The 122,405-nt window shown below is 38.8% G+C and overlaps 5 protein-coding genes and 1 long non-coding RNA gene across 16 annotated transcripts; 4 read left to right on the top strand and 2 right to left on the bottom strand.

Annotated features, from left to right (window-relative positions):
• Positions 1-4,880: 4,880 nt before the first annotated feature.
• Positions 4,881-18,944, top strand: LCA5L (lebercilin LCA5 like). Its single transcript, XM_013370006.3, is given in 8 exon segments — positions 4,881-5,240; positions 8,316-8,830; positions 10,333-10,470; positions 12,358-12,451; positions 16,002-16,111; positions 16,415-16,547; positions 18,269-18,801; positions 18,804-18,944. Coding segments are annotated over 8 exon segments (1,938 nt in total). The 5' UTR covers positions 4,881-4,966.
• On the bottom strand, positions 16,553-29,755 carry GET1 (guided entry of tail-anchored proteins factor 1). Of its 6 annotated transcripts, none has more exons than XM_065068269.1 (6): positions 29,485-29,675; positions 28,651-28,841; positions 25,735-25,900; positions 24,435-24,502; positions 23,461-23,575; positions 16,553-20,054 (listed from the first exon to the last, which is right to left on the bottom strand). In XM_065068269.1, the coding sequence occupies exons 2-6, from the start codon at positions 28,741-28,743 to the stop codon at positions 19,939-19,941; spliced, it is 558 nt and encodes a 185-aa protein (XP_064924341.1). In that variant the 5' UTR covers positions 28,744-28,841; positions 29,485-29,675; the 3' UTR covers positions 16,553-19,938. The 6 variants fall into 6 exon arrangements, with proteins under 6 accessions (XP_064924341.1, XP_064924358.1, XP_021155207.2 ...); XM_021299532.2 differs by lacking the exon at positions 29,485-29,675 and adding an exon at positions 29,174-29,191 and having other exon boundaries at positions 19,775-20,054; XM_065068297.1 differs by lacking the exon at positions 16,553-20,054 and adding an exon at positions 20,512-22,167.
• A 154-nt stretch (positions 29,756-29,909) lies between these two features.
• On the top strand, positions 29,910-37,352 carry HMGN1 (high mobility group nucleosome binding domain 1). 2 transcript variants are annotated; one of them, XM_065068342.1, is made up of 6 exons: positions 29,910-30,146; positions 30,623-30,655; positions 30,771-30,800; positions 30,923-30,973; positions 33,837-33,968; positions 36,464-37,352. In XM_065068342.1, exons 1-6 carry the CDS (start codon positions 30,132-30,134, stop codon positions 36,509-36,511), a joined length of 309 nt encoding a protein of 102 aa, XP_064924414.1. In that variant the 5' UTR covers positions 29,910-30,131; the 3' UTR covers positions 36,512-37,352. The 2 variants fall into 2 exon arrangements, with proteins under 2 accessions (XP_064924414.1, XP_064924422.1); XM_065068350.1 differs by lacking the exon at positions 36,464-37,352 and adding an exon at positions 36,267-36,302.
• Positions 37,353-41,861: 4,509 nt separating this feature from the next.
• Positions 41,862-98,299, top strand: BRWD1 (bromodomain and WD repeat domain containing 1). Of its 3 annotated transcripts, XM_065068114.1 has the most exons (41): positions 41,862-42,459; positions 42,638-42,696; positions 42,888-42,917; positions 43,093-43,152; positions 46,380-46,530; positions 47,810-47,908; positions 48,413-48,573; positions 49,197-49,418; positions 51,358-51,458; positions 53,066-53,136; positions 54,302-54,402; positions 55,651-55,691; positions 56,922-57,020; positions 57,896-58,046; positions 58,644-58,778; positions 60,194-60,322; positions 61,610-61,835; positions 62,267-62,452; positions 63,157-63,340; positions 64,154-64,244; positions 65,149-65,289; positions 67,773-67,858; positions 68,759-68,954; positions 69,942-70,058; positions 70,181-70,288; positions 70,670-70,794; positions 70,887-70,969; positions 71,410-71,521; positions 74,418-74,479; positions 78,328-78,483; positions 78,753-78,873; positions 80,464-80,589; positions 81,240-81,315; positions 82,573-82,617; positions 83,236-83,382; positions 84,522-84,674; positions 84,953-85,122; positions 86,752-86,987; positions 88,128-88,313; positions 88,776-89,753; positions 96,201-98,299. In XM_065068114.1, exons 1-41 carry the CDS (start codon positions 42,396-42,398, stop codon positions 97,343-97,345), a joined length of 6,930 nt encoding a protein of 2,309 aa, XP_064924186.1. In that variant the 5' UTR covers positions 41,862-42,395; the 3' UTR covers positions 97,346-98,299. The 3 variants fall into 3 exon arrangements, 1 of the variants encoding a protein (XP_064924186.1); XR_010473583.1 differs by lacking the exons at positions 78,753-78,873; positions 80,464-80,589; positions 81,240-81,315; ... (6 more) ...; positions 88,776-89,753; positions 96,201-98,299 and adding an exon at positions 76,904-76,976 and having other exon boundaries at positions 42,232-42,459; positions 78,328-78,466; XR_010473582.1 differs by lacking the exons at positions 78,753-78,873; positions 80,464-80,589; positions 81,240-81,315; ... (6 more) ...; positions 88,776-89,753; positions 96,201-98,299 and adding an exon at positions 76,889-76,976 and having other exon boundaries at positions 42,232-42,459; positions 78,328-78,466.
• Positions 98,300-100,399: 2,100 nt separating this feature from the next.
• Positions 100,400-109,250, top strand: PSMG1 (proteasome assembly chaperone 1). Of its 3 annotated transcripts, XR_010473597.1 has the most exons (9): positions 100,400-100,666; positions 100,804-100,913; positions 102,459-102,610; positions 102,992-103,054; positions 105,502-105,700; positions 106,637-106,773; positions 107,864-107,969; positions 108,081-108,211; positions 108,756-109,250. XR_010473597.1 is itself a non-coding variant. In XM_021299537.2 (8 exons), the coding sequence occupies exons 1-7, from the start codon at positions 100,536-100,538 to the stop codon at positions 107,936-107,938; spliced, it is 867 nt and encodes a 288-aa protein (XP_021155212.1). In that variant the 5' UTR covers positions 100,400-100,535; the 3' UTR covers positions 107,939-107,969; positions 108,081-109,250. The 3 variants fall into 3 exon arrangements, 1 of the variants encoding a protein (XP_021155212.1); XM_021299537.2 differs by having other exon boundaries at positions 108,081-109,250; XR_002424700.2 differs by having other exon boundaries at positions 100,401-100,666; positions 107,864-108,211.
• LOC135579827 (uncharacterized) lies at positions 102,482-102,900 on the bottom strand. The gene is made up of 2 exons (XR_010473599.1): positions 102,762-102,900; positions 102,482-102,650 (listed from the first exon to the last, which is right to left on the bottom strand). It is a non-coding gene; the product is annotated as an uncharacterized LOC135579827 (long non-coding RNA).
• Positions 109,251-122,405: the final 13,155 nt, after the last annotated feature.

Below are 122,405 nucleotides of genomic sequence, written 5' to 3'. Positions count from 1 at the left end.
CAAGGGGAGTATAGATGCAGAAGTAATTATAGCAGAGACCATATCGAAATAAGTCTCGGTTGTGAACGCTCTCAGCTTTAAAGAATTCAGATCATCAACCACACAACAGGGCTCAGGGTCGTCTCTGAAATAAATATGTGTCAGTGCATATTGAGGAGGCTGATTCAGCTGATTCTATGTATCCAGAATTATTGTTGTATTTTCTCCTTCATTCTGCATCACCAGTGAAAACTGCCAGGGCACGTGGTTTAAGAGGATGTCCAAAATATTTGTAAAAAATACCCCATTTTACAGCATTGCTCAGGATGCTCTTTCTCCATCTGGTTGTCACCTTCTACCCCAGGCATAACTTGGTGGCTGCCTGCATGTATTTGCCTAAGGAGGTCTCTGAGACTGAAAGGTATTTTAAGAATGTTACATGATAACAGATTACTTTTAGATTTTAAGGGCCAAGTTTGTTTTCTGCTGTAAGTGAGCAACATGCCACTGAGCTCAGTAAAGCTGACCCTGTGTCAGAGGTGGAACTGGCCTAGGTTTTAGAAAGTGCTTACACACATTTAAAATGTTAAGACTGAATATAGCAGCATCTGATCCTGAAAATACTTAAAATGGAACATAATACTTTATTTCCAGGATTTATTAGGTAGGACTGAATGCACAATAGTAAAGACACTCTTGAAAGTAAGGGGTTTTTTGTCTTTGCAAACCATTATAGGCAGCTGGAAATGCAGTATTGCATGTATGGAACAGGGATCCTGAAAAACATAACTGAAAACTAAAAATAACAGTATGGATGGTTTGCACCATTTACTGTGGTTCACCATCTGTCGTTTCTTTTTTCTCTTAAGAGGCAATAGGAGATCTAGCAAAAAGAAAAGCCTGTTAGAATCAGGTATTTTCAGAGTATTTTCCTGTAAAACAAACAAAAATAAAACACTGCCTCTGTGCAAAAACATAAATTATTGCCAGAAATTATTCTACCTGCTTGTTTCTCAGGAGATTTTGTATGTAAGTATAGCCAGGTAGAATCAACAGAAATTATTGGCCATTTGATACATATGCTTTCCAAATTAATTTATTTGGTTACTTGCGCTCTGAATAAGTGCAAACAAAGAATGCAGTGGTCACTGGCTTCAAAGCGATATGAATAATACTCAAAGTGGTAAATATTTGCACCATCAAATGTCCAGAGTCAGGACTGGGACAAAATTGCCAGTTAACACTCTTTCCTGTTCTACTTCACACCTGAAATGCCCACTAAGCTACACAGGGAAAAAACACGATGCAGCCCAAGGCTTCTGCCCACCTGGGGCTTGCACGGTGAGGACTTTATCACAGAATCACAGAACAGGGATTGGAAGGGACCTCAAAAGATCATCTAGTCCAATCCCCCTGCCAGAGCAGGAACACCTAGATGAGGCTACACAGGAATGTGTCCAGGTGGGATTTGAATGTCTTCAGAGCAGGAGACTCCACAACCCCCCTGGGCAGCCTGTTCCAGTGCTCTGTCACCCTCACTGTGAAAAAGTTTCTTCTCAAATTTAAGTGGAACCTCTTGTGTTCCAATTTGAACCCATTACGCCTTGTCCTGCCATTGGTTGTCACCGAGAAGAGCCTGGCTCCATCCTCGTGACACTCACCCTTTATATATTTGTAAACATTAATGAGGTCACCCCTCAGTCTCCTCTTCTCCAAACTAAAGAGACCCAGCTCCCTCAGCCTTTCCTCATAAGGGAGATGCTCCACTCCCTTAATCATCTTTGTTGCCCTGTGCTGGACTCTCTCCAGCAGTTCCCTGTCCTTCTGGAACTGAGGGGCCCTTGTGGCCTTCTTGGCCACAAGGGCAAAGTCCAGCCTTGAGGTATTCCTCCAGCTGCTTGCATTCATAGGGGACTTTTTTTCCCTGTTTTCAGTATAAAAATGTCTTGTGTAACCCCACACCACGAGTTTGGAGCTGGTTGGGTTTGGCCCCTGTGCCGTCGGGACACCCACCACACCACACTACATGAGGCAACACAACCCCAGGCCCCGCCAGAGCCACCAGGAGGCTTCGAGGCCTGTGGCCCATTGCTCAAGGGGACCCGCAGCCTTCGTACCACGTCGCCGAATTCCCACCGAGACGCCAGTGGGGCACAGAAATAAGAGGGCTAACATTTACACGCAGACACCTCTGCAGGGTGCGGGGCCAAGGAAAGGGGTGAGGGGGGCGGCACAGGCCGGGCCGCGGGGCCGCCGCGCCGGCTGAGACTACAGCTCCCATGGTGCCCCGCGGCCGCCGCTTGTCCCCATGGCAACGGCGACGCGCCCGTGGGCCGGAGAGGCCGGTAACGGCGGCGGGAGCGGTGGGGGAGACTCTCGGGAGGCCGCAGGGGACGGGGCACGCCGGGGTGGGCAGTAGGGCCAGGGCAGGGTGGAGGTGGGCAGGGATGTGTAGGGGAAAGGGACGTGGGGGTCCTGGTGGAGAGCAGGATGACCATGGGCCAGCACTGTGCCCTTGTGGCCGCGAAGGCCAATGGCATCCTGGGGTGTATTACAAGGGGGGTGGTTAGTAGGTCACTTTTTGCACATATATTGAAATTAATTCTTCCGCATGATAGTTTAGCAGTTTCTGGGTGCTTGAAATGGTGCTGTCACCTCTGACAGGTAGATTTGGCCCTGATTATTTTTTTTCTGCTTTTCTTCCTTTAACGCACATTGTCACACATTGTGTTTGTGCATTTCATTCCACCTTCAGCTACTGCTTTTTTGTTGTTGTTTCTGTAGTAATATCTTTTGTTTAATTTCTCTGTTTTTTTGTCTTTCACCTTTTGTTTTTCTGTCCTTTCTTCTCCTTTTCCATTTTATTTACTTCTCAACATCTGCTTTTGAAGTTGGATGATGAGGTTCAGCCCACACTTCTCATCAAAACAAATTAAAGCAGTACTTTTAAGCTTAATTTAATTTGATTTAAACACAATTTGGCCAGAAAGTGCTGACAGTGCCAAACGAAATTTAAACAGAAGCACAAATACCAAGCTGGTCTTTGCCTAATCTTCATCTTAAAATGAGTTCCCATCTCGTAGGGGTTATTGCAGTAGCTGAAATTTAGTAGGACCCTTGGCACTCAGTCTTCCACAAAGAAGAGTTGTTCATGTAAGGGAATGAAGAGTAATGAAAGTGTATTGATCCAATCTGGAACATTTTGTGCAATCCTAAATTACACTTATAAATTTTCTTTGGGAGTTATGGGATTCCCCTCGCCCCTTTAAGAAATTTAACGTAATTTAAAATAAAATGCCACCAAAAAGCAAAAATGCCAACAAGGTAGTTAGAATATTCTAAAAATATCTTCCCATTTTTCTAGCTTAGGCTACTTGTTAAATCCTATTGGAACTAAAATATCATTGTAACCCCCCTCAAATTGCTATGCCCCTTTTTGACCTCTCCCCAAATATACAACTTATTCCAATAGTGGGTAGAGTTCTGCATGTATAAGACTATGGTCTGGGTAGTCTTCAAGTGTCATTAAGAAAATGAAACAGATTCAACCGTATCCCCAAAAATATTTTTACAAGAACTATAGTGTTTAAACAATTCTGCCAGGAGAATGAAATAATCTGTTCTTCTTTCCAGTAGCCTCAATAGGCAAAAACATTGAGGTGTGACAGATATCCACAAAGACATAGAAAAGTAGTCAGCATTTTATATTTTATACTAAACATATGCTTTTAAAAAAGCTAGACAATTAGGAGAGTTCATTTAGTTTGAAAATTGGACTATTGAGAAAAGACAATTGCAGAGGAAGCAACATTACTTAGAACCCAATCAAACAAAATGAGATCATCATCAGACAACCACAGCTCTGGCAACAAGAGTGCATTACAGGTGATATTTTCCATGCTATATGGATCCGTAGGCATGGAGATAAGTGTCATACAGCATTTTCAAAAGCAAACAAATGTGTCAAGTATAGTTAGGCTGTGAATACGTTGTTTTCATTAAAAAAACCTCTGACATTTTCCCTCATGTTTCTTCTAAAATTGTGCGGAGACACTTTCATTACACTGTGAGGTTTTCTTTAACAAGCTTTTTTTTATTATTATTATTTTTACAAATAATTCTGATATTAAAAAAAAAATAAAATAAACAACATCTCAAAAGTATAAGAAAGCCTTTATTTCAGTGTCTAAATCAGATACTCTTGTTGTGCAGCTTTAGCTGCTGCTATAGCCTCTGCCTATAATGGTTATAAGGCAGCTAAATTGGGGTTTTATATATATATATATATATATATATATATATATATATATATATATATATATATAAATGCATAAGTTAATCTTGTGATCTGATTTCTGATATAATTATTGAAAAATATTACTAAATTATATTTTTATGACATGAATGGAAAGGTAAAAATACTATAAAAGCAGAATTACAAATATCTAGCTTCTAGACACTTGAACAATAATTTTTTTATATTGCAAAGCACTTTGTAGGTATGGAGCATAAACACAATTACAGTTCTTTTAAATTACATTAATAATGGAGAAAATGTACACATTACAGAAAACAAACTGTGGTACCTGTTTACATTTAAATGGTAGTACCTTGTAAATCTTTAGAAAACACGCCAGTATAGAAAATTCTGAGATTAAAAAAACTAGAATGTTTCATATTGCAGTTCATTCTGGAAACCTCTGTACCCACTTACTACAGACCACACAATTATTTTAATGGATTAAAGAGTCAGGATTGTTGTTTTTGGTTTTGTTTTTTTTTTTTCCAGATGTAACCTAGTATTTCTGAAAATTATTTAGTATAGTTGAACACAATTTAGTATTGTTTATGTTAAATGTAAACAACTCAATAACATTCTGATTCCTGATGACAGGTCAGTTCCTGATGATGGAGGTCAACTTTTAAGTGGTGAACTCAGATGATTGTTTCCTCTGTATTTTAGTGACAGAAGATAATAAGTCAGAACATGGCACAAAAAGCAGGGGTACTAAAGATTCCCCAAAACACAGAAGTACCAGAAGCAGCAGCTGTAGCAGAGATGAGTGTAGACAGCACAACAGAGACAATTCTCATGCTGACTGTTCTGAGGGCTTTGTCAGTAACTTGCTGTGAAACAGCTAGAAACAGTAAACGTTTTGTAATGTCAGGAACTGAAGAGAAGAAAACACGAGAAAAGGAAAAAGAGAGAAAGGAAAAGAAGAAAAAAGGACAGCGTGTCTTTCCCCAAGGTGATAAAAAAGGTACTTTGTTGTCTGCACTAGTAAAATGAGACTCTGAGAAATACAGCTGTTCCCCTTCTTTGGCATTTTTTCAGTAATTAGGAAGACAGGGGAAACAGTTTTTCGTTGAAGAAAGACAGTAAATCATGTTTCAAACTCTAGGAAGGGAAGGGAAGAGAGACAGAGATTCCTTTTTTTGTTATCCCACAATACTTGGTGATCCAAGGGACAGAAAAATATCGTGGGATGTGGGAGCACCTTTGCAATCCTTATTCCTCAGTTTTAATCTGAGGACTTGAAAAATGGTTCTCCCACATATACTGTAATTTCTGGTTTTGACCATGCATCACCATATGAGTCTGAAAAAGCTTTTCCTGAGGAAAGTTATGGAAAAATTAAATGTCTGCACTAAAGTGTCAGTTTTGACAAAAAAAAAAAAAAGCACCATGTTTTGGCCAGCTAAGTCATGGCACATAATTTAAAATTAAGCTTATGCTTCAATGGAATAATCATATAGCACAAATATATTCCCTTTACATAAATGTTAACAGTGAAGAATCTTTTCATGTCTACATATTTTCATATCTAGACCTACGCTTTCTTAAATCCCACCACGCTGTCAAAAAATGAGTGTAAAACCAATGACTATTTTCTTGCTGAGATTCAAAACTTCATCTAGATCTACCCAATCTACAAGATGCAAATCAATGAAGAGTGAGGAACCACTGATTATCTCTTCTATTATATAAGTTATATGCTGCTGTCAAGAAGTTACACTGGCATGAATATAGCAAACCAGAAAGAATAACCATATTTTAAAAATCTGTTTAGCAAGATAATAATTATTGGCTACTAGCTGTTTTGGATTTTTAAGTGGTTATTTTTGCTTGTTCATGACTACTTGAAATGATCCACTTCCCAGTAACGTAATTATAACCTACATTTTCTCCCTGTATAGACATGTATAGATTTTACAGTATTTTTGTCAGCTTTTGCAGGAAGGTATTTTCCCATTTCTTTTACATTCTCTCATTCAATGCTGCCATAATAAAATAGTAATGTAATGTTTTTTCTCATTTTGCACATATTTGTGTGACAACTTTTGTGGTCACATTGTAGTCTTCCTGCAGTGGAATCACAGAGAATGTGCAGGCATGGTGCTTGCCTACCTGCCATTTGCTTTGGGTTTTACCTCTGGTGAGGTTTTTTTCACGGCACCTGTTAATTTTGCTCACTGCAGAAGGCATTGAACGTCTGACCTCAACTGGCTGCTGTAATTTCTTCTCTGTTTACTTGAACATCCATGATAGTCCTTCTTAATCCATTTAAAACATGTGTAAAATACACTCAAATCACAGTCTCTCCTCCTTTTGACTCCTAATCTCAGATTCTTTCTGTCCTTTCCTTTTGTTGTCATGTTGAATTTGAGTCTCTTCTCCCTGCGTGGCTCTGTGTGAGCGAGGTCCTACCAGCTTGCCCCTGCCTATCCTCCTCTGGGCTACCAGAACAAAGACCGTTTGGTTTGTTTCCTGAAATGGCAGAGTGCGTGGTTGTTCTCCTCCATGCCATTCCAACCTCATTATCATCATCTAAGTGACCCTCTTTATACTTCCCTCAAACTCGCTGCCTCACACAGTGGGCACGTGGGTGTCAGGCCCAAGGCCCCATGGTGGGATGGGGCAGAGCTGAGCTGAAGCTGTGGAGCACAGGGAGGCTGTTGAGGCTGCTGCCAGTAGGGAAAGGGAAAGAAAGGAACAGGTGCTGCTCCAGCGGGGAAGAGCACCTGCCCCATGTGTCTCTCTCTTCCTCGATAACCCTCTTTTCATAGCTTTACACTGCTCCAGCTTAGGTCATGGAAGCAGCAAGGCCATGATGTGATGCTGCCCAGGCACTGTCCTGCTTCGCTTTTCCTGCCACCGATTAGATGTTGCTTTCCATCTGCAATGGGGTGTTCCGTTTAGGGCCTGCTCCTGTAAAGAGTATGTGTGTAGAACACCCATTGGATTCAACAAAAGAGCTTGAAAATATCTGTCCTTTACTGTTTTTTTTTTTAGGTTAGGACCTTGCCGATCTTATCCATAAAATTATAATAATAAGCTTCTAGCAGAATACTGCCTGAGATGTGTTGACAGCTGTAGTGAAAATGAATATATGCTTAAAAAAGGGGAATACTCTCAGATTTACAGTCTTGACTATTTTCAAATTATGTTTCAGGAAGGGAAAATGAGAGTAGTTCACTTATAATGCTGGCCATAAAGAAAGGCAAATGACAGTAATACGCTTAGAAAGCTAGTCCGTAAAGATTTTTTTCAATTGCTGTATAGAAACAGTGTACACAACTGCATAACTCTTCTGTACTAGTAAGTATGTTAGGTTTAAAAATGTAGTTTGATTTGAAGCTGACTTGAAAATTCTAGAAAGATGGTTAGAAATCCTAGCTACAGAGAAATTTAACCAAGTGCTATAGTGATCAGTTTGTTTTTTGAGTTCTTGCAGACCTGTAGCTTACTATGTTGTTTTTTCTATCACGCTTCCATTCAAGACGTAGGTCCTCCCTCTTGGGAATCTTTCTAAATGGGGTGAATTTGTTCCATCAATCCCCAGATCATGCCTTACATTAATGAACTGCATGATTTACAGAGGCAAAATTTGTTTCTGTAGATATTGGAGTAATGTGTTAACATAAACATACTTTACTAAGTTTTTCCCAGAGTATTATTGCTCTTTGCCTCAGAAGATACCACCTGTGTAGTCACCCTTGTTAACAGAAAGTGAGCATGATGGCTCTTGCAAATGAAAAAGCCTTCAAAGAATGAAAGGAGGGAACCTTGATCTCCTACAGACCTAGTTAGCTATGGTCCAGTGCAGCCATGTAAGTGCACACACAGAGATATAAAATCTTTAATGGATTTATCTGTGAAATACTTGAACATTGGAGTCTTAGTATAGATCTTGGGCATTTTGTCAAATATACCACAGGTAAGCAGCTTGGATGAGCAGTGTATGAACTTATGAGAGCAGTAAAGACATACAATGACTTTGCTAGTTGAAATCATTGCTATATATCAATGTCAGTTTACTTTGGTCTGAATGCAGGAGGAAAAAAATTGCCAGCTGAGAAGATAGCATATCAGAATTCTTCATCTTTAAGCCTGCAGAGTACAATGATTTCCCAGAAAAAAAATGCAGTGGCTCAGCGAATATTATCAGCAAGACTTCACAAAATTAAACAGTTGAAGAATGAAATATTTTATTTACAACACAAAGTAGAAGCATCAAGCTTAGAAAACCACGTTTTGAAAGAGCTTCAGTGTCGACGCTTGAAAAAAATAGGTAGATACGAAAATTCAGAAAGTAACTTGCCGAATCTTTTAGCCAGTCATTATAACAAGGTGAGAGCACTAAGGAATCTCCTGAAGGTGTCTCAGGAGAATGAGAAAAACACATCCAAGAAGCTCAGAAAAGTTGAAACAGAACTGCTCAAAACTAAAGATGCTTTCCAAGCCTTGCATGTGCTTTCAGAAAACAAGGCTCTTGCAGAGAGAGAAGAACTTTATCACAGATTATCGATCGTTACAGAAAAAATTGAAGTGAATAATAACAGAATACAGGTAATACGTGCATGTCGTATTTGTGGAACAATAATAGGAGAGGTTTCTGTGCAAGTGTAGTGGAAAGTTTTTGGCTGCTTCTTGTCACGTTAATGATTCAGATGCAAACCTGTAACATCAAACATTCTTTTTAAACCAGTGCTGTCCAGAGTGTAAGGTACGGAAAATGGCAGTTGTACCCCCTTACAGTATTTTAAAATCTGTCAGAAATGTATGAGCGGATTTGGTTTGGCAAGAAAGGTCTTTTAGGAATTAAGTCGTATGCCTTCACCCTGTTAGGTCAGAAGCGTAGTGTATAGCTGGAGAGCAATCTTCAGCAGAGTGTCTGCTCTGCGCCCCACAGCTGCCTGGGGTACCGGGCTTGCTTGGGCGATCCAACCCCAAGAGCATGGACCCTAAATTACCCTGGCAAAGCACAGGATTAGTCACACATGGAGATCACCAGGCTCCTGCTGATCTGCTTCCCTGGACAACCAAAGCTGGCTTATCTGGAACTAGCACCATTTTTTTAATGTGGTGCTGGTGGGCTGTATGGACATACCTACATCTCCTGTTGACTGTCACTCACTGTAGTCTGCTGGGGGATGGCTGCTGAATTAAGAAGTAGAAAGGTGTCCTCAATTTTAGGGTTGGTTCTGCTGTTGCTTTATTAGGCGACTGTAGTAAAAGCCTGGTGGGGGTTTAAGAGGAGAAAATGCAGCTCCTTTTCATATCTCATGCTTCTTTACTCTTATTGAACCTTTCACAAAAAGACGGGAATACAGTTTTTAATACAAAACTGGAAGAGTGAAATTTCCATTGTCCTCCACGAAATAATTTCTATTTTCTATGCACTATATCATGCATAGAATTAAATAGAGAGACAGGTAATCTTAGAGGAATTTCACCATCTGAACAGCTAGGTCTGAAGTACATTTATTACATGAAAGAAAATGGAAATATAAAGCGCTGAATTCAGACTCTCTTTTGAAAACTTTCTATTTACAGAAGTCCTAGTGAGAAGGCATAAAAAGCATGCAGGGTTGGGTATCCACCTTACAGTTTTAGTAACTATAATTTCAGTGCATGGCACTGTGTTGTGATGATACAGTACTCAATAAAATACACAATAAATTACCTAGTTTTCATTTACATTAAACCTCCTTATGCTGCTGCAGATAATACATCTCAGTGTGAACAGAAATGTTGTCTTAACATTTCTCAAAGATAACTGTATTCATTAATCCATCAGAAAGGTAATGTACATCCTTATTTTTCATGTTTGAATGCCAAGTATACTTTTTGTTTTAGTAAAATTAGAATTTAAACCAGCTTTTGCTCATTTTTAAAGTATTTTTTCAGATACTTCAGCATAATTACATGCATTGTTTACAACAATGTAATTACTGGAAGTTTACTTTTCATTATACTAGCATGCTTATTTTTTAAATCTGGTAAGAACTGAAATTTTTCAACAGTCATGCTGAATATGTCCATACAGTAAAATATGTAATTTTTTTAAGAGCCTAGAAGAGCAGCTGAAGTTGAACAATAGCACCTTTAGTCGGCAGTTGGCGAACGAGAACAAAAAAGCTGTGGAAGCTGGGATAATTACAAAGAACTTGCAAATGGAAATTAACTCTCTTCACCAAAAAATGAAGGTATTCAAGATTTTAAACAGGTTTCTGTTCCCACAAAGGATTTAAGTATTTCATGTTATCTATCCTTTTTTCCTCTTTTATATTATTTAGGAGTGGAATTTTTGTTTCCTAGTTGAGTCTATGGTCTACCAAAATAAGGTCAAAATATCAAATGATGGGATTATTGTAAGGTCTATTTGTCAAAAGTTAAAAATAGTTCAATAACTAATCAAAACAGAGATTAATGCATCATAGTGTGAACAAGTAATCTCCACCAGCTTGTTACCATTTTGATAGATTTAGGTCAATATATTAATCTACTAACCCTAAATGACCTCCCTTGCAGAAACACTTTCAAATCAAAATGAACTAAATATTACAATCATCTGCAAAACCAGAGTTTAATGAAGAGAGTTAACATAAATTTTTCAGTAGTTTGTTTGAATTCCAACTTGTTTTTTAGACAAATCTCTTTGGGACAAATATGTCTGGTTAAACACAGTAATCCTTGCAAACCAAACATACAAGAGAACCTAAAAGTGATAGAACCTAGACGTAAATAGAAACAAAACTGCCATGATTGGTATGTGAACAAGAAAAACAGTACACATTCCAGAAAACATGAAAAGCCTTGTGGCTTTTTGATAATTTTTAACTGTGTTTCTAGCACAGTTAAAATACACTTTTTTAATATGTATATAAGGTCACTGATCCATCTGTTGATCCCACTACAGAGTTTTCTCTTTCTAAATGGAATCATGTGTCTGTGAATGTTACGGTGAATTTGCCCAGGCATTGTTTAGGGCAGAAAAGGCAGCTCTGCATTTCTGTCCAGGGACACTGTTTCTTCCTCTTACCAATGTACCAGGTGCAGAAATTTTCCTCCTGATATTTGGCAGCAGCTGGGCTCAGTGTTTTGGTGGGAAAGGAAAAAAGCACCATGGTCTTCCCAGGCCCCGTTTCAGTCACCTGAACATCACTTGCAGCGCTACTGCCCTGCCAGACCCTGAGCTCCTCCTGTGTGTGCAGATCTGGGAGATGGGAATAATTATAGTTCCAGGAACACTAATGTAGCACTGTTCCAAAATGAAAATTATTCTAAAGTACAGATCTCACCTTAACGCTTCTCTAAAATATTTATTTAATGTGTTTTCCACACAGTTTTCTATGTGTTTCCAGGTCTCTTAATGTTACATTTAGATTCACAAAACCTTCTATTGTTTTACCACAAAGAATACGAGACATACTTATTAACCTTATTTCTGTGCCAGGACAGCGTTTATTCTTACACAGTCATAGTTGAGCACCTGGCTTATTCAGACCATTCAAGGTACTCAGCCACTGTGTTCCCTTTCAGAACAACCTCTATCTCCAAATAAAGCGCAGCTCCTATTTTTCACACTAAGAACTGATATGGTGAGAGTGTTACTGATATCTCTCTTCTTTAAGATTTCAGTAAGGAAAGAGGACCCTTGCTAAAAACAATTTTGAAGTGTGCCTCTGAAGTTTATGTGATCTCCTGAGCAATAGGTTGTAAAACAGAACTGAGCGCATCATAACCGAGAATGCAGAGTAAACAAATTTAAAAAAGGAAGTAAATCCAAAACTTACTTAGTCTGAAAAAAAATGGAACAAATGAATCTTTGGAGAAGATTTCATCTTCTAAACAGTGTTTTATGAAAAAGATCACTTAGGTGTATAGATGTGTCCTTAGCCTTAAAAAGGGAGAAATTTTTTTTGATTCATGAAAGAAAATGACAGATTACTATTTAGGTAAATGACAAAGTTACCACATGGCCTGGCACAAAGCAAAATCACTGACAGTTTTTTCCCAACATGGGAGAATTAAGTTGGTAAAAAGTAATCTTAATGCACATTAGAATTTCAATAGTGTTTATTTCTTCTTAGGAAAAGGATCGACAACTTTATATACAAAATATCTATGCAAATCGGATGCCTAAAATCCCAAAAAACAAAAGGGATTCAGTACCTCATGAAAAAAGTATGTCTATATTCATTTTCCTTTGTTATTTAGTTAACTGAAATTTACATTGTTTTATAACTGGGACATATATTCTGAAATAAAAAAAAACGATGTCATACTTTTATATGGGTTAAAATTACTCTAGCACTTATAATTTAAAGAGAACTGCTTGGTTTTTTGCTCATTTATTTTATGAACACAAATACATGACCTGTTTTTAATATTCAACCCAATTATCATAATGAATAGCATTTAGCATGCATAGTTTTAGTATGCTAACAGTGACACCATAGGAGCACTGCTATTTTAAGTGTCTATTTGCATCAAGAGCAGCTTGCCTCTAGTTTTTTAGCAGGGTCCACAAATTTTTTGCGGGCTAATTTATGTTCAAGCTGTTCCCTTTGAACTGGCCAATAGAAATATCCATCCTAGACCTAGAATTTCCTAACATGGCTCATGAAATCAAAGCACCTCAAACAACCCTCCTCTGAAAGGTTCCTAATTTTAATACAGACTTTCAAGGTGCTTTCATATGAGGAAAAATAATGGATTTAATTGAGTCTTTAAGAACTGTTTTCTCATCTTTAAAATCCTTAGACCCTGTGACTTGTAAGTAGCAGAGATGCTTCAATGTCCACTATTGAAACTTCTGCAACTTGCATTCTGTTGGGGTGTAAGGAGAGGAGGAGTTTTCAGATGCAAGGTTTAGGAAGTTTAAAGGCCAGTCTGGTGATCGTACTGACAGCTTACCTGAGAGAAGACAAGGGTTATCCTTAGCAGTCCTTTGGTTTTTAGTGTAAGTAAATTTAAATGGGCAACCAGAGATCATAATAACCCAGTTATTGTATATCCTATCAATTAATTCTGTCCACAGAATTGATGTTATTTAGAACAATATAGTAGAATGATAGTAAAGAACAATAGAAAGTTAATTCTATCATGGAACAAATAGCTCTTCAGTGAAGATTATTTCTTCATGAGGACACTCAGACAGGTGTTGTAGAGAAATATCTATTATACGCAGCCTTGTCTGTCAATCATACCAAGGGCAGCTACCTTGTGTGGGATTCAGCTGCCTAATCATAGGCATCCAGTGCCCTTTGAGATGTCCTAGCACATTCTAGTTGTTGTTCCAGAAGGACATGGGTGTCCCATCAGTCCTGTGTAATATTGACCAGCATTATACAGATACCTTGAATAGTCGAAGGCATCTCAAATAGCATGAGGCGCCTGTGTTCAGACAAGTGGATCCCACCCCCTGACCTGAGGGATCGACAGCTAAAAACAATTATAAATCAGACAAGCCAAGAATGGTTATGTTGCCTGTGTGTTCACTATATTCATCAGGGACAAAAATGTCAAAATCGTTTTCTTGAAGCACGTATACATTTCTAGTTGTCTTATGCTTTAGATACAATATCTAGAATTTACTAATAAATGTGTTTCATATATAAACTAATAAATGGATTTTGAGTACTTTTCCCACATTGAAAGTAATATTCTGCCACCTACTCAGGATGATAAACATTCTTTTGATATTCTAAAAGAGAACTTGCTGCACAACAAGCTTACACCCTTTAATTTTGGATAATGCTCTGATTATTGACTGTCCTGAGTTGAGCACGTCTTTAAAATGCCGGTCAGATATTATTGCTCCTAAACCGAAGGAGGAATTGGAATGTTCAGGTTCAGAAGAGTGCTTAAAATTGTCTTGGTAGCAAATGTATTTTCTGGAAATATTTCATGTGCCCACAGAATTCTTCAAAATATGGTAATGGTACAATGCCTTTTTGCAGTCAGTTGCTTATTTCATTCCTCATTGTTACCTTTGCAAATCCATTGCTCTGCATTAACGACAAGTGAACTACAGGGGAAGTGGTGGTAATTCAGTTTGTAAAATTAAGAAACACAAATTCCTACTTCTCATTCTAAGTGAGACAACTTTTTCAGGAAGCTCTGAATTCCAATTTTAGTTGCAACACATGATCAGATATGGGTTTTTTAATTTTAGTTCCCTGTGGGCTTGTACAATATTGTTACTTAAAATACAGTATTTCAATCACTATTTATTATTTGAGGTCTTCTTTTCTCTAAGGAAGATAAGGGAGCTTTGCTGGAGAGAGACCTGGTGTTCTGTTTCAAAAAGGTTCCAAGCAAAGTTATCTGATCTTTTGGTATTTTTGGCCAATAAGGGTTTAATTCTCTGCCATTTAATAGAAAGAGATGATTTAGAAATCTAGAACTGGAATTACTGACAGTTGTCTTTTCCTTTTCACTATTGATTTGAATTTTCTTATGACAAAATTAGAAAGAGCTACTTCTTCAAGTAGTTATTTTCCATTCTGCATTTGTAAAAATTTTTACCCAGCAGGAAGGAGAAATGTGAAGATGCATTTTGTAACACTCCTGGTAAATAGGTAGGCTTGCTTATGTTATCAGAAAGCTCTGTGTACATAAATAAAATTGATTTATTGAATGAAGCCATTAATTTCATAAGCTCTCCATAACAGCAAAGTTTGCTCAGTTGTGGGAAGGCCACACCAGCTCATCTAGAGGTACAGCTCCCCCTAGTTCTGAGTCCGAGGAATGCTCCACTGATTTCTGTCAAAAAAACAGCTGCTAAGTTACCTACTCACTGGTTCCCTTTTGAAAGGGAAAATTAACTCCACATCATCAGGGCCATTCTTTCAAGAGTAATCCTCAAATCAGTCATCAAATCCTTTTTTACCACCAAGCTGCAAATATTTGAAAATCACCATTTTTATGGGTAGTGTTCCTCTGATTTCAGAGATCAAAACCGGGAATAAGTTTGAATGTTGATGCAGGTAAGATCACATTTTTGCTGCTGTACTCACAACTTTCTCAGCTACTGTACTCATGCCAAAATCATTCTAAAAATAGAATAAAAGAACAATATATTCACCTTCCCCATCTTTAAGGCCCCCTCCAACCCAAACAGTTCAATGATTCTATCGTTTCTTTAAATGTCTAATTCCATCACTCCCTTGTAATCTCTCTTCAAAGACCATTGATATTTCATCTGAAGAGTTTTGTTCCATAAAGCTTTCTGTAAGTGCTTAACTTTGAGAAAGACAAGTAACCAAGTCGGAAGGCATAAAAACAAGCATGTTTATTATACTTCGTAGGATGCCAATTTAGGAACCTAAAAACTGAGGCCTCATACTAGGCCTCTTGAATTTACATTGGAATGTTACCACACAAATTAAGCCCATGTGGACCCCAAGGTATAGACACATTTGTCTGACTTTGCATGTTCTATCTGAACAGGATTTTGTAGATATAAAACTCAAGTATATTTACAATGTACTGATGTGGAGATGAAAATGCTCCAAAGTCCGGGTATCTTTGTTTCTGTTCCAGTTTCACATTTATAGATCATGCAGAACAAATAATTTCTTTATTAAAGGGCATTAAGACATGCAGCAAAAAGATGTTTAAATCCTAGGCCACATACCAGTATGATCAGTCATCAAAGCTACCTTTTGTTTATACCAACAACATAATTCCAGAAACTACTGTATTACTAACAATTGTCCTTTTTCAATAGGTCTTAGTGTAAACAGAGCAGTACAAGTAGATAAACAGAGTTTTAGGTCACTGCTGCTGTCACAGTACCAAGCTCAGGAAACAGAAAAAAGTCCAATTCAGCTAACAAAGGTATGAAAGATCTGAATCCAATCCCTTGTTTAAACTCTCAACTAAGCTGTTATTTCATACATTTCAGGAATATGCCTGAATAGCCTCATTTGTCATCTTAACTTTCCAGGATGTGGACTTTGTGTCCGCTTTGTGTAATATAATTATATTACAGAAAGTATGTAGGACAAATGTTGTGATACAAAATAAGAATATAATAGTAATAGAAATTATTAATCCGTTTATAAGTATTACGCTGTGTACTTTTAAAAGTCACTAAACACGTATTTCTTCATTAATTTTACCTTTAATTGCCAATTGTAGGAGAAAAAGTCTTCTGAAGATAAGAATCAAAAAACTAAAGCAAACGAAGCATACACAGATCCCCACTGTAGAACAGAAAAGAAAGCAACCAAGAAAATACCAAAGCCAGAAATGTTTAATAGAACACATAGAGGTATATTTTATTTTTTTTGTTTCTCAGAAACTCATTTGATCTTTTGAAAAGAAGTACTGATGGTACTGGTTATTTTGCATGGGTCTGACAGCCTGGCAGTTCTTGAGGTCACTTGTTGGATCAGTAACAGCGCCAGTAGTCTGGAATGTGTTAACTCCTGTGGCACCTGACTAACAGCAACTAATTCAACAAAACAATATATTAAGCGTCAAAGAAATCCAACTGTTGGCAGCACGGCACTGACAGCAGAGCAGCTCCACAGTATGAGGCATCTTGGTGCTAGTCACATTAGTAAAAAGTCAGTGTTTTATCTGTAAAAGTATACTTCAGTTAACAGCTTGTTAATTCCACACTAATCAGCTACTGATCTCAAACTGTTGGTTGCAAACCTTCATCACAGCTCCCGTCAACAGGTATCTCTGGCTCAGGTTCTGTTGCTGGGAAAGGAAAAGGACTCACTCAAGGGCTGAGAGTATGTCCTCATTACAATGATCACTGTAATAGATTTTATGTAAATCTTAGCCATAGATTGTGTTCTCATGTAACGGTTACATGCAAGGGACTCATCTATAAACACCTTTATTTTGAAGAGATTCTATAGAACAGAAGAAACCAATGCATTCCTTTATCTGAGTTTTTAGTCATGAAAATATTCATTTTATTTGCATTATAGTGAGGCTTGAAGGAAGAACCAAGATCTGTATGCCATCATACTAAATATTTTACAAATGGGAGGAGAAATTATGTGACCTAAAGGTCACACTTTTACAGAGGTGCAACAGGTTCTTGAGGTCGCTTGCTGGATCAGTAACAGCGCCGGTAATCTGGAATGTGTTAACTCCTGTATTTTGTACTCCCCCTTCTCAGCCTGCAGCCTATCCAGGCCCCACCAGATAACTGAAATCACCATTTGTCATTGAAATCCCCCTTTAAAATTGACAGAAAACAGAATCCTCTGATTCTGCCTGTGAATCTCTCTCCTCACTGTTTGCCAGACTCTTCTGGTTTTCTCCTACGGCCAATATTAGACTTATTTATTGAAGTCTTATTTAGCTATTTCAATTATTGCAACTTCATACTTCTCCTTTAAACTTGGACTCTATCTGATTTTTGGAGGTACTCTGAACCTCTCCAAACCAGAGAACCTATTATTTGTCCCCTGCAGCAAAGAAATGTATTTACTGTAGGCATTCGGTATCCACATATCTTTTTCTACTAAAAAGTGAAGCCAACTCAATTATGGGTTGGAAAGTTGCAGTATGTTCTGCTCCACGCAACAAGCAACTGTGTTGTCAATCAAAGGAGAGAAAATCATGCGTACATTTAAATTCCATTTAAAAGCAGAAAATTACAATTAGAGTTCAGATCTCATGTGCTTTCTCTGCTGCATTGTACGGGATTTTTCTGGCCCTATATTTAGCCATTACTGATTATATTTGCATATTGATTCATTTACTAAAATTGAACATAATGAGAAAGGTAAAAAGAAATATATTTACCAGAATTCAATGGCACAATGCCATTTAAATCTTTAAATATTTCCCCATCCTGTTATATTTATTAGTAAATAGCATTGTCATAACCTTCAAGACTGAAATACCATTGATAACACCAACTTAAGGAATGAAATAAGTAAAACTTGCTCTCATTAATGCTTCATTAATCTTTACGTTACTAGGCAATTTAAGAACATTCTTAAAACCCACAATATTTCATTTTAGATTATTTAAGTGAGGGAAGACTACTGATGGAAGAATACACTTGTTTGGAATTTATGAAAGAAGAAAAGACAGATTTGCTTAAACAGGAGCTGAACAAACCGATGAAAACCGAACAAGCTCTAAGTGACAATGTAAATGTGAACAAACAGGAAGAAGATGCAGTGGAAGAATATGAAAAAGAAGAAAAAAAGCCAGATGAAGAGGTAAATAGCAGTGAGAAGGCAGGGAGTAAATGTGTGACTCCAGGCCCCAGAATGAAAACACCCATTGGGCTGAAAAAAAAATATATGTTCTCAGAAGCCACTGAGAATTTGCATCACGGGCTTCCTGCATCAGGCAGAAAATCCAGACAAGGCAGTTTTTGCAACCCCGGACATGCGGCTCAGGACTGCGGTGAAACGGCTGAATCAAAAGAGAAAAATTCCTTTGGGCTATATGAACCGTCTTTTGGCAAAGTTACCAAAACAGGGCAGAAGGACAGTTTCACCGAAGCGGAAGGCTGCGCTCATATGACATTCGCTGAAAGGAAAAACAATCTTATGAAAGAGCTCTTTGGACCAGGCTGTGTTTGAAGAGACAACCATGCAAGTTCTGTCATGAGAGGAATGAAGAAATGGAAGTGAAAGGATGCGGCGTTACACAAGCCAAGTGTCAAACCACCACTACTAGTTCATAACATAAAGCATGTAATGCGAATGAAATCCTTATTACTAACCTCATTAGCATACACAAACTAATTATTTTGCTATTTAGTTAAGTACGTCAATTTATCTTTAGATCTGTGAATAATTTAAAACATTTTTTTTAAAAAGCAGTGGTTTGACCTTCATTAAATATGTATTAAATCTTACAAGTTCTGAGAATTTCTTTCAATGATTTTTCCAAGATGACACTCAAATCAGTTGTCACACAAGAACATTCTTCCGTTCTCAGTCCATGTGCATGCATGTGCCTGCATATCCATCTTAGTAACGAGTGCCTTAACAATTACGACATTTTTACCTGTTAGCAGGTGTTCACGTTAGTCCTTGTTTTGTAACTTCCCTTTTTTTGCATTCTCTCTGCAGTTTTGAAGCTGGTTATTTGTTAGCTAGCTGAAGCGAGCAATCTGCTTTCATAAGGTTCAGTGTTTGGTTAGTACCAACAATGCAATAAAAAGAAAATAATTTTATTTTTTATTTTCTTCACTCCTGAAATAGCTTCCAGAATTCACATATAATAAAAATAATTTGCTATTACATTGTTTTCCTTAGTATTATAAAGCTCTAAAGCTTCATTCTTTTCCACCGTTAGAACTTATCAAAACAGTTTGCCTGGTAACTTCCACAGCTGACATCCAAAGATGAATGTGCAAGAGTAAACTATTGTTTTGGAGAAGTCAGGCATACCCAGTTCTCAAAAAGCTTTTAAAAAGCCTGTGTTTAAGGTTATGTAAGCAAGGGTAGGAGGATTATGTTTTGTTCCTCATGGTAATTAATGAAACCGTGCTAAAATGATGTGAAGTTCAGGAAAATTATGTGTATTCGATTAATTTTAAAATGCAGTAGCACTTTGGAAAAAAACTTCAAAAAATTATACTGCAAAAGCTTTTAAAGATGATTAAGACATTTAGATCTGAAACCTGCTTGCAGCACATTTCTTCTCAAAATGTTGAAGGTTTTTCTTGAGGCTTAAGCTGTACATTGGGCGGGCTTCAAATGACGTTGAGTAGTCAGAAGAGCTATTTCTCTATGAAGTATTAATACTTCTACAACGCCTTCACTGCTGTCCCAAAGCTCAGAGCAAACTAGAAGACATAACCCAACAATCCTGTTTGTACTGACTCGGTGATCAAAAGCCGTTTTGCCTTCACTCATCCCAACGTTTGACTACAGCAGCCAACAAACTGCGTATCTGATGACCCCACGCTAAATGCGGATAAACAGCAAATGCCACTGGGAACGTTTTAAATTTTGCTGCATTTCTTGACTTCATAACAATCTAAGTAGAAGTATCATTAGCCACGTCTTTAGATTCACAAATATCTTAATGTCATAGCTAAATAATCTGTCCCAAATACTTAAAAACAATTAATAAATTAGGCCTATTGATTCCAACAGTACCTCCTTAGGCAAGAACCTTAGGCAAGAACCTTAGGCAAGGTGAGGGGGTGGCGTGGGGAAGGAGTTGTTCTTTTTGGTTTGGTTTTGGGGTTTTTGTTTAGGAAAACATTACTAGTGAAAAATTGATTATAAAACTTGGGATGGGTTAAAAAGCTTTATTTCATTAATAAAAACACAATTATACATAACATTCAATCCCAACATTTTTTCTTTATATTTAATGCACCTATTTTCATGTCAGATAAATGTAATCCCTAATATACAACCATCTTTTTGAAAAAATAACATTAAAATCAAATAAATACATGCATATATACATACACACATATGATGCATCATGACATTTTGAACTAATTTCTAAGTGCAGTGCTAATTATGGAGGGGCCCTTGCCCTTTCCTGCAGGAAGGCAAAGGACCTGAAGTAACACAACAAACACATTGCACTGTACAGAGTGGGAAGCTGAACCAGAATGGCCAAGGCCCAGCAGAAAAACGGTGTCCCCTAGAGCTTTGCTAGAGCTTTGTTCAGGCTCAGGTAAAAAAAGCAAAAAAACATGGAACATGAATTTTATAAACCCACCCATTTGTCTCATGGGGCAGCAACCACAGGGTAGCACAGAAGATACCACAACTTAGTCATTGTTCTACAGGCACGGTACTATGAAGAATTCTGTCTGTCTTTAAATTCAAAATATCGTGGCTGTTTCCTGCACCTAAATACAGCAAGAAGGACGCACTCCAAAAGAGAAAATTGTTTTTACCTGCTCCTCCTGATTGCTACCATTCTGTTACTGCTTTAGACATTTAAATTTGCCTTTTTACATTTACATAGGTGTTCTGGGCTATCCTGGACTGTCACTAATATATGCTAAAGCCCTTAGAAATGTAGTTCTCTGGAGGAACAGCACCATCTTCTACTTTCTCTATCTTAACATGGAGCTTGAGAAGGTTGGCCAGACCCTTCTCCCCAAAACAGGGAAGGAAATTGTGTCAGTGATCCTCACTCAGTTATAGAAGTAGAAAAAATGTGAAGGAAGGAAAGGTCAGTTATCAATAAAAGTTGGAAAAAATACAAGTGTTCAGTGAATCTTAAAACTCAGGGAGGAAAAAGTATGCAGGCATCCTGTATTTGGCAACTAAGTCTCTTCAGGGTTGACTCTGCATATATATCATTAACAAATTCTCTAAGACAGTCCAAGAATACGCCAATTCTAGTGTAAAAAATAACATGAAGGAAACTAGTTCTGTTTTACACTAAACAAACCAAACCTCCTACCTCTATCCTCCAGTACCACTTGTCACCAAACATAATCCCACCTTTGTGTGAAACTGCCATATTATCCAGAAAAGAAACAGCAAAGGTCTCAAATTAATTCCTAATGCCAGTGCATTTCCAACTTAAAAATACAAACCAAACACTTAGATTTGGGGTGAATTTATACCATGACAAAGTCTTACGGTTCTGCCATGTTCATACTTGTCGAAACAGACACAAAATGAGGTTCTATAAACAGCAATGCTATCCTTTGAATTCTGACACCCAAACTGAAAAGCAAACTAAGGAAAGATAAAATAAAAGCAATACTGACTGATATCCAAATGAAGTAACAAATATTATCTCAGACCTAGTCTCATGAAAGACAATTGTTCCTTTTTTTTTTATTAATTTAAAACAGCAATAATGACAATGTAGTTGAGGACTCCACGGATTACTGAGATTCCTTCAGCTGAAAGGGTGTAGCATGATAGCTACAACTTTATTACAAACCACAAGCCAACATGTAATTCCAACACCACCTGAAATAGATATAAAACATTATTTAAGTCATTGCATCAATAACTCTGATGCACACATGACTCTGAAAAAAACTATGGAAGTGTAAAAAAAAATGAAACTTAAAGAGTTACAAGATAAACAGGAACAAAACATCTTTATATATACAAATGTCTCTCTTCAAGGGATGGCAGCCAACTTGGTGCTGGTCCTGAAAAAAACTGAAGATTGTCCAGGGAAAAAAGCACCAAATAACATGAATATGAGCCAAAGTCTGGTATATACAACCCATAGCTAAAAGCATTTTCTATGTACCTAACAGAAAATGTCTAAGCACTGAAGTTAAAGGCTTGGCAAACACAGAATACTTTGCTAGAACCTAAACTCAAGATCTGAGATAGGTAAAAAGTAAATTTCCTCTGAAACTTAAATCAGTCTTTTTAAAAGTATTATATCCATACTCCTCTCCTTTCCCCTTGCTCCCCATACAGCAATATAAAAAAACCTCTACCAAGACCTTTGCTACTGACCCAGATGCCTTGCACAACTGTTTTAAAGGGTCCCGTCTCTCCAACCAGCAGCACAGAGATTTGTATCGGTACGACAGAACAGAGGGTGTGCCCAGACTGCAACACACAGCACACCCATACTGCAGACTACATAGAATCACACTGCATAGAATCGCAGAACACATAGCTATTCATTGTACATGTGAAGAAATTATCTTTTTTTAGTGATTTTTAGACATTTTTGCATTTACCACCTAAAATTCAAAAGCAAGCTCTTTACTGTAATTATGAGCCAAGACAAAAAAGGAGATTGGAAGGCAGATATGGATAATAACCTTGTTAAATCCCTTCAAATGATATTTAAATAAAAGTATGCCAAGGACTATTCCCCCACCCTGCATAGAAGCAGACTCTTCTCATCCAGTAAGCATGCTGGATACAAATCATTCTCTAGACAGTATTAAAGATACAACAACATACAATTCCAACAACGTATTTTGGAATTCCTTCTGGAACAGCTAGGACTTACAAGCCTAATATGAAGTTTCACCAGCAGCATTTTAGCTTGATGCTAAATTTCCGTGCTACATTGTCCTGTCATTCTGCCTGCCTGCTTATCCCATTAGCATGGAGTCAGCACATATTTCATCCAGAAACAGGTGTCTACAACCTGTGAGATTGTTCTGATTATTAACTGATTAAACTGCCCAAAAGAAAAGGATTTAACCTGTGCATGCTCTTCATCACTACACAGTTAGCACCCACACAGACTTGGGAAATGTATTTTTTCCAGCACGCAGTCCTTACCTGCCACCCCCGTAGGAAAGGCTACCAAGCGCTCCAGCGGAGCAAGCCATTTGCTTGGAAGCACTGTAACAGGCTCGGAATAGTACTTCCAAATCAGAGAGATCATCAAGGCAGCCTAGAATTGAAAGTTTTATTAGCTTGGATAATACACACCAAAGTACATTTCCAACACTATTTTGAAACAGTAAATAACAAATTCTAATTAAAGGGAATAGTTTCTTTGTTATTTCAAATTGTTCCTAAGCAAGTTGAAAATATTTTTAAACTCAGTATGACCTTAATTTCATGCACAATATTAAGAGGCAGAAGTGAGACATTGGAAAATACTGCTTTCTTTTGAGACCCTGGTTCCTATCTAGCATAGACAAACATCAAAATAGTAATTGTTAAATTCTGATTACTGTTTTTATCCATAATCCTTGCCTGCTTGGAATCCAACTTGCTTTAACACTACCCTAAGGACATCCTCAGGCTGACCGCTGTCATCCTGATTGGCAGACAATTCTTTGGCATCAAGTCTGAACTACAGATAATCTGATGAGGCATCATGGGGAGATGTGTGGCAGCTGTAAGTGGAGATCTGTATCCTCAGCAAAAGCATATTTTGTTTTCAAAAACATAAGTAAAATATATTTGCATGTATCAGGACTTTCCTGCGTCCACTGCCACATGTAAATGAAAAAAATCCCATTGATTAAAAAGCTAAGACAAATTCCTATCTTGTGATGTCAAAACTAGAAACACCAAGCTAAAATGAAACTCAAAATTCCTTACATCCACAACCACCAGACCTTATCAGCAACATCTCTCCCTTCTATTTCAATAAACCGTCTATGTTTGGCATACACTGTCACTGAAATGTCAAACACCTTTGTGACTAATCACCAGCCAATAAATGCAGGAGAGAATTGTAACACTACTGAGGATTTAGTTTAGTACTTTGTATTCATAAAAAAAAAAAAATATTTACTTACTTGTAAGATGTAGAACACAATATTTATAACCCACTTTATTTTGGCTAATTGGGCAGTCCGTGCTTTCACTGTTAAAAAAAAAATATTCTGCATTATTCATAATAGTGAATTATATTTACATAAAACTATTAACGTATTAATATTTCGCTCTTCAAATCACTGTTTAAGTATCTCTTTTCAAAGGACTCGTAGCTATGTTGAAAGTACCCTTCTGCAAGAAAGTGCAAGGTCTGTATCACATCGTAGTTTCTTATTAACACTACTATGAAAAGTTGCAAAACACTGATATCCAAGACACAGAAATGTCACGTGTAATCAAGAACACTATTCCCAAATGAGAGCAGTCACTGTGTTTACTAATTCAAGAGCCTGCTTTAGGTGAAGAATAAATTAAATTTTCCCCTTTCCTAAAAAGGGGAGAATGCTGGCTTTAGCAGGTGCACTTTTTGCCTTATTTCACTCAGGAACACAGTTGAGACAATTCCTTCACTGAATGAATCCTGGCCAGGTTCAGTATTAAAAGTTCTCATGCCTATTTTCTTCTGTTACAGTACTTCAGACCAACACAAAGAAGCCCAGTGAGGACAGCACATCGTCAAACAAAACGGTGGCCTCAGGTTTTCTAAAAATGTTGTTGGTTGCTAAGTAAACTACTCAACTCTAGTCTAATTGAAATTATTAGGGTAAGTTTGGGCAAAGACAAGAGCAAAAGCTCTGGTGCCAAAGTTTTACGTGTACTTTCTACGACAAGATGATGGACCATACTACCATAAAATCCTCATCGAGGCAAAGCACTACAACTTTATTGCTAATGCTGCTGCATAAGATCAAGCAGGATTGTGGCACAACAGGAAAGATCTCATCTGTTTACCTTACGGATTAAGGCTTTCTCTCTAGAATTTTGTAGTACACCAAACAAATATCCCCAGCCAAACAATGCATCCTTTTGCATTGAAGATAGGCAGCAGACAACTTCCTCGACATAGTGAAAACATGATTCAGTGATGACCATCACTGAGAAAAAGTAACTACACAGTGAAGACTAGGAAATACCTTGTAAAAAGAAATGTATCTAAATCAGTGCCTTACCAGTGTACGCAGAACTATGCACAACTGAAAGACAAAAACAAGCTCTCCAAAGACTTTAAATACGTTTAAAAAAAGGGGGGGAGGGGGGAACACTTGAAATGGCTAAGCGGGGAAGAAGAACAGTTGAAGGAGAAATACACTTAAAATTGAAAAGACTCTTGACAAAAACATTTTTCAGATACTAGAAAAGGGAGTAAACATTGCACTCTACCATGAGTTTTAAGCTTGTCAGTCATTTTGTTAATTTTTCTTTCCAGACGGGCATATCTAGCAAACTCATCCATCATACTAATGGTTGAGAGTTCTTGCTTCATGTTCTGAATTTCAGCTCGCATTTCGGATTCCTGCTCTGCATCCTTTTGTAGCAATCTGGATATCTAAGAAGCAAAGAAATAGTACCAGTTATTAATCCAGAATTCCACTCATTTTCTTTGATATGTATAAAGTATGATCTCCTGTTTACATATTCAAAAGCCTCCCATAAAAAAGGCCCTTTCATCAAGATATTTAACATCTGCAACATGTTCTAAAAGCCAAAGAATTTTTATTCTCTTATTCTGACTGGAGCAAACCAAAAAGGGTTTTACTGTCCCTGTAGGACAGTGATTTTCAACTTTGCTGTCCATTTTTAACTGCCTTTCCCTTCTCTATTTCTGCTTTCACCTCCTCATCTCCCCACTCTCAACAATGCTGCCTTCTGAGACCTTTAAAAGCCCCCAGACCTGGCCTAGCGCTGCATCCTGAGGTGAACTGCCCTCCTTCCTCCCTGCAGTTCTCATCATTCACTGCCCCTTATTCATCATTTTCAGCCACAGCAAGGGTCTAAACTAATTAATGTGGAAACTTTATTCACTGAAGCCCATTTTTAAACCTCACCAGTAATGCACGGATCACAAAATGGGAATCACATGTCTCGGTTACAAATTGCCTAGTCTGGGCTGTTTAAACACACAAATTGCCGTACTTGGCTGAGAGTTGTGATCCATCTTGGGCAGCATCTTATCATTCACTGCTTCAAAAACAGAAACATAAATTTGTGTTAGTTCATAGAATCACAGAATGTCCTGAGTTGGAAGAGACCCAGAAGGATCATGGAGACCAACTCCTGTTCCTGCACAGGACAACCCCACAGTTCACACCATGTGTCTGGGGGCTTGTCCAGTCTCTTCTTGAACACTGTCAGGCTTGGGGCCGTGACACCTCCCTGGGGAGCCTGTTCCAGTGCTCCACCACCCTCTGGGGGAAGAACCTTTTCCTAATGTCCAACCTAAACCTCCCTCGGCATATCTTCCTGACATTCCTTCTTCAGGTTCTGTCACTGGTCACCAGAGAGAAGAGATCAGCACCTGCTTCTTCTCCTCCCCTTGTGAGGAGGCAGCTGTAGCTGCTATGAGGTCTCCCCTCAGTCTCCTCTTGTCCAGGCTGAACAGACCCAGTGACTTTAGCTGTTCCTCACACGGCTTCCCCTCCAAACCCTTCACCAACTCCGTAGCCCTCTTCTGGACACTCTTCAGCAGCTTTATATCCTTTTTATCCTGTGTTGCCCAGAACTGCACACAGTGCTCCAGGTGAGGCCGCACCAGTGCAGAGCAGAGCGGGACAGTCACCTCCCTGGCCCGGCTGGCAACTCTGTGCTGGATGCACCCAGGACACGGGCAGCCCTCTTGGCTGCTAGAGACACTCTTGGCTCATGTTCAACTTGCCATCAACTAGAACCTCCAGATCCTTCTCTGCAGAGCTGCTCTCCAGCATCTTGCCCCCCAGTCTGTATGTTCAGCCAGAGTTGCCATGTTGCAAGTGCAAAATCAGGCACTTGCCCTTCTTGAATTTCATGTGATTGATGATTGCCCAGTTCTCCAATTTGTCCAGATCCCTCTGCAAGGCCTCTCTGCCCTTGAGAGTGTCGACAGCTCCGCCCAATTTTGTGTCATCAGCAAACTCACCAAGCAATCCCTCCAAGTCCTGAGTCTAAATCATACACAAAGACATTGAAGAGTGCTGGCCCTAAGATGTGTCCCTGAGGAACGGGCTGGTGACTGTTCACCAGCCCAACATAACCACCTTTACCAGAACCCTTTGAGCCCAGTCTGTTAGCCAATTGCTCACCCACTGCACTGTGTGTTTACCCAGCTGTGTGCTGGAGATCTTTTCCAGGAGAATACTGTGAGAGACAGTATCAAAGGCTTTGCTGAAATCCAAAAAGATCACATCAACAGGCTTCCCTTGGTCAACTAGGTGGGCAACCTTGTTGTAGAAAGAAAATAAGTTTGATAAGCAGGACTTTCCCCTCATAAACCTGTGCTGTCTGGGACCAATGACTGCGTTGTCATTCAGATGTTTTTCACTAACTCCCCAAAAATTTTCTCCATGATTTTGCCAGGCACAGAAATGAGACTGACAGGCCTGTAGTTGCTGGGCTCACCCCTGTTGCCCTTCTTGAAGGCTGGGACAACATTTGCCAGCATCCAGTCCCCTGGGACCTCTCCAGATTCCCAGGAACACTGAAAAATCATGGAAAGAGTTCTCGCTATGATGTCAGCCAGCTCTTTCAGCAGCCTTGGATGAATCACATATATATAGTTATTTTTCTTACATCTTACTCGTGCATTTAAATGCAGCTTTCTTATAAAATCTTATTGATTTCTTGGCTAAAATTATTTGCTGCAAACAGAAATGTAAAAAGGCAATCACACATTGTACTGGCAAATATTTTCTCCTTTTTTTTTTTTCTTTCTCCTTTCTTTACTTTCCGCCTGCTTGTTGGTTCATGAACTCCTTTTACCATATAAATGAAGATACAGACAACATAAAATGTTTTTCTTGCTGTTCCTTAAAAAAAAAAATCTGTCTTTCTCAAGACATATGTAATTCCTTTCCTCACAATGTTCTCAGTTCTGCAGTCAATGAGAACATTACACAAGTTTCTGTCACAAACCACAGCAGAAAGCTGAGCAGAGATTTTCATTAGTCATCTACAGTAGCACTGAGTTCAGCTTCCCAAACTAAGACACATCTGTGTTCTAAAGGATTTTTATCCATTTATTGAAGAGTGTGCACTGATCCGTGTGACAGTAAAATTATTTATGTGAAAGAGCAGAACGATAGGTATTTCAGCATGTGTGCTTACATGCGAGTTAATGTGGCAGTCACAGAGTTTATTGGTCCATAATTCTGTTCCAGACGCTTCCACAGAGACGCTTAACATCAGACCAGGGGGCATCCTGATTAGTGACTGGGACTTAACATTTTCTCCTATAACGCCTAACGCCTTAATCTCTGCATCCACTGATCATCCTTCTCAACAATGGAGACGTCCATCTGTTGGAAACACAGAAGACTGAGCAAAACCATCCTTTACATTCCCTGCAATGTCGTAAGGGCTGGATCATCATTTAAGACACTGGTAACTCATTATGCTGAACTTTGCTTCAAAGAGCTGCTTAATCGAGGCTACTGGAGTCACCTACTGTCACGGTGTTTGATCACCTCCACTTGTTCCCGGTACCGGCCTCTCAAGTTTTCCCTAAGGCCCAGACCCTGCCAGTGACCGCTGGGGACGCCTAACGGGTACACCGGGAGCCCACTCAAACGGCTCCACTCCCCCGCCCGCCTCCCCTCAGCTCTCAGCTGTCGGGCGGGGGTGACGCCACCTCCGCAGAACCCCAGACGCTCCGCAGGGGCCTCCACACCGTCCTGCTCCAGGGCCTCGCCGCTCCCTCAGCCACCCGGGGACCAGGCGCCCAGCCCCGACAGCGCTTCACCCAGCGCCCGCTCCCGCTTTGTCTCGGCGGATGGCGGCAGAGCCCGGGCGGGCTGGGCGAGGCCCACAGCACCGCAGAGGCCCGTGACCAGGGCAGAGGAGAGGAAGGCGGCGGGCGCGGAGCGGCGGCCCCGACTCAGCAACGGCCGCCCCCCTCCCCCGGCCGCCAGAGGGCGGGGCGCGCGCGGTGACGTCACTTACGATGGAGGAGCAGGAAGGCAGGAGGATCTTGAGAGCGTTGCAGAGGAAGACGGAGCTCAGCACCAGCAGCCAGGCGCCGCTCTCCGCCATGCCGCGCGCCCCCGCCGGCGGATGGACACGCCCCCTCGCTCTCCTTCCCTGCCGCCGGCACTAACGAGCCTCCCGGGCGGGCGGCGCCGCGTGGGGGCGGCTCTCCCGCGCACGTGGGCTGGGACGCGGGTGCCTATGCGAGGGGAAACGGGGACAGGTGTGGCCACGTGACAAGAGTTGGCCAATCAAGGCCTCCCCCCATTTCCCTCAGCAAGAGGAGGCGGTGATGGAGGGGAGGGGGCGCGCGCGCACTGGGGCCATGGCGGCGGCCCCGCCCCGCAGAGGCGCCCCTCGGGGGGGCGGTGCCGGCGGCCTCTCGAGAGCGAGGAGCCTTTCCCCCCCGCCCCCCCTCCAATCCGGCTGGATCCTGTTGCGGTGCCGCTGGCGCTGCTGGGATGAGGGGGGGCGGTGGTTTCCCTGCGCAGCGCGGCGGGCTCGCAGGCAGCCGCAGCGCTTGGCTGTGAGGCACGCAGCGTGCGCAGCAGCCGGGCGGGAGCCGCTGCCGCCGAAGCAGCTCCGGGGGTCGCGGCCGGGAGCCGCCGCCGCGCAGCCTCGCCATGCCGAAGAGAAAGGTGAAACGGGCGGCAGGCGCCAGGGAACCGCGGTGCCGCCGCAGGGACGGGCGGGCGTAGCGGGGGGAGGGCGGTCTGACCGCGCGGGGAACGGGGCTCTCGGGAAAGCAGCTGCTGCGCCAGCACCGGTGCGGCGGCCGCCACCGTTCGCCGACTGGAGCGGACGCCTTCCTCTTGCCAGCCGGCTCCGTAGACTCCCTGTTGGGGGGCCCCCGCTGGGGACAGCGGCGCCGGGCGCGGGCAGCCGGCGGTGGCTGTGTCTGGAAGGTTCGGCAGGGTCTCGGCGGCCGCCTCTCCGGGGCTCGCAATCCGAAAGAGGCGGCGGGAAAGGGGGCGGGCGGGGGGGCGGGCGAGCGGCGGCGGGAAAGGGGGCGGGCGGGCGAGCGGCGGCGGCGTCACGTGCCCGGCCGCCATTCCCGCCCCGCCGCCGGCCCGAGGCGCCTGCGCCGCCTGACGCGCACTGTTTGTCTTGGCAGGTGACGGTGGCGGACGGGGAGGCCCCCGAGGAGGTAGGTGCCCGGCGCAGGGCGGCCATGGTGGGCCAGGCGGGGCCGGCCCGCCCCGCTCCCAGCCCTCCCAGCCCGCCCGCTGATGCCATTTCTCTCTCTTGTCCCCCGTGTGTAGCCGAAGAGGCGATCGGCGCGGCTGTCAGCGGTGAGTACGGGAGCGAGAGCGGGGTGTCCTTGTCGGGCTGGGAGGGGGTTGTGCTGCCTTCCCGAAGCGAAAAGGGGATTATGGAGGGCTGCATCTCTCCCGTACGTGTTCTTTCTTCACAGAAACCTGCTCCTGCCAAAGCAGAGCCGAAACCAAAAAAGTTGGCTGCAAAGGTGAGAGTCGCTGGGAAGAGGGTGGGTTGTCAAGTTCATTGTGCAGGTGTCTGGTGGCCACTCATTTCCTGTCATGTACGGTGTCTGAACATTTTCACTTGTCTTCACATGTTCCTTGTGGGAATGCTCGTTTAGCTGAAGCATCGTTATTAGATGCTTCTGTCAGTATCTACAGGTCCATTCCACCACTGGTTGAGCAGATCCTTGTGAAGCATGCAGGGTATTGCAGTGGTCACTGATTCCTGAGTGTTAGATGGTAGTTTGGTACTGAGGGCTGCTTGAATGTCAAAGCAACTGTACATAGGATTGTATTTCATCACTATAAAAAAGGGGGACAAAATATGCTGATTATTTAAAGCAGTGTTTTAGGACCAAAAAAAAAAATGAATTATTTAGCCACTGAAAGATGTCTGAGTTTCCATGCATATAGTGTAGCTTTCAGGTCTTTGTGTGTATGTGTAAGTGTGGTGTAGCAGAATCGTACAGTTTTTCAGTATAACCTGCACAGTGCCAATAACTGATGTGTAAAATTCTTTGTTTTTTGGGAGAAATGTGTATTTATTGGCTTTGTTGGTATGTGTTTTTAAGTGTGGTCATATGTTTTCTTTTTAATGTATGTATTAAGAATGTTTCAAATACACTAATGAAGAGTTCCTCTTCACGGACTTGATATTTTCATTTTATTAATCCTACTGAACAGTTACTTATCAGTAATGCACTTTAATTATAGTGGTTTGAATTTAGGGAAGCTTTCCAATTTTACTTAAGTGCTGTTTTTTTTTTTTTTTCTTCTTTCTTTTAGTGTCATTGTGCTGTACATCTAAATCTTAATGATGTTACTTGGTGCTGACTGATATGCATGATTCTTACTTGCTGCCTATAACTGATTTAACTCTAGAAAGAAACATTTCCACAGTTCATAGCTGGGAACATACTAATGTAAACCAAGTACTTCACAAACAGTTGTTGTCTCAAGATACTGAGTAGAACACCTTGCACAAGGCCCCCGTGGAATACTGTTGTAATATGAATACATGAATTCAAATTCAAATGTATAACTTGCTTTACGTTTGATCATCTTTGTGCTAAAACTCAGGCTGTCACTAAAATCTTTTATCACTTGAAAACTTTCTTATTGCTAATGTAGAAATCTCTTTTGTTCTGATTGTGTTTTAGTTTTCCAGCTGTAGTATTTTCTCTGCCGTTTTAGCTATCTCTGGACTCACTGTTGCATACCAGTCAATTAATAGTTTTAATTTTTTTTTTAATTGTTATCATTTTTCTGTATCTAATCCATCAAAAAAATGCTTCTTTGCATCAGCTTTGTAACCTCTTGATACTATTTTTTCTGTTTGAGAGAAGTTTGCTCATTATGTACTCGCATGGTATTTTTCTTTAAAAAATATTAATGAAGAAAAACGCATTTTGACAGCAAAACATAGATGTCTGTTGTGAAATTGTTACCTGATTTTTTAATATGGAGCTTAGCACTTATAACTTTTTAATTTTGTTTTCCATTAGCACGTTTCAGCTGTTTTTTCTGTGCTTCTGAGGATTAAAAAAAAACAATAGATCTTTTCTAAAAATAGGTATAAATAATTCCTGAAGTTTTGTGGACACAAGATGCTTCAGTATTTTTTTATTTTTTTTTTACTTTGCATCTTTTGTGTATTTGATGTAGCTTACTGCATGTCTATATCCAGTGTTGTAAAACACTTAACTTTACTTAATAGTTGCAGTTGGTTGACAAAATAGTATTTTTATAAAGATAGCATTTTACATGAATGTTCATGTAGAATAGGAAACTTATTCAGATAGCTATTAAAAAGTTGCATGCTTTTTTTAAGGAAGGATGCTTGGAGTGTGGATATTGTGGAATACTTCTGACCAAATGAATTCCTAATGTTAATCTGAGATACACATTGCTACAGTACCCAAGATATATAAAAATGAGAACTTTATTCTTGGAGTTAATTTTAGGTCAGAAACAACAAATTAGGACGTAATTTGAAGAACATACCAATGAAATACACACCATTTTTAATGAGATCAGGTGCGTTTTAAGGTAGATCGGTGTAGTGGTCTGCTTAGAGGAATAAATGCGTTATATTTTCTAGTCGCTTATTCAGATTATACTAAAAACAGTGTTATAGTTTGTAATTTATTGAAAATTTTTGTTAGTGTCATTAAGTGATGTTTGTCAGATGGTGTCAAAAATAGTGCATTTATATAATTCTGAATTGACAGAAATATTTTATAAGTAGGGGGATCAGCTGGAGGACAGGCAAACTTTGTAACATGTGGTTGCTGTGAGGAATGCCTGGGAGGATGTATTACATATTTATATGAAAATAGCTCTTGAACAAATACTTCTTCCCTACCCATTTAATAACAGTCATGTAGATACAGAGGACGTGACTGAGATACTAAGAAAAGGAACACGGAAAATGATACTACCAGATGATTCGTTTCTTTAGGTTAAGTTGCTGAAATTCGCACCTATCAATATAAGAGGAAAAAGAGTTTGAAGTGGTTTGTATTTACAAAGTTGAAGGACTGCGTTGCTGGTTTTTATGCACTACAACGCTAAATAACATATTGCAAGTTGCTCTATCTAGCCACTAGAATCTTGTTATCTTCTCAACCCAGTTTGATTCTCTCGCTGTACTATCTGAAACTGTCATCATTTATATACAGTTTGGAAAATTTTTTTGGCAGTTGAACTATGTATTAGCTCATTAGTTTTTGGTAATAGCTCTTGCTGTTTGGCAAGTCCATCTTGGTTTTGTGTGGTTTTGATTATTTTGAAAGTTCACCTAGCAGATCACATGAGTTTACTTACTGCAAATTCATTTCATTGTAGGATAAATCTGAGGACAAGAAAGCTCAATCAAAGGGGAAAAAGGGGCCTAAAGGAAAACAGACAGAAGAGACAAAGCCAGAACAGACAAAGGACAACTTGCCTGCAGAAAACGGAGAAGCGAAAAGTGAGGAGGTAAAGCTGTCTCTATTCTTTGGTGCAAAGCAGCTGAATAACTTACTGTACTGGTTTATCCATATATCTATCAGAAACATATTCAGTTCTTATAACAGAATCTATTTCTGCCAAGAGAAACATGTAGGCTATTAAAATATTAGTAGATATGCCTGGACAATTCTTGTTGCCCCAAGAAGAGCTGCAGTGATATGATAACAGTCCCTAAAATTAAGGAAAAAGGTGAGAATTTTACCCAAGTTACAGTACAGGATAATGTCCTTCAGAGAGGGGCTGTTTTCTCTGTGAGCAGGTCTTGGCAAAATAGTACATATGGAATGTACAGAGAGGATACTGCTCTGTGTGTGTGGATGTGTCTGTCTTTGGAGGGTTTGGTTTGGGCTTTAGTCTGCCAATGCCATTACTGGAAGAGAGGTTCCTTCTTGCTACGCAAGTGTTTTGATAAGTGCACTGAAAACCCAAAATCGAAATGATTTAACCAAAGTTGAGATAACATTTATAGGAGTCATGGATACAGACTTTGATAGAAGGGACACCTTGGTGCAGGAATGGAAGGGAAGGCACAAGAAATACTAATAGTTGTCATTGCTGAAGAAATTAATATGTCAAATCAGTCTTGTCTGTAATACTGTGCTGAAATGGCTGTGTTGCTGACACTTTTGGAGTCACTGATCATCTAACTTAAAACATCCTCCACATTCTACTATTTTTGTGGAATATGGACGTAATTTAATTTTAAGTTTAGGATAAGATCTGTGGTGAGCAGCAGTGCCTCTTACTAGGGCAGCTGTTAACAACTGAATTAAACGCAAGTTTTACTGTGGCAACAGGCTTACAGTTAGTCTCAGGTTTCTGCACTGTTTGAATGAATGCCGTGCTCATTTTAATTAGTTCAGTGGAGTTTGATCAGGTAGTCAGATTTTTTTTTTTTTTTTTTTTTTTTTTTTTTTTTAAGATGTGTGATTCATGTTTCCTGTCTGGTAGTTGTATTGAAAAGTAATTTTTTTTGGGATACTTCTTTTTTCTATCACACTGATCTATCAGTGTGCAGCTAGACCTTCAAATAGAGGAAAAAAGTATTCGGTTTTTGGGTAGATGATGGGTTTTGGTGGGTGAGGAAGGTACAGGATGGTACTGGAGTGTACAAGACAATGTACTTTGGGGTAACAGTTTTCATTTGCAAGCTTACGGTGTGATCGTAGTGGAAAAGTTGTGCTATAATTAAGAATTGTTTAGTTGGCTTAACTTTCTGTGTAGCTCTGGTTCTGTACTACTGTCACATAATTCAGTCTTTTAATTTGTGCGTGTAGTATTTCAGCAATACCAGCAAAAGTTAAATTTGGCAATATTTCTCAGCTGGGGTCTATTTAATACACCAGTGCAGAGAAGATGTAAATTTATAAAAAATGCATGATGAGCTTTAGGGCACATCTTCCTGCTGGTCTCACACTGATCATATGCCAGCCAAAATTGCAGGTTTACTATAACACCCAAGTCTAGAAGAGGCAGAGGAAGAGTTTGTCCTGTTGGACGTTTCTGTTGTCAATCGGGATGAGTGTCAGTGATGCTCTTGTTAATCCATGATCTGGTGAAGGGGCGGTGACAATTTATGGTGATGCTCACAGACTAGTGCCTGCAAGTGGATATGGCTTCTGTGGGCCATCCTTGAAAATCTTCCCCCAGGTGGCAGTAAAGATTTGAACGGGTGCTGGAGTTCCTGTGTGGGTGCTGCTGTGATAGAACACGCAGTTATAATTTTTATGTTAGTATATATGTTGCATTCCTTTTTTCTAACCTGCATTGCAAATGGAGCAACCTTTCCTATCTAAATGGAGTTGTGATTTTACTCAATTAATTTTGTATGAATTTGTTCTGAAGTTAAGGTACAGCATATAGAGACTTTCCTTGAAAACAGCATAGCTTTGCTGTCACGGTTCAGTTTCACTGAATGTATTTTTACAAAATTCTTTGATGTCATGCAGTGCTGTGTTTCTAAGTCTTAGTTACTTTAAAACATGGTAAGATTTGAGAATATGTTAACAGTGCTGCACTGAAATTTAAATGCATGAAGTGTATCTGTAGTGTTTTCTGAACACCCTATATGCAGGGATTTTAGCTTAGTAGATTAAAAAGCTACTTCTTTCTTTCATAAAGACAGTAACTGTTGAAATGGGCTTTGTTCTTTGGAAAAAAAAATGCTTTAGAGTGTATTGAGTAGTAACAATAGCAACATTCTGAAATTCATAGGGATGCATCTGAGGAGATAGAAGCCTTTTCAAGACAGTTTGTTTTTAGTAGGTCATTATCCAAGAGAAATAAGCAGATCATGACACCAGTTTATTGAGACTGTAAAACATGGTATGTAGAAACAAGTAATGTTTTTTTCTCTATATTAAGTTAGCTAATTTGTGCATTAAAAATACTATAAACTAAAAAGCTGAGTCACTTAGAAACTTTCTGCATTTAAGTGTGCTGTTTTGTTTTTCTCTTTTCAGACCCCAGCATCTGATGCAGCAGTAGAGAAAGAAGCTAAGTCTGAGTAACATCTGGTACCGAGTCTTTAACTGGTGGTCCTTATACCTTTCTTCTTGTACAATTCAGAGGAATATTTTTATCAACTATTTTGTAAATGCAAGTTTTTTAGTAGTTCTAGAAAACACATTTTTAAAAAGGAGAGAATCCCAACTCAACTCATTTTTTTACATATTTAGATAAGCGTAAATGCTTTTTTTAAGTGGTAAAATCATGTAATGGTTGTCTGTTTTCTATGAAACAATTAATGGCATGTTACATTAAGGAGAAAGCTTTGAAGTCTTGATTAGGCTTAATGTTCCATAGATTCTGAGGGACAGTTTTTCTATCCTATTAAAAGAAGCATAACACAGATCAGACTTTGGAGTTCCTAATGATAACGTTGAGAATGTCTTAATATTTTAGTTATTTATCTATGGTTGTACCATCAGTAGAATTGCTTATCTAATAAAACTGCTCCCTAGTGTTGGATTTCTTGCTGAGTGATGTATATCTGTGACAAAGTTATTTTTGGTAGTTGCAGCTTTATTTTTTTTCAAAAACTTTGTAGCAGTGATGCAAAAGTTTGGAATCTTTTATTATATCTTTAAATACTGACTAGGTAAAAGTTTGTTTGGCAGATGTAACTTGTTATGTCAGTTTGAGATACTGGAACTTCACATCCAGTTTTAAAAGGACAGCTTGTCTACAAAGATCAAACAATAAATATTTGAAATAGTTTTAGGGGAAAAAAAAAAAGTATTATAGTTTTTAGATCTAAAAAACCCTTTGTGAATAAAAACAATTGTAAAATTGTTCATAGTGTCTGTGATCATCAAACAAAAGCCAAATAAATCTTGATTATGAAAGGAAGTTTTTGTAGCTTCTGCATTGACTATCCCAATCTAAGTGGTGTAGTGATTCTTAACCAACTTCTTCATATTGTTAAAAATGTGCTTTTGAAGAGATAGGTGGTAATGCAGGGAGTGAGTAGCAAGTAGAAAACGGTAGTTGTAGTTGTATTTGGATTGAAGTTTTAAAGCTGATAGCCTGGTGCCGTTTCTGTTCCCTTAAAAAAAAACCCTAAGTCAATAATTAGTAAGCATCAGATATTTTCATCTGTTTGGCATCTAAGAGTTTGCATATGCACTCACGTGTAAATAACTGTTTTAAGGAAGATGCACAAAGCAATCATCTTGAACGTTAACTGGTCAGATGATGGTGGTGTTATGTTGGAACCATATTGGAATTTCCCCAAATCTTGCCTTAAAATCAATAAAGCTTCTGGTGCCTGGGGAAGAATGAACCTAAGGCTGTGGACTCCTCCAGGTAGCTGAGTGTATGTAATGGAATGCAGAGAGGATAAGCTGGGGAGCAGCCTGGGCAGGAGCAGGGAGGGAGGCACAAGAACTCTTCCCTTTTGGTGCGGATGAGCTGTTGGGTGAGCGTAACATGCTGTGAGCAGAGTGTACCCTCTGCATAAGGTTTCAGATTGATGGATTGTGGTTTCAAACAAACATGCCTGTGCTGAGAGCCACTTAGTGTTGTACAAAACTGTCTTGATTATTTCTTGCTGTATTTGAGAAAATTAAATCAATCTTGACGATGTAACAGCTTTCAGCAGAAGGGAGCATATTTATTGTTGTGGTTTAACCCCAAGTAGTAATCAAAACCACAGTAGCTGCAAATGGAGCAAATGGCTCCCCTGCCCCCAAATAGGGGAAAGAATTGAAAAGGAAAAACTTGCGGATTGAATAAAAGCAGTTTAATGAAATAACAAAATAATGCTAATGTACTACTAATTATATATAGAAAATGGAAATAAAATATAAGCGATGCTCAGAACAATTCCTTGTGAACTCCATCTGGGCTGAGCAGTCAGTCCCAGGAAGCAGCATCCTGGTCCCGAACAGCTGATCCTGGGGCAAGAGGGGGGAAAAAGGAAAAAAGGCCCAGAGGCCTCTGCAAAGCAGCTAAATTAAAGGAACTTGGGAACAGAACTCAACCAAAACAGAAGAACCAGAACGGGTCTCCCCAGCCAGAAAACCCAACTCTCCGTAAATATGAAGCATGACACTAATGGCATGCAATGTGTTCATTGATCAGACCGGATGTCAGTCAAGGCCTGTCCCATCCATGTCCCCCCCTTTTCCAGCTGTGTCACACCTGCAGATAGGGAGCTCAGAAAAGACCTTGGCTCCCAGACAAAAACTAAGATACTGGTAAGTTCTTACATTCTCTTCGTTCCAACTTAAAAACACTGGGAAGTTGAGAAAAACAATTCTGTCCCAGGGTGTTATCTTCTTGTTCTCAAATGAAACCCAAACAACCATGCTAGCTGAAAAAAACATTTCTAACTGCATGAAGAAGATAGCCTCATTTCAGTCCAACTAGCACAAGTATATATTAAAATAAATCAAATCTAGTACAGCATTACTACAGTTTTCCCACAGTGTGCAGGGTTGTTCTGTTTTGGTTTGTGTTTTTTTGGTGGGTTTTTTTTTGGTTGTGATTTTTTTTTCTGTGTTGGTTTTGGTTTTTGTTTGGATTTGGTATGTGTTTGTGTTTGGGTTTTTTTTGGTTGGCTTTGTTTTTCCCATTTCACATTATTTTGCTGTATTGCAGCAGTTAGTTGCGTGGTTTTATCTTACCACTCTATTTGATGCCTACGAAGCAACTGTCAACCTTGTCCTGGGAGGAGTCAAGATGAAAAAGTAACATTCTTTGTTTCTTCCTTTTTCCCCTTGACTGAGAACTTGTTTATGCTGTTAAGTAACACCTGCAAGCACAGTGTCTGCTTCCTGTACATTCTTGGTGCCTTCTTCAAATTATCACAGTTATTTCTAAAAAAAACCCTTCAGTTTCACCTTTCTTTCTTAAACAATGCTTTCATTTGAGAAACCTTCTTACCATTTTAGCCCTTCCATATTTAAGCAATGTTTAACGTTTCTTTAGCTTCTATGTTGGATGTCCTCCAACACTGGACCACAAAGTGCTTCTCGTGCGATTCCACCACAGCTGCATTCCTTGCAGAGTGCACTTGGCTTTGGCTTGAAGTTCTTGGATATTCCAAAATTACATTTATCCCACTTTTTCTAACCCCCTGCCTTCCTCTCCAAAACCCCCCTCCAGTTACCTTATCGGTTTAATTTAGTAGTAGCATGACATAGCTACATTGTGGTTTTAGCAAGTCAAAAGCACTAGTTAAATGACTAATAAATTTGCAGGTAAATACTCCAAAATAACCTCTTACCTCCTTTACTGAATGCCTAATTTTCATGCGTGTTTTGAGTCTCTCATGTTGAGATCCTGTTGTCTTTCTCTATTATCCACTGTTTAATTTGTGGTAACTGCTCCTAATATTTACTCTTGGGGACAAGTCTTAATGTGCGGTTCTCAAGCACATAGATACAGGCATGCTTCTCTTTATTAAAGATAGCTACTGTTTGTGCACCCTTTGAGTGGCGGGGGGGAGGGGGCAGCTCTTTAAGTATTTCCCGGCTATTATAAGCAGTTAACTGGAGGAGAAAAAAAATTAAACGCTAAACATGTTGTACCCCGTAAATAAGGTTATATAAATGACAGATACACTGCCCTCCTCCACAGCATGAAACGCCAACGTGTAACTGTAATAAAAAAATAAAAAAAAAAAAAAATCACCAGTTTGGCTACTGAGAAAATGAGGAATTGTATATATTGGCACTAGATGTCAATTCTGCTTGTGGAGAATTGGATTGGAAGGTATTTTAATTCATCCAACAAGAATTTCCATGGGTATGCTTCAGAAAAAGCATTCTTTCCTCTACAATACCAGATCCATTTGCTTTGTAGAATGGAGTGACAGCTCATGCAGGTTTGGACACAGCCCTACGGAACACACATAACAGAGGGCTGTCCACTTCAAAATACAACATGAACAGAACAAAACATGTTTATTTGGAGATACTCTGGTATTTGTATGCTTCTAATAGTGGTTAAGGCAGTGCTGCTTTATACATTTTCACACTGCACCATTCTTCTGGAATTCATTTTCTGGTGTCAACTAGACCACAGCTCTTTAAAACACGGATGCACCTCAAGTGCATCCAGGTTGAGCTAATGAATACTGAGTTGTTTGGCAATGAAATCCAGAGGAACACAGGTGGCCTGTAAGAGCAATGCAGCTGAAGCTTGCAGCAATACAGGAACCAGAAAACCATGGATCTCTTCTAAGGAGAGGATTTTTACTGGGCAGGATATCTTTTTCTTGTACCTGAACTGTGATGCAGGAACACTAACCAGGCTGGAGGTGAGAAGCAGGAGGCAGAAGCAGCAGTCTGCCTGCCTTCCAGGGATGCGCCTGCACCTCAGGTGTACGAAAGCTCTTTGCCGAAAACTGAACGTGCATCTGAGGTAGTGAGATTAATAAAATACACAGATATTTCTACAACTACATGTAAAAATATTTTTATTTCAAAGGTTCTCAAAGTGCATACCACGCCACCATGGGTGGGGAAAGGAAAAAAGGAACAGCTCAGATTTAAAATCCAACACAGGTATAGCCATTACTACATTCACATTACTGTTCATGCTGGGCAGAAGCGAGAAATAACTCTAAGGAGGGGAAAAAAAAAAACAACCAAAACACCCGTAAATAAGCTCTTAAAGCTGGGGTGGGGTGAGGTGGTGCTGGCACCCTTCTGCAGAGAAGCAATGCAAGGCACTGGGGTAAAGCTGCCAGTTTTGTTGAAGTGATGCCTTCCTCCAGAGAGAGGTGGGGAAATAACCAGTCTCTGAATTGAAGTTTAGGTCAGCTGAGGTGCCCCTGAGCATCACCCTCATGTAGCTTCAGTAGCACAGGAGCCCTATGGGTCTGAGGAGTTAGGAGATCTACCTAAAGTGGAACTCGGGAAGCAAAAGACAGCTGATCACGTGTAAAAACACTAGTTGGTGATGCTCTGCTTGCAGATACACTCGTGCCGCTGCCGGAGCCATTCCTCAGCTCCCTCAGCACGGAGAGAAGCACCGCTGTACCCAGCTCTCTAGCAACCCACGGCACTCGCAGGGCAACGTGCTTTTTACGCGAAGGTTTGGGCCACACGGCGCCTGCTTCGCCTTCCTGGCTCCACATGGCCCCAGGAAGCCGCCAGCCCCGCGGCCGGTTTTCGGTGCCTTGCTACAGGCTCTAGCTTGTCCCCGCCGGCCCCCGGCCTGCCCAAAGCAGAGGCCGCGCCGCAGGGCCCTGGGGCGACCGGCGTCAGCTGCGGGGCACGCGCGCTCCCGACCCCCAGTCACAGACCAACGGCCACGCCGCGCGCACGCGAACGCGCCCCGTGACGCCTCCGGCACCTCAGAGCGGCCCCGCCCACCAACGAGCCGTCATAACCACCTTCGTCGCGCAATCCTTCCGCGCACGCCCAGGCCTCCCGTTCTCCTACCGGGCGCCTTCTCCCCTGCTCGGTCGCCCCTCGCCCCGCCGCTCTCCCCGCGCCTCTGCCGCGGCTTCGGGCGCACGCTCTCCCCGCGCCGCACGCCGGGCGCACGGAACAGGGAACTACTTTTTTCCCCTCCGCCCTCCCCGGGGCGTGCCCGGCGCAGGTGGCAGCGGCGGCTCCGTGGCTGGTCGCTCGGCGGCGATGGCGGCGGCGCGGAAGCTGCGCTAAGCGCCAGCGCAGGGGGAGGGGAGCCCGAGCGCGAGCGAGGCGTCCGGCGGGGGGCGGGGGCGGCTCGCTCCCGCGCGCGGAGGGGAGGGGGGGCGGTTGGCTGGCGGTTGGCCGTGGGGGAGGGGCGGCGCTGACAGGGCTATGCCGAGCCGGGCCCTGCCCGCGCCCGGCGCTGCCTGAGCCTTGCTGCCTGCTCCCTGCCCGGGCAGCAACGGCCGCCGCCAGCAGCGACTGTGCCGAGCGAGTGAGCGGCAGCCGCCGGGCTCAGGCCGCCATGGCTGAGCTCCCGGCCTCTTCCAACTCCGGCGGCAGCGTGTCCCTGCCGCTCATTGAATCAGGTAAAACCGCCGGGGCGCGAGCGGCCGCGGGCCAGGGCGAGAGCTACTGCCGGTGCCGCCGCTCCCTGCCGCCATCTTCCTGACCGTGATTATGAATTACAGTCACCCCGGGGGCTCCCCCCCCTCCGCCCCAGCCAGCCCCGAACTCATCCCCCGTCTCTCCCCGTGTCTCTTGCAGAGCTCTACTTCCTCATAGCTCGGTTCCTGACCACCGGGCCCTGCAGGAGAGCGCTGAAGGTGAGTACAGGGGCGACGCGCACTCACCTGGGCTCAGCACCCCTCGGCCATTCGCTGCCGCAAAGAGGATTGAAGGGGAGGTGTGAACAGCCGCTTCCCCCCTCCCCCTCCCGAGCCCTTTTGCGGCAGCAGCTGCTTGAGAAGCCAGAGGCTTGCTTGTCTCTAAATGTGTTTTTTTTTTTTCTCTGCAGGTGCTAGTGCAGGAGTTGGAGCAGCACCAGGTCTGTGTGGGCTCTGAAGTAGTCTCTTGCTGTCGTCAAAAGTTTCCTTTACAAGTCATTCAAGTTTCTTCCACTTTACTGTCCCAACTTTTTCCCCTCAACACGCATTGTTTTGAAAATGGTCTATCCTTCATTCCCCTGTAGCCGCTTACTTTTTTTTTCTTTCTCCATTTAGTTGCTTCCTAAAAGGTTGGATTGGCAAGGCAATGAACATTATAGAAGTTATGAAGAATTGGTGAGACCTTTTCTTTTTTTTTTTCAAAAAAAAGCACCCGAAAAACACCTTTTCATTCGGATGATAACATCGTTGTTAAACCATTTACCTTTAAGAGCAGGCCCAAACCTTTACCTTGTAATTTCATTCCAGCTCTGTTAAGACATGGGAATTATTTTGAAAAGGCCTTTAATTTCTTTGCATTAGACTAACAAAAACGCAAGTGGTGTTTTAAATTGAGGATATTGTTTACATAGCAGAGGTGGAGCTTGGCGTTGTGCGTTGGTACATGCCACTGCCTACATATAGGGAAGAACCAATCTGAAGCAAGGTTTCATTTCAGTGTTTCATGAGCAAGTTTGTTAAGTGTGTTTTGATTTGACGGTATTTATTTTCTGGTTGGCTTCCTTCATCTGCCCCTTTCAACAGATTAGGAAATGAAATCGCTGTTCAGAAATCAAGGGTTGGCAGTTCTGGTGCCTATGAGTATGCTCTTTATCTCTGACGACTCACTGGTCATAGCTTTGTTTCTAAATGCAAGAAGGATATGAGTGATCTTGCAACAGCCGTGTGCTTTATGCCTTATTCTGCTGATATAGTTTGCTTTAAGTGTTTTCTTTAACTGATACCCATTTCAGAATGGAAAGTTGTCTTGGTGTTTTGTTTTCTTGCTTCTTAAATGGCAAAGTATATTGAATCTTATGAAATGACGCCCTGGTAGTGCCTGACCTGTGTGGTTTTATCCTGTTTTATTGTAGTTGATCTTGTTTTCTTTAAACCAATGTTTATTCTTCCTTTTCCTCCCCTAAGATTCTCCATGTTAATTTACTGACTTCTCCCTTACCCGTCAGTTTGTGAATTGTTATAGCTAAATCCCCTTGTCCCTCCTGTGTAACACTTGAAGATACCAGAATTGTGCTTGCACAGAGAAGTGATGAGATTTTGTTTAAAACATTTTCTTAATTTTTAACTGTTGCTTAAAATGATAGAGTTTCCATTTCTCCTGCTTTTCGGTGTGGTCAGTTGAGCAAATGAGGTTTTAAATTAATGCTTCAAGTCACTAAAAAGCCTAGTCTTGTTAAACAGGAATACTTTCAAGTTCTGACTTGAATTAAGCAAATCTAAAAGTAATATTAAGTTTTAAAAGGATTGTTTGGTGGGGTTTTTTTTGGTTGGTCTTTCTGACCTCAGCTGTTCTGGCAAAAGGTGATGGTGTTGGGAGATGTCATGTGTGGATTCTTCTGACTTCAGTACAGTTGTGGGGTTTTTTTTTTTTTTTTTTTTTTTTAAACTGTGTTTATTATGCCTGTACAGTTATCAAATTAATTATTTAATATGTGCTGCTTCTACCTCTTTTTCCTACACAATTTAAAGTCTCTATACAGAGTAACAGTATTTCAGAATATCAAAATAAATCTTCTGAAGGTTTTAGTTTCTGCTTTTGAGGGGTTTTGGGAACCTTTGGTCCCACTGGTCTCAGTCTGAATTTGCAGAGACCACAAACAAATGCAGTCATGTGGTGTAATTATTTATTTTCCTCTTTGTTCATCATGGAATTGGAGCAAGACTTTGAAATAGCTGTTTCTTCCAAAATCTGAGCAAAACTGCTTAGAACAGAAAATAATTGGAAGGTTTTGTATGCGTGCTTTTATCAGAGATTGTATTTGGAATACATACTTACTGACGATGGCATGCAAACAAAATGGTTTATAATGCTTGGCACAAAGTATCCTGAACTTTCTGTCCTCAGTGTTGTGGCTGCTACTGCTCCATACCAGTTCAAGAGGCAAAGTTTATAAAGAAATTATGAAAAAGTGCATTTTGTAATCTTTGAACTACCCAGTATATTTCCCATAAACAGCCTTAGGCTTCTGGTGAGCTGGTTTGCTTGGAAATACTTGGCTATATGGTAATTACTTTACTGATACTACCACCCCCCTGCACTGCTTTCCCCCCAGGAATACAACCTATAGCCCCGCAAGATTTATAAATTACTTGTATTTTTATTATTAAAACAAATATTAGGTTGTGGCTTAAATTGTATGTTCTCAATAATCAGCATGCATTTGGTCAACTTTTTGTTGAATTGCCTCTTACATGACAGCATGTAGTCTTTTTATTCCCGCTGTTCTAATGATGAGGTCAGCCTTGTCAGGACTTTTCTCATCTGTGTTCAGGCAGTAGGCTAAGGGAATAGCATCATAAGCACAAGCTAGTTCTGCCTGTGTTCTGAGCAACATGGGCAAGAGGCCACATACCTGTGTTGGTGTGGCCCTCTCCCTCTCCTGGATGTGTTGACTGTGCATAGTCTGGCTGCTGAAGTAGCAGTGCTGCTTCTGAGTCTAACTGGTTTTTATTTGCCCAGGTCAGAGAGTGGAGTAAGCATGGGGCTGTTTGTGCCTGCTGGTTCAGACCTCCCCAATAGTTTAAGTTTGTGATTCTGATGGTTTGGTTTACTTCAGTCTGTGTGAACTCTACTTCACATATTTAACTTCTACATTATTGTGATTGACACTTTATAGTTAGATAAGATTTTTTTTTGTTGTCGAACTCCGAAAAAGAAGAGGGGGAAAGAATAATCAAAACCCACACACATCTGTTCTTGACTGAGACACCTGAGTGTATGTGGAGTTGTATTTTTTTTAGGTTATTAGATGTAGATAGTATGGGATACTTCCTGAATGGATGGGTGACTGTTTTGATCCTTTTAGTTTAAGGAAGTAGGGCAGTCCTATGCTATGTGGTACTGGTTCTTCAAGGAAACTATTTCCAGAGGGTTTGTACTCAAACCTCCTAGATTGCAGTTTGCTGAACAAGTACTGTGTGACTGAAGTACTAGTTGCATAAATTCTTGTGCTTGATTGTGAAAGAATTCTTCACGATCTGAAGTTATAAGGGTTTGAATTCTATTTGTTATTTTTAATAATAATTGGGTGAATTGGACAAAGACATGCATTGTAGAGTGCTGCACAAATAAGTGCCATACATGTGAATGCTGCAGGCTTTCGGTAGTAAAATACTGATGTGCAGTAAGTAATTTTACTGCAGTTAATTTTACTACAGCACTCCCATTTTTGGAGTCTACTCACTGAATTTACTAGATCAGAGCTTAACAGAATTGGTTTTGTTTTGCAAGTTGAACTTGAAAATATCTAAACAATCTTTAATATAACTGTGAAAATTGATGCTTTTAGATTCATCTGTTCTGAATGTACCCAATGTATTTTTAACACTTGAATTTCTGTCAGGTGCTATCCAACAAACATGTGGCTCCAGACCATTTGTTACAAATTTGCAAGCGTATTGGCCCTATACTGGATAAGGAGATACCACCCAGTATTTCGAGAGTGAATTCCTTACTTGGTGCAGGGAGACAGTCATTGTTACGTACAGCAAAAGGTATGGTTTGTTTATTATTTGAAATGGGTATAGTAGATTTTCATAAGTGTATGGTGAAGACTATTGGAACACTTAAAAGTGGTGAGCTCTCACCAAAACTGGCCCCCCCCCTTCTGTACTGTGTTTAATCAACTAAATCACTAGTGATCTGTCTATTAATGGTGTAACTGTATATTGATTGTTGTGAAGAGAAGGATCTAAGTTGCATGACAATTGTTACGCTTGAGTGCTGAGGCTGCTGAATGTGGCCATTTTTCACTGTTATTGCAATATAATGAAGCATCAGGACACTGGTGCTACTTCTCTAACATCTCTTGACACTTCCAGTAGTATATTGGCCTGTATTGGTTTTGAATGCAGTAGCTGTTGTACTGTGTTCAGTGCAACTGTGAGACAATGACACCAGTTTTCTGAAAGCTTTCTTGGTTGATGCAAATGGCATAAAAATGAATATTTGTGAATTCTGTACATATGCAGGAAAAAAGTTCTTGTTTGTAGCTTAAAGGGAATAGTGGGCGATGCATAAGCATGTACTTTATTTGTTAGAGTAGTTTTTAGCTTTAGACTTATCTCTTTGAATATTTCTGGGAGGGGAGTGTTTATGTGTTTGTATGAAATTCTGTTGAGTAGCTAGATGCTATAATGTGGGACTGATTTATTGGGTTCTATTGTGTTTTCGGTATCTGTCCTAACTGCTTTAAAGGATGCACACTGAATGACAGTGACTGTGCTATCCTGAAAATCAGGATTGCAATTATTTCAGCATGAGTGTGTCAAAATAACTGTCAATGTGGGAGGTTTTTTTACAAATTGCAGAATTGTCAGGTTGGAAGCGACCTCTTGAGATCATCTACTTATATAATTCCGTGCTAATAAATGCTCAATAAATATTTTTAATCTTTGTTAACGTTTTCACAAATTTTTATTAATAATCTTAAATGCTTTAGACTGAGAACGTGTAGGAAAAAATCAGTTGAAAAGTTGGTTTTGTGTTATGGGAACTGCAGTGGCATCACCACTTAGGAGCAATTTCAAAGTTTGGCAGTTGGTTTTGTTGGGTTTTTTTTCCTCCTTCTGTTACTCTATTAAATGGATTTTTCTCTTCTCTGATGTTGCACTGTTCATGAAAATTCTGGGGCATTTGATGTTTCATTTTTTTAGTTGTTCAATACTGTGTTTGAGACCACCTATATGTATTCTTTCTCATGTTTTGGAACTGCAACTCTCTTGGCATTTCTGACATATACTTTCAATAAACATCAACCAATTGGTTTTAAAGATTGCAGGAACACTGTTTGGAAGGGCTCTGCATTTGCTGCTCTTCATAGAGGAAGACCTCCTGAAATTCCTGTGAACTATGGCACGCCACCAAATCTCGGTAAGCTGTTTTCAACACCGATCACTGCTGCTGTGAGCATACGATGGCTATCTTGGCATACTGGCCTTGCTACAACACTGAAAATGGCATTTCAGAACTGGATCTGGAGTTATGTATTGGGTACAAAGGTCTGCTCACAGCACTAGTGAAGCAGTAGCGTCTAGATAACATCTCTTTCATTTATAAAGCCCCTGTATTAAGTCGAGAAACCTACAGAAAATACAAATTGTTCTTCTTTGAATAGAAGGGCTCTTGTATGGTTCAAGGTATAAAAAGCTATGGGAAAATAAAGATAATATTGAATGCTTCATATTTAGAGAATGAAGTTTTTATTGGAACAGGTTTAAAATACCGTCTTAATTTGTACACACAAAGGTGAAGCCTGAAAGTAACTTTTCAGAAATTCTTAAGTAATATACTAATGGAAGTTAAATAAAACATTGTTTTAGAATAGACCTGTTTTAAACATTAGTACATTCATGCTTTGTTTTCTTTATGTTTTAGTGGAAGTGTATCGAGCAAAACAATTAACTGGATACGCAAAGTTCAGTACTTCATTTCCAGGGAGTATGTATCAGCATGTCAAGATGCACAGACGGATTCTTGGCCATCTTTCGTCGGTATATTGTGTTGCATTTGATAGGACTGGACACAGAATATTTACTGTGAGTTGTTGAAATAGATCTGAATCTTAAAATAGTTCTAGGTGGATGCAAGGGAAAGAACTTCAAAATGCACATTACACTAAAAGTTGTGGAGGTGGATATCAGTATTATTAAAATGTAGCTGATAATTCCACTGCCATGCTTAAGTAGAAAAATTTGATGTAATTAAAGGTCAGAGGCATCTAAGAAATTACTGTACTCAGTGTCTGATCAGGTCTTGACATTGGTGTAGGAGCTTTATTTAGTGATATAGTTTAATGTTAAGCATGTTTCATATTCTGTATGAAGTGGCAGAGGAGAGATTGTTTCTACAGAACAGTACTTGCGTTGGCCCTGGCTGTTTGTGTCAGGAATCCCCTCAAACTTAATTCAGACTTTTTCGCATTATACGGTATAGATCTTTGGTGATTGCAGTGTTATCCTGAACCATAATTGAACATTTTCTTTTTATAATTTTGGTCATATGACTTTATTTTTTTCAGCTTAAGTAACATGCATAGTTTTAAATAGAAGTGTAATTTACTGAGCTGCGGAAAAACATAGGTACTTTAAAGGACACCTGAAAGTTTTACCCTGAATGTCTTTGAAAATCCTTGCTGAGTGTAACAAATACTTCTTTCTAGGGTTCAGATGACTGTTTGGTAAAGATCTGGTCAACTCATAATGGCAGGTTATTTGCCACATTACGTGGACATTCAGCAGAGATTTCAGATATGGCTGTCAATTATGAAAACACTATGATTGCAGCTGGAAGCTGTGATAAAATGATCAGAGTGTGGTGTCTGAGAACTTGTGCACCCGTTGCAGTCCTCCATGGACACACAGGGTCCATTACCTCCCTACAGGTATGTTTTTTTTAAGTGTTTCTATGTGTTGAAGCAGAAAGAATGTAGATGGATTGTAAGAAGCAGCCCGTCTATGAATAAAGTCAGATATTAAGCTCCACTTGACAGCATGGTTTTGGAAGTTTGAAGGTATTTTAATCAAATAATAAGAAGCAATAAATAAATCGGGAAATAATTTGAGCAAAAAAAATATGCTGTTGCACCTAATTTGAAAAGTTAAGAGTCTGTTTTAGTAGTAGGATGTTGTCTGATGGGATACCTTAAGATTAGCTAGTTATTGTATTCATAAGAAATAATCAGCTTCCTTGGTTGCTGACTGAAATTGCGAAATGTAGTTATGTGACTGCTTGGCACCAATAGAGCTCTCTATCTTTGGGTTATAACTTATTGAAAAGGAAGATCAGTACCTCATTTTCTGTTTGTGAAGAGAAGTACTTTGTTGTTGCTGCTACTAGGTTAAGAAGTAGCTTGCCAAGCGTACTTAGTTTTTCATATCCAAATGCAAGGAATTGATGTTCTGTTGCCTGTGCATGGCAAATCAATTTCACTGTGCTTGTCACTGTGTTTTTCACATAACTAAAATTATTTCTGTGTGGCTGTTTTAATCTTAAAATCCAAGCATTTAAATATTGATGTCAAAAATTAGTCAAGACCACAGGAGAAGTCTACTTTTTTTTTTTTTTCAAGAATAATAATAATAATTAAAAAGTTCCTTGCCTCTCTGAAATTCCTGAGTATTTAACTGGAAATAATGTCAGGAATCCTTCTTCACTTAAAGTAGGTCATTATCTGTAATATTTGAGCTGTTGGAACCAAAGAGAATTTCTGGGAAATACAGAGTTCTCCTGTTGTCTGTTACTGGAGATGTGGGATGCTGATTTATGTGGGCAAGTGTTCTGATCCAGTATGTGGTTCTTACAACTTCTGTGATAGAGATATCTGTCTTAATTTCAAAAATATAAGTTATTTCAGAAGTGCAAAGGTGCCAGTGTAACAGGTTGTGTAATTAAATTTGAAAGTGTTGGAATACTTTATGTGCTATTGGTAGTTCTTTAGATTCAGTCTCATTTTGGCCTTTGTAATTCCTTATTTAACAGAGAAACTAGTAGCTCGTTATCCAGATTTGCTGTTTGCCAATGAGACAAACAGGATTATGTTGAGTGGTGAAGAGTGGCCACCTGCCAGCTTGTGAAGTTCAATACAAAAAGTAATTTTGCAGTTTTTTCAAAAGTGCTGACTCCAAGGGTGATCTTCATATTCACAAAGTTTCTGTAGCATTAATTGCATTTTTTTAAATGGCAATACACTTATTTGTGGTGTTTCTTTTACTGTACTGTAGTGTTTTGGGGGTTTTGTGTCTAATCATTCTTAATAACACTTTAATTGCAACATGTACAATTTATATGGCCTTTTCCAAAGGTGGCAGTAGTAATTAATGAGCAGTTTAATCAACTTGTGTAACTTGTGGTACCTGTGTGCATAACAATGAATCCGTGTCTTAAAGAAGCGTGTGTGAGGACTTCCTATAAATTCGTATGTGATGCTGGGTACATGTACTGATGTTCCGCTTAATTATAGAATATTAAAAGTCTAGTGAAACTTGTTCCATTTTATTTTCTGTTTGTTTTCCAATCTGTTTTGCTCATTACTTCATTCATGGACAAAGTGGATGATTGTGGTTAGTTAAGACTTCAAAAATAAAGCAGCGAAGGCGTTGGTTTTATGCAATGCAATAATTGAAACATAGATTATGACCTTATTTTAAAGTGTAGGAGATGTTATTTTGTAAGCATTGAAACTGACAGTTAACAACTGCTTTAGCAGTTTCAGTTGAAAAATGCAAAGTAAATGAAGGTTTTACGTTAACTTTTTAGAAGTTCACAAACAGTTTTTAAATATCTCTTTTTGTATGTGTCTGATTTTACTTTCTTCTCTTTAGTTTAGTCCAATGGTGAAAGGCTCCATGCGATACATGGTGTCTACAGGTGCAGATGGAACTGTTTGCTTTTGGCAATGGGATGCAGATACCATGAAATTCAAGTATGTAAATGGGTTCCTTATTAATTCTGTGCTATACTATGCTTGATTAAAAGAAGTTAAGTCAAATAATAGTAAGCAAAAATAAGTCAAGTCTAGGTAAAAAAGTTTTGAAGTTCTTCCGTGATTATAAAAATACTGTGGAAATAACCTATAACATTATTTTAAAGTGCCATCAATAACTGTATAACTATATAACTATATCCTTTATAAATTTATGTTACTCTATTGTCTTAGGAGTTTAGTGGGGAAATCTGTTAACTTCTTACTACAGTAATAGCACAAATGTGGGACAAATAGAATTGCCCCAAATATAAATATGTTGGAACAGTATAATACAACTTTTTGTTCATTATGAGTTTTCAACATCCTTGTAGTTTTAGGATGTCTCTTATAGAACTTGCATGCAGAGTGTGTTCAGGATAATTTTTAAATGTTCTGTATGTGATTGCTGTTGATTTATACAAAAAATTAGATTATTACCAGAAAGAAGATACGTGGGATGATCGGTCTGTGTCTAGTATTGTGCTACATAGTGGAAGTTGGTATAAAATTATCAATTTTACATTAGAGCAGCTGTTAAAAAAAAAAAAAAAAGGCAGTACTTTAGAAAGCAGAAGATTATTTTGCTTTTTAATTCAATCTTGTGATCTTAAGATAGTAGAATTGCAACAAAATCTATCAAAGACATACTTGCATCTGAAGAATCTTTTAGGCCTGTAAGATATAGGAGGAGAATGTTTAAACTGAATCCTTAATTATTCTCCTTCTAAAAATAATTTAGAGGACTGTATGAGATGTAAACGTTGTTTAAATTAGTTAAAGCATAGACTTAAATTGGTTTAAGCTTTGGTATGTCTCAAAGCAGTATTCTTAGGATTTGAATCTCTATAGGGTGTATCATACAAACATGAGAAATATTGAGACGTTTAGTATATTTCCTTTGATAAACGGAAAACACTTGAACAGAAAAACAGCAGAATGATGAGTAGAAACCTATAATGCTTGTAAGTGGCACAGTTTGCTGGATTTATCCATATGTAGTTCATAGTAGCTACTTTCAGTGAGATTATGGCCATGTCAACTGGAAGAATGTGTACATGACCTGCAGAACAGGAAACCAGTCCTTTAAATCACCATGTGCACAGTGTTGAAGAACTTTTATTTACTTTATTTACTTTTTTACTGTAAAATGGTATGATTTTGTACAGCATTCTGCAGTAATGGTATTTGATAGGCCTGATGTACTGTTGGTGATTTGTAATGTGAAGGCAAGAGTTCAGTACTTTGTGGATATGTTATGAAGGGTGTATATCATACTTACCAAAGGATGAGAGAGAATAAACATTCTTGGCATGTCATGTTATCCTTGCGAGGTAATAGCATCTTGCAGAAAAAGTCATGAGCTGTGCGGGCTTCAGATATCATTTGTGTATGTGTGTACAGTAATTTTGAAAAGTAAACCTTATCGCTCATCCTTCTGCACAAGATTTACAGATGGTATTGTATGTATTTAAGAAGTACCTGTTACGTAGATGTTTGAAGAAATGGACCTTTATGTTTTGAAATGTTGACAAAGCCAGTTTTTTGTGGCATGTTTTCTTTTTAAGCAATCGGCCAGTGAAATTCACAGAGAAACCTAGACCAGGGGTTCAGATGCTTTGTTCTTCATTCAGTGTAGGTAAGTTGTGTACAGATTGAGTTTAGCATTGTGATTTCTCCTCTTTTCCCATAGGTATTTATCATAATACACTGGTTGTGACGACTTTAAGATATACAAAAGCAGTAGCTGTGTAGTCAGTAATTGTTTATATGTGTATTGTTAGCCTATGACATAATTAAATAGTGTAATTTGCCCTAGTTAACAGTGAAAGACTGTAGAACTAAGTGATACTATTTTCCTTTAGCCATTGGTGATTTACAGAAGTAAAATGCACCCGATGCTCATTTACTTTTTATCCATCTCTACTGGCTTTTTATTTTTGTTCAACCCCTTAGAATAATGTCAGGCATTTGCAAAGTTAGTTCTTTAGGGTACCACAGTCAACAGCGGTGGAAGTGGTTACTCCCAGTAGTAGGAGCTCCTGATTCTGTGCCAACTATGTGCAAGGATGGACATCAAGATCCCTTTTTTCTTAAGAATCCATAAATGTATCTATAAATATATTTCACTTCAGGCTTATAGTTGTCTTTCATTCTGATCATGTGGGTGACTTATGGGAAGGCCTACTGGTAGTAGACAGCATGAACATTAGAAGAAACTTGAGAATTTCAGAAATAAAATAGAAATCAAAGTATAGCTTGTTAATGTTGTCAGAATATAGCCATGGGTTGTGTTTGGGCTTGGGGGTTTTGTTTGTTTGGGTTTTTTTTGACAGCACTTAGATGTGTTAAGAGGCAGATCTTAATACTGCTGCCAGCCCAGCTAAATACTGGTATACTTATGCTGATTTGGTTATGCATCTATGCAGTTTTGAAGCAATTCACATGCTACACATGGGACATGCTACAGTAAAAGAGTCAGCTGGATAATTCTGATGAGGACTTGCTGTATTCCCCATAATCGAAGGCTTTTATGTGCAATTAGTAGTGTAGTAGTAGCAGCATTCCTCTAGTTACATGTTTTAAAATCTTCATAACATGGAGTTTGACTGTTTTTTATTATGGCTGAAGAAGCGTTCTGGGGCAAGAGGAGGATCTACTTCCACATCTGTATGTCAGTGGAAGAGCATGAGAAATGCAGTGCTCTTCAGATTATTATTTTTTTAAACTAAGCATCAGAGGAATATTGGTGATCTGTTTTAATTTCTTATACAGTAGCTTATTTATTGCTTGATTTTTTACAGGTGGTATGTTTTTAGCAACTGGCAGCACTGATCATGTCATCAGGATGTACTTTTTTGGCTCTGAAACACCTGAGAAAATAGCTGAATTGGAAAGTCATGCTGTAAGATTCTTAGATCTGATAACTGGTCATCTATAAAGCAGTATTAAAGTTGAAAGTTAATGTTGTTAGTGGGTTTGTAGCAGTGTTCTTTTATTGAATATGTTTGGAACTTACGCAGAATTTCAGCTAGTCATCTCAGTGTGACTTGGCCACTTTGAAGGCTGGAACGTATCAAGATGATATTTAGAATTCTTTCTTTTCAACTGGATGTCATACATATCTCTAATTTTAAAGTGCATGGTTTGCTCGGTTGCTTCCCTCTGATGTAAGTGTGCCTTGCCACCCACATATTACACATATTATATGCTGTATACAGGAAGTAGATAGGCTGAGAATGTGTATATTGTTACTCAAGTTATTTACAATTTGACACCTTTTGTGTTAAATCTTTAAATGAGATTGAGTTTCCAGAATTTTAGTTCTGTTCATCTCGGCCGTTATTTATGTTTTCAGGGGCTGTGCAAACTGCTTCATACTTCCTAAGTCAGCTTGCTGGTTTAGTGTTGTTTCCCTATGTGTGTCATTTAATGTGTGCTGTCTTTACTTGTGTTCTTGATATAACTGATATCTGTTAGGAGAATAACTTCTTAGATAAAATATGGTCATTTTTTTTATTTGTGTACCTTAGTCTAGTGGACTCTGCCTTCTAAGGAATCTTAGAAGCAAATGAGGTTATGCTCATGTGCTGAAGGCTGAGACTTTTTTTGTTTTGGCCCTTGATGCACAAAGAATCTGTAGTTTTACTGTAGAGATTTTAGATTTAGTTGAATCCTTAAAGCTCTTTCAAGAGCAGCTCTTAAAGTACTCATCTTCTTTTTGTTTGCCTTAATGTATTTTCTCTAATACTGAATCTGACTTTAATCATTTAAGTTATAGTGATAAGGCTTGATCAATATGTATTTCGTATGTAGAAGAGATAACTAGTTGTATATTTCTTGAAGGAATGTGTAAGTAGACTTGGGAACAACAAAGTCCTCTTGATTGTAGTAGGCATAGGATATTAGAAATATATATTCAAATGTGATTTAATTGTATGCCAAGTGGACAATTATTTCACCTGCCCACTCTTCATATTTAATTGGGACGGTTTTTTAAAACTTGCTTTTTAAATGCATTAGTGGTTAGTGAATTCTGGGACTTGGTTCAACTTGCAGTTAAAACTGTTAAAAAATTGTTGGTTTGGATTTGTCAAAACTGTATTCTCTGTTTAAAAATATAATTTCTAACAAACTCTACCTTTTCTTGCAGGACAAAGTGGACAGCATTCAGTTTTCTAACAGTGATGATAGGTATGTTGAGAAATGCTCTGTTGTGATCAAACAATACATTATTTTGGACTTCAAAATGTATTATTTTTCTTACCTGGAGGTTTCCAATAAGGAAATTCTCCTTATTTAGAACTCAAAGGGGAAATTTGGACTAATCCAGGAGAGCATAGCTAAGTTTCATCTGCCTGTCTCAGCTTTTAATCCTTGTTAGACAGTGTCTTTGGACTGGCTGGATTTTAATTTGCTTACAGAAATGTTGCCACTTTTTAACATACCTGATGTATTTGTCCCTTTGTAAACCTCTTCTTCCCCCTCCTTTCAGTTTGAGGAAGTATTGGATCAAAATAGGAAATGGGAAAATGCAATGCAAATGAATGGTCTAAAATAAGTTTTAATATTTTTCATTTTTTGTTTTAGCCTACTACTTTTTTTAAAGGAAATTTATTTAACAAAATTCTACAGTTGTTTGGGGGTGGGGGAATGTGAAAGGAAACACTGTGTAAATTCCATTTGTAAAAATTCACTTCCCTTCTACTAGAGAATGGAGTCAAATTGATCTCTGGCGTATCCCTAATTAAAGTGTGGATTTTAACCCTTCAGGGTAGACTTACATCTGCAACCATAAGATGCAACTTTATTGGGTCCTTTCTTTTCTTGAAAGCCACATAACTGTGACTAAGGAAACTAATAATCTAGATTTAGTTTGGAAGTTGTCGTTGTCTTGCTTTTAAATGTGTTTTTCTGCGATTATGCAGGTCTTTGGGGCCATCATGTTGCACTGGTCTATCCATGTTGCTTGCATGAATTACTTCTCAAGGCACTGCAAAAAAAGTCAATACAACTGCTCTTTTTGATTGGTAACACTTTCTATGGAAGGTGTTTGAGATTTATAATTATTGTTAAGATGAATCATAGCAAACTAGAGCACTGTCTGACACACAGACTTTTCCTGGGGGAGGTATGTCAACTGTCTTTCTCAGACTTGTGATTAATGGACTAGGGAAAACATTTCGGTTCCTCTCTTCAGGAATTTCCATTCTGCTGCATTGACAGTTCAGCAGTTCATGAAATGGAAGCCTGAACTGACGTGGTTTACAGCTTGCTACCTTAAAGTAAACCACTGATGGTCTTCTCTTTTATGCACAGTTGTTCCCTATGTGTGTCATGTCTGTCCGTCTTTCATTGTAGTGTTTTTTAAATTGTGGTGGTGTAACTCTGAATATACTTTAAAGCAAATCCTCCTCCTTCAAGGTTCATAAGTGGCAGCAGAGATGGAACAGCTCGAATTTGGCGTTTTGAGCAAGCAGAATGGAGAAGTATCTTGTTGGATATGTCTGATCGATTACCAGGGTAGGTGAAATGTTGTCTTTCGTGGGTTTTTGTTATTGTTGGGTTTTTGTGTCCACTTTTGTAGAAACTCAGCAGAAATTAATTTGTAGGTGATCAAACGGTGGGGTGGTGGGCCAAGAACAAACACAAAAAATGGACCTTGGATATACTAGTTTATTGGAGGGCGATTGCAAGCTCTTCTCTGATGCAGCCATGAAAAAAAAAAAGTGTTTTTTCTAAGAAAGGAGGAGGTATTAATATCTGAGATTTGTTTATGGTATCTTTCTGGGTTAGTATGTACAGCTCTGTATAATTGAGAGAGAGTCTTTGTAGGAGAGGCTACTAGTTGATGTGGAATATAGATAATGCTGTGTGAAGAAATGTTTCAAAAAAATCTTGTTCCTTTAGTTGACTAAAATGCCGAAAGGGAATGTTACAGTTTCCTATAAATGTATTTTGGGGAGAGAAACAAGGAAATAGATTGATATTAATACAAAATATTATCTTCAATATATTTATGTTGGAAATTGGAAAAAAATGCTTTGTTAATGTAGAGGTTAGCTTCTGAAACAGTTTATTTTTAAAGGAATTACTTTATGACTCTTAATTGTAGAAGAGATAAGACTCTATGAAAAAGCCTGTTTGCCTTTCTTCTCAAATGGGAAAGAGGTTATCATGTCCTATGAAATAAGTATGCTAGAAATCCAGATTTGCTTAATAGTTAATTGCACGAAAAAGAATCAAGTGTAAGGACAAAAGTTTCAAAACAAATATAATTATTAACTTCCCTTCTCTTGTCTGATTATTAACATGGGAAAACAGGTTATTTTTCTGTATTTTGAGATTGAAATGGGCTAATTAAAAATACCTCATGTCTTTTCAACTCTTTAAAATAGTGATACATGTTCAGAAGAAGACAAATTTATGAAACCTAAAGTAACCATGATAGCTTGGAACCAAAATGATAACTATGTTGTTACGGCTGTGAATAATCATCTGCTGAAAGTTTGGAACTCCTGTACAGGGCAATTACTTCATGACTTGGTGGTATGTAATTTTACTTGCTTCTTGAAATACATTGTCTTCCTAAAATGGCAATGACATGTGCCTGCTGGGTTTATAATTAGATCTGATTTGTCTTGAAAGCTCTATATGAACGATAAATAAAGTGTAGTGTTTCTTGGATTTTTTTTTTTTAACCGAAACTAGCCACTTCCTTGTGCATTTGAACTATCCTTTCCCTAGCTGCTGTGCTGAACTTACCTCTCCTGTGGAATAAATAAAAAGATTTTCTGCAGTGACACACTTGTCCATTTAATAGTTCACTGTCCTGTGGAAAAAAAACAACTTCATATTTCTAGAGTTCTTGTGTGAATCTAGGCAATTATTTAATTTAGAATTACAGTCTTTCTGGCTGCCTGGGGTTTTCCCCTACTTATGTGCCATGAGGAAGTAGTCCAGATAGATACACTGTGGAATTTGTAAAAATCCATGTGTTTTGGAGGCAGCTTGTAGATGTCTAATTTTCCAAGAGTCTGAGTGTGAGGAGATGATAGTACAGTGCTTTGGGCTCTACTGTAAATATCCTCTTGATGTGGATTTATGTCCTCTTGTTTGCACTTGATATGTGATTTTAAATTCTAGGGACACGCGGATGAAGTATTTGTCTTGGAAACCCATCCTTTTGATTCCAGGATAATGTTGTCTGCAGGTCATGATGGCAACATCTTTATATGGGACATTACCAAAGGCACGAAAACAAAGCATTATTTTAACATGGTAAGACCTTTTTTAATTTTTTTTTTTTTGCTCAACACACAGCAGTGTGTTCACATACTAGTTTAAGGAGTGCTCACTAACATGCACACCCCCTGCACTTTTTTTTTTTGGGGGGGAGGCAAAAACCACAAAAAAAAGCATAAACAACCAAGACCCATCAAAAAAAAAAACCCAAATCAATAACATTTTTGAGTTTGTTTTTTCTTTAGAGCTTTTACCTTTGAATTTCTTGATTATTGTAGTGTAGGTGGAAAGTGACCAGGAGCCATTTTTAACAGTTTAATGTGGCAGCAAAGGAGGGCTGGGATTGCCTCCTTTGTCTGCTCCCAGCTGCCCACTAGCATTCTTTGTCTTCAATCAAGTGCTTCTCACTGGATCTTTTACAAAGCTGAGTCACTTCACTGATCTGCGGCGGTAATTCCCCACTTCCCTTCATCACTGCTTTCCTGCAGGGCATCGGAGTTGAAACCAGTCAGGGAGGTCTCAATAAGCAAGACAAGGAAGATTAATTTTCAGAACTTGCAGTTGGGTGTGAGGAATGTGAGACGTGGGGGGAGGAGCACACGAATTTACTTTCATCATGGTCAATGTCTGAGCTTTGCAGACTTCACATGTTGATCAGGACTTCTCTGTTTGATGTGTTGGGAGGAGTTGACACCAGGGCTTTTCTACTCTTTGTCACTGAAGACATTCTCGCACCTCATTCATAGTATCTGTTTTCCTTAATTGAGATCAGGAGCCGTATAAAAGACTGAGAGGTCCTGTTTTAGACCATCATTTCAAGAGTGTTACTGACAAATAATTATATTCTCAATTGTCTTAAAAATGATAATGTTATTACCTTAAGTATTAGTGGATCAGTGCAGTTCTTCTTGAGACCTCCAATGGCATTTATTCCATTTGAGAGTTTGTGATTAACATTTTAAAATAGGTTATTTTCTCTGAGACTTAAGTTATGATCCAATGTTCCTAATAATTTTTTTTTTTTTTTTTTTTTTTCTGGCTACACTCAGTAGTGAAGTCTTTTTTTTTTTTTAGCTTTAAGATTTCTTGTGCTTTTCTTGAAAGTGCTTTGACAAAATCAGTATATATTAGCTGCAATTTACTTTTAAGCAGTATACTAAGAGCTAAAAAGCCTCAAAAAGCTTTTTTTTTTTTAATCCTTAACAGTAAGTTTCCATACCCTTTAATACATCTTTTAAAATTGAGTGCATCTTATATAACTATATGGTTCAGGACTTAAAATCATTTGTCAAGTGGAAGAGGAATAAACTGAAGTAATGGAATTATTTTTGCTTTGAGTTATTTAAGAGATGAATGGCTGCTTTTGATAGAGTAATTAATTTTTGATGCTGCGTTATTGTTTGCTCAAAAAAAAAGTTCACATAATGTTGAATTTCTTTCCTTCAATCTAGATTGAAGGCCAAGGACATGGTGCTGTTTTTGATTGTAAATTTTCACCAGATGGGCAGCATTTTGCATGTACAGATTCTCACGGGCATCTATTGATATTTGGTTTTGGCTGTAGCAGGCCGTATGAAAAGGTAAGTTCAGCTTTTTATTGGAACTGTTTATTCAGACTTCTTACTCAGATTAGTTACATTCACTCTTCTAAAATATGGTATGTAAAAAAAGAGTTTTGTATGGGTACAGGATCTAAATATAACAGGTTCCTTGTTGTCTGTGAGTTCTCCTGTATGTATGGTCCTGGCACAGCAGAAACAACCAGTGTCTTAACATTCCCTTGGGAGTAGCTTCCAAGAACTTTTCTGGAATACATTTTAATTTTCCAGCCAGCTAATCTGCATGTTAATTGTTCAACCCCCAGATTACGTTTCTTTCTAATTTCTGAAAATAGCTTGATGTTTAAAGACTGGAATGTATCACAAAGTTTATTACATTACTACCTAATTAACAAAAAAGCAGGCTGTTTCTATGTTAAGAATAATTTGCTGGTTTATTTCAATTATTAGAACTGGCAGTTCTTTATACCTTTCCTTATTCAAACCCGAATATACTGTAGTAGTTTGTTGAAAATAAGCAAAAGTAAATATCGATCCGACGCTGTGGATTTTGAAACGTTAGAAAAATGTGCATGGGATAAATCTTTTGCTTTTTTGAGCAGCCTTTTTCTTTTTTGATTTGATAAATACATGTGTTTCTGTTTTTTCAAAATAGCTCTCAAAAGTGCAGTTCTGGCCTATGCCTATGCTTTTCTTCACTCCCCCCTCAAATTTTTTAAAGTTGCAATGGTAATTCCGTGTTTGTCATTTTAAATATTTTTTTTTTCTTGCTTTAAATTCTTAGCTGAAATTGAAATTTATTCTCTTCATCTTGCTTATAATTTTGCGAAGCAAAGATTATGACTGTGATCTAACACTTGTGTAACTGTCTTCCTTCAGCTGCATGGATTTAACAGACTGTGTTGCAGAAAAAGTTTATGGTGGACATTGCATGATTAAGAAAGGACTTTACTTTGAGGGCTTAAGTTGAACTTCAAACAGTTATTTCCTTGCATGGAAACCAAGGAAACTTTTCTTAACTGTATGGAAAAAATAGAATGAGATGTAGAATGTTTTCAAAATTAAATGTAAAGTAGTGTTTCTGCTTTAAGTTACCTCAGTCGTTGCCCGCAAAAGCACTCTCAAAAATGAGAGTACTGCAACACCCCTACAGGTTAATTGTAGCTATGCATAACTTCTTATTGGGAACTTGCGCTTTGTTGTACCTTTTAAGAGAGTTTAGATATTTTAGTGTCACTTGTTCTTCTCTGTTATTTAGCATATTTGTTTTTTTCAAATTGATAACATAAAAACTTCATTTCTTTCTAGATTCCTGATCAGATGTTCTTCCACACTGACTATCGGCCACTTATTCGAGACTCTAACAATTATGTCCTAGATGAGCAGACTCAACAGGCTCCTCATCTTATGCCCCCTCCCTTCTTAGTAGATGTGGATGGAAACCCTCATCCAACAAAATATCAAAGATTGGTGCCAGGAAGAGAGAATTGTGCAGATGAACATTTGATTCCTCAACTTGGATATGTAGCAACAAGTAAGAACAGTGTTGCTGAAGACCTACCTATAGAAGTTAGAATGGGAACAGAGTAGATAATGACATAGGTTATTTAAAAATTACTTCATTTTCTCACATCCTGAAAGGTCCCACAGGATAATAAGATTTTAAACAAGAAAAAAACCCCCTAGTTGGTTGTTGAAATACATATCTAAATTATTCCAACTCCGGACATTCAGTGATTCTATGATTTTCTGTGGGCACTGACATGCACAAACTGTGTTTAAGTTGTACACTTCATAAATGTCTCATTTCGAATAAGTAAGTCAAATTATTTCAAGAATGGATTTTATTGTGTTTAGTTGTAGTTGTAGCATGTCTCTCTGTGATGTGAACAATGAGATAAAATCATTTTCTATAATCACTTAGTTAACCAAAGCCATTTGTTTTATTTGCATTACACTTGCAAGGTGATGGAGAAGTGGTTGAACAAGTTATAGGCCAACGGTCAGTTGATCAGGATGAACAAGGCTTGGAGCCCAGCATTCTTGATGGTATGATTAGACAATTACAACTACAACAAGATCAAAGAACTGGAGCTGATCAAGAATCTGCTTCAAGTGGTCCACAAAATGGGGAAGGAACACCTAGAAGAGGTGAATACATGCTGATAATTGTTCTATCTCAGTTTTTATTATGCTGTGTGAAGTATTTAGAACAGGTTTTATGTTTAATGTTGTTTTGAGGACTAAGATTCCTTTAACACAGTGATATCTATTTAAGATGTGTTTTATTCATTAAAACAATGCTACGCTTCTGATTAAATTACAGAGCCTTTTGCTTTTCCTTTTAAAGACCATTAATTGTATTTCTTGTAGAGTGCTACATATTTAATAACATTTGTAGAGTGCTCACACAACATTTAGAAGAGCTACATTTGTTGTCCTCTGAAGTTCGCAAAATAAATATTTTGCCATTATTCAAACTGGGGTCCTCTACCCCTTCTTTATGGATTTAAGCCAAACAGTCTTCTGTGTGTGTCCTTGTAGTTTTAATTATTTATGCCCAGCTCCAGGAAAAGTGCTCTGTAGAACCTTCACTAGCCTCAGAGCTGCTAAAGCAGTTCAGAAAAACATCTCTGTTACGTTATACGTCCTTTCACTGTATTAAAATTGTAGAAGAAATAACCATTTTAAAAGTACATGTGTAATCTCACATAATTTCCTAAAGGTGGTAACTAAGCGTGTACTTACAATCGTGGAGTTAAAAATATGTAAAGTGTTAATTTTTTATCTTTTAGTAAGAAGAAACAAGGGTCCAATTCTCTGTAGTCTGGGAAAAACGTTTTTGTATATTTTAGCTTTTAGAAGGCCAAGTTTTGACATCCAGTCTCCTCCCAATATTGGTCTACGACGTAGTGGACAAGTTGAAGGTGTGCGTCAGATGCATCAGAATGCCCCACGAAGTCAGATGGCTACTGAGCGAGATCTTCAGGCTTGGAGACGAAGAGTTGTTGTACCAGAAATACCACCAAGCTTACTCAGGTCTGTGGACAGCTTGCAGATATGACTGGAGAGAACACATCACGTTATTTTTTTCTAGGTCTAGTGCTATTAGACTGAGGGTAAAATACATACGTGGTACGAATTGCAATAGTGCAGTGTTATGGTCATCTATGCTTAAAAAGTTTTACTTGTGAAGTCCATTCAACAAAAATAAATGGAAATTTCTCTAGTTTAATATATTCTCCCATATTTCAGTTATTTGAGTCATCTTAGAGGACCGCTGGATTGCCTAGAAAATTGCTTTTTCCAAAATAAAGGGGTATAGGTTAAATTCATTTACATGAAAGAGTTCAGAGAGATTGTGCTTTTCTCAGACCTTGTGGGGGTGGTGTGTTAAGATGAGAAGCAGCACTGAGCACCTGAAATACTGAAACAGCTGTTCTCAAAAGTAGTATCAATATGCATCTGTGAAAAGGAGTAGTATCAACAGCTAAATATTTATTTTTAATGGTTCAGCCATATGTGCTGCCTCATCTCTGAAGTTTTTAAAAAACTTTCCTGGTGTTGGGAGATAGAGTAAGATACTAAGAAAGTTTTCCTTGCAAATATCAGAATATAATAAACTTTTGCAACCCGATTTTTAATCCACATTCTTACCTTTCAAATCATACTATCTGCAAATGAGAGGACGTGCGTTACAGGTGTTTGAGCAATAATAATGTCTGAAATTAATAATGTAATGGAGTTGGGTGTTAGGGGTTTTTAGATAGATCCTTCAAAGAGAATGGATCATTTAACTTTTCAGTATTGTCGAAATAGATGTAGAGTTAAATTTTCATTACTTTCTCATAGGAAGCAGGAAGACTATCGAATTGCAAAAGGGGAAGAAGAGAGAGATCTTTATGCGACAGAGAAGAGAAAGTCATTCGAGTCATTGGAAAAGGTATGCAGCATCTTCTAGGAAAATGGACATTCTGTGCCCAGGGACAAGAGATGGTTTAAAAAATGAAAGCAGACATTTCTGGAAGTATGGTCTTCAAAGGATCCTTCCACTTATTGCAGGATGAGGTTTTATTTCGTTTATGAATACCTACTTTTATATATATATTTTTTTATTTTTCAATTGTGCCTCCTTCCATCTGTGGTATTTGGTACTAATTTTTAAAGGCAGGCTTGACTTCAGGCCATTCTGGTTTTATGGCAGTTCAAGTTTCAAAGACAGTTGTTGCAGATTTGCTAAAGTGTTGAGGTGTTAGGATGTTCAAGATCCTGTATTTGGAGAGTTACAGGCTATATTGCTATTCCCTTGCCATTTTACTTCAGATTACTGTTTTGTGTATGGGGCAACTTTTTCAGACTTGCCCCATTTTGAATGATTTTTTTCATTATCTGTTGCTGATTTTATAAGATAGTGGCTGTGATTCACTGTGTCTTGCAGCACAAAACAATTTGATACAAGAATTCTACTGCATGATCCCCTTAACTGTGAGGAGTTGAGGATTTCTGGTCCTTTCAGAATTGCACACTGTAGGCAGTTAATGTCTTGATTCTGTAAACACTCTTATCGGGTAATGTGAATGGACCTGTCACAGTAGCTTATACAGAGTAATTTCTTAGAATAACTACTAAATCTCAAAATGTGAACAGCAAATTTAAAACTATTGGTTTACAGGAAAATTATTTCTTATGAAAAGGAGTTTTGACGTGATCAGGTTGTGATGTGATGAGGCTGTTTAAGTTTTTACATTCAGCAGTGCTTTTAAGCCACCCTTTCACCCTCAAAATTTTGCTACATATGTACTTTTATGTAACTTCCTTTTTTTTCTTTTACTTCCTGTATAAATCAGAGTGATTCTGAGTCTTCATTAATACAATCTAAGCGTAGACTGTATAGACGGAAATATGCCAATTACCGAACACGGAATAACATTGAACAACTGGAGTCCTCTGATGAGGAAAGAGATAACTGCTTTGACTTTATAGAGCAGGTGAGTTCTCTTCCAAGTTCTGTATTTTGATCCGAGTTCTTCAATAAGTGAAGTTTGATGTAAATTTGCCTTTTCTCTCTTAAACAAGCAAACAAAAAAACCCTTCTGTTACCAAAGAAAATATTTCTGTAAGAGTCATTATTGTTAGCAGTTCTTAAACCTATTTATCTATTGTCTTAATAATGACCATCTTTCCTGTCATTTTATAAATGACTGAACTGTTTTTGCTGAGAGTCTCCTAAACCAAAGCCACAGCTCAAGGCACTGATGTACAGTGCTGAGGTTGGTTGAAAGTGAAATCTGGACTTTAGATACATCTTGCTCTTTCTCTGTGAAAACCTTCCAAATTTTTGCGCACATCAAACTGGAAATTTTGAAGCTTCTTGATAAAGCATAGTTACAGTCTGGTAATCTGATTCTTCCACAGAGTCTGGTTATCCTGGCTGAGTCCTGGCTTGGAGTGACACAGAACTTTGCTGTGGGTAGCAGGAGCTTTTGGCTGTTGTATTATCAGATGTACATCAGTGGTAGGGTTGTTTGGACTACAGTTTGTCACAGATGAGTGATTTAGGGTCCTGCTTGCTGCAGAGCAGTGTTTAGATCACTTAAAGAAAAGTGTGACTTAGAGTTTGATGGCAAGGTTAACTCTGTTACTGCGTGGAGGAAGCATGCCAAGCAGAATGAGGTGAAAGTTGCTTTAGAGTGATTTGTGTAGGACAGAAGACGCAAAACGGTAGAGGGAGGCCCTCCCATTGAGTCATGAGGTTCAGAATGGACCTCCTTGCTTTCTAAACTTGTTCTCAGAAAGGAGCCTAGGTGTGGCTGGATCTAAACTTAGCCCCAGACTTGGTCAACAGTTCATGTCCAAGAGACACAAAGGGAAAACAAGGGATTGTATGTGTTTATGACCAAAAGATTATATGTGCACATCTGATTCTTTATATTGCTTGGCTAAGATTTCAAAGTTCCATCATTCTGCATCCCAACGCTATTGGTCTCCAGAGGTCTGGTGCCAGGTCGCTCTGAATCCTAGGTCTCTCAAGCAAACTTTCAGACATAAAAGTTAATTGGCAATGAGGATGGGATCCTAACTGTCTCAAAGCAAACTCTCAGGCATCAAAGTGCATAGAAATAAATAACTGAAGGAAGCAGGACAGCCCCAGGCTTGGCTCAAGCTGGGTATTTTTGCAGAGGTGCTGAGCTGAGGACAGAAGTCCCTGGGTAATTTATACCTTTGCAGACTATTTACCTGCCCCTCACATGATGGTTCAATCCAGTAGTGGTATTTGTGTCTGGGATCTTCTTGCTTCTCATTGAATCCTTTCATCGTCTGCAGACGTCTGCAGGCTCGTGTTTTGTTTAGCTGCAGACATTTATAGTCTGTAGCTGCTTCATGCTGGCTCTGAAGATGTTATTTTGTTCAAATGGATCCTGTTTTGCTCAACAAAGTGCAAAACAGACCTTATGTTGCAGGTGTTCATGATGTTCTGTAGCTGCTGTGTTTTCATTGAGTAGATGTAAGTTTGGTGAATATGAGAGGAACTTCACAACATACAGTTTAAGATTTCAGCAAATTTGTCTAAGTAACATGAAACAGACAGTATATTAAAAATCACATGACCTTATAATTCTAAGTTATTATATTTAAAATGCATTTACTTAAGCTAAATTATTAATATAAAACTTAAATTGGGCTTATGCAGTGATCTGTGATTAGTGTAGATCATTGCCCTACAGCCATACTTGTCTAGCAGGGAGTGCTCACAGTAGCTCACCCAGGCTGTCATATCTATGGACTAAAGTGGTTGGCTTGTCATCTGATTGCACAGAGTGGGAAACGTCTGCACAAGACTCGTACCCACACCTTGCTGGTGTTCAGTGCACCGTTCCAATTCCTTGTTGGTTTTCTAACAGTTTTTGGCTTGTCTGCAACTCAGGCCTTTACCATCTTTGGAGTCTGGACCAAACTGCTGTTGGTTTGGTTGTGGGGGTAAATAGAGTACATCTGCCACACAGATGTCTGGCCTTGTACACAGGGAACTAGTCTTAAACTGGGGAAGGGGGAAGAAGCAGGAGTGGAGAAGGCTGGACTTGTTGGACTTATCACTTAGTTAAGGAAAAATGGTGAAGAAAAAGGAATGGCCCACCACTTTGTTCTGATAAAAAATGTGAACTTAGACTAGAAAGAACATAACTAGGGGGATATAGATGCTGCTTTGTAAAGGGTGGCTACAGCAGGTTAATCCATACGTGGCTAATAAAGTGTTGGTGAATGTACAGAAGTTAATGATTATCCGTGCACTGTTAACTTCTAATCAACTACAAAAAAGTACTACTTTAATTTCCATTTTAACAACTCCTTTTACCAGATTTCATCCTAAATTGATAATATGCAGACATGAACAGAGTGGTTTATGTTTCCAGCCCTTAAAATATGTGCTGTGAGGAAGTTTTGGATTGACTCTGCATATTTTTAAATTTAGGAAGCCAAAGAAAGTGAGGGCTCTGACTCATCTGATGAAGAGGAAGAGTGGAGAAGTGACAAGAAAAGCAACAGTAATAGTTCTAGGTAAAAGCAAACAAACAAGTCCCAGCTTTTACTGTAATGAGTTTTACTTGAATTTTGTCAAGTTAAAAGTTGTGTGGAAGTTCTGTTGTGCTTTGCATGTAATAATATTTTGTGGAGTACTGTGCTGATGCATTGCATTGTTACTTAGTGTCCCATTTGATGAAAACATTTCTGTCTTTTAATGCAGTTTCAGATTGTTTTGCTTTTTTGCTAGGTGGCAAGGAGAAAGAAGATAGTCGGGAATGGTTTTTTTATAGTGTATTTTGTTCTGTAGCACTTTCGAGGGATGGGGAGTTTTGGTTTGTTCGGTTTGAGGTTTTTTTTAGTAATGCAGAAACAATCAGTTGCTTGCTCTTACAAAAATATTTGATTGAGAACAATTAATTTTGAAAATTTATTATTTTATTTAGAACTGAAGTTCTGAAGTTATAGATAATTTTTAATGACTCTACTATGTTATAGATATCCTTTCTAGAGCTTTGTAGTAGTAGAACTAAAAAATACTGAGATATAAAAAAAAAAGTGTACTTGTGAGATTTGTATAACTGTCTTTAAAGACTTTTAGTGTTCGGATAGTGTGCTCTTTAGGAAGGGCTTTTAACTAGTCCAGAATTTCATTGCACAACTTTCTTTCCCTGATTTTTTTTTTTTTTTTTTTTTTAAAGAATTCTCCAGACCTGAGTTTTTTAAAAAACGTGCTTTGAATTACTGTGTTCTCAAAATACTATGTTAAACATCAAGTAATTGTTACAACAGGTCAAAGTAGTTTTAGTACTTTAGATAGTGCTTTTAAGAGCAATCTGTATCTGCAGATATTTGTCTGAGAGAATTTAGCATTCTGAAGTATTGACAACTTGGTTCTGTGTTTGCATTTTCCCTGACCCCATCTGCTATGGACAGCGATTCTTCAAGTAGGTACTCTGACTGGATTGCCGATTCAGGGATTAACCTACAACCTCCTGTACGGACTTCTCGGCGGAAAGTGCTCAGATACTACAGTACGTCAGAAGATGAGATATCAGCAGAGAAATCATCTCCTCCAAAGAGAAGAAGAAGAAAAAGGAGAAAAAAGCCCAAACCAAAAAAGCAGGAGGAGGTATACAGTAAAACTATTCTACGTATTCTAATAAATTTCTCTTGTAAGTTTTTAGACCTCTTCACTGGGAAACTTTAAGTAATTGTTGTTGCCACTGAACAAGGAAATTGGTATCACTAGGTATAGTGTGCACTTAAGCAATTTGACACCATTGCAAATGCAAGGTATCTGCAGATTTGTATGGAAGAGCCTGCATACTAAGTCAAGTCATCTTCACTTTCAGATAAAGAGTTCTCAAGTTTTCTCCTATCAAAGGAGAAATGTGATTATTAAATAGCTGTACAGAATATTAGACTAAAACCCTGCTAAACTGTCACTTTTTAAGTAACGTATCTTTTCAAAAACTTAGGGGCTGTAGTCGCTGTATTTATGGTGGCCATTTATACTTGGGTTGAATTTTTAATTTTTCTAAGTTATAGTAATTACTCTTTTAAGTCACTGAAATTTATAAATTAATCTAGTAATTATCCTTTAGGTTACAATAGATATTTGCTGGTTTCTGCTATAGAAGGGCAAACAGGTGTTTTTTTATTAATGTTTGGGGTAATTTTTGTATGTTTTGCTCTCCATCCTTTCACTTCTTCCAAGTATTCTCAAATATATTCTTAAAACTGTTTTAATATGGATATTTATTGTGCAATATCTCAATTGTTAATATTCAAATAATTTCTTGTAGTTTGATAGGTTTTTAATTTGATACTAAGAATGCCATCTAAATCATAAAAATTTGTTTCTCTGAAGACATGGGTAATAGTAACCTTGCTCACTCAAATCTTCATATAGGGAGAGGAATGCTTAGTATTAGTACTACAAATAGTTACAACTTAAGCAAAGCCTTGGAGAAATTTTGCTGATACATTTTGGAAATGTACATTAGTCTTTTATACATCAAGCTTTTGTCTGCCAAATTAAATGGAACAAGTTGTTTTGATGTCGTGTCAGCAATATGTCTACTCTATCTGATTTTGCTCTTTGTTAAATGTGAAGGCTAATGCTCCAGCACAACGAGTAAACTTGGAGTTGTCATATGATTGGCACCCTCCTGTTTGGATAACAGACACAGCTCTTCGAAGATCCCCTTTTGTTCCGCAGATGGGTGATGAGGTAGGAATATTGATTAAAATCTTTAAATGCTCGTGTTAACTAACATTATTATAGTTTCTAAATACAGGAAAACATTTACTGTTTGGGTGGTTTTTGGTTTGTTTTTTTTTTTTTTTTTTTAGGTAATATATTTCCGACAAGGACATGAAGCTTACATTGAAGCAGTTAGAAGAAATAACATTTATGAACTGAATCCACACAAGGAGCCATGGAGAAAAGTAGTCCTTAGGGTACGTCTGCACTTGAAGATGCTGTGGGTTCAATATTAGTAGTCTGTGAATGAAGAGTAGTGTTTACACTGTTTGCAAAACATTGATTTGTGAGGTTATACCATTTCCCATAATGTTTCCCTGTGGAAACAATAGGGAAAACTGTCTTCAATTACCAGAGTATCTTCAAACTTACCTGTGGGAAGCCTGGAGTATAGACAGCTGTGTTAAAATTGCCAAGTCTGACTGACTATCTTCCATGGAAATCTCAAATACAGTTTCAATATTTTTGGCTTTTTAGATGTGGATACAATTCATGTGCCTGGTTAATTAATTTCAAATTAATGGTTTTGTGCATAGTCCAGGAGGTAATAATTTATTTTTTTTCTTCTTAATCTGTAGGATCAGGAATTGGTAAAAATTGTTGGCATTAGATATGAAGTTGGTCCTCCTACATTGTGTTGCCTCAAGCTTGCCTTTATAGATCATGCCACCGGAAAACATACAGACAAATCATTTTCCATCAGGTATGTGTATCTTTATTTTTCTGAAAAGTATTTAAAAATACATTTCTTTTTCTAAGGTACACTCATGAAAGGGAATTTTTTTTTTTGTCTAGATACCATGATATGCCAGATGTTATTGACTTCCTTATATTACGTCAGTTCTATGATGAAGCACGGCAAAGGAACTGGCAAGCTTGTAAGTGCGTTTAAGTATTTGACTAAGTGATTTTGAAATCAGAAATTTTCCTTGACTCATTGCTGAATATGCTAGATGCTACTTGCTTGTAACTTTGGAGGGCTCTGGTATGTAAGGTCCCTTTGCCCATTAGAAATTTGAGCCTATTAACTGCTGTGCCAAGCATTTCGGAGGGATTACCGTGGATCTAAGATATAGTCTTCAAAACCTACATAGACTCTAGTGTACCCTTTTCTTATTTCATAGTTAAGTAGCAAACTTATTTAGATTTTAGCACTTAAATGTTTTTGGCATAATAAGTTGTTTTTTATTGAATATCGGTTGATTTAGAACTTTAAACTGGAAGACACTGATAATAAGTTTTTCTACTAGCGTATAGAAGAAGCATAACTAAATACATTTTCTTAGTGGAATATCTGAGCAGACTTCTTTTGCTTTAGCTGATAGATTCCGATCCATTATTGATGATGCATGGTGGTTTGGAACAGTGTTGGGTCAAGAACCGTATCAGCCTCAATATCCGGATAGTCACTTTCAGTGCTACAGTGTTAAGTAAGTATAAAAAGACGTGGCACTTCTAATGTTAGTTGTGTGGGTTTCCTCTTACATAGCTGGCTTATTGGTATGAGAGTGTTTAAATTGTTCATATTATTTTACTCGTGGTATTATCATGTTTTAATGCTTACAAGTTGCTAATCTGGCATAACATGAATATGTAATAACTTGTGGCAATTTTTTTTGTGGATAGTAATATAGTAAAAGAAGTTATTGACCTTTTTATTATTTGTGAATCATCTTCTGTAAAGACTAATGCTGAATTGCTTCCACGAAGCAAGCAATGCAATTTCCAGTGTATGCTAATTACTTCTGTTAATTCATAATTGGTTTTGGATGGGGCATGCTGAATCTCTTCTGTTGTTGCTGAAATCGTGATCCATATGCTTCAAGTTCTGGCACTTCAGTCTTTCTCCACAGGAGAAAGTATACATATAAGATGATCTCATACTATCAGTTGAGATTCCTGTAGAGAATGTTTGCAAGTGTTGCTCTCTTCATGTTTGCCACATGAATGTGAGGAAAGAATTTGAGTCTCTTCATTACCTGGTAGTGTTCTGCCACATTCCCTGTTGTGTAGATCCCACTTGCAATTTCACCTTTTGATGTTCTCTTCGGGTGATATTTAGCTAGATAACTGTCAGGTAATACAACACTGTGTGCTTGTAACAGACAAATCCCTTTGACCAGTCTACTTGTCAGGAGATAATACTGCCTAGATGAAGGAAAATAATATCAAATGAATTGTTCAAAACATGGCAAATTGAGCAAATCAAGGGTATTAGGAAAAAACCCAACTACTTAAACAGGAAAGGCCGAGAACATCCGGGTCAAACTGGTAACAGGATAGTTGTACCCGGACCTTCTTTATGTATGCTGAAAAATGACTGCCTACTATTCCTTCATGACAGTTTGACATTAGTAGTGTTTCTGTGCATCTTCTTTCATATTGACAAAGAGGTCCTTCACATGAAGGAGAAAAAAGGTGAACAAAGATAACTCAGGACCTCAGTGTTCAAAATCAGGATATTGCCCTTCATAGAATCACAGAATGTTAGGGATTGGAAGAGACCTCAAAAGATCATCTAGTCAGATTCCCCTGCCAGAGCAGGAACACCTAGATGAGGCTACACAGGAATGTGTCCAGTCAGGTTTTGAATGTCTCCAGAGTAGGGGACTCCACAACCCCCCTGGGCAGCCTGTTCCAGTGCTCTGTTACCCTCACTGTGAAGAAGTTTCTTCTCATATTTAAGTGGAACCTCTTGTGTTCTAGTTTGAACCCACTGCCCCTTGTCTTACCCTTGGTTGTCACCAAGAAGAGCCTGGCTCCATCCTTGTGACACTCACCCTTTACATATTTATAAACATTAATGAGGTCACCCCTCAGTCTCCTCTTCTCCAAGCTAAAGAGCCCCAGCTCCCTCAGCCTTTCCTCATAAGGGAGATGCTCCACTCCCTTAATCATCTTTGTTGCCCTGCACTGGGCTCTCTCCAGCAGTTCCCTGTCCTTCTTGAACTGAGGGGCCCAGAACTGGACACTATCACAGATGTGGCCCTTGTTGTGGCCCATCCAAGTAGTCTGGAATGGTTCTGGGATTTTGTTTGCTTTGGATTCCCCCAGCATGGGAGGACTGTAGAACAGTCAGTGAATACATAATATTCCTGTTTCTGTCATGACCAGAAATTGTTCCCATGTCTTTTGCAGTATTTTTGATATCCAGAGTTTCATTGTTAGAGGGTGCTGCTTTTTTTTTTTCGCTCAGAGGTTTTTGAAAATGTCACTCATCCCAAGGAAGGGAAGTATTTGTAGCTAATAGACAGTTCTGTGAGACTACCAAGATTGTGTTACGTATTTTGGTTCCTTGTATTATCTACTTTACTTGTCATCTGTCCTGTTGATTTTCCTTAGGAGGAAGATGTAACTTCCAGATTGAAGTTCTTGCTTGTATGCAATTTCAGTTTTGCTTTTATAGCTACAATTAGAAAATTGGCGCTCTTGATGTGCCATAAATAAAAGTGGCATCAACATTTTGTATTTAGAACAGATCATCTGACCATAAGGGACTTTTTTGTGTTCCTAGCAGTGACAAAGCTAAGACTGTTCCATATGTAAAAGATCTGTCAGTGTGTGCAAATACTTGTTTTTTTCTGACAGGAGCTTAATCACCCCCAGTGAGAAAGTACTAGCATGTTCAAAAAATTATTAGGCAAAAATAAGTAGATACTAAAGGAAATAGATTGGGGTCTGTTCACAAATATGCCTAGAGGAATACAATGATCATGAATCCTGAAAGTACAGATAGAACAGACTTGTACTAGGATCATACAGCCTCCGTAAATAGCATCTCCCAAGAATAGTTTCAAAAATAGAAGTTACTGGTCTAGCTGAACCGGTAGGGCATTAAGCTGATCCACTTGGGCATTTCTTATCACATGAAATATTAATATATCAAATACCTCACTTACAGTTCTTCCTTTCTCTTAAACATTCAATGGACTTGCACAACTACTGTTGTTGTTTGCAAAAGAATCCTCTGTCCCATATGTTTGCTCTTGTATCTTTCCCGTGATGTTATCTCATTTTTCCAAGTGTACAGCTTATTTTTCTTCTGCAGTGTCTTGATACAATATCTATAAAATTGATTTTGATATTGAATAAGTTGTGTATAGCCAAAATGAGGAGCACAAATGTAATTTGAAATTCATTATGAAGAATGTTTCTTTTTGCACTGTGACAGGTGATTGCTAGCTAATACTTTTATTTATATGCATATTTATACAGTATATTAATACATAAAAATAGCTGTAATTTAAATATGCTTGGAGGGAATACTTCTGAGTCAAAATAACATTTCTGTGTATGTGTTTGTTTGTTTTTAACTTTGTGAATCAGATGGGACAATGGTGAAATTGAAAAGCTTAGCCCGTGGGACATGGAACCAGTTCCTGATAATGGTAGGTAGAAACTCATTTAATAAAAGATTCATGTGCTTCTCCCGCTTTTCAGTTCCTTAGTCTCATGCAGGTATTGGACCTTAGACAACTCCTGTCTTTATTGCAATTCTTGTCACTAAGTCATTTGAGTACAGTATCCACTGTACATATCTACTTAATAGGGGGAACTGATATGGTAATGGTTATCCTTTAAATTGTAGGGAATGTCAGCAGGGCATTTTTCTGCATTTAAGCAAGAAAGTTCTTAAAAACAGTCTTGCTTCAGATTTGGTGAAATACCTTGAATATACCTATATTTTTTTCCCTTGGCATCTTCCAGAGCAATTTTGAAGGAAATACTTGAAATGTGTAGCTCTGGCTTATACAATAAAATCTGCTACTTAAAAATGTCAATGTTCAAAAACATCTCAAGTTTCAAAAAAACCAGTTTGTTGTAATACATTATAGTATAAAGGGATGGGGAACTAATAGATATAAAATAATTTCCAGCCAGCACATCCTCACTGCATGTAGTTTAAAACCAGCAATTTATAAAGTTTGCTGGTCAAATCCAGATTAACTATAAATGATACAGTTGGATTCCTGGTTTGTCTTACTTGATTTAGTTTTCCAGTGCTTGTCAGTACCAGCTGGATGGAAGGAGGAAAGTTCGTGAAATACTGACAGAGTAGTTCCTGAATAAGCTGTCAAAAAGATACTGAATTTCTAATAGCCTTTGCTAGGAGTTAGCTTGTTTCCCAGACACCAGAAAGCCTTGTGCTATATTTTTATCTTAAATATGAGTATATTGTATACATGTGGATGTTCTCAGTAGCTGCCTGACCGTCTAAGCTCCAAAGTGTTAGCTGCCTGCTTGAGTCATATCTCGTGATGACAAATTTTGCAAAACAGTCTGAAATCAAAATGTGAAATTGAAGTCTTTATACATTTTAGTTCATAGAAAAGAAGTAATCAGCTGGATTTTGGTTTCACACATGCAGAGATTTACTTGAAACATCCAATTTTCTCATCACCAACATCTGTCTCCTCCTAACATACAGAAGCTCTTCTTATTAATCATGAACTGCTTAATGCTTCCCATATATGTTACTGAGAGACAGTTAAAGGCTCACAAGCCTTACATGTGAACTTAAGTTAGGATTTATTTTAGCAGGACAAACTGTATTGATTTATTCCGAATGCTGTATAATACGGTTTAAGATGTTGTTTATATCAGTGTATTAGTTACCACTTCTTCCTCCTATGGAATGAAATACAAAGAGTAGTGTTCTTGACCACTTTAGTTTGACAGCATAAAGGAACTAGAATTCTTGGAATTGCTACACTGGCAGCATAATGACAGAGACATCCTACACTTGCTAGTTTAAATCTGGGTAGTATTTGCTATATCAGAGGAAAATGGTAGCTTCTTTCTTTGATCTAGTAAGTTGTTACTTTGCTGTAAGAGCTTAAGGTTTGATTAATATAAGGAGCTACAACTTTACCATAGGAAAACTTGGAAGGGACACAAAGAAAAGGCAAGCTAAAATCTAGTGTGTCTGTTGTGGACAAGGTCAAAGAATTGAGAACAACATTCTCTGAACAGGTCAAGAATACAGCAGCCACTAGGCTAGAAGAAGAACAAAAATTATCTGAAGGCAGTCTGGAACTCTTTATTTGCTGCTTTTCTTTCCAGGCAGAAACTGGCACTCAGTAGGGAAGAAGAGCTCTTACAGAAAGGTTTTGTGCATTTCTACAGAGCATTATTATATTAGCAATATAGTATAAAATTAGTGAAACCCCCTCTACTTCGCTTTCTCTTCCTTTCTTCAATTGAATGACTTAAAAACCAAATCGAAATTGTATCTCACATTTTCCACTATTCTCTCAAAATATTTCTTTGTTCGGTTAACTAAGATAGATTTATGTGAGAAGGAACAGCACTGAAGTTGGACTAACTAGCACATTGCAACCTTCATTTGTTACCCTTTATATCCAGTAAGCCTAAGTTTTGTCTCATGATTATCAGGATATAGTGTCAGATGTCAAAGTCTTGCCTTGTCAGGGACAATGCTGTGAAAACCAGAAAAAGCTGGTGCATATAGACGTGGAAGTTCAGTTTTCAGCAGCATGTTTAGTAAAACGCTATTGGTGTGAACTGGGTGTTGTATGTATGAACTGTCTATACCTGTACTGTAAGCACTGCAGCCATCCTTCTGGGCATTCAGCTTTCTGTGACCCATTTACTCCTGAAGATTATTCTAGGTGGTCATTTTATATATATATATATATATATAACATGCTGTGAGTTATGTCAAGTCTTCTGTGTCACATATACCAGGATGCTGTAAAGAAAACAAAGCAGAGATCTTGGCGTGCATGTTGAGAAGGACAGAGTTTTGTTTGTTTTAGTCTGTCATTCTGCTTTAGTTGTTACTCCTGCAGGAGAAAATCCCTCTTGAGCGCTTATGCAATGGAGTGCCAGATACCATGTGAGTTCTTCTTGACGCAACCCTGTGTAAGTGTAGAAGCATTACTTGTGCTTTCTCTTAGTGTTGTCTTCAGGAAGTTTGGTTACAGAATTTGTTTTGGCTTAAAGATGAGTTAGAAGGATCATCTAAGTGAGTCACCTCTGCCCCGTCAGCTTTCCATAGTACCTTTTTTTTTTTTACCTGCTTCTTGAAGAGCTGCTTCATCTTCAGTATTATTTCAGGGGACAGCAAATACTGTTGGGCTTTGTCAATGCAATAGTGAACAGAGAACTAGAAATTGTTTAGGTTCATTAAGACTAACCCTGTTCAGCTGAAGGAAAAAGTAGTTTTCTCACACTTAAAAGATCCGCCACTAAAGCTTGGATTTTTTTCTGTACAGTAGTTGTAGCCGAAGTGTATCGAGAATTTGTACGCAGCATATTCATGGATCCTATCCTTTTTCTTGCTTTCATTTTTAATGTACAGACTCTTGGATGCTAATGGAAGTTCTTTCTGTTAATATCTAGCTATAATCCTACACTCTTTACACTGTTGAATTTTATCTGCTAATAAAAGATAATTTATCTGCTGATTCCCATTGTCCTAATTCAGTACACAGAAGTGATGTTGCCTACCTACGGTGTCTAATCAGGAACGTTCACGTGGTTGTTCCTTTTCAAGTGCACAAATGAAATTAAGAACGTAGCTTTTCAAAAATACAAAAGTGCAGAAACTGCAGATATACTAAAACCAGCTTGTGCAGTCAAGGGGGAAAGGCATCCAGGGATGATACATTATGTACTCAGTCATTCTGCATTAGCCAGATTGTGTTAGTCTTAAGAGGCATGACTCTTTCCACAGAACCATAAATGACAGTTTAATATTTCTGCTAGTTTGTACTGCTTTGAAATTATTAATCTGCCATGTTCAAAATAAATATTATTTTTAATGTCCAAAAGATCACAGTTGATAATACCAGGAAGGATGTGACAAAGTATATTGCCTATCTTGCACATATTTAAAGGCTGAGGGCACAAATTGACTCATTAAAGTCAGTTATGATCCTGCAAATTTTAGGGGCATGCATTTAAAACAGAAGCATATAAACAACTCTTCTGAGTTCAAGTCCTCTTCAAGTCTAGTGCTTAAATGAAGAAAGAGTCTTCTGGAGATCCAGAACTGCAAGAAAAAGGCACATAAAGGATATCTTTGCTGTTGTAGTCAGTCTGTGTACTACTTTTTCCTATAGCCTTAGCATCAATCTCAACTTTAAGGCAAGATTTTTTTTTTTGTCAGTTATGAGCATATGAGTATTTAATAAATATCAGTACTTAATAGTTTACCTTCTTGGTTTGCGTTCTAACTTCCTACCCTATCCTATTTGCTATCACTCTTCAGTTGATCAGCCTGAAGAATTAGGAGCTAGTGTTTCTGTAACTTTTGAAGAGGTGGAGAAGCTACTATACAAACCCCAAGAAGGCGAGTGGGGAATGAGATCTCGTGATGAAGCATGTGAGCGGATTATCCGTGGTATTGATCAGCTTCTGACTCTTGGTAAGCATGTCATCTAAGCTTTAGGTAGTTTTCTCCTCACATTACATTTATAAGCAGGTCCCTGAAATATCCATGGCATCCTTTAAAAATTCCCTTCGATAAAGTACTGTGAACGTTCATACATGTTTATGTGCAGTTCTTTCTGTTTGTCTGTGCTGAGATTTTTATATTTTTATACATCACTGGTTTTATCAATAATATACATAGCAATTGAACACCTGGCTCAATTGTCAATTGTCAGTTTAATTAATCTTGCTGTTTCTTAACAGAAATTTCAGCAGCTTTTGCTGGTCCAGTTGACCTGTGTACATATCCCAAGTACTGTACCGTGATTGCTTATCCAACAGACCTGAACACTATTCGGACAAGACTGGCTAACCGATTTTACAGGTTAGTACTAGCAGTAGAAACAAATGAGAGTTTGGCCTTAGGTTTGCCTGTTTTGAGAAAATCTGAACTTTTTTTAGTAAGAAGAGCAATTAACCTTTTTAAAAACGTTCTGAAAACCAATGCTCTAGTACCTGAATTCAACATTACTAGTGTTTTGTAGCAGGGCTCTGATGCCTGATAACTGCAACCTTATTAAATTTTTTAGATCTTAAGGAAATCGATTTCAGCCTATATGGGTACTGTTTTTAGAGTAACAGTAAACACTGACATTCTTTCTTTGAGAAATTCGCTATTGAAAAACAGTAAATGTTGAAAAAAAAAAAAAAAGATACTTCAATCCTGAAGACTTAATTAAGATTTCAAAGTGCTGTACTTCAGTTACTTTGAACTTGAAGAGGGTTAAGCTCTTAAGCACGTATTGCTTTCAGAAATTGGCTTAAACATGGAGGTGAAATGTTAAATACTATCATAGGGGTTTAAAATTATAAAAACTGTACAGTAGAGAGAGGGGGAATAAATTGAACTCTAGAGGTGATAAAGTTTTGATTTGTTGGATGTGCTGAGTATCCGTAGCTCAGAAGAAACTAGGGGATGTTCATCTGGATTTACCTTCTGTATGCCTGTAAATACAGCGAAGAGACATAAATAGCTTTTTTTTCCCTGCGTTAAGACTGAAATAGGGTCTTGGGAAATAGTTTGAAATTCTGTAGGTGAAGAGCTGCAAACTGGGGGTGTCTCTGCTTTGTGATTATAAGGAATTGGAAAAATGAATCATAAAAATGAAATTACATAGTTGTGCTAGCTCATTTCTATCAAGTTACAATTGTAATTTGTAGCAGTTTCTACAAATCTGTCATCTTAGGGTACTGCTTTGACTGGTCAGTTGGCCTCAAAGCAAGGTATCTGAGAGGAGACAGAACAGAACATCATAGCCAAGATGTCCTTAAAAAAGTAACTAGACTAATTTTCTTGTCACTCTTTTAATTGCTTGTGCTTTGTGTTTATTAGTTAAGGATTACTAAGATACTACACAACTTGTGTTCCATTTGACGTCTGATGTTTCCAGAATAAATGTTATAATTTAGAGTGTTGGTTAAATAGTACTTTTTCCCTCTCCTTTTTGAATAAGGTAAAATGTAAGCTTCTTAAAAAATGCATGTGTTTTTTAAAGAATCCAGGAAATCCACAATCCTTGGTATTATTTCAGTGCTGGTTTATAATTTAGTGGTAACAAATATTACTGCAACTAGCCAAGTACTAACTGAATTTTTAAGAGTGAAACCAAAGGGTGCTAGAATTTCACAAACTTTCTGAAGATGATTTATCAACAGTGAGTTGGAAAATGAGTGAGCAAAGATGTGCGTTGTTGGTTTTGCTTCCTTGAGTGCACGTCTCCCTGTGTGTGTACAAGCATACTCCAGTTTTCCACGTGAATGAAAAGTCTGAGACTGGTCTAATGAGAATTAAAACAAATGACATTTTTCTTAATCTAATGTGGACAGAAAATTATTAGACTTTTTTTTTTTTCAGCTTTTAAGCTTTTCAGCTTAGTATTAAAGGTGCAACATTTTTTTTTTTTTTAATTTTAAGGAGAATCTCTGCACTGGTTTGGGAAGTAAGATATATTGAAAGCAATGCTAGGACCTTCAATGAACCTGGGAGTGCTATTGCTAGAGCTGCAAAAAAGATCACTACCCAGCTCTTAAAGTATATCAAGTAAGTGGCATTTTAATCTAAATAGTGCTTAAATATCCTGCTCTTAAGTGGTGGGAAGATATAAGCATCTTTATTGTTTATCCTGCTGCTTTTGATTTCTTACTATTTTTCAATGCACTGCAGGACAGTTGTGTAATTCTTCTTGACTTATTATCCTAACCGGATAAATACTTAAATGTTCAGCAGAGAGACATTTTAACTTTTTCCCTCAGTATCATTCACTGTTATTTATAGTATTAAAATGTCACCTCATAGGAAAGTAGCTCAACCTGTAAAGTAAGTTCTGAGCTGTCTAGCACATATGTAGAAGTTCCTGTTGTAGCTTGTCTGACTTCTTTCAAAATCAAACCTCTCAACTGAATTAAATTAGCGTAGGCAGTCTCCCTGCAGGTAGATCAGATGTGAAGGCCTCTTCCATATTAATAATGCTAATTTTACCCTCTCCCCCTCACTTTGGAAATGCACAGTATTGCAGTTTTTCAGATGTAACATTACTTTGTTAGTATTATAATCATCTTCTGATTTTTCTATTTCATTCTTATTTACTGTCTTGCAGTTTATGTGTAGCTTTTGGTTATGGCTCAGTTATATCTAGGAAATTATAGCTGTGTTTTTGCTATCCAAATAACAGAGATTTAATTGCATTACAGTGATCAGAACTGTACAAACATTTTTGAACTATATAGCACAACAGATGATGAACAAGATTGTCTTGATGCTGATCTGGTAAGCTTTTTTTGTGGATAATTCCAGTAATGTACAGGGGTGAGAAAATGCTACCAGCCTTCAAATGTTTTTAGTAAAATTGCTCAGTTTTTTTAATAGATATTTTTGGGTGTATTTGTACATTTATATAACTAGTATAAACATGGAATGTATTATGAATGTTGGGAGTTCTGTGAGGAGATGCCTTATTAAAATAATTGATTTGTCAATATTTGGTAAGTGTAACAAATATGCATTTCGTACTATGACTGTGTGCTGTCAACTGGAACAACTTTTCTGTTTTTTGTGAGTGGGACTGTACGGTACATTAATATGCTTTAGAAATAATGTAATGTAAATATTTCAAGAGTACATGAATCTGTCTTTTGCCGTATTCTTTATTATATGCATCTGTTTATTTCTAAAATGAAAATTATTATTCATATAGTCATAAATGTTAAAAATTGACAAGCTGTATAACTATTGTATTGATGCTTTGGCTCTCAGTTTCACTATATACCACAATATGAATCATACATCCAATTTGCACACTTCATTTAGCATTTAATAAAGTACATTTATCTTAAATCTGATAGAGGTAAATATGCACTGTTGTTATGCAGTGAATGCTATCTGCAGGGCTGTGTGTTTATTAATAGTGTACCCAGAGCTGCCAGAACTGATGTCTCTTTCACTTTTTGATTTCTGATTTGGCATTTACTACCAATACTTCATAAAGTTCCTAAATAGCTGCTGTCCCTTGCAGATTAATATGTAGGGAAGAAATTACACTGAATTGTTTTAGTTCTTTATTTCACTGCTTCAGCATCACCTTAGTGTCCTTCCACATAATAAGATTTTTCTTTTTACCAAAAGTAACTTGATCACAAGATGTCTTTTCCTAAACTCAGGGCAAGCAAAAATCAGAAAGTTTTATGACATCTGTTATCAGTGACTTGAATTACTGACAAACTTCAGTTACTGAGGTTCAAAGCTGATGGGTATCTTCTCATTGAAATTTCTGATGGTGTTTTTTCCTTTATATTAAGGACAAGTGTGGAATCAGGAATGTTCAGTGGTAGCATCTAGGATCTTGCTTTCCAAGTCTCTCAGATCCTGTGTTGTGTGTTTTCTTATGTGCTTATCTTCTCTTTCATTGAGAGAAATTAGAATAAAAATCAGTTTTTACCACAGTAGCAAAGCTAATGACGTTTTGAACACCCATTAGCTATTTTTTTCACACATCATTTTTAAGATGATTGATTTTATTTTATGCAGGATGATGAAAAATGTCTTCCGAGAACATCATATAGAAGAAGAAAAGTGAGTTGGCTAATTGTTACTGTATATACCTAAATAGGTGGGGCAGGGAAAAATGATTAACAGACTGTATTGAAATGCTGTGATAGTGATGCTTGGTTTTATAACAATCATGGAACCAAATTTTCCTGATGGTATTGGGGAAGAAAAAGCTTTGCTTAAATACATCTTTGCTGTTTTAATGCTTCTATACCTGTTCGGTATAGTTGTCTAGGAAAATCTGACTTTCAAGTTTGATACCAGTGTTGTTCAGTGTAACTGTTTTCAGTTATCTGTATGATAAATAAAAGCATTATTCAGCTGACATGCTTGGGGAAAAATACTTTTAGTGATGGATAATATTCAAATATTTTGAGAATAATTTAGTATTAAAAGGCATACTTTTGTGTGCCTTAGTTATTTAGTACTAAAAAACCTTTTAAAGATAGTAAAAGAAAATTGTATTATTGTCAGAGTTTATTACTAAAGATTACAAAGAAATCTGCTAGTAGTATAGTGCCTTTTTTGTTATAAAATGATATGTTTGGAAGTGTATTTTTCTGCTTCAGAAGTAATTCCAGACAGATTATCAGGTTTTCTTTCTGTATTTCAATAGTGCTTTTTCCTAACTTTTTTCCCAAGGGACGGGGCTTGAAAAAAGGAAAAAACGTGAAAACAGGCTATGATGAAAACTGTTGGAAGAAACAGTGTATGGAACTGGTGAATTTAATTTTCCAATGTGAAGATTCTGAGCCTTTCAGGCAGCCAGTTGATTTGGATCAATATCCTGTAAGTTGTTCTTACTAACCTTATAAGGTGTTTTGTTTTGTTTTTTTTTTTTTTTTCCTCTTAGCATTTGGTACCATAATGAGATCTTTGTATTGCTTTTCGAGGTATTTGTTCTCTTTTATGGCTTTAGTCCCAAACCATTGAAAGAAATTTGCTTTCCTCTGTGCTTAGAACTATGAGCTGTATGCTCAACCACATCAACATAACTAACATCCAGCAAAATATTGACACACAACACAACACAACTGTAGAGCAGCAGTGGTGCCTAAAAATATCCTGATATCTTAAATATTATTTGAAACCACTCACAAACTCTTTTGTTTGCTTTCTTACTGTCCCTTATAGGGAAATAATTCTAGATAAATCTGTATGTTCTTAATGAAAACTAGTTTCTTGAAAGACAGTCTACAAAACCTGTTTAACTGAGCCTGAGCTATGAATCTGATTCGTTCCATCTCTTTCTCTTAGCTGTTCATGGTATTCTTCCTAACTCTTTGATCTCTTTTTGTCTAAAAATCAAAAAAAAACTTTCAAGGAAAAAAACTTCTTGACAAGCAAACAAATGTTTTCCTATGGACTTCACATCTTGAATTTGGGTCTCACTTCAGGTTTTAGAACATCTTGTGATTCTGTAAAACTCATTGACAGGAGAGAAAGAGGTATTTTGAATTGCCTTTTTTTTTTTTTTTTTTTTTTTTAATTAAACCAGATCAGTTTTTCTCATAGTAAAATGCATCAGGGAAAGGATTGTGTTGATTTACAGCAGTCTCATTTCTCATAACAATAAAAATGTTGACTTGCATGTTATTGGGGAGTTTTTATTGAGGAAGCTCAGGAGAACTGATACTGAAAATCTGCATGTGCGAGCTTGTGACACTGTTATCAACTCATGATCCTTCAGAAATTCTGAAGACTGCCTTGAAAATGAGCAAGAGTTTGTAGGGGATAATGTAGTAGAGACTTTAAATCAGCTAGTCTCAGCAAAAGCATTGCTGTCTGTGGTAGTTGCTTCTGTTTTCAGGTGATGGTTAAGATAATCTGCGGTTATTTCAGCTACCATTAAGTTATAGAAATAAAATTCAAAAGTGTCGTTTTGCCTTTATACCTTCTTGAATCTTTTTGTCATGTGTTTTGTCTAGGATTACAGACATATTATAGACACTCCAATGGACTTTGGTACAGTGAAAGAAACTCTGGAGGCTGGAAATTATGACACTCCAATGGAACTGTGCAAAGATATAAGACTAATATTTAGTAATGCAAAATCTTATACTCCAAACAAAAAGTCAAAGGTAGCTGTTAATATTGGGGATTTTATACTTCTCTTAATGAAATGAGGTATTATTTTGGAATTAGTCATTTATCAGTACTGTTGATAAAGCTGCTGGTTGGATGGGTAGTGGGGAGAAGTATGACCATAATACTTAGTATATTAATTTCTTGTTTATTTAGTGCTACATAGGATTGCATGCTATGCATTTTCTGTTTCTTTCCTATACAGTTTTTCATTTTTGAAATGTTATTCTTGGATGAAAGGTTCTGTTTTTAATATAAGCACTTCCTTACCTAGATTTATAGTATGACCTTGAGATTGTCAGCACTATTTGAAGAGAAAATAAGAAGAATTGTTTCAGATTTCAGAAATGGTCAGAAACAGAATGAAAAGCTGCGAAGAAACCAGAGGTATACTAGAAGATATCATAATCAAAGCTCAGTGCAGCATCCTACCAAAATGCTCAGGTAACCACATTATGCAGATGTAGAGATACATCTCAGCTGACTAATATTCAGGTTGACTGTCATGTTTAGTCTGTGAAGAAGAGAACAGCTAGCATACTAAGTAGTTAGCTAACTTGAGCAAGACTTTTTATAATTATTTCTCTTGCAGAAGGAAAGACATGCAAAAAAAGTGGGGATTTTGTAGTATAAAACCATCAGTGAAACAGCAAAAGGACTGAAGGGTAGAAAAAGGCTGGGTTTTTTTGCTTTTATTGTTTTTAAATATTTCAGTCAGGAAATCAATATTTAATCTGACGGAAATAATGAGGAATGAAACAAAGATTTACATGCTGTATATATTACAAAGATAACAAAGCAGCTTATATTACATCTTTTACTACATACAGAAGAAAGTCCTATGGAATTTATAGAAATTTTCACTTACTGTGGCATTCTGTTGGTGGCTAGATATGCCTTTTCTCTTTTGAAGGAAAACAAACTGGTTGACATGATTGACTCATTCCTAATTTGCATATGGGATGGAGCGAGACAAAATACAAAAGCTAAACTTGGTAAATTGTTGAAACTGAGCTTATACCTTTCTGCTACTGTCCAGCCTTTCTTCGCTGGCAATCAAAGAATAGGAATAAGAGTTTTAAGAAAAACAATCTAAGAATGTATTTCTTTGCCATATTTGTCTTCTCTTAAAATTTCAGTGGATTATTTCTATGATTCTACATTTTCAAGTTCTATTATGCATGGATGTTGGATTACGCTACAGGTGTTCTTGGCAATGAGCTTTAAAGCTTTACTGGCAGTATTTCTTGCGTTCTTATTTCTTCCCAGAGAAATAAAGGAACACGCGTCAGGATAGGCAGCCATTTTCTTTTGAAACTACACGTCTGCTTGTATCTCAGGAATTCTTTACAAGTCAGTGGTGCTCAGCAGGATTGGGTTTGGGACTATTTGGAAGAGTATGTGGATAGCAAAGAGCATATACATCCAGTGTGCGTAGATGAACATCTGAAAACCTGTGACTGTAAGGAAGCAACTGACAAAACAGGAGTTTTAAATGTGGAAATAAGTGACTTATCAGAACTGTGTATAGCACTCTAGCATGTATAGTAAGGAAAAATTGAATCAGTGAGTTTCTGTGCAAACACGTGTTTTGCTTTATACAGTAAACTTTCTCTAAAGATACACCTTCTTTGTTTCTTTGGAACTCAGTTTATTGTGGAGCAATGTTAGTATGCATAACACTTAGTTTGAGGCTTGTATGCAATTAACAAGAGATTGGGAATTCAACAGAAATTGAGGCTGCTGTTGCAACCTTCTCATAAACAATAAGAGGACCTTGGTTTCTAAAAGGCATTCAGTATTAACTTCTTTGTTTCTCAGAACAGAGTGTGTCTCCCCTTGTATAACTTCACTATTAGTTTAATGAAAGTACTGAATTCTTATCCCTGTCAAAGTTAAAATTGTCCCACACCATGTTAGCTCACAAATCTACCTACCCTTCCATAAATCTAAAATCTTGGGGCATACAGTTAGATAAGCTTTCACAGAGAAGTAATGTTAAAATACTTAATTGCTATTATTTCTTCTAGTTTTACAACCTCTGCTGCTTTTATTTCTCTCTCCTTTCACTAGAAATTTGAAGCAGAAACCATTGAAGTCTCAGGCAAAAATTGAATCTGAGCAGGAAGATTCTTTTACTCAACCTACCTCAAGGAAAGCTGCCTGTGTTGCAAGCCATAAAATGAATGCTGGCAATTACAACCACAGTTCCTCTGGTGAATCCTCTGATTCTGAATGCCTGGCATCCTTTGAAAGGAATGGAAAAGCTAGATCCACAACACTAACAAACTGTTCTGCATTATCATCAGGTCAGAAATAGAATTGTTTCAGATGAGGATTTTCATCTTGGTCTTTGCCATGACTTGCCCATTAATATTTCCTTCCTTTTATAATTTGCATAGGTTGCAATTGCATTCTAAATTGTTAAACAAGGGTTGCATTTTTAATGTAATTTATTTTATTTGACAAGATTTTGATGCAGTTTAGTTTTTTTTGTGTAATACAGAATTTTGTGTATTTTAATGAATTTTGGACACTATGTTATTGAATATTATAAAAATATCTGTACTAAATATAGACATTTCTACTTTAAAATCCCATAGAATGCAGCAAGCTTACTGAACTTTTAATGAAAAAGCTTGTGCCCAAGCAGGAATCTGTCAATAGAATAGTCTGTGTCTTAGACACAGAGCTGTCTTGGTTGTGCATATTTTTTGCAGTCAAGTGGATGATACATTTTTTTTGCAGCTTTTATATGGGGATTCCCAACAAAGCTGAACTGAGTAAGACTGATTATAAGAAAAAGTTCTCCTACTAACTACATGGTTATTTGCTGCTCTCAGGTCTTACCAAATAGAATAACAGAATTTCTTCATTTCAAGCAGCTGTTTTAGGAAAGTGGCTATAATAAACTGATGTCTTGTATTTGAGAGGGAAATGTAGTGTATTTGATAAATGGTACTATATAAAATACCAGTTGTACACCTATATATATTACATAAAAATGGTCATCCAAAATTAGCAAATAACAGAAGTTCCATGAGACATAGCAACCTTCCTGTCTAATTGTTTTTTCCCTACACCACACCTCAACAAAAATTCAGTTTCTATCAAAGAATAACAATACAAGTCCTGATTTTAAAAAAGTCTGTCAGAGTATATTTTGTGTATGTTTTTTACATGCTTTTCTCTTATTTGGGAACAGCCATGTTATTTTACTTGAAACTTAAATACAGGTTAAAGAAGTTTTCTGTCAGTGAACACTAATATGGAGTGGCCTATTTTTTAGATCTGTCAGTTTCATACATGTAAGACATTAAGGCATGAGGGTGTATTGTAAGATAATATTGTAAGGAAATATTGAAGATTTCCTGGATCAGCAAATTGTAGCTCTTAACTGGAAGCTGACTGTATGTTTAGAATTCTGATTGATTTGTTTGTTTTAACAGAAAGTGAAACAGAAGGTTCCTTGGTTTCGTCGTCTACTTCCTCTTCATCCTCTACAAGTAGCTCAGGAGACAGCAAAGAAAGCTCTGTGGCTCTTGCGTCACCTCCACTACAAAATGGTGTATGTAGAAGAATGAACAGCAATCGTAGGATAACTAGAAATCGAGCTTCTCAGAGAAAACAAACAGGTAAGATTTGAGTAGTTTTGTTGTGACTGGTAAATAACACAAGTGTTTATATAACTAAATATAATTAGTATTTTAAAATTGTTGTGTATGTAAGATACCAGCTTTTTGTTGGTGGTAGTTCGGAAGCTCTCAAAATACTACAATCAACTTTTTTCAGTACTTATGGGTGGAGAGCAGAAACCAAAAGCCTAATAAGAGGGAATGTCTTGTGTCAATTTTTAATGTAAACTGAAGTAAAAGCAGTAATTCGTAAAGAAGTTCTAATTGTCACAAAACTGGAATGAATGGAAAATTTCTGACATGGCTAAATAATTTCTCTTGGCTGACAACAAATGCACATAACTATTACGAGGAGTGTATTTTGTTTGTCATGTCTGTGAGTTGAACCTGCTCCAGGCTTGACAAGACTTAAGCAGCTGCTGGTTTTATATTTAAGATGCTAATCTCTCATTTCCGTTACAGGAGCACTTCTTCAGGAGAATGAGAATACAAGAAAAACTGTCAGAAAAAAGTTATATGTCAGTGACTCTGAAAATATGTCGGCGGTGACATCTGGATCAGGCAGTAATAGTACTGGTAGACACAGAAAAACTCCACGCAGAAGTGCTGCTGTGGCTGCTAATAAGTTAAGGCTAATGAGCGATGTGGAGGAAGAGGTCTCAAGCTCAGAAAGTATTGGCATTGGCTGCAAGAATAGGAAACTGCCTCACCGAAATGCCTCAGCTGCAGCCAGACGAATGTTACTGGAGGGGTCTGAGGATGATGTAGGCTTAAAGTCTGAAAGTGAAAAAGAAATAGAAGAGCAGCTTACCAAGAGGAAAGTTCTTTCTCAACCTGGTTCATCTGCTGCACGAAGAAAATTTGTTAGTGAATCTGAAAATGGAACTTCAGATTCTGAGACAAACACACAGATGAAGCAGAAAACCTGGCAAAGCAATGGTCATAAACAATCACGTGGGACAGGCTATTCTGTATCTCCCAAAATGAGAAGTCCCACTCCAGACTTCTCAGAGGAGGACTCCAAAAGCCATAATTCAGAGTATGGGAGTAGTCAAAAAGCTTCTGACAAGTCTACATCTGCACATAATAAGCCTGCAGAGAGCAACTCTGAGGATGAAGTGGATTCTGAGTCAGGTAGATGGAATGGCAGAAAAGCAACTGGTCTAGAGCTTGTTCCTTTAAAAAAAGCAAAAGTCTTGAGTGATTTAGAGGACACAGCAGAATCTGAAACAGAAGACAGAGAGGATGGGAAAAGTTTTATCTCAGAGAGCTTGGTGCCAACTAAAACTGCAAAGAGTTCAAAATCTGGACCTGGTGCCAGTTTCAATCAGTCTTCTGATACAGAATCTGAGACAGATTCCAACAATAGCAATTATTGTGAAACTACTTCAAAAACAAAAAGGAGGAAGATAAAAGGAAGAACAAAAATTGTTAGAAAAGGTAAAATTTTTGAAGTTAATGCATCTGACTGTTGATATTGACTAGATGGAGACAAGATTAATGACTGCATAATGGCTGGGAGGGTTTGGACTCTACACAGTGTAATATTGTTCCTCGTTGTTCTAAAATAATTATAAATGGGGGAAGTAAAATGGTGAGCTACAATGACGATGATGATGACAGTGTCTAGAAGTCTAGACAGGTTTGGAACTGAGAGGTTACCAGACACAGCACTGAGAGAAACCTATTTGAGTTTGGTGTAGTTCTATGGTATTGAGAATTTGGATTGAACGCTGGTCGTTCTTGTGCAATTCAGGCAATACATTTCTCTATGAAAAACTTACGATTATCTCATGATTGTTCTTTCCATATTTAACTTGCACTTGCTTATCAGTGTCGCAGTATATAGTATTTAATGCTAAAATACCTATTCTGAAATAATATTACTGTGCTTACATGACAGTTAAATTTGAGAAACACTGGCTTTCAGGGTGTTGGCACAAAACTAAGCAGTGTTCTAAAGGATGCTGTGGATGAGTTCTATGGTGTGCAGCTCAGGGTAGCACAGAATCTCAAAAGGAGCAGTACAGCTCTCTCTGTCCTATTCCTTGTTTTGAGAATTTCAGCAATGAAAAAAACCCCTTTGTTTTGTAGTCTTGTTACCTTGAGCTTGTGGGTAAAGCAATAGTTCTTACTGTAGATTATCTTAATTTTCTGTTGAAACTTTCTGTTTTAAAGCAGACTTACAGCCATTATTATTTTCAGTTGAAGGAACTTTATTTTTTTTTTGACTGAAAGATGTTGTAATTTTTCTTCCATGGTGTACACTGGAAGCTGGAACTTGATTTGGCTTTTGGATTTTATTCTGTCAAGTGATGTGTAGTGTCCTTAAGACAGAGAGGCACTTTGGTGCTGCATTGGTTATGTTTTGATGCGTGTCTGGCTTTTCTCAGTTTTATTATAACATACAGGGGTTTGGATGGTTATCAGGGTGGGGGGGGGTGGATTTTGTATGGGGAGGTGCAGTGGTGACCCTGCTGTTCCTTACTTGCTTTAGTTTCCTAAGTGTCTAAGCAAAGTTGTAACTCATTGAAGCTTGATGGCACTTTCTAGTTATATTATCATGCTGATAAGACACTACAGAGAAGATCTGTGTGAAGCAGTTAACGACAGCTAACTGAAGGACAGAAATTCCAGATAGATGCAGATGCAAGATTTTACCATTCCACTTGTTTCAAAAAGTTTAGTTCTTTGTGCCTTTTTTTTTCCCCTCCACCCCATAATTCTGTCTGTCACTCAAATGTTTGTGTGTGCTGGCTGACACGTTATGATTTGGACATTCATATTTTGGGGTTTTTTAAAGTGTATTAGAATTATGTTAAGTTTTATTAAAACAGGGTCTGTACATAAAGTGTCTTCATATTGTTAGGGGATTGGTCCTGACTTAGAATTTGAAAGACTGTTCAGAGGTTGGTGTTTTGGTCTAATCCTTCCAAACCTGTCACTGGATCACAGAGACCAGATTATGAACCTCTAAAAACTCCTTAGGAATTTAAACTGTGTTTGGGGCTGTTTTGTTATTTGCTTTGGGTGGTTTTGTTTTGTGGGTTTTTTTTGGTTGGTTGGTTTTGGGTTTTTTGTTTGGTTGGCTTGTTTGTTTTTTGGGGGGAAGGGAGGGTAAAACATTGTGAAACATCTTGAGCACTCTTTAAAGACTTGAGAGAATACCCCTAAGTGGCAATAGACCTAGCCTGCATCTAGATCATTAGCTTTTACTATATCTAACCTTAATGAAGTGCAGGTTTAACATAGCATTTATTTTTATTTAGGTTATATAGATTTTGTTTTGTTGTTATGGTGCAAAGACTAATCTTTCTCAGCAGTGTTCCTCACCCACCTCCCTCAAACAAAGCAGTCTGCATTGTTTAGCCTTAACACATGGGTTTACAGGAATTTAGTGCCTTGCAAATAGTTAATTATCTTTAAGGAAATTAAAGGAAAAAACAGTACTCAAGCTCAAAGGCATGAGTTGGTTGCCTTTTTTACATACCAAGCACACACAGCAGAATTAAATGTTTCTGGCTCACATAATACTTGATCAGAGTTGAAGACTGTAATGTTTGGGAGCAAAAAATCCTACCTGTTTTCAGTTACTTCCTACATCATTAATTTGGCAATTGAGGAAAGAGTGAGCTATCTTCAGTACTGCTTTATAAGATAGTAAAATTTTTGTGTCCAAGCTCCTTACTTTTCAGCGTTCAGTGTCAACTGAATGCTGCCTTGCTGAAAAAATTAAGGTGAGGGGCAAGGATTACTTTTGATAGCATATATTTCTTTTTATTCCAGACTGAGTAATTTCTAACAGCCTTGTAAGTTTGATTGTATTACATTTTTGTGCCCTATCAGGTAGTAGCTTTGGTACACACTTGTAATGCAGTGGTTTAAGAATCTTGAGAAGAAAATTGTCTCTTAAGATCAATCTGTCTTGACAGTTTTCTCACAAGGAATACATACTTCTTTTGTACTAAAAAGGCCTTAGTATTTATAGCTGCTAAACATACTGAAAACATTTCTTACTGTTTTAATATTAGCAAGGTGAAAGGATGCCGGATGGACCTGAGGAGCAACAATAAAGAGCTGCTGAGTTCTGTAATTGGTTATTGAACTCCAGACTTGTCCGAACTAAATTGCTGTAGTCACTTTCTATTTTAAAGCTTAAGAAAACTGGGAGGAGGGAATCTTTTAATAGCTTTATGGAACTGAATATCTTACTTGAATGTGCTTCCTGACAAAATCTGTGAGTCAAATATTAAACTTTTTGGTGTTACTAGGAGAAGATTGGAAGAGACTTTTAATGTGACAAAAATGGAAGGTATTTGTACAAATACTTAATCTAGTGGGAATTTTTAGCTTTTGGAGTAGGTAATTGGTAATGTTTCCCTTATCAATCTTGTCTAACAGCTCATTTTTAAGGGGAAAGCAAGACTGGTTAATGTTAAAAACTTTTTGTGTAAACATTCCTTGTGAATAATGTAGAAGCTGTCACACTGGGTAGCCAACACTGAGCTTTTTGGATTGTTTGGATCTCCTTGCAGAGTCATCTGCCAAAAGGGCTGAGTATACCATTAACTTAGTAAAAAAACCTTAATTTTATTATCCCAGTAGGTACAGAACCAGGATGGTTAAAGACAGAGGGCCAAGTTTGAGACTTCTTTCATGTGAAAGGGGAATATATCATTGTCCTATACAATGTTCCTTATAGGCGAGTAACTTTCAGATGTTTAGTTTTCTTTACATCGAGTTATTCCCCATGTTGTTTTATTGAAATGTTAGTTGTCCTGTATATGAACTGATAGCTAGCTTTGGACAGTGTTTACTGTAAAAACACAATATTTATTTTCCATTTCAGTTTATCCAGTCTTAAATATGGGATATTACCACAGATAGTCACATAATTATTTTTAAATTAGCAGATGCCCTTTCTAGCTCATTTTTCTCAACGGTCAGTAGATGCAACAACAGATTGTGCTGTTAGCACAGCCTAGTTTACTGTGTTTTACCAAACTGATGCATGTCTTGCTCTTTTCTGAAGAGGCTGACAGTAAATAGGAAGCTAAACTTGTTTGTACTTCTAAAAGTTATTGTTAGGTACTGCTGGAGATGCTTTTATTTAATACATAAATATAGGCACATATGTATTTATATAATATCTGTTTTCAAATAAATACATATTTTCTCTCTGTATATATTTACTACGTGGTTAATCAGCTAAGCAATTTATGTGGAAACTTTGTTTTGTGCTGTGTTTATTTTTAATACATATCTTGATATAGGATATTTTCATATATAAAACATAATCTATGTAGTGCTGTAATATGTATTCTATATTATATAATATTTATTCTAGATTATGTAGTACATTTTTGCATACATGTATATTTAAAAACAAACAAAACCCAACCAAACGCCAAAAAATAACACTACTAAAGCAAAGCTTCGACATAAATTGTTTAGCTGGTTAGTAGGTGCTGGGAAATAATTTGTGGACTGTAGTACACCCTGCAGGTGAGCTCACTGGAGTGGTGGATGAATATTCCTACTCAGTATTGAAGCCTGGACTTCCAGGTTTAGGGTTTGATGACATGAGCTCTTGCATTCTGTCTTATAAATTAGCTGCTGAAACTTCGAAAATATGCATAATCTGTTTATTATGATAAAAGCTTTGCTCAAAACATCTATCTATAAACACCTAAGCACCTATCTCTGTGGAAAAATTGGCTCAAATAATTGTGTGCATGCTTTTTTCTTCAGCTGCCTTTCTTGGAATAGTTCCAGGTGATGTCTTTCAGTTTCAAACATTTACTTCTCCAGGCGGCCAAAGGGGATCAAGTGAGCATTAAGGCCGGGCAGTCTTTTCTAGCTTTCCAAACTGCCCTTCTGTAACACAGGTGTAGCTCGGAGCAGATGTAGGGGAATCTCTTAATCCTGGAGTTGGGTTGTATGTTTCCACACTTAGTAAGTGGTCAAAATGTCTCTTTGTACCAGTAACTTGTGTGCTGTCGTTTGCCACTACTAGTATGTTATGATGTATCGTTACATTTAATTAGTATTTTCCTGTTTCAGGTCTAATTCACAGTGTTAAAGCTCTTTACTACTGCCTGTTCAGGTTTGCCTCATAACAGCTATGAGTAGCAGCTATATGTTGTGTATATGTCTACTTGATAGTACTGGAGGACAGTGTATAATTTAAGCCTTAGCTCTTAATTTTTTTAATCAGTGAATTGGTTTGCCTTTTTTACAGCATGATGCTGTATTCCGCAGAAATAGGTTATGTTTTGGCCATAAAATCACACAGTACCAATAGCAACAGTAGTAGTGTTCATGTATAATTTCTTAAAACTGTTAGAAAAGAGGGTAAACTAATTATCTGTTGGAAACCTCAAAATAGGAATAAACTTGAGTAGTACATAAAAGGATTTACATTGAAATAATGACCAGATTTGGTATCTGAAGAGATTTTTAATATTGGTACTCAAGCTGGACATCTGAATTCCTGTTTCGTAACTTTTATTGTTTGTTTTTTTTTTTTTTTCTATAATACATCTTTTCTGCATTTATTCTGTTTGGAATTTAGGGAAACTGTTGCCCTATTCATACCTTATAGGTGAGGAATTAGGGAATGAGAGTACAAAAGAGCTGCCATGCTAACACGTCTGGCTAAGCTGATCAGAAGGAGCAGGGTATTGAACCTTACTCATTTTTAAGTCTCAGGCTGGTGTTCTGTGTCTAGGTGGCTGTCATTCTCAGAAGGCATTTGGCCATTCGTAGTATAAACAAAGTTATCAAGACAAGCTTGTTTCATCCCTCTGTAAAGGAAGACGAGAGAGCATGCCCTCTCTAAACTCTGCTTGCTTCCATAAACTTCTACTTGAAAAGATATGTAGTTGCTGAGCATTACACAATATGCAGAGCAGCTGCCATGATTTTTTTTTTTCCCCTCTGTTACCTGAATACAGGTAGAGAATTGTTGAAAGTAATGAGATAAAGCTAGAATAAAATTGACTGATATCAGGAGATAATAGGCTAATATAATTTAGGGGCTTTAATGAAGCACATGTTTATCCACTTCACTCATAAAATCAGTAACAGCTACAGAGAAATAAAGGTGGACAATATTCTCGGGAAAACTAACTTTGCAAAACACTTTTCTGCTAAAATAACAATTTTTTTTAAATCAAGTCTATGCAAATAAATTTACTTCAGGAACTTCTGCTTTTAATTTTTATTGATACCTGTGAGTAAAACTGTTCTATTTAGAAGGTAAAAGTTTAAACCATTTATCTTTGTAGCATCATTCATGTTATTTACAGACCAAATATTTGTTTTCAAACCCAGCATAAACAAGTGCTATATTAAAAATACTGAATGGAAGATTCATTATTAAAAGCAGTCTTACTGTTAAAGCTGCTAAGGAACTGAACCATTTAAACGTTTTTTATGTATATGAAATGATTCTAAAGTTAAGAAATCTATCTGGGGTTTGTGTCTACATAAAATATTATAAATTCTTTTTTAGAATTCAAAGGTCTAAAATGTGTAGTAATTCATTTTGAAAGTTAATTCTAGTAAGAAAATGATAGCTTTTAATGATGGCAAACAACTTCTTTCATATTACTAATACTTCTAAGTTCAGTAATTTGTAATTTCTAAGCTAATTACTAGAGTGATACTAAAGAATATTACTTTTGAACACTTCCATTATCTCAAAGCAAAAGTCTGGGACTGCCTGACTATTTTTAGTAAAGGCTTAAGGCAAATTGTGCATAACAGTTGAAATCAATAAAAATGCTTTTGTGTATTTTATTAAAGGCAGTAGAGTTTGTGCCTAATAGGTTTATTTCAGGAATATAAGTTACTAAAAAGAACTTTTAAATCTTTATTTTGTAGAATCAACATCTGAAGAGACTGGACAAAGTGGAAAAGTGCTCAGGAACAGGACATGTATTATTAACTACAAGAAACACATAAAGCTGTCTAATGTAACGGAGAAGAAAAATCCACGCAGATGTGCCACTTTAGCAGCTAATAAGATTAAGATAATGAGTGATACAAAGGAAGAATTATCAAGTTCAGAAAGCATTTACACAGTAAAAAAGAACAGAAGGCAGCTTCATGGCAATGTGTCTGCAGCATCCAGGAAGAAACTGATCAGCAGCTCAGAGATCGATGCTTGCTTAAAGTCTGATGATGAGAAAGAACAGCTTTCTGATAGGAAAAAACTTTCCTGCCCTGAATCATCTGCTCCTAAAAGAAAATACATTAGTGAGTCTGAGAATGAAAAAACAGAATCTGAGGCAGAGATGCAAGCAACTCAAAAGCAGAATGATGACATCCACAAGCAGGTACACAAAACTATCTGTGCTGCAGCTCTTAAAAATTTTGAATATGACTCCTCAGAGGAGAATTCCACAAACCACAAGATGGAAAATGGGAGAAACTGGGGAAATTCCAGTCAGTCAGCTTCAGCCCACAACCATCATATGAGCAACTCTGAAGAGGAGGTAGATCCTGACTTAGCTAAAAAGGAAACTAAAAATATCAGAGAAGTATCAAAGAAATCTAGAGTTCCTTTCAAAAGATCAAAATTATTGGATGACTTCAGAGAAACAGCGGAATCTGCAACAGGGGGGAAGAAGGATGAAAAAAGATCAGTATTGGAGAATGTGGAAGCACCTGAGACTGCAGGAAGTTCAAAAGCCAGTTTCCATTGTTCTTCTGATTCAGACTCTGGAACTGATAACAGTATCTATAGTGATGCCACAGAAACAAGGAAGAGGAAGAGGAAAGCAGAAGTTGTTAGAAAAGAAGTTACCAATTCCAGCTCACTTAAGACTTCTAGAAGACCCCAGCGAAGGAAACGCTGGAAACCTAACCAAGAAAATGACTCTGAAGATTTGGATTACACCAAATATAGAAGAGCTAATCGGCGTTCTAAGATAAGAACTCGGAACGGTGGTAGACGGACTGTGAGATATGACAATTGTGATGATGACGATGACAGAGGTTTAGATGATACAGATTGCGAAACGTAACCTTAAAAGGAAAAGCCAGCCCACTTTTTTTTTTTTTTTTTTTTTAATGGTAATAGCACTAGAACTCATGATGGATGCTGGCTCTTCTTTGTCCTACATTTCAGGGAATATATTTATATTTTTCTATGAAAAAGTTATGAATGTGATTAGATGATGACTTTCTCCTTTTCATATTTTGACTTGCACTTGCCTGCCCATGTAGCAGCATTTAGCACAGATGCCAAAATGTGCCTCATTATAGGGGCAATTTTTTGTCTTTACTGGTATTTTATTACATATAACAAGAGTTTAAAAAATGTTAGAACACTGCACAACAGGTTAATAGCAGTATGTTGAGTATTATTATTATGGGTGCTGCAATGGAATACTACCTAGGTCATACAATGTTCAAGAACAGATTTCAAACATCTCTAATGCTCTATGAAATTATATACAATAGTAACAGGCTTATAAATAATACTGTACACTCTAAACATCTGGCAGATGCTAGCATTGCATCAAAAAAGTGATGAATGGTCACTAGGATAAATCTTCACAACATGTATTAGTACAGATGTTAAATGTTCTGTACTTCCATTATTGAAAACATGCAACTCTAGAACCAGTTACCAGTGAAAAAGTGTATTTGCCAATTAAAAAGGCATATTGGTGCTGGTGAAAAGAGAGTTTATGCTGACAGGTAGTACTATCATAATTAATGTGACTTCTATACTGTAAACTTAAGAATATGAAATGCAGGTGAACTCTTGGGCCTAAGGGTTTTTGTGTGTTTTCTTTATAAAATAGAAAAACAAACAAAACACTTGTTCTGTTTTCTTTATGTGGGAAGAGCTTGAGGTACAGGGTTCTTACATTCCAGACCTTATTTGCTACATTTCTGTTGTTCTTCCATATTTAAACTTCTAAGTGCTTTATTGTTAGACTTTGCATTGATTAAACTTTACCAGTTTCTAATTATTGCAGTATATCTCCTGTTTTAGAAATGTTTGAGGTGGCTCGTGTTGACAAGCAATAATTCTTGCATAGATGATAGGAGAAAATTTCTCCAGGAATAAAGTATAAATTCTTGGTTGGCCATGTATCAATTATGAGAACGCATAGCACCTCTCTACTCTTAACCTTGCTTTTCCCTGGAGCTGTGCTGGTGGAAGCCCTACCATTGCTGCCTTCAGCCTGGTACCAGGATCTCCTCTTCTTTACTGCTCTCTGCTATAGGTTTCCTCCCTCTGCTTTCCTGGCTCCCTTTCTCACGCTTGATAAGACTTTGTGATTTCTGATCTCGTCATTCAGTAGGAGATGCGTTCGTTGGAACTGAAACAGCAAGTTTGTGAATTAGTTTTCCAGCAGAAGGGACTGGTAGTTAGCATCTAGAAGGGTTTTGGAAAAAGGAAGGCTAGTGCAGCTGCATAATCACAGCCACCAGTGCCAGAATTGCTTGTACAAATGGAAGCGATATAATGGAAAAGGGAGTCTCACACACTGCTTACCAGCAGTTAGTGGGAACCACTTCTCCAGCAACTTCGCTGACATCGTGTGCCAAAAAGGTGTATTTGGTACCTAGACTGTTACGTCAGTATAAAAAACACTTTTTGTTTTTTCTTAAAAATTCTACATGAAGTCCAAAAATAACTTAGTTTATATCATTCTTGCCCCAGGAAATTTCTTTATTTGAAGCATAGTCCTTAGTATGATAGGGCAGAATTTTGTAAAGTCAAGTTACGTGTTTATCTGAGTTCTTGAAGTTGGTTTCTAAAGTATGAACACATTTGTGTTTAGTGATGAAATTTTGAGGTGGCTTTGTGTATCTTACCTTTTAGGGGCAACTTTGTTACAAAAGAGCAAGTCAATGGGTATTTTTATATTATCCATAAACTGAAGCAGCTGCTTATGATCAATGTTCTATGGAGTATAACCTCCAGTATAGGAATAAATACTGGTGTAAGACCTCTTCAGTGAACGTCAGGAGTTTTTATTAATCTTACATTTAAACAGCTAAAAGTAGGCTGCTAGGTTTCCATTTCTAATTCAGGCTTAGATTTTAAAAATACTTTCTCGCCCTTTTTTCACATGCTGTATTCTCTGTCATACTGCGGTCATATACTATGTGCTCATAGCGATCCCTGGCAGCTGGGAGGAGGTTCTGGTCTCTACTTACTGGCTGTGTGACTGAAACACGTTCTCAGCAAAGACTGGTTTGCATTTCCTAATTTTATACACAGAGACAGGTTGTGAAGAACCAGTAGAAAAAGATGTGATTAAACTGGAAAGGGACTTATGTTACTCTTCTGCCCTCTAAGAGTTTGATTTTTATTTCTTTTTAATGAGCATGCTTCCTCTTGCCAGAAATGGCTGGTGTCTTGCAGAAAGCAGTTCTGTTATGTTCCTGGTAACTTTAATCCTTCGGCCTTCTTTATTTGGTGTAGCTGTACTCAGGGAAGTGATGCAGTAGACCTGTAAAAGTAGTAGCTTTGTTTAAAGCTGCTTAATGTGGTGCATTTGTAAACTGTTGTGGTTTGGGTTTGTTGTTTTTGTTTTGTTTTGTTTTTGTTTTTTGTGGTATGGTTATGGTTTTTTGTTTGGTTTTTGGGGAGGTGCTTTGTTTTAAAGCAGGACCTTAATCTGGGATAGTGAACAGGCTAATGAGCAGCATGAACAGAGGAAGATAATAGTGCAGCACAGGAGTGTTAGGAGAATCGAATTATTTAGTATTAAAGACTTTTTTTTTTTTTGGTCCGCTTCTACATGTACATCATAAGTAAAGCTATACCTCAAACTGTAACGTCACTGCACTCTTATTTGCACGTCTGGTATGTTTAACCTTGCTGTATTTGGGCTTCAGTCCGTGTGTCCCCCGGGGGCTTCCGCGTTCGGGGGCTTTCCTCGTTCCTGGGCTGCCCCGTTGTACCGAAGGCAGAGAAGCCCAACCCGTGCCCTGCCGACCAGCGGCGGGGGAGCAGAGGCTGCGCCTCCCTGCTGCGGGTCCCCCGCCTTCACCCCGCTCTTCTTAGATTTCGCCGTGCAGCGGTACGGGGCTTGCAGCAGGGACGGGGGAACTCGGCCACCTCTGCGGCAGCTGCCGCCGCGGAAGCCGCCGGGGACCGGAGCGTTCCCGGGCGGAGCGGAACTCGGCGGTGCCGGCGAACCGGAGCGTCTGTGCGCGCAGGCGCGGTGAGCGGCGCGGTGAGCGGCCATGGCGACTTTCTTCGGGGAGGTGGTGGTGGCCCCGTCCCGTGCTGGCGTGGACGATGAGGAGTGGGCGGAGGAGGCCCGAGAGGAGACGCCCGAGGACCGGGAGATCCGCAGGGAGCTGGAGAAGAAAAGGTACCGGTCTGGCGGGGCAGCCCGGCCGCTTTCCTCGCCGCTGCGCTGCGGCCTCCGCGACGGACCTCCGGGGGCGGCCTGGGCTGGGCCCTGGGCCCGGGGGTCGCTGCGCCACCGCCCTGCGCCTCTTTTACCAGGGAGATCGACGTCCTGTGGACCCTGAAGTCGGGCGCCTCCTTGGAGAGCTCTGCCGACCAGCCGCTCGTGTGCTCGAAATTCATCGTGGCGATAGGACACAACGCTGCAGGTATGTGGTGCTGTGAACCGCGAAACCGAACCTGCTGAGAGTGTAAAATACTGGCGTTCTCTTGGTGTTGGCCGAATTTGAGAAGGCTGGAATTTGGAATCTGCTTTAGGTGAACCTGATTTGGCAGCTGAGTTGGACTATATGGTCTCCCGATGTCCCTTCCAACCCCAACCATTCTGTGATTCTGTGGAAGAAAGTGTGAGTGTGCCAGGACACTCCCTTTGCCATACTCGCTCTGCGTGCCCCAGGCCATAGTTCATCGTGTGTCTCTGTTGGGCTAAGGTCCTTACGGGTGTTCAGCCCCTCATTTAGGGGGCACAGTTTGAACCCTGCGGCAGCTGGGCCATCCCGAGAAAGCTGAAGTTGGTCTGTGCGTGTGAGACACGGGGTTTGTTCTGGCTGCTTGTTCCTCCTGTCAGATCGCAGTGAAATTATACATTTTCAGTTGAAGTATGTTTTGGTTTTGGATTTTAGTTGGAACGACCCCCCTTTCCCTTTGTCTGACACTTGTTCGGTAGACTTTCCTGGATTACTTGTTAATTGGCAGAAGTTTTCTTCTAGAGTAGTGAGTTGCTTAGTGCAGACTAGTGTTTTGAAGTAGGGATCTGTCAAAAACATAACAAAAACATTACTATGTTTTGTTATGTCAAAAACATAACATTGTAAGTCAATAAGCTGCAATTTCCTTAACTTCTAATGAACAGTGACTTTTTACTTTTTTCCTTGACCAGTCAGTCCCTTTTTTATATGATAATTCTCCACTTCTTCAAAATGCCTTTTTTTGAGATGGGTATTTACTGATTAGGCCTAGAATCTTGAAATGCTCTCTCCCCTTCCCACACACACTTACCAAGGTCTTGAGTTTTTTAATAGCTGTTTCCCTGTGAACATAAAGAAGTTTTATTTCTTCATTATATTTAGGTCACATCTAGATGACATGTAGGTGATTGATATCAATGTTAACTTTGGTAACTTGTTTTTTGTTTTTTCAGTTTTCCCCTTGAAAAACAGTTACAGATATTTCAGATGTGTCTTCCATTTAACAGTAATTTTTGACAGGAATTTGATTTATGAACATTTGATTTAGGATCTCTTTTTGCCCTAAGTCATGCATCGTCTCTTCTCTGCTTCCTAGAGCCAGTGTAATAGTTCTGCCTTATGTGTTCAGTGATTTTGTTTTTTTCTGAGAAGTCTGTTGTATCTGGTATGTCAAGAAATATTAAAGACTGAATATTTACATCCTTAAAGTGTAATAAAGGAATCAAAGTTGACCGTAGTGATATAATTTCTAAGAATACATGTTTTTGATGGTAGTGATCTCTGTACACAGAACTGCTCTTCATCTTTTAAGTCTTGATATGCTGAGGTTGTTCTCATTCTTGGTCTTTGCTGCATTTGGTCAATAAATGTATGTCAATAAAAATCAGTTATTACATTTTAAAAAACTTGAGATTGCAAAGAAACAATCTAATTCAGTTCAGGTATTTATTTGTAGAACAGAGATTTTATTAGATATAAACCATCAGTATTTATTGTTTTTTGCAGCTTTCCTGTCTTCTTTTATTCTGGATTCTGTATGTTGGGAAGTAGTTGGAGTTGTGAAGCTGTGGAATGAGTGGTGTCGAACATCCAACACAACAAATGTCCTCCCGACAGATTCTTTCTGCTTGTTCTACCGATTAATATCGGATCCGACAGTAAGTGACTTATGCGTTAATTCCTCTGTATTTTAGCTTTCTGAAAAAACAACTTTTTTCCAGCCCTTATGCTGCCCAGGACAAAGCAAGCATTAAGGCTAGAGTATTGTGGATTAATCTCGCAAAATATCTCAAGTGTAATTTTGCTCACCAAAATTATTTGAAGTTCTGGCATGTGAAATTCCGTGCAAAGATGATATATAAGAGCCTGATTGTTTCACATCAGCTGTGAATGGACAATTATTGTTGAAATAGAGTTGAAGAAGCCGAAGAAAACTGAGCAGGTTGTTGGCTGAAGTCACATCATCTTTGCATGTGATTGTGAGCTGTTGCTGTGCTGTTCAAACCACTTGCTTATGCAACTTTTCTTCTTTTTTTAAGGTTTTGTTGTGCCAGTGTAGTTGCTACGTTGCTGAGGATCAACAGTTCCAGTGGCTTGAAAAGGTAAAACTAGCAAGACAACAAATTGAGTAATGAAATTTTATGGGTGGGGGATCTTCAACTTAGTACAAGTGCCTCTTCTTCTCTGATATTCTCAACATGACAGCGTTATAAATAACTGTTTTCCCTGTGGTTTTCTTTTCTTAAATATTCAATAAATGAATAAATTTACTGTCTGCAGATTCTGTGAAATGCCTTTCTGGAATGTATCAGTTGTATCTGCTGTAACGTAACAACTTTGTGCAATAACTTCTTTTGGACAGATTCAGTTTTGTTGCCCTTAACTATTTTTCAAACCTTTTTCTTGTTTGGCTTAAATTTTCCGTGGCTTACTGAGGCTCTGGGAGAATCCCTCCTTAAAAAATAATAACTGCATTTGTATAGCTGTGAAGTGATCACCAGACAAGCCTGTTGTGAAACTCATGATGTACGATATCTTTACTAATGGGTGTGTTCTGTTCCTTTCACAAGGAGGAACTCTAAAGGTGCCTCCAGAGCAATATCTGCCCCGTTTGTTCGTAGACATAGTATGCCAGGTGCCTCACCCCGGCATCACACGAGTGCTGCTGGGTCATTCGGGTCCCTCATTAAAATCTACATGGTGATATTCAAACATAAACTGGAGGGTGTGAAATGTTCTGGCTGTCGATTTCTCTTTACAGATTTGGGTCAGTGCTTAGCCTGAGGGGAGTATGGCTTGTTTTGTCTTGCTGTCTGTCTGCTAACACACCTTCCTTTAAATCTCTGCTGATCTGATGAAGCTGTTACTTGATGCTGAAGTTGTGTAGGGCTGTGGCTAGAGATACAAACAGCGGGATAAAAAGCGGTGTGTCCATCCGCCGGGAGCAAGTTCTCAGCTTGAGCTGAGTGACAGCTGCTCAGCTGGCCCAGCCGGCCTGTTGGAGGGATTTCTTGGTTGGGAGGGAGAACCACACGAGCATCTCGGTGTGAGGGAGCCAGAGGGATCAGGGGAAGGCGAAGAGGATGGAAAACCAGCATAACTTCACTGAGCAAAACAGGGATTTCAGACCCAAGCTTGTGGAAAACTAGCCCTTTGTGGTTCCTTGGCTTGTTGAAGAGTTTAATTCACTTTGGTGGAGAGTCATGGTTCACTTAAAAGTTTATAAATCCTAAGGCCCTAATATTTTGGTTTTGCTATATTCCACACATTTTTGCACTTCATTTAAACTGGGATTACAAAAGAAAGATGATTGTGGTTTTGCTGTCTTCTGTTTGTGTTTTTCCAGCTTTTTGCATGTGTTATATCAAGTGTGGGTGTTTATGAACAGTAGGAGTGTACGGTTTTTACCAAGTCAATGTTCTTGAGTATTTTTGGACTTCATGGTTATTGATATTTTTAAATGTGCGGCAGAAATGTTGTGCTGGTAATCTTCTGCTTTTAGTGTGAGTTACAGAACTGTTCTGTGTGCTTTGTAAATTCTGATTCACTGAGCATCTTCACATTCTCTATGGGTCTGATTTTTACCTCTGTATGTGTTTTCTCAGTAAGTGATCACTGACAAAATGAGAACATACAGACTAAAGTTTTGCATTAATGCATACCAGCCAGTGTTTCCAATGAAATAGATATATTGTAAATTGAAACTATGTGAAAACTGAAAAGTTATGTCAGTTTTAAATTATGCTGGTAACACACTGATGTGAGGGAACAGTCAGCTTCCCTCTGGGATTCCTACCCCATACAGAAACAGGCGAGTGTCTGTAATGTTTACCAAATTCCCTATTGCCTTGTTAAACGTAATTCTGAAGAGGGCAGTGTAAAGGGAAGGTGCAGGTTTATGATGCTTCTGTTCATTTTGACATACGTTCTTTAAAAACAGTGGAGCGCTGTGCAGCATGTTGGTTTCTGATGGCATGCAATAGATCCATGTTAGATGTTTTGTACAATGTTTTTGAAACACTCTTCTTTGAGTTTGAGGAAAGCTGGAGAAAATAAGGTTCTCTTTGTCAACTCTCAATTCTACTTGAATATAATTACATAAAATCTGAATATTTAAAATGAAGACTCTCTTTTAGGTACTACAGAACATCTGGTGAGCACAATTTCAAGTGTCTTGCACCTTCCTGTCATAAGCAGCCTGGTTTTATTTGGAAGTCTTTTCTTTCTGCGATCACCATTAATAAAAATAGTAAATCTTAGGATATTTGCAGGTGAACAGGAGATGTTGAAAACCTAAGGCCTCTGAAGAAAATTATAGGCTTGATAAATACGTTAGCTGGTGGTTGTTTTTTTTTTTTGTATCTCTGTCCCAAGAGCAATGCATGTGAAAGTTCTACCTGAAGTTTGTGATTTAAATTTTAGTTGATCCTGCAAACCTGAGTTGAACTACTGTTTGCCATCTGTACTGAAATTGAAACAAATCTTTGTGTTTATATGCTTTTATTGTGAGAAGATAAATTTTGCTCATGTATTAACGTTTTTATTTCAGGTTTTTGGCTGTATGCAAAAGGAGGGCTTGCAAGTAACCATTCTTTCAACGTGTCCTGTAGCTGATTATAAAACTCAGGAATCCACTTTAACACTTCCAGCGCCGTTTCTGAAAGCCTTGAAGACAAAAGAATTCAAAGAGCAGATCTGCTGCCCACTGCTGGAACAACCCAACATTGTGCGAGATCTTCCTGCTGCTGGTATCGTGCAGTTCCAGTTCTTTACTATGCTGCTGGTGGCAACACAAAGTTCACTTTGAAGAGCATCCCATTGCAATTAGAATTTTCACTTAATTGTGTGAGCTAGCTAGCAAGTTAGCTTTTTGAAAATTAATTCCTAACAGTTCGACATCTTATATGTTGCCTTGTAAAATAGGGACAAATTTCAAAACCACCCACAGATCATTTTACCCCTTATGTGTAGAACATAAGCACTAACAAATTCTTCAGTATAGCCTCACAAAGCATATTGTGTATTGGGGTTTTTGAGCATTTTACCTATGAACCAAGTATGTTTTACTCAGTTGTTTTCATCTAAGCGTCCAACCTGAGGCTCAAAAAGTCCTTTCTTTGTATTACAGGTGAAGTCAGTTTTACAGTTTTCAGTTTTATTACATAAAGTAATAAAAACCTGAGGCTTTTCATTATAGAGTACCTAATTAGTCATGGCATCATGAGGAAAAACTTGTCTGGCAGGAGCTATAAGTGGGTGATTTTTCTAAGAAAAGTTTATCTTGTTTGCATTTCTTTATGTTTGGTTGGGGTCTTTCTTGTTGTTTTGGGTTTCATGGTTGGTTTGTTTGTTGGTTTGGTTGTTTCAGGATTTTGAGGGTCTTTTGTTTGGTTGTTTTTTTACGGAAGCTCATGTTAGTTTTGTTTACCAATAATGCACAGTTTCCAGTTAAGGTATTTGCCAGGAAAAAAATACCAGCTGCCTTTTACTAATTTTTGGTGGTTTGTTGTTTTGTGTACCTGAAGAATGAGGGGTGGCTGGTCTGGCAGCCAGTATCCTGAGTAGATAATTTATAAACTTCCATGCTTTTGAAGTTCTGGCCAGACCAAATGTGCTTTTATAGACAGAGCTGCAATTCCTTCTCTGTTGAATGTAACACACATTTTCTTTTGCCTTGTATTTAGTTTTGAGCTATTGTCAAGTGTGGCAGATTCCTGCAGTGTTGTATCAGTGTTACACTGATGGCATCAAGCTGGACACAGTTACTATTGAAGCGTTCAAGCCTCTGCTTTCCTGTGAAATCCTGAACAGTTTAGTCAAGGTAAAATTTCATATTTAAAAATTAATGGGAGGTTTGGTCTGTTTTGGTCTGTGTTTCATCTCTTGCATTCTGCTGATGTGTGTAATGTACAGAAATGTGCAGACTTTATTGACAGAGGCCAATGATTTCTGGTATTAGTACCTGCTGTAACTATTTACATCTGTTTATAAGTTGCTTAGAAATAATGAATCTACAGATTCCTTACAAACTTCGTTTTGACTTTTCAGGCTCCTCTAGTGGTATTAGTGTGTCAGGGAGGGATTTCTTGTGATTGTTTAAGCTGCAGTTTGCTTTCAAGGTGTCTCGTCTTGAAACGTTTAAGTATAGATGTTTCACATTCTACATTAATGTGCAAGAATGTTCTAGCTCTGTCTAGTGCAGTGCATGAAAGCTGCTTGAGAAATTTATTTTGACCTATAACTTCCCTCTGAATTTCTAAAGATGATTCCTCACAGTTTTGCACTGTAGGTACTAAAGTGAATGTTTTGCCCCTTTCTGAAATGTTTTTAATTGAAGTGTTTGTTCAAAACACTCTCCTCAGTTTTGCCAGTTGAACTTACGTTTACATGACAGAGGAGGTTTATGTGTACTGTTATTTCAGCTTTAAATATGGGAATTGTGACTTAGTTTTCATTGCAGCTTATACTGGTCTGCTAAATGAGTCTAACAGGCTAGTATGTAAATGTTTAAACTCTGAAGGAAAAAAAACACCAAATATGCAGGCTCTTCCTTTCCTACAAAAGCGAGGAGGAATGCAAATTAACAAATCCCATTCTGTGGTTGAACTGCAAATTCATTTGGAGTCTTAAGCAGATCTCTGGACCACCCTTGGAGGTGTCTAAAAAAACATATAGATGAGGTTCTTAGGGACATGGTTTAGTGCCAGAGGTAGGTTATGGTTGGACTTGATGATCTTGAGGGTCTCTTCCAACCAAAATGATTCAGAATACCTGAGGTTTGCTCACAGTTAACATTTTAATCAAACTGATATTCAGAGAAATGAAAATTGGAATAGGGGACACTGAAACTTTTCTGTGTTGTTTTGTTTCCAGCAATGTAGCTAATGCAAATAATCTCTTCCTTTTCCTAGGATGTATCTGAAAGCACAAAGATTTTGAAGAAGTTACTGACGACCAATGAAATTCACAATAATATCTATATCTAAAGAGGACATCTATGGCACAGACTGTACTTCCGTAAACACCAGTTTATTCTGTAGAGGATACTTCGGAATTGTAATCGTTTCCTTAAAAGTGGAATAAATTCCAGTAGATTTTTACTTTTACACTCATTTTTGTTATTTTCAGATTCATCACTGCAAACAGGTGTATCTGCATGGCTTAGGAGATTTTCGTCTGGAGCAATTTTAGGGAAGATACCGTGAATATGAAAAGCAACTTCTGTTGGCAACTTCAGTCCTTGAGGAGGAGCCGTGGAGGTGCAGGAGCATTCTCTGCTGTCACATCTCTTGCAACAGTGGGAACCTCTCCCAGTGCAGCGGGGTGGTGGGCGTGCAAGCTGCTTCAGCTGGATTCATCAGGCCAAACTGATTTAATCTGTCCACTTTAAAGCTCTGAATTGCTGACAATGGTAGGAATAGTACCAGTTTTTTTATGCAGAGTGTGTGATTTTTAGAGGAAAGCAAAAGTTCAAGTTTTGAAAGTGTCTCGAAAAGTTCTCTGAAAGTTGGTAACAATTTCAGTAGCGTATTTAAAATATTTTTTAGGATTGTCATGCAGTTCCGACTTGCATATATCCTCTGTTAAATTTAACATTTTGTTTAAGAAAATGGTGTTGAAGATAGTATATCTGTTGCTACCAGGTATTTCACTGGTGGTGTCACTGCACAGAGATCTTTAAATTGCACGTATCTTATCCTTTTGGAACAAAAGGATAACAGCTTCAAAGTTCTCTGCTAAGTTTAACTTTGACTTACACTGGGTGCCCAGTGGACAATTTTGAACAATGTTTTCCTTCAACAGAACTGTCATCCCTTCGGTTTTGAAAGTGGTTGGCTCAGTCACCATCCACTGAAGCAAGAAACCCCTGGCTTCAGCAGACCCGCAGCAGCTTCTGGTTTGGAAATTTTTTAGCTGCGCGCTGTATCGCAGTTTCAACATCAATAGAATGTTCTTGATGTGGACTAAGTACAAGCTTAGACATTGATTTTAACTTTCTCTTAATATCAGTACAGATAAACAACTGTTGCTTTAAGTGGTACTGTATTTTGGAACAAATTCTGAAGCATAAAGTACAGGACATTGATCCTTTTGTTTTGTTTCCCATTTCTGTGCAGCATTTTAATTAAAACCTGTTTGTATGCCTGATCTGAGCAGAGAATTCTGTTGTTCTGAAAGAGTTGCACATTGTCTGCACCATTTTCTTACTTGTGTACTGAATGTGTTTGATTCATAATAAATGAAGTACATAATAATATCTTTAATAATAAATATGCAGGCTCTTATAGGAACTGTAAATATTCTTCTAGTATTGGTTTTATCACCCACGCAGTTTGCAGTGTTTCAAAACAGTTATCCTTTGAATTATAATTCAGTTTTTGGTACCTGGGTTTATGCTGAGGTGTGAGAATACTCTTAAAGACCTTGAATAAAAGTGGCAAAAAAAACACTCCAGCAGCTTGGAAGATAAAATTAGAAAGACCGAAAACAGGCGTATTGGCAGAATATTCCGGCAGCTGATGATTCTTGCTTCAAAGGGTGTGATAGCTCTCCATAGCTGGAAATGTTTATGTAGAGTGTGGTGCTTTTTCTGTTGGATAGTACCAAGCCAGTGGTTTCACCGTGTGTATCCAGGAATAATTCTGTGACCCCCATTACAGATGAAGTCAAGCTCTGTGCAGCGCTCCTCTCTGGTGTGAAACTGTATAGTCAGAGCACGTGCACAGCGTGTAGTCAGTACAGCTCTCCCTCATCCATGTCAGCTGGATTGCGCTGTAAAAACTTGAAATGTCAGCCTTTTCCAGTGCACAGTACTATAGGGGAGTGAAAGAAGATACTTCAATTTAAAATTCCTTCTATCTTCCATAATTTGGTGGATGAAGTAGCTCATATTCACCCCCTTAAAACAAGTAGTTCTGGAAGCAACAGAACTAGTGATGCCTGAATATCTAATAAAATAGTGTTGGCTGAAGATTTTTTTCGTATTTAAACATTGCTAAGTTCTATGCTCCCCAGTATCTAGTAAGAGCCTGCAATAAAAATTTGTTTCAAACAGCTGCTGGTTTTTGTAAGCCTTGTGGAAGTGTATAAACTTAAAAATCTTTTGTCAAATGTGGCAGATGGCTTCAAAAGTTCTGGGGGTAGAAGTGCATTCTTGCCTGCATGTCTGAACTGTGATTGTAGAAGACTTGTTTCCTTAAGGTATTGGGCTAAATGCAAATAATGAAACCAGACAGAGTAAGCTATTAGACTAGAAGAATTTTCAGTTTTCAAATAATCTGAGCCACTTGCTACCCATATTTTTTTTGGATAACATAGACCTGTCTTCTTCTTTCTTGCAAACCAGGGACACAGCCTCTTCTTGAGTCTAATCTGGTTTATTGTGCTACAGGATATATTGGGTAGGCAGACGTGTTCTGTCTTTCCTCGAAGGCCATGACTCAAAGGTGATCTACCTGACCTAATTCTTAAGTCTGGAATCACACAGTATCACAGTATGTTTGGGATTGGAAGGGACCTCAAAAGATCATCTAGTCCAATCCCCCTGCCGGAGCAGGAACACCTAGGTGAGGTTACACAGGAAGGTGTCCAGGCAGGTCTTGAATGTCTCCAGGGAAGGAGACTCCACAACCCCCCCGGGCAGCCTGTTCCAGTGCTCTGTTACCCTCACTGAGAAGTTGTTTCTTCTCAAATTTAAGTGGAAACTCTTGTGTTCCAGTTTGCACCCATTATGCCTTGCCCTATCATTGATTGTCACCAAGAAGAGCCTGGCTCCATCCTCGTGACACTCACCCTTTATATATTTGTAAACATTAATAAGGTCACCCCTCAGTCTCCTCCAAGCTGAAGAGACCCAGCTCCCTCAGCCTTTCTTCATGAGGGAGATGCTCCCTTCATCATCTTTGTTGCCCTGGGCTGGGCTCTCTCCAGCAGTTCCCTGTCCTTCTTGAACTGAGGGTCCCAGAAGTGAAGCTCCTTGGGTTTTAGCTTGTAACATGTTTGTGTTTGCAGTTCGGGTGTATGACTACAGGACTGTACAGACATAGTTAGAAGATAATGTCCAAGCCAGAAATCTGGATTTTATTTGTATTTGTTACAAAACCTCCACATTTGAATGCCCAGAACAGCAATATACCTGCTACTCTGCTTTAATTTTTCCCTGTGGTTGTTGTGGTCGCATCAAGTGCAGTGACTCTCCAGTAATAAAATTCTTGCAGCCTTTTGAAAATCCAGCATGAAAACACGCACTCTGCTTCCTGAGCTCTTCTCTAGCCCATGATGTTCCTTCTGGATTTAACGTGATGTACCAGTTCTTCCTGTGCCATTTCTCCCTCCTGTGTGCCATCAGCAGAAACACTGGCACTATGCACAAATGTTCCTGTTGGAACCCCAGCCTTTTGTGGCACTGAAGCAGGGGGTGTTAGAGCTCACATCCTAGAGGTTGCTGTCAGTGGTTGCCTCACATCCAGTAATGTGCTCCCCAAAACTCATTCATGTACCTCTGCATTCCAGCTGCACAACAGAGGTGCAGCAGAAAAGTGTTACTCTTCCATCAGTCCATCCTTGGCCCCACATATGATGCACCTCTCTGTCCCCTTCTTATGTGAAAGTCTCCTCACCTTACTGCATGTCTCCAGCAAACAGTTTAAGCCTTCCTTGACTCCAGCCTTCCCAGGCTGCCAGCAAGTATCTTGGGCTCTGCCCTGCAAACTGCTTTCTTGCCAAAGCCTAAGAGCAATAACCTCACTTATGACATGTAATTTTATAATTTCTATGCCAAGAACTGTATTAAGACATTCCGGAAGTCAAGCAGGCAAGATTTAAGAAAATCCTGGAAGTTTGCCCTGTAAATTTTAATTCAGTCCCCACCTAATGCCTGAAGGCATTTGTGTTTTTAATTACATTGGGCACTTTTTCCTGGATAAAGTTGCCCATTTACGACAATGTGGAGCAGAGGAGGCTCAGGATGAGATTGCTGGTTTCATTTCTCTTCCCTTGGAGAGTGTGGCAACTAAGGCGAGTGAGTATTCTAATGGCCCATAAAGGAGTGATTTGTTTTGCCGCAACTTCAGACAGGAGTTTCTTCAGTAATGCTGGGTGAGCCCTGCAAGTGACAATTTGGCACGCAGCTGGTATCTGTGTGTTTTGTGGCTGAACAAGCTGAGGTACCTGGAGCCTGACTTGCTGACGTGTTGAGCACTCACAAGATGAGTTGTAAGAACAAAGCTGGATCAGGATGGTGAAAGTCGAAATCGAATTATTATAGTGAAACCTGAAATGTTTGAAACATTGCAGGTAATGAAAAATATTTTTAAAAAGGCAAGCATTTTGTTCAACCTCAGATGTTCTGGGTTTTTTTAAATGTTCTGTCTCTAAAACACTGAAAAATAGAAATTAGCTGAGAATAAAATTAAAGTAGGAGAAATTAATTATTTTTTTCAGTGCTATCAGATATGCATTTTTTTCTCTTTAAATATTTTAGACTGGAAGTCTTAACAGCTGCCGCATGTAACAGCAACCAACATTAATTGTCACCTCTATCTAGCTGAGTGACATCAGATCTTCGAAGTAAGACTTGCTTACTTTATAGAAAACACTGAGATGCTGTTGATAGATATCCTAGAATAGTTTATGAGGAAAAGTACTTGAGAATTCCACACAACAAATACTGTGGGAAACCGTTAACTTGCGGAGGACAAAAATGCCCAGCACTTTTTCCATTTTGATAGCGAGGTATCCTGAGATGTTTTCAGTGAGGGTAGAGCACCATGGACCTCGAACAGTGTGGATGTGGAAGAAAGCTAAAGGTTGAATGGCAGGCTATAGTCTCAAGTTTTTTACTTTCAAATAATTCCATAACCAGATGTTTAAATGTTTTGTGTCTGAGATGCTAGGTACTTCCCTGGGTAATTACTTTAAAGTAGAAAATGTATTTTAAGAATGTGATGTACCTTCAAAGGGCAGTTTCTTAACATTAGCATTTACTGAAAAGACCACGGGTTCTTCCCATGTTTTAATCAGAGGATTACTGCATGCTTTCATACGCTAAACCTACTATATTGCTTGTGTTCAGGATTGATATTTTAATTCTTCTGTTAGGTCTGATTTGGACTTGGATCCCTTTTCATTAAAGGAAACAAAAGCTCTCTTTTTTTCCATCAGCTCTATAGACTTTAAAGTCAATATGCTGTTTCATAGGGAATTAACAAAAGGGGGAATAAGCGTACTAGAATCACAGTCACTAAAGGCAGCAGTTTGATTGCTGAACAGATGAATGGTGAATGTACAGCCCCACTTAAAAAAGAGTGAACCTGTGGGTAGAAAGGTTACAACTAGAAGATTGTATGAGAACAGAGGCAGCCAGTGTGGAAAAGGTGAGAGCACAGTAGGGAAAAAACCCACCACCTTAGTGCTGATCAGACGATAAAATTAAGGTTTGAGGCAGTGGTTGTGAAATGGAAGTAGGGTGCAAGGTGGGTTAGCTATTCCCTGCTGGCCTGAATAATGTTCTCACAGCTCACAAAGAATGTCTTTGTGCGGCTACACTTAACTTGCTTCCAGGTTGGATTGGAAAAAAGGTATTTTTTGTGCAGAATAAGCACAGTGAGCAAGTACCAAATACTGTGCCTGGCTATTCCACCATGAGACCCTGGAGGACACTTGAAAGAAACCCTGCGGATGCTGTCAGGAACAAGCAGTTCTTTTGTTCATTACTTAGAAAGTGCTGGTGCAAAACTCTTCAACCTGAAACAAGAATTTAAAGCGCCCAACATAGCTTCATTGGGTTGTTGGTTTGTTTTTTTTGTCCAGGTGGCAGGGAGCAAGCACTTTTAAGAGAACCTTGTAATGCCATGTGTGAGGAGATGCTCTGCAATAGTGGATTCACCAGAAAAGGCGATTCAACACCTGCCCTCCTAGTTTCTACTTTTTAATGTTCTTCCACTTCTTTATGAGCTGTGTGAGTGTGTGTGTAAGGAGTATTTACTTTTAACAAGTGTTCAAATTTAGTAGAGTTTTTTTAACAAAAAAATAATTAAAACTATGGGGTTATAAATAGACTTACACTTAGGTGTTGTGGTAAGCATATTTTCTATCTTTATGAACGTGAACTTCATCTACAGGGCTTGTTGTGGAGATCTTATGAGTAAAAACCAAGTATGAATCCACACAGTTCCCAGCTGACACCCTGTCTGGCAAGTAAAGAATTTCTGGATAGTGCAGGTTTGTCTACCATAATTTTCACTGAAGATTTGGTTGGCTCCTATTGTGAATGCTGGTTTGTGTCCTACTGGACAATGATCCCATTACTTGCTTTTCTGAGCATACCAATATGGAGCTGACTGAGAGGTCAGATAATCTGCAGGGTACTTTGTTCTGTGATGCTCATTCCTAGTGATGCTGCTTTCTAAAGCTTGTGTAAATTTCAGTTTTTCACTAACTTTTTCAAATAATTTAACAGTGGTCTTTAAAAAAAAGCCTGGACAGAAACATTTCTCCTAGTCAGTAATGGAGATCAAATTTTGTATCAGTTCTGAGGTGGTATTTGACTCTGTTCTGATTCAGGTTCAGCTGCATCTGACATTATTCTAATTCAAGCAGTAGGAGTCCCGTATTTGATGTGGTTACCCTGAATGTGCTCAAAATTATTTTTGTCAGAAAATAAAATATTTATGGACAGGATGGCTCACAGCAGCTGTGCCCACAGCACGGCGCTCCCCCTTCACCGAGTATCATCCCAGCTGCCATTCACACGTGCTGTTCCCTTTCCTTTGCAGGGATCACCTGGAAGCGCAGACACATGCCCGCTCTCAGGAAATAAAACAGCAGATGTGCCAGCTGAGACCTTGGAGCCAAGGAGCTCAGGTGGTGCTGTAGGTGCTTCTTGAGGTCATGGCATCCACTTCTACACTATGGAACAGCTCCCTGAGGACAGGCTGAGAGAGCTGGGGCTGTTCAGCCTGGAGAAGAGAAAGGTCTGGAGAGAACTTTTTGTGATCTTTCAGTACTTAAAAGGGGCCTATAAGAAAGATGGGGACAGACTTTTTAGAAGGACGTGTTGTGATAGGACAAGGGGTGGTGGTTTTAAACTAAAGGAGGGGAGATTCAGGCTAGATATGAGGAAGAAATTGTTTATAATGAGGGTGGTGAAACACTGGCCCAGGTTGCCCAGAGAGGTGGCAGATGCCCCATCCCTGGAGACATTCCAGGCCAGGCTGGACGGGGCTCTGAGCAACCTGATCTAGTTGAAGATGTCCCTGCTCATGGCAGGGGGGTTGGACCAGATGAGCTTTGAAGGTCCCTTCCAACCCAAACTGTTCTATGATTCTCTGGGACAGAGGGAATTGACTAAGGCAACTCTTTTCTGTTACTGCAGTATAACTAGTGCTTCCCTTAAAGAAGGGGAAGAGTTTCTGCACTAAAAACCACTTTCTGTGGTCTTCAGAGCAGCCCAGCAAAACCACAGGCTGCAGAGATGGGTTTCCATGTTGCTCATGCTGGTGTGAATCATGTGCTTCCTTCCAGCCGTGTCCTCAGAGCTCTGCACCACGTCAGTGCACCAGGCAAGAGGTTCCAGCTCATTCATTAAGAAGCAACTCATTCGAAATAGAAATAAGCACTGAATAGGAGTAAGTAGGGTTCTTTAATATCACATTTCTTTAGCTTTCCCTCATTTATATTCCACTTTATGAACAAAGAAATGGGATCAAAAGCAGTTGTTTGCCTCAGTTCTCACTCTGCATTACACTTGCAGCATGCACTTCAAGTTACACATTAAATTTAAGATCAGTTGGGAAAGGTCTTGACTTAATCACTGTGGGGTAGAGAAAGTAACGCTGTAATGCTCATAGAAATGACCGCTTGTCTGAAAGGAAAGCAGTTTGCCTTAACTTTTTACATCACCCTTACCTCTGGGGTGCTGCTAAGTGTTTCTGCAGAGCTGGCTCCTGCCACAGCTGGGATGCTGAGCAGCAAGTCTGTCATGTTTTGGAAGTGGCCTTTAATGTCTGAACTTCCAGCAGGCCAGCCTTGTGTTTCCTAGTGTTGACATGTGGCTTCCAGACTTGAAAATCCAATACGTGTTATGAAAGTGCATGAGTGTTGAATTTAAACCATATTTTAATAATTTGGCCACCTGTACAATATCCTAATAATCTTAAAATAGAGAACTTGAGATCCTCTGTAAAATTATTCATAGCAGATGTTAAATCTTTGGTGTATTCTACACATTTACACGCTAGGGGACAGATATTAAACATTACCCTTACAAAAATAACCCAAAACATATTTATTTCAAAGAATTAGAATGGCTCATAGCAGGAAGTGGATGCAGGAAGCTCTGTCCATTCTTGTGGTTTGTTTTAAAGCTGTGCTCAAAATGAGATGAAAAAAGTTTCAGTCGTTACTGCAGTTGGACAAAATTATTTGAGTGTTTAAAAGATAAAAAGCATTTTTTTATATTTTATTCCACCACCTTTCTCAGCTGATCTATTTCTAGCTTTCTTTTTTATTATTTTTTTAATACGTCAGCTCTCTGACCTTAAAGACATAATTATGGGGCACTAAATCCTAAGTTTCAAACCCATTCTCTGATGATTGAAAAATTACCCTTTTGGCCAGAACTTGAGAGCCAGAAGTGAAAAAATTGCTGGCACAAAGCAAATGTTACAGTCTGACATGACTGGGTAACAAGTCTCTCCAGGAGCAAAGTGAAGTGCTGCTTTTAAAGATAAAGAAGTTTTTCACAAGCAAAGGTGCTTATACAGCCTCTGTTGGTGTAGCTAGCTCCAAATGTGTGAACTCTGAATTGGCTTCAGAAACCATGACACTTTTAAAATCTGAGTATGTTTTGGGGTGTTTTTATTTGCCTCCTGAGGTTTTGAGTTTACCCTATGACTACGGAGGCTGGACTTTTCCTTTCTTTCTTTGTGATGAAAGTTAATGTGAAGACAAAGTCATGTGTTTCCAGGAGACAGGACTTCAGGAAAACCAGTGAATAAAAGGAGAGCAAGCCCCTACCTGCTCCCTCAACTACTGCCTCTTTCTCTGTAGGAAACATCACCTCTAGGTGCTTCAGTTTGGGATAAATATCACTTTACGCGCTTTCCCCAGTCTTCCACTTTCCCTTCGCCAACGGTCTCTTGTCCACTTCCAAGCCTGCCTGCTCTGTGCTGGCATCCTCCTCCCTTCCTTCCTGTCCTTGAATTTCAGATGTTTTCCAGCCTCAGGTATAGGGGCAACCTCTAGAATAATCATAGAATCATAGAATGTCCTGAGTTGGAAGGTACCCACAAGGATCATCGAGTCCAACTCCTGTCCCTGCATGTGACAACCCCACAGTTCACACCGTGTGTCTGAGGGTGTTGTCCAGTCTCTTCTTGAACACTGTCAGGCTTGGGGCCGTGACACCTCCCTGGGGAGCCTGTTCCAGTGCTCCACCACCCTCTGGGGGAAGAACCTTTTCCTCATGTCCAACCTAAACCTCCCCAGCACATCTTCCTGACATTCCCTCAGATTCTGTCATTGGTCTCGAGAGAGAAGAGATCAGCGCCTGCCCCTCCTCCTCCCCTTGTGAGGAACCTGTAGCCACCATGAGGTCTCCCCTTGGTCTCCTCCAGGCTGAACAAACCAAGTGACTTTAGCCGCTCCTCATACGGCTTCCCCTCCAAACCCTTCACCAACTTTGTATCCCTTTTCTGGACACTCTCCAGCAGCTTTATATCCTTTTTATCCTGTGTTGCCCAGAACTGCACACAGTGCTCCAGGTGAGGCCGCACCAGTGCAGAGCAGAGTGGGACAGTCACCTCCCTGGCCCGGCTGGCAACTCTGTGCTGGATGCATCCAGGACACGGGCGGCCCTCTTGGCTGCCAGGACACACTATTGGCTCATGTTCAATTTGTCATTGACTGGAACCCCCAGATCCCTCTCCACAGAGCTGCTCTCCAGCATCTCATTGCCTCTCTAGACTACATTATTCTGCAGGAAGATGCTCAGCCTTTCCCCTGGTGCTTCCAATTTTATTTGTGCTGGCAGCAAGGGCAAATTCTGGAAGGAAAAAGTTGATGGCGAGCTGTTAAATGCAAAGAATAAATCCTGGGTTGCCAGCAACCGGTAAGGCAGACCCAGGGAGTGTTGCTGCAGGTGTCCTCAGAACATGTGCTCTTTCCTTCATCATCTGCCATGGCCTCATATAAAGTGGGGTGCTGACTAGGACCTTGCTTTGACCAGCTTCAGCTCCTTTGATATTCCCAAGGATGGGGAGCTAGAGGAGCAAGCAGCGGGCACCACCTCTGAGCTGGGAGCCCAGCAGTGCCATCCCTGGCCTGTTGTAGCCTCTTACTGGTATTTCCCATAGTAGGAAAGTGCGTTACAGTCACAGAAATGATGCTGTGTCTGTCAGTTTGAGATCCTAACAGAGTTAGGAAAAAGGAACAAATTTTCAAGAGGCCACTGATTGTAGGAGCTTCAGGTTTGCCTTCATTTGTCAAAAGACAATTTGGCCACAGCTTCTGGAAGAGCAGCGCATACTCAGGTCTGACTGGGTTGTCTCATCTCTTCAGCCTCGAGGAACTAATACAGGGTGAGGAATGAACAGGCAGGTGCTCAGCCTTGGGCTGGAGTTGATGTGTTTTGCTTAAGGAGCAGAGTGGAATACTCTAGAGGCTGTTGGCTAATTAGAAGTTTCGTCACATTTTTGAGTTCATAAAGAAAACTGGAGCATCAGTCAGTGAACTGGTGCTCACTGGTGTGTCTAGGGGCTGCCACTGAAAATCAGGCTTAGGGAATGAGCAGCATGAAAGGCACTGTTGCTGGAGCTCATGAAGATACATCTGGCCGGCTTTTCCTGCAGCAGGTCTAGTGTCAACCTGGATGTGACCTTTCTGTTTCTGGAGGAGAACAGATCATGTGTGTTATGCAAGCAAAAAATATTTGCAGCTGGAGACAGGGGCAAACTTTTCCTCTTTTGTCATAAATTAGTGCGAAGCTTTCTTCGTGCTTAGAAAAAAAAAATGATTGTCCTGTAGGTTTGTGGTGCATAAGGTGATGTTGAAATAAGTTATAATCTCTGCTTTATCCTCAAATAAGCTAAAATTCATCCCATGGGCTTTTTTTTGTTCCAAATTATAGTGAATGTAAACATACGTGTGTATATATGGACTTATGTAATGAATTATAGAATTTTGGCATGTAAGCATTAATTTACAGTTGCTGAAACTGTACTGAGAGGCCTTTGGACACTTACAGCCTCAGATCTTTTGTGTGAAATAAGTGTGATTTTTCTTTGGAAGGCTGGTTTATTTAACCAGGTAGATCATCATCACAAGCAACAACTGAGATCTCTATTCTGATTTCTTGGCTATACCGTTCAGCACTAAAGATGCCTGTTAGGACTGGGTAGATGGGAGCTGTAATGGTGTGGCTGACTTGAATGTGTGTGCAACTGATGAGTGTCAAGTCACTACTGTGCATAACTCACTCCCTGCAGCTCTGGAGCACCAGCTAACCAACCCCAGCAGCAATGCTGAATTGAAAAAAGGCAAAAGTCCGAGGAAATGGCACACAGACAAGGTCAGTCAACGAGTGGGACTATTATTCATGTAAAATGAAAGAACAAAAAAGAAAAACTGGATGATTCAAGCATCAGTTCTTGTTTGGGGCGAGAACTGCCTGGCTTCTGCCTGGTTCAGTCAGGATTCAGGAGTTACTCCATCTCTGATGGATGTGTGGCATGGTCAGGTTTCTCTGGACATCTCTCTTACCCACTCTACATTTCGGTGTTTCTCAAACCCTTTGGATTTGGTGCTGGTGCTCAAACCCTCTGAGCAGGACACGCACAGACACCTGTATCCAGTCAATCATGGACCTAAAGGGTCAGGGCCAAAGTTCTCCAGCAGCACATCTGTGGGTCAGGATGCTGTTGTTGGGGGCTTTGTACTGCAAGTAGCGTTGGCCTCTATGTTAGCAACAGAATGGCACGTGGGGTAGGAGAACTCAGGAGTCTTCTTCTAGGAAGACAAAGTGGAGCATTTGGGGCTGGTCAAAGCTGTAATGAAATATATTATTTTCCCAAAAGGGTTTTTTCTCAGAGTCAGCATACATGTTGTTGCTTTCTGTGGGGTTTGGAACAGTCGTCCTTGTGCGTAAATCATATACAAACTTAATAAACACAAAATTACTGCTTTGGTCTTTAATATTACTGAAGACATGAACTGAATAGGTAGCAATACACAGAACTGGTGAAATGGTTCCTGAACTGTCATCATCAAAAAGGAAAGCTATAAATCTTGAAGAGTTAATGCAGAAAAGCTAATGCCTTTTCCATGGACAAAGGTTTTTTTTAAAATATCTATTTCCTGTATCTTTAAAAGTCATAAAAATTAAGAAATGAAAAATCAGTTGCTCATGAGATGAGAACACAGGGGATCTAACTCTTAAAGGCCGTAGTAGCATAACCTATGTATAGTCCTGTGCTTTAGGTCTCTGGATAGTGCTTTCACACAAAATGATTCTGTCCTGGAAACGTTTCGGCAGCTAATTAGCGGTACAAAATGTGGCCTTGGTGACTGTCAGGTTGCCGGCTGGACTGTGCTTCAGTGTGTTCAATCATTTCCTCCTTCTTTTGCCCTCAGAGTTGAAACTGTGAATATTTCTTCTTTTCTGCTTTATTAACTTAAGCAAAAAAAAAACTGGGAGAAGTGACTAATCTGGGTCTGTAGAAAGCATTAAAAGATTCTGCTTTCTCAAAAAAATGAAGAGAGAAAAGGAATTTTAAGGTTTTTTTTTTTTTTAATTGAAAGTTTAATTTGTTTAGAGATTAAGTATTCATTTTCCTGGGTTATTAAAATGTATTATTATTATTTTTATTAATTTTTAATTTTGTTCTTTAAATCCAGACAAATTATGAAAAAATCAAAGGCATGAAAGCAGTCCAGGTTACAATGCCCTAAATGTCCTTGTGGGAGAGGTGGTTTCTCCTCATTCTCCTGTCAAGACGATGAAGAAATCCGTCCCAAATTCAGGGAACCCTTTCGATTTCATCCCCCGCTCCCGGGCGGGACCCCCTGGCTGACACGGCCGAACCGCGGGGGGCGGAGCCGGAGGCGGGACGAGGCTCTGGGAGGCGGGGCTACCGGGTGGGGCGGGGCGCTGCCGGCGGCGCCGTGCGGCCGCTGGGCGGCGCTGTCGCCTAGCTCCAGCCGCGGCGGGGCAGCCGGCAGCTCGGCGGCCGGAGCGGGGCGCGCCCGACCCGGCTCCTGCGCCCGAAAACGGCGGCGGGAGGGGGCGGCGAGGCGAGGCGAGGCACCGCCGGAGGCTCCGGCCGAGCGCGGGGGTGTTCCCGCAGCGGGGAGTTCCCCCGTTTCCCCGCGGGGCGGTGTGCGCGGCCGCTGCGCCTCCGCGGGCTCCGGCTCTGGGGCCGCGGTTCGGTCCCGGGTGAGGCCCCAGCGCTCGCCATTGTTTCCCCCAAATGTAAATATTTGCACTTGCGGCTGGTTTTATGTGTCTGCTCTCAGGAGACAAAACCATCGCCGGTTTCTTTAATAAGGTCACAGCTGTCTGGGAATTTTTTTTTTTTTCCTTCTTTTTTTCCCTTTTTCAGGGTTTTAGGGATCTTGGGTTTTGTGGGCCAAACCACGGTGCTGAACCAGGGGAAATCTGCAAACAGATCTGGCTGGTGGTGCCGACCGTGACACTCCTGCCTTCCCAAGTGCATCTCCTGGGTGTATTTCCCCTCTCCAGCTCCAACAGTGCTTTATCTAAAACCTGCCGGTATGTTCACTATGTTAGCTATTTATCAGCACCATCCATCAGCAATTTGCTGTTGTGATTGGCATCGATTTTACAGCGCTCTGCTTTTTTCTGTTGCCGCGATAACATATATTGTGCCATGTTTTTAGAACCTGGCCGATTTCCCCATATGGTTTCCATATGGGAACATGCTGCTCTTGTTAGCCACCTTCGAAGCGGCCTGTCAGCCAGGTCCCTGCTCAGAAACAAATAAATTGTCTACTGTCTACTGTATTTCCTTTCAGGCCGCACTCTCCACTTTAAACTTGGCAGCGTTTCAGAACAATCAAAATCCAATCAGCGGCCGTGCTAACTCCATATGTTTTATTTCCAGACTACGTGAGGTGGAGGAAGCTGAAAACTATTTTCGGCGTGTAGCAGTGTTTAGGGTGACATGCCGCAGATCGCGCTGCACATTTTCCGCTGACTCTTACCCAAAGCCCCATTCAGTGAAGAGAGGCGCTTGGGTTTCGTGCAGAAAGCTGTGGCTGCCCAAGTGCTGCAGATCAAATTCGTTTTCCTGGGAAGTGGAGCACCTCTAATAGAGAGTGAAACAAATGTAAACTACAATTAGTTCGGTGTGTTGGAAGTACACTGGAGTCCTCTGGGCCTGAGCCTTACAACGTAAGCAAACTTGACAGGTTACCTTTCTTTAAATGGTGTTTTAA

Source organism: Columba livia, chromosome 1 (assembly GCF_036013475.1).
Source record: "Columba livia isolate bColLiv1 breed racing homer chromosome 1, bColLiv1.pat.W.v2, whole genome shotgun sequence".
In the NCBI taxonomy this organism is placed as follows: Eukaryota; Metazoa; Chordata; class Aves; order Columbiformes; family Columbidae; genus Columba; species Columba livia.
This window is presented reverse-complemented; position numbering and strand designations above follow the sequence as displayed.

What these genes read in the sequence shown, in the direction of transcription:
- HMGN1 (XM_065068342.1), top strand. An exon ending in ACGGGGAGGCCCCCGAGGAG is followed by an intron (nt 30,656 to 30,770) that starts GTAGGTGCCCGG and finishes CCCCGTGTGTAG; the next exon opens with CCGAAGAGGCGATCGGCGCG. An exon ending in GAGAAGCGAAAAGTGAGGAG is followed by an intron (nt 33,969 to 36,463) that starts GTAAAGCTGTCT and finishes TTCTCTTTTCAG; the next exon opens with ACCCCAGCATCTGATGCAGC.
- PSMG1 (XM_021299537.2), top strand. Translation starts at nt 100,536, where the DNA reads ATGGCGACTTTCTTCGGGGAGGTGGTGGTGGCCCCGTCCCGTGCTGGC. An exon ending in GATAGGACACAACGCTGCAG is followed by an intron (nt 100,914 to 102,458) that starts GTATGTGGTGCT and finishes TGTTTTTTGCAG; the next exon opens with CTTTCCTGTCTTCTTTTATT. An exon ending in GATTAATATCGGATCCGACA is followed by an intron (nt 102,611 to 102,991) that starts GTAAGTGACTTA and finishes TCTTTTTTTAAG; the next exon opens with GTTTTGTTGTGCCAGTGTAG.
- GET1 (XM_065068269.1), bottom strand. Translation starts at nt 28,743, where the DNA reads ATGCCCCCTGGTCTGATGTTAAGCGTCTCTGTGGAAGCGTCTGGAACA. An exon ending in TGACAAGCTTAAAACTCATG is followed by an intron (nt 24,503 to 25,734) that starts GTAGAGTGCAAT and finishes TTTTTTTAACAG; the next exon opens with TGAAAGCACGGACTGCCCAA. An exon ending in TTGTGTTCTACATCTTACAA is followed by an intron (nt 23,576 to 24,434) that starts GTAAGTAAATAT and finishes TTTCAATTCTAG; the next exon opens with GCTGCCTTGATGATCTCTCT.
- BRWD1 (XM_065068114.1), top strand. Translation starts at nt 42,396, where the DNA reads ATGGCTGAGCTCCCGGCCTCTTCCAACTCCGGCGGCAGCGTGTCCCTG. An exon ending in CAAAGCATTATTTTAACATG is followed by an intron (nt 58,779 to 60,193) that starts GTAAGACCTTTT and finishes CCTTCAATCTAG; the next exon opens with ATTGAAGGCCAAGGACATGG. An exon ending in CATCATATAGAAGAAGAAAA is followed by an intron (nt 82,618 to 83,235) that starts GTGAGTTGGCTA and finishes TTTTTTCCCAAG; the next exon opens with GGACGGGGCTTGAAAAAAGG.